The sequence below is a fragment of the Oncorhynchus keta genome, unplaced genomic scaffold (assembly GCF_023373465.1).
Source record: "Oncorhynchus keta strain PuntledgeMale-10-30-2019 unplaced genomic scaffold, Oket_V2 Un_contig_1027_pilon_pilon, whole genome shotgun sequence".
In the NCBI taxonomy this organism is placed as follows: Eukaryota; Metazoa; Chordata; class Actinopteri; order Salmoniformes; family Salmonidae; genus Oncorhynchus; species Oncorhynchus keta.
The window spans coordinates 314934-459112 of record NW_026277059.1 but is presented as its reverse complement, the minus strand read 5'-3'; the positions used below and the strand labels follow the sequence as shown (position 1 = coordinate 459112).

Genomic DNA, 144179 nt, shown 5'->3' with positions numbered 1-144179 from the left:
GTTGGAGTTAAGGTTAGAATTGATTAATGAAATGTGGAGAGTTGGATAAACATTTATAATTGATTTGTTGATTATTTGTCTATTCATATGATAATCTGATAAACCTCTATAAAAAGGTTAGATAAGTTCGTTTATACTTTCATTTTTTATGATTAAATAAAACTAGATGTAGAATTGAATGTATAATATTTGATCAAAGGGAGGATTGATAGAGGAAAATATGTTTGAAATGACTAATTATGTATACATTCCAATCAGAAACTGACTAGTGCGAATGCTATAATGTACTGTCCCTCTTGCTCCCTTTCACAATTGTATATAATGTAGTCAAGAAGTTTAGTAACAATGAAGGTCTGTTCTTTAAGTTCATTCAGTTGTACAAATCTCCAGGTGGTGGGAACGGGCCATCTCCAAAATGGTCGGGAATGTTGATTTATGCTGACTGGCCTTGACTTCGTGCTGATAACGCGGAGGCTTGAGAATTAGAGGGGCCCTCTGTTTGTGAAATGGAAAGTTTGGAAAACGCTGACGTCATTTTCAGTTTATAACCTGTGGTAATGTGTGTGAGCATTGAGTACTCATCAAGAATAAATGCTGAACTTGTTTTTTAAGACTGGTTGAGCAACAGCATTTCAGAGTGGATGCTGAAAGAGTGAGATGGGGAGAAGAGAGAGAGCAAGAGAAAGGGAGACAGAGAGAAAGGGCAAGCGATATAGAGACAGAAAGAGAGAGGCTGTCACATCGATCGGTGAGACAATTTCCCATTGATTGCTGGTCTGTTTGGGGGCTGCTGTAGAGAGGTTTATTACCCACACACTACAGCTGGGGAGGCCCAATAATAGGTGCAGTGTGTCTGCAGAGGGCTAGAGCTACATCATCAAGCCTGTAGAATACACGCCTATTTGAGCACACACACACACACACACACACGTTATGTTCTTCTATCCTCATGGGGACCTACAATTAATTTCCATTTAAATCATATTTCCCTACATCTGAACCTTAACCCAAACTCCCAACCCTGTTTACTCTAATTGTAACCATTCACCTAAGCTTTAAACAGCCTTCTTCCTTATGGACAGACAGTTGATATGTGGCCACACCCCACACTACTATTCTGACCCTATAGTAATACACATACTGTTCTCATTACAGGCCGATGGGAAGGAGCCCAATACGTTTCTGATAAACATTCACATCCAGCCTCAAAACCCAACAGATGGAGCCAAGAGGTCTGTCTGTATACTACTACCCTGTAATGGAGGACCATTGACAACCGCACCAATTAAATACAATGGCCTTGAGATGATCATAAACACTGAAAGGCAACACTTCACTGTCGATTGAGGGATAATGGAATAATTCTAGGCGTAAACAAGGAATAATGGATATCCGATATGCCAATCAATGAATCAGCTAGGGAGCTCTTTGTATTCATACCTTGTATTGGAGAAGGATAATCCCCATTCACTAAGGTGATTTATGATTGCTATGCAAATATAACCAAAGCTTGATACACTCAGACTACAGGCAATTACTCCACACCAACAGAGGATTGTGATGAGGACAAAGAGAATAAAAGCATACAAATGCATTGTTATATTTATTAACCTTTATTTAACTAGGCAAGTCAGTTAAGAACAAATTCTTATTTACAATGATGGCCTATTAAAGAATCGTATATATATTAAAATGTTGCTTGGCAATACAACCGGGCATGAGAATACCCAGGGGATAAATCTATGTGTTGATTGGGCCTAAAGCCAGGGCATGGGGATGACACTATGGCATCCATCTTGTTTCTGGTTTTTCCAATAGAGCTCGTACTCAGTGAGCCTCAAGAGGATCCCTACATGCCAGACCGAGACTACATCTCCTGGCTCTACACTGACTACTGCAGCCAAGTGGATGTGTACACATCATTCAACAGGAGGGAGGGGTAAAAGAAAGAAACCTGCCTGGATTCTCATCCCGGTGTTAGTCACACCTAATTTATATTCTCTTCCTCAGCCCTGGCTGCTAGATTTACAAGTGGAGGTTGTACTGCTGTGTGAGTCGACTTGCAGGCAGGCAGCTTCCCCTTGGAGGATCTCTCTCCCTCTTCCCCTCTCTCTCTCTCTCTCCCCATTCTCCCCCTCAAGCTGTTTTCACAGACACCAAGGGGCTGAAATGGCTGAGTGATTTCTACTGCTGCTGTTGCTGCAGCGCTGCTTTAGTCAGGCACACAACAGGCTAGGCAAACCGGGCCAGCAGCCTGAGTCTGGCAGGTTAGCTACCCACGCTCTGTCATTTGCCCTTCCCTTCCTAACCTGCCACTCAGGCTGCCGGCCCGGACAGGGCGTGGGTAGCTAGCGACTCCGAGGCAGGGTGACAGCGTGTTTACACCGCTGTCCCAAATAGGGGCTGACGCTCCGTCGATCGCACCTGCTACCACGCACCTTGCCTGGGGAGTGGGTGGTGGGTTCAGGTGGGTTGGAAGGAGGGGAAGTGAGACAATAATGAGATAGAGAGGAAGAGAAAAGTGCTTTGTGGAATCATGTTTAACAATTCTCCTGGAGGTTTACCCTGATACATGGGGGAGCTAAAGCAAGTGAATGAGCCGAAATGGAGGGAATCAGTCTGGCGTCCATGTTTCTTCTATGACTTAATCATCGTATTAATCCTGCTTCGCAGCATCTCTTTCCAGGAGATTGTCCAGAAAAATGTCTGAACAACTCTTATGAAGACACCATGTTCAAATTAGTTGGTTTAAATAATCAAGAAGCGTTTCAGAAATCTACTCCTGGATATTTGGCCACTTCCAGAATGGACATGTTTAAGAGGGATAGTGGGAGGAAGAGAAGGAGGGAGCACATTCTGGTCTAATAACTCTATAAGCTACTCACATAACATTGACTGGGGTTTTCCAGTGAAAAATCTCCCAGTGACAAGGGTCACCCATACTAATGTGCCCCAACTGAGGGAACCAGATTCCTCCTGTGTACATGAGTAATTCCAGTAAGGAGCCAGCTCCCCAGTGGTTATCAATCACCCTGGGCTCTTACAGTGAGAGCCAGAGCGACTGGTGCAGCAGCGACGCAGTGTGTTAGATACAGGATCGGGATCGCGCGTGCGCTAATGCTGAATCACCAGCGACCTCGTGTGAAGTGAACCCCCCAAGGCAATGCTGCTGCAGCGAGGGCACGCGTCCAGAAGACATTTAATTCCTTTCGCATTAGCTTCGATCGTGGCACTCTCGTTAACGCAAAGTGCCGTCGCTAAAATCCCCATGTCTCCTCAGGTAGTCAAATGCCTCAGAAACATTGGCCCGGGTATAAAATCATCAAATCAGATAAACTGATTTATATTTTCTATTATTTCAATCATAATAAGACATTGACATAACTTGAGTGGCATATCACAATGCCTGTATTAAAGTTGTAATGACATACTGGCCCATCATGGTGGATCAGGATGCTGTGTTTATATTCAACCCTCTTCTAATGGTAAGTGACATAATCATTTTGTAATGAATTAAAAAGTCAAATATTCAATCAAGATTGTTCTATTTTTCTCTGTGTGTTCACACACCGGTCATAAGAATAGGGTCAGTGGTGAAGTCCTGCAGGGACAGCTTTCTTTTGATGTATATTTCACATCTCTGTACACCACTGCAAATACAGAGAGCCCAAAGAAACAGCAGGACGGGCTTTAGCGATAGGCGTGTGTTTACGCTGAGACAGAGACTTCGTTCCCCTGCAGCCCCAATGTCAAAGAGACAAAATATCAACAGAAACCTCTTTCTAACAGCCACTGAGGGACTCTGAAAAAGTCAATACTGCTGGTTCTTAAAAACAGGTTCCTATAAAGAAGCCTGTTGACTGCCCACATCTAATTAGAATGGAAATGTAGCGTGGGCTTTGAATGGATCACTGGGGATAGACATTGGCATTTAGATGATGTTATGTCGGGACTAGATTACTGATGACACAGTATTTTGGGAGATAGTCTTATCAGCAAAGCCTCTGAAATAAGCTAATTGTATCTCGGCATTGACGGTAAGGGGCTGTCATTGTTCTATCATTGGGGATTTGGAGAGGGGTTATACACACATGTACAAACACACACCAACCTTCAGAATGCTAGTGTGTAAACCTATTCTCTTGTCTATACATTAGTTTATTTTGAGAGAAACAATCAAATCCTTTATCAGGGGCATAAGTCAAGAACAGAACAGAACAGAACGAGAGAGAGAGAGAGATGAGAGAGAGAGAGGGAGAGAGGAGAGAGAGAGAGAGAGAGAGAGAGAGAGAGAGAGAGAGAGAGAGAGAGAGAGAGAGAGAGAGAGAGAGAGAGAGAGAGAGAGAGAGACTCAGAGGGAGAGGAGATGTATGGGTAAACCACTTCTCCAATCTTTTTGGCTCTATAAAGAATAAAGAGCAAAAACATATACATGATCAAATACAAATCTTAGAATCAACTATTAAAGACTACCAGAACACACTGGATTCTCCAATTACCCTGAATGAGTTACAGGACAAAATAAAAACCCTCCAACCCAAAAAGGCCTGTGGTGTTGATGGTATCCTTAATGAAATGATCAAATATACAGACAACAAATTCCAATTGGCTATACTAAAACTCTTTAACATCATCCTTAGCTCTGGCATCTTGCCCAATATTTGGAACCAAGGACTGATCACCCCTGATCACCCCAATCCACAAAAGTGGAGACAAATTTGACCCCAATAACTACCGTGGAATATGCGTCAACAGTAACCTTGGGAAAATCCTCAACAGCAGACTCGTACATTTCCTCAATGAAAACAATGTACTGAGCAATTGGCTTTTTACCAAATTACCGTACAACAGACCATGTATTCACCCTGCACACCCTAATTGACAACCAAACAAACCAAAACAAAGCCAAAGACTTCTCATGCTTCACACACATTTCTTCACACAGGGTCGTGGGGTGAGACAGGGATGCAGCTTAAGCCCCACCCTCTTCAACATACATCAACGAATTGGTGCGGGCACGAGAAAAGTCTGCAGCACCCGGCCTCACCCTACTAGAATCCGAAGTCAAATGTCTACTGTTTGCTGATGATCTGGTGCTTCTGTCACCAACCAAGGAGGGCCCACAGCAGCATCTAGATCTTCTGCACAGATTCTGTCAGACCTGGGCCCTGACAGTAAATCTCAGTAAGACCAAAATAATGGTGTTCCAAAAAAGGTCCAGTTGCCAGGATCACAAATACAAATTCTATCTAGACACTGTTGCCCTAGAGCACACAAAAAACTATACATACCATGGCCTAAACATCAGCGCCACAGGTAACTTCCACAAAGCTGTGAACGATCTGGGGACAAGGCACGAAGGGTCTTCTATGCCATCAAAAGGAACATAAAATTCAACATACCAATTAGGATCTGGCTAAAAATACTTGAATCAGTCATAGAGCCCATTGCCCTTTATGGTTGTGAGGTCTGGGGTCCGCTCACCAACCAAGACTTCACAAAATGGGACACCAAATTGAGACTCTGCATGCAGAATTCTACAAAAAATATCCTCTGTGTACAACGTAGAACACCAAATAATGCATGCAGAGCAGAATTAGGCCGATACCCACTAATTATCCAAATCCAGTAAAGAGCCGTTAAATTCTACAACCACCTGAAAGGAAGCGATTCCCAAACCTTCCATAACAAAGCCATCACCTACAGAGAGATGAACCTGGAAAAGAGTCCCCTAAGCAAGCTGGTCATGGGGCTCTGTTCACAAACACAAACACACCACACAGAGCCCCAGGACAGCAGCACAATTAGACCCAACCAAATCATGAGAAAACAAAAAGATAATTACTTGACACATTGGAAAGCAAACTGGAATGCTATTTGGCACTAAACAGAGAGTACACAGCGGCAGAATACCTGACCACTGTGACTGACCCAAACTTAAGAAAAGCTTTGACTATGTACAGACTCAGTGAGCATAGCCTTGCTATTGAGAAAGGCCGCCGTAGGCAGACATGGCTCTCAAGAGAAGACAGGCTATGTGCTCACTGCCCACAAAATGAGGTGGAAACTGAGCGGCACTTCCTAACCTCCTGTCCAATGTATGACCATATTAGAGAGACATATTTCCCTCAGATTACACAGATCCACAAAGAATTCGAAAACAAATCCAATTTTGTTAAACTCCCATATCTACTGGGTGAAATTCCACAGTGTGCCATCACAGCAGCAAGATTTGTGACCTGTTGCCACAAGAAAAGGGCAACCAGTGAAGAACACACCATTGTAAATACAACCCATATTTATGCTTATTTATTTTCCCTTTTGTACTTTAACCATTTGTACATTGTTACAACACTGTATATATATATATAATATGACATTTGTAATGTCTTTATTGTTTTGAAACTTCTGTATTTGTAATGTTTACTGTTAATTTTTGTTGTTTATTTCACTTTTGTATATTATCTACCTCACTTGCTCTGGCAATGTTAACACATGTTTCCCATGACAATAAAGCCCCTTGAATTGAATTGAATTGAGAGAGAGAGACACTCAGAGACCCAGAGAGAGACACTGTGACTCAGAGACTCAGAGAGAGAGTCTCAGAGAGAGAGACTCAGAGAGCAAAAGAGAAGAAAGGGGAGAGAGTCTCCGAGAGAAAGAGAAGAGAGATATGGAGAGGGGTAGAGAGAGCAGAGGGGGGAATACGTTTATGCTGATCTAGTGCTCTGCATTCTGAGGAGGCTGCATTTGCATATCAGTGCAGCGGAGCAGAGGGAGAAATGTGTCAACGTTGACAGCAAGCTGAATATCTTAAACCTTCACTGACACCCCTGCAGGCGCTCTCTCAGGCTCCCTCTGACACACACACACACACACACACACACACACACACACACACACACACACACACACACACACACACACACACACACACACACACACACACACACCAGGTGGGAGGATTGCTGTGTTCCCACGTGACTGTGTACAGTAGCGTTTGTTTAACGGTCAGCTCAAGTGCAAGGCTCATCTCTGGGGAAAAGCCCTGGTGAAGTGTCTCCATGCACACGGAGACATCTGTGGGTGTGAAACCGAGAGAGTAAGCTAGAGACATAACAAGAGAAACATTATGTTGTCATGACCTAAATCCCTACAGTAGCTTATTTCCCTCTATAGCTTGGTTTATAAATATAACATTACTTTTTACCTACACGGGGATGAATATTTGGATTGCTCCACTACCACAACAAAACTATTAATACAATGTTGTCATGACATGCACACATGGCTTTAAAAGGACCAATGGCGAGGAGAAAGAGGAGCGATGCTTTGTATCCAACACCAGCCCCAGTTCATGTTAACTCAGCAACCATCCTCCATACAGTGCCTCTGTGTTCCCCCTCTGGTGAGAGTACTGTAGGAGCACTACACTGCTAGCTAAACAATGTCCAATGTCCGTGTCTAAGCATCTTATCTATTCAATCCCATTATATTCATCTGACTGCCATTTCTCAAATGACTCTCTTACAGCTCTCACATTGTTTGTTACCCATTTGAGCTATGAAAACTTTGGTAATTGAAATGTCCATCAAAAGATGATGGTCTCGCTTGCTGACGATTTACGCGCATGCGACTGACAATGATAAGAGGCCCATTGTGTTGGCGAGATGTTGTTGGTGCCAAATAATGACAACTTAAAGTAGACTAGAGAACATGTAATTCTAGTTTTTGAATTTTGACAGTTATAAGCAGACACAGGGGAATGTGTTTTTCTGACAGTCACACCCCAGGATATTCTATCTCCTCTGAGCAGTCTAATATGACGTCCGAGACTTGTGACGGACGAGCTGTGTTTTAGAGCAGAATTCAACACTTTCTCTGAGCCTCGTCAACGGCTTAAAAACCCCCACTTCTGACATAATTTAATACCCATATTTCTGACTAGAAATGTCAAGATGTTCTTCTGACAAGTCTTTTACAGTACAGTAGCTTGCCATTTTTAAAGGAGTCAATGGTATTTGTGAATGTGACATTGCTGCTAACAGGAAGATCAAGGGGTCTGGTTAAGTTGTCCACTTAGCACAAGATTACGATGCAGTCTCCAGGGGCTGTGAATGTCCATGTCTGTGTTCAGAGTGGGGAGTGCAGTGTTGATGGGCCTGCCAATCTCCATTCAGGCTACTGATTGGTGGGAGAGGGCAGTGTGTGTAAAGAGGGGGGGAGGAAGTGGTTAACACTGTGGCCAGGCTCCTTGGCATGCTAGAGGCACGATGACATTGATCTGCCGGGCCTCTTCCATCCCTCTCCATGAAGAGGTAACTGGATTGTTAATAAAAATGGAAATTGAGCCATGCTGCTATCTCACACACACACACACACACACACACACACACACACACACACACACACACACACACACACACACACACACACACACACACACACACACACACGCTACCAGCAGCTAGCGTCTCACCTTCCCCACCCGACCTTCCTCGCCCCTACCTCCCACAGAGCTGTCTTAGTGACATTTAAACAACTGGACCAATTCAAAGCCTACCAACTCCCCATGTCCTCTCCTAGATACTACTACATTCCTCTGTTCCTCAGGCAGCAGACTAACACATCAAATGGCTGCATGGCTATGAAATGGATAGGGAGAGGTGGGGGAGGGGAAGAGGAAACCGACAGGGGGTAATAAAGCCCCTTCTGATTAACGGTTTGCTGTTTCCTATTGAAACACTTAAGAGGGTTAACAATTAAATGCAGGCTTTGGTGGGGGGTTGCTAATGATGGAAAACGTGTCACAACACACAACTAGCGCCTCATATTCCTGTTTGGAAAAGCATTACTTCCCGTCACACAAATCAGTAGAAACTGAAGCCGTAGGAATTCTTTCTTGGCAACCAAAATGACCTTTTCAGATTGTGCTATTTCAAAACGTTTCCCCCCCTACTTAACGTGATACTGGTAACCTCGTCACGACATCACACTGGCATCACCTCAAGAAATGGGAGAAGCAGAGGCGAGCGGTCGGACTGAGGACCCTTAATTTTAAAAAGCGAGCGGCGTAATACTAAATCAATCTGACCCACCCCACCGGCCAGCTCCCCGTCGCTATTCCTTAGCAACAACGCAGGCTTACCCACCGGCCAGCTCCCCGTCGCTATTCCTTAGCAACAACGCAGGCTTACCCACCGGCCAGCTCCCCGTCGTTATTCCTTAGCAACAACGCAGGCTTACCCACCGGCCAGCTCCCCGTCGCTATTCCTTAGCAACAATGCAGGGTTACCCACCGGCCAGCTCCCCGTCGTTATTCCTTAGCAACAACGCAGGGTTACCCACCGGCCAGCTCCCCGTCGCTATTCCTTAGCAACAATGCAGGGTTACCCACCGGCCAGCTCCCCGTCGTTATTCCTTAGCAACAACGCAGGCTTACCCACCGGCCAGCTCCCCGTCGCTATTCCTTAGCAACAACGCAGGGTTACCCACCGGCCAGCTCCCCGTCGCTATTCCTTAGCAACAACGCAGGCTTACCCACCGGCCAGCTCCCCGTCGCTATTCCTTAGCAACAACGCAGGGTTACCCACCGGCCAGCTCCCCGTCGTTATTCCTTAGCAACAACGCAGGGTTACCCACCGGCCAGCTCCCCGTCGCTATTCCTTAGCAACAACGCAGGGTTACCCACCGGCCAGCTCCCCGTCGCTATTCCTTAGCAACAACGCAGGGTTACCCACCGGCCAGCTCCCCGTCGCTATTCCTTAGCAACAACGCAGGGTTACCCACCGGCCAGCTCCCCGTCGCTATTCCTTAGCAACAACGCAGGGTTACCCACCGGCCAGCTCCCCGTCGCTATTCCTTAGCAACAACGCAGGGTTACCCACCGGCCAGCTCCCCGTCGCTATTCCTTAGCAACAACGCAGGGTTACCCACCGGCCAGCTCCCCGTCGCTATTCCTTAGCAACAACGCAGGGTTACCCACCGACCAGCTCCCCGTCGTTATTCCTTAGCAACAACGCAGGGTTACCCACCGGCCAGCTCCCCGTCGCTATTCCTTAGCAACAACGCAGGCTTACCCACCGGCCAGCTCCCCGTCGCTATTCCTTAGCAACAACGCAGGGTTACCCACCGACCAGCTCCCCGTCGTTATTCCTTAGCAACAACGCAGGGTTACCCACCGGCCAGCTCCCCGTCGCTATTCCTTAGCAACAACGCAGGGTTACCCACCGGCCAGCTCCCCGTCGCTATTCCTTAGCAACAACGCAGGGTTACCCACCGGCCAGCTCCCCGTCGCTATTCCTTAGCAACAACGCAGGGTTACCCACCGGCCAGCTCCCCGTCGCTATTCCTTAGCAACAACGCAGGGTTACCCACCGGCCAGCTCCCCGTCGCTATTCCTTAGCAACAACGCAGGGTTACCCACCGGCCAGCTCCCCGTCGATATTCCTTAGCAACAACGCAGGGTTACCCACCGGCCAGCTCCCCGTCGCTATTCCTTAGCAACAACGCAGGCTTACCCACTGACCAGCTCCCCGTCGTTATTCCTTAGCAACAACGCATGATTACCCACTGACCAGCTCCCCGTCGTTATTCCTTAGCAACAACGCAGGGTTACCCACTGACCAGCTCCCCGTCGCTATTCCTTAGCAACAACGCATGATTACCCACTGACCAGCTCCCCGTCGTTATTCCTTAGCAACAACGCATGATTACCCACTGACCAGCTCCCCGTCGTTATTCCTTAGCAACAACGCATGATTACCCACTGACCAGCTCCCCGTCGTTATTCCTTAGCAACAACGCAGGCTTACCCACCGGCCAGCTGCCCGTCGTTATTCCTTAGCAACAACGCAGGGTTACCCACCGGCCAGCTCCCCGTCGCTATTCCTTAGCAACAACGCAGGGTTACCCACCGGCCAGCTCCCCGTCGCTATTCCTTAGCAACAACGCAGGGTTACCCACCGGCCAGCTCCCCGTCGCTATTCCTTAGCAACAACGCAGGGTTACCCACTGACCAGCTCCCCGTCGCTATTCCTTAGCAACAACGCATGATTACCCACTGACCAGCTCCCCGTCGTTATTCCTTAGCAACAACGCATGATTACCCACTGACCAGCTCCCCGTCGTTATTCCTTAGCAACAACGCATGATTACCCACTGACCAGCTCCCCGTCGTTATTCCTTAGCAACAACGCAGGCTTACCCACCGGCCAGCTGCCCGTCGTTATTCCTTAGCAACAACGCAGGCTTACCCACCGGCCAGCTGCCCGTCGCTATTCCTTAGCAACAATGCAGGCTTACCCACCGGCCAGCTCCCCGTCGTTATTCCTTAGCAACAACGCAGGGTTACCCACCGGCCAGCTCCCCGTCGTTATTCCTTAGCAACAGAGCAGACTTACCCACCCGCGATCAGCAGCTATTGATTTCTTTTAGGAGAAGGTGGGGTATCTAAATTGGTCCAAATGTTCAAAATGTTATTTTATGGAGCTCTTTGGGGCTAACAGCAGGTCTGAGCCAGAGATTGATTAGTTCTACTGGACACAGTGTGACCTCCAAAAGATAAGAAGCAATTATGGCTCTGAGAGGCTTTTCCAGCAGTGGTGCTTCAGCAATGCCATCGGGCCATGGTTTTAAATGGATAATTAACGTTGTGTATTGTATCGCTGGCTTCTCTGTGTGAGAGCTCTGCTTGACACTCGTGTGTGTGTGTGTGTACTGCCTACATGATGGAAGCCCCATTCTTCATCACCGATACATTGCTAATAAGATCAGAGGAGTCAATGTCTGAATATCTACATGGTAGAATTTCAGAGCTCGTTACACTTTCATTACTTTGTACACGTAAGAGGGGTGTATAAACATTACAGCATGGAGCTCCCTCAAATACAATAATGGAATATGGTTTATTATAAACTGGTTCTAGCCCTGAATGCTGATTGGCTGACAGCCATGGTATATCTGACCGTATACCACGGGTCTGAAAAAACATGTATTTTTATTGCTCTAATTATGTTGGTAACCAGTTTATAATAGCTTTTAAATAACTATAATGTAAGATTAAATTAAGCAATAAGGCACCTCGGTGGTTTGTGGTATATGGCCAATATACTACGGCTAAAGACTGTGTCCAGGCACTCCGCGATGCATCGGGCGGCAGGATAGCCTAGTGGTTAGAGCGTTTTGACTAGTAACCGGAAGGTTGCAAGTTCAAATCCCCAAGCTGACAAGGTACAAATCTGTCGTTCTGCCCTTGAACATGCAGTTAACCCACTGTTCCCAGGCCGTCATTGAAAATAAGAATTTGTTCTTAACTGACTTGCCTAGTTAAATAAAGGTAAAACAATATATATATATATTGACCATATACCACAAACCCCCGAGGTGCCTTGTTGCTTAATTAAATATTACATTCGATCAATTGTCAGAGATCAATCTGCAAAGCCAGGCACAGAGAGTTATTTAGAAAACCTATGTTATTCAGTGAGTGGACCACAGTACGGGCAGAACTTCTCTACCAGAACCACCTGTGTATAATGCATAGTGAATTAATTTATAATTATTTAAAAGCCTCTCTTGTTCAGTGAGTAGACCACAATACAGGCAGAACATCTATCAGAACCACCTGTGTATAACACATAGTGAATTAATTTATAGTACATGCATGAGAAGACTGGCTAACAGCCCACAGCTCCTTTGAACAGCCCTTCTGCTACAGATGCATTCAGAATGAATCACATACGGGCATTAGGCATTAAAAACATACTATCATAAAAGGGCCTTATGAAAGCCTGAATAAATGCATCAATGGTTATAATGAATAAGACTTTAATAAAAATATTAGCATGTGGCTCTAAAAACCTGATTGGTCCTCTGTAGCTCAGTTAGTAGAGCACGGTCCTCTGTAGCTCAGTGAGTAGAGCACGGTCCTCTGTAGCTCAGTTAGTAGAGCACGGTGCTCTGTAGCTCAGTTAATAGAGCACGGTCCTCTGTAGCTCAGTTAATAGAGCATGGTCGTCTAGCTCAGTTAGTAGAGCACGGTCCTCTGTAGCTCAGTTAGTAGAGCACGGTCCTCTGTAGCTCAGTTAATAGAGCACGGCCCCCCTGTAGCTCAGTTAGTAGAGCATGGTCCTCCAGCTCAGTTAGTAGAGCACGGTCCCCCCCTGAAGCTCAGTTAGTAGAGCACGGTCCTCTGTAGCTCAGTTAGTAGAGCACGGTCCTCTGTAGCTCAGTTAGTAGAGCACGGTCCTCTGTAGCTCAGTTAGTAGAGCACGGTCCTCTGTAGCTCAGTTAGTAGAGCACGGTCCTCTGTAGCTCAGTTAGTAGAGCACGGTCCTCTGTAGCTCAGTTAGTAGAGCACGGTCCTCTGTAGCTCAGTTAGTAGAGCACGGTCCTCTGTAGCTCAGTTAATAGAGCACGGTCCCCCACTGTAGCTCAGTTAATAGAGCATGGTCCTCTAGCTCAGTTAGTAGAGCACGGTCCCCCCCTGTAGCTCAGTTAGTAGAGCACGGTCCTCTGTAGCTCAGTAAGTAGAGCACGGTCCTCTGTAGCTCAGTTAGTAGAGCACGGTCCTCTGTAGCTCAGTTTGTAGAGCACGGTCCTCTGTAGCTCAGTTAGTAGAGCACGGTCCTCTGTAGCTCAGTTAGTAGAGCACAGTCCTCTGTAGCTCAGTTAGTAGAACATGGTCCTCTGTAGCTCAGTTAGTAGAACATGGTCCTCTGTAGCTCAGTTAGTAGAGCACGGTCCTCTGTAGCTCAGTTAGTAGAACATGGTCCTCTGTAGCTCAGTTAATAGAGCACGGTCCCCCTCTGTAGCTCAGTGAATAGAGCATGGTCCTCTAGCTCAGTTAGTAGAGCACTGTCCCCCCCTGTAGCTCAGTTAGTAGAGCACGGCCCTCTGTAGCTCAGTTAGTAGAGCACGGTCCTCTGTAGCTCAGTTAGTAGAGCACGGTCCTCTGTAGCTCAGTTTGTAGAGCACGGTCCTCTGTAGCTCAGTTAGTAGAGCACGGTCCTCTGTAGCTCAGTTAGTAGAACATGGTCCTCTGTAGCTCAGTTAGTAGAACATGGTCCTCTGTAGCTCAGTTAGTAGAGCTCAGTTAGTAGAGCACGGTCCTCTGTAGCTCAGTTAGTAGAACATGGTCCTCTGTAGCTCAGTTAGTAGAGCACGGTGCTCTGTAGCCCAGTTAGTAGAGCATGGTCCTCTGTAGCTCAGTTAGTTGAACCTGGTCCTCTGTAGCTCAGTTAGTAGAACCTGGTCCTCTGTAGCTCAGTTAGTAGAACCTGGTCCTCTGTAGCTCAGTTAGTAGAACATGGTCCTCTGTAGCTCAGTGAGTAGAACATGGTCCTCTGTAGCTCAGTGAGTAGAACATGGTCCTCTGTAGCTCAGTTAGTAGAGCACGGTCCTCTGTAGCGCAGTTAGTAGAACCTGGTCCTCTGTAGCTCAGTTAGTAGAACCTGGTCCTCTGTAGCTCAGTTAGTAGAGCATGGTCCTCTAGCTCAGTTAGTAGAGCACGGTCCTCTGTAGCCCAGTTAGTAGAGCACGGTGCTCTGTAGCCCAGTTAGTAGAGCATGGTCCTCTGTAGCTCAGTTAGTTGAACCTGGTCCTCTGTAGCTCGGTTAGTAGAGCATGGTCCTCTAGCTCAGTTAGTAGAGCACGGTCCTCTGTAGCTCAGTTAATAGAGCACGGTCCTCTGTAGCTCAGTTAGTAGAGCATGGTCCTCTGTCGCTCAGTTAGTAGAGCACGGTCCCCCCCTGTAGCTCAGTTAGTAGAGCACGGTCCTCTGTAGCTCAGTTAGTAGAGCACGGCCCTCTGTTGCTCAGTTAATAGAGCACGGTCCTCTGTAGCTCAGTTAATAGAGCACAGTCCTCTGTAGCTCAGTTAGTAGAGCATGGTCCTCTGTAGCTCAGTTTGTAGAACACGGTCCTCTGTAGCTCAGTTAGTAGAACATGGTCCTCTGTAGCTCAGTTAGTAGAACATGGTCCTCTGTAGCTCAGTTAGTAGAACATGGTCCTCTGTAGCTCAGTTAGTAGAACATGGTCCTCTGTAGCTCAGTTAGTAGAACACGGTTCTCTGTAGCTCAGTTAGTAGAACATGGCGATTGCAACACCAGGATAGTGGGTTTGATTCCCGGGAACACCTGGATGTAACATATGCACATGACTCAGTGGCATTGGATAAAAGTGTCTGCTAAACATCAGATAATATTATATTCTGGTTGGAGAGTCGGGGGAGAGAGCTTCCTGATGCAGGAGAGTTGCTTGTCTCTGGGGTTCTATAGGCTCCCATGTAAAATGGGTCAACCCTGCTCCTCAGGAGCTTAATGAGCAGCCCGAGGAATTAAGACGACGTGCTCCATAATTATGAAGAGTGAGGTTGGTGTAGGCTGGGGAACATTTTAAATGTAGAGCCTAGCTGAAGACCAAATTCCAAAACAATATAAAGGACTGTCAGCATCCGTAGCATTTTGTCGCAACATCATTACACAGACATTGGTAATCAGGTTATTTGCAAGCCTGGGGGCGTTAAGTAGCTCATTTAGCCCACTGTGAGAGAGGCTCAGCTGGGACTGACACTTGCATACATAGTGTTCCGGAAGCTCAGTTGTTCTTAGGTGGTTTGTGAAGAAAAATAAACCGGTGACGCAAGGCAGAGGGCAACCAACACAGTTCGCTTGCAAAGTAAAACTTCAGAGGGCAAAACCCCAAGGGACCTGCCTGTCACATGTCAGAAACATTTAGAGTGTGGCACGTGGTACTGTATATGGTCTATAAAAAGAAGCTGACATCCGTCTACAAACACAGACTTTGCAGGCCAACATTATGTGGTGAAAAAGCATGTAAGGAAGTATCATGCAGGAGGAGGAAACAGATGGGAGGTACTGTATCGCCGTGACAATTTCAGTTGGTTGGTTAATTGTCTTTGCTTGAAGCAGCAAAAACAGGCTGAGGCAGAACATATGCTTGAGAGCTAACTGGTTCGCTCCATAAGCCTGCTTAATCAACGTTGACCCCAAGGTCAATCTGCTGTTACTTGTCTACTCAGCTGGTTCTGGACTGGTTTTGGTTTGAAGCAAACAGTCTGATTGTGTACGTTATCTTCCGTAAGCCAATTACTGTCTTTAAACAAATCATACTGGGGACACACAAACGTCAGCTTCCCATAGTACTGCAGTAGGGCTGGGACCATACCAGTATCGTGATACTCCTTAGTATCGTGGCGAGCAAACAAACCCCAAAGCGGATTTACCTTCTTTAGAAAAAACAGCCCTAATGTTGAAAACAAACATCATTATGTTGCCAGAGTCACATTTATTTATTTATTTTCCAAGCTATAGAACACAATATTTTACATAGAGCATGTTTTTAAAAGGACCAAAGAGGTTGATATTCTTTTGTTTTCATTTTTGCCATGGAAACAATATAGCGTTACTAGTATCATCCCAGCCCTACATAATATGTCAATGCATTAACTACTTGACAAGATGCACCCAACATACAGCCAATGACCAAATGACTCAATATGAACATTAGCCTAAACATTCCATGCCCAAGCACTAAATAAGTACCGGTGGGATCATGTGGCTGGTGTCTGACATGAGATGGAAGATTCTCAACTATCGGTTTGAAGTGATGATCCACCAATTTGCATTTTTAAAACTTGAAATACATCTCACCCTGCACTTACCTTCTCCCATTAGCGCTGACTTTGCTGATAACTACGTTATTGAAGGAAAATGTACCTGATATGATATGTGATGTGTGGTTGTCTCACCTAGCCATCTTCAGATCAATGCAGCAACTGTTAGTTGCTCTGGACAAGAACATCTGCTAAATGACTAAAATGTAAATATCAAACATAAAATGTCATAACCCTAAAGATAATTGATTACTAAAAACAAATTATGGATTTATAAAGAAGAGACCATTTATAATGTGAAAGAACATTTTTCTTAATATTGTTTAATTTAATATATTAGGGATGCGACGACTCCAGTGTCAACTAAAACAAATCCATGGGAAAAATGAAAACACGAAGCAGATCAAACTCTTTAGTCCTTTAAAAACCTGTTGTATGTCAAATATTGTGAGCTACAGATGTATTTATTTTCCATGTGACTCTGGATGACATAATGATGTTTGTTTCCAACATTAGGGCTGTTTTCCTAAAGACGTTTCCTTGCCATGATACTAACGAGCATGGTGATACCGGTATAGTCCGGCCGTAATAAATACGTCTGCTGAACAGTCGAGGAGGAGGAATCCAGTAAAGAAATGCATTCCATTAATAATACAACACAGGCTGCAGGATTATTACAATCCCCCAGACACCTTTCCAAATAAAACATTTATTGAAACATTAAGAGTTGTCTTCAGTCTTCTCAGCCGACTTCAAATACAAAGGTGTAGGTATTAACTCTTTGTGAGAAGCAGATTCACATCTTATTTAACCAGTTCCACCTGTTTTACATCCACGTTTCCCGAGAACAAATATCCCTTTTTGACAATTGAAATTCAACAGATACATTCATTATTAGCTTGTTGCAGCTTCCTCTATTACTTTAAATTCCTTGACTCTCAACAAGGTTTATACAACGGAAAGACTCATCTCTTTATTATTGCCATTTGTCTTTAAAACTCACCTTGCCTTCTCTAAAATCCCTGTGTTCAGGTCTCTAATCTATTGCCATGTACTGTACACCAGTGTTGATAGCACTCTAACGTTGGAAGAACACACTGCACAGAAAGACAACAACTGTTTGTTGTTGTTGTACATTGGACTAGGAAATTGTTGCACACGGTATGATTTGTAGGTTATCTACACCCGTAGGAAAAAGGGTTTGAAATGGGTTCCCGAGGCTGTCCTCATAGGAGAACCCTTTTTGATTGCAGGTAGAATCCTCTTTGGTTCCAGGCAGAAACCTTTTGGGTTCTATGTACAACACTCTGTGGAGAGGGTTCTACATGGAACCCTGAAGTGTTCTACCTCAAAGGGTTATATCTGGAGAGAAAAAAATGGGTTCTTAAAAGGGTTCTCCTATGGGGACAGCCGAATAACCCTTTGGTTCTAGATAGCACCTTTTTTTCTTAGAGTGTAGCAACTAGCCTTCTTCAGAAAACTAGCTGTTGTCTACAAGTCACATCAATGGAGGTTTATGTGTTAGTTATTGTAGGGTAAGCAAACACATGTACAGAGTCTGTAGCTTTTTAAAGACCCTCCAAAATAATATTTCTTCATGTATTCACAGATCTTACCCGATAGTATGGGTGAGAGCAAGTAATGTGGCTTTCACCATTCCAATAATGTTGGATCTGTGACTGCTTCAAGGAAGGCAGGAAGAAAGGAAGCACGTACCAGATCACTTGCGGTAAGTAACAGTTACAATTGTTAGACGCTCGCTGCATAGCTAATTGCTAGCTTAAAGCTAGAATCCTTCATTGAAACAATAACAAAGCGTACTCTGTTCCCCTTGTTGTTTCTAAAAAGCTATGGGATGGGGGCTGGAGAAATGTAACCACTCAAATGAATAGACAGATCTATGGATGCAAGGACTGACCATCCGTGATACCAAATGTATAGTTTCAACCATGTTTTAAGGCTGTACATGGTTCGTTTGCATTTACGTTGTTTACAAACATTGGCGTGAAACAAGTTTATATATTGGATTATGATGGAGGTAAGACAGTTGAACTAAGCTCATGAGGCATTTACTGTACTGTTATAGTCTTCAGGAATCAATGGGTATATATCATTCATTTATAAGTCCAAAAGTGGATGTAGCAACTAAGGATTCTAGCTTTAAAAGAGGTTAGCATAGCCATAAAGTGAGGAAAGGGGTGTTGTTTCTAAGACATTTATATTAAGTAGCACCCCCACCACACCTCAGCCCAACTCAGGATGCATGGTACAAAGACAGCTTGCTGGCCCAACGTGGAGGGGGTGTGGGTGGGTGGAGCCAGACGAGGGATTATCCTGCTCAGGTCCCTGATCCTGGGCTAAGTTGGTTAGAACAGACATTAGCAGAGATAACATGTTGGTTAGAACAACGCAACGACTAGCCTAACACCACAAGTGTAAAGTAGAACTAAAGAGTCTTTAGGGCTAAATTTGATATATTGGTTGATATAACAACTAGCCTAACCCCACAAGTGTAAAGTAGAACTAAAGAGTCTTTAGGGCTACATTTTATATATTGGTTGATATAACAACTAGCCTAACCCCAGAAGTGTAAAGTAGAACTAAAGAGTCTTTAGGGCTAAAGTTTATATATTGGTTTATATGATGAAACTTTGGTGACAAGTTGTGCTACTTAATAGTATAATAATAATAATAATAATAATAATAATAATAATGGAATCATCTGGGAAAGGAAACTAGATGCTATAGTAGTATAATAACAATAATAATAATAATAATAATAATAATAATGGAATCATCTGGGAAAGGAAACTAGATGCTATAGTAGTATAATAATAATAATAATAATAATAATAATAATAATAATAATAATGGAATCATCTGGGAAAGGAAACTAGATGCTATAGTAGTATAATAACAATAATAATAACAATAATAATAATGGAATCATCTGGGAAAGGAAACTAGATGCTATAGTAGTATAATGTGTTATTTAGCAGACTCTACATATAGACTCTAGCATACTGTACATATGGGTGTCCCCATCGGGAATCCAACTCAACACCATTGGCATGGGAAGTGTCGTGCTCTAGCGACTGACACAGCATATGTATGCATTTCCATATCACTCAAAAAGTGGGTGACAACAGACTACAAGCAAAAAGACTTGAATAAATTCTTCCCATTAGGAAAACAGGGAAGCAAATAACATAATGTTGAAGCTCAACACCTGCAGTGAGGCTAGCTGACATCATGCCATTTTAAGTCTCTCTCCATAGATCTATGAAGTCATTTGTAACAGATGTAGCTTACTACCTGCGGCCAACTTTGCTCACAGTTACGCATTAATCAGTTTACTTAGTCGTTGCTTTAGCTCTTGTCACGGCATTCTTTTCATTGGCCTTAGCTGTGGAGAGCTAAACAACAGGAACTACTTAGCTGCCTGCAGGTGGAACTGGTTTGAAATAGAGCCACAGCGTCTTTGACATCTCCCTCCCTCATCGCTGACTCAGTGGAGAACCCCTCTGGGTTCTCACATTTTGTTCTGACAAGTCAAGACGGAGGAGATTATTTTCAGATGCACAGGCTGGTGAGCTGTACATCTCTGCAATGTGAACTGTCAAAATGGAGGGAAAAGATGTGATATTTCCCAGTGATTACGGTCTCGATCTGCGGCTATATCTCTGGTGTGAAAAACTGTGTGGGATACTAAACTGGGACATGAGATCTTTTGGAAGAGACACAACCCAGTCGAGATTCAGAGGAAAGCTTTGCTGGTTCCAGTTAATTAGCGATAGGGAATGCCAAAAACATTGGCCTGATTGCTGGGGGCTTATAATAATAATTAGATGCTTAAATTTGTCCTATTTCACACATGTACATATACTAGCCTCACTGCAGGTGCTTAGCTTCAACGTTATGTTATTAGCTTCACTGTTTTCCTAATGGGAAGAATTTATTCAAGTCTCCCAGGTGTGAAATGGAAATGTGTTTTTGTGCATATGCCAACTCCCCCCGAGACACTCTTGGAGAATGGGGTCACGGCCAGGGTCTGCCATTATCAACGCGACCCTGGCTCTCTGGGATTTGAACTAGCAACCTTTTGATTATTGGCCCAACGCTCTAACTGCTAGGCTACCTGCCGCCCTTACAAATGGAATTCCAAACCTATCCAAGAGCTTGGACAGATCAGCACATCTCCTAGACTACCAGAGAGAGTTATGGCTACTTTCTGGGCATGTGCTCCCAGTGAGAGTGGGCAAAGTGCAGCTAGCAAGCATGATGCATAGAGACAACATAAGCCATTGAGGTAAACACAGATGGACAGGCAAGACCTATGCCTTCAACAACAACCCAGAACAAGTTGTTTACCTCTTCAAGGTAGTTTGAACCCTTGAACTGTTTTTAAGTGCTAGTCTTGAGAAAGTATGCGCTTTCTTCAATTACTGGTCCTCCTTTTGCAGGTCTCATGGGTTGTAGGACAAAATGAAGAACGGTGCTGAAGTGAACACACTGACCTCAAGCATAACAGCATGTAGCGCTTTAGCTTTACTGAGGAGAATCGCTCGTGTTTGAACTGGTTTATTAGCATATCACCATCTTTTCAGCTTCCCTCGCCACAAACCACTGCTCACTGCTGTGCCTCATTAGCATTGAAAATAACGCCTTGAGCAGAAACAGCAACGAGGAAATAGGACAGAATTTTTAAAAATGAGGTAAGAATTAAGGCGGGTGTTGTGACAGAGTGCAGCAACAGGAAGGTGAGCGATAGCGAGGAAGGGACACATGCCTCTTCTGCATTAACCAGTAAATTGGCATTCTCAGAGGATGTCCCCTGTTCAAATGAGAGAAGGTGTGCAAAGTGCACTGGGGGAGTCACATGTCAGCCGCATGGAGATTAGGCGGCTAAGTGCACATTACAGCAGGGTAATGGAGTCGGTGAAACACTAATGAAACACTATGGAGGAGGAGGATGAGATGGGGAAGGAGGGAGCTTGCGAGACGAAAGCTCCAGTTTAACAGGGGCTGACCTCACGGTCAGGACTGCCCTTGGCCTCCAGGTGTTTGTGTTTAAGGGCCAGGGAATTAGGCTAATAGCTAATAACAGCCAGCTAGGCTCGCCTCTCAAAATGCCTCTTCACTTGTACCATCATTGACCTTGTTCAAAGGAGGTGCCAATTTTCAATTGCTGTGGAGATTATATGAACAAAAAAAATAGTATTTTGACATAATTGTGGCCTCGGTGCTGCTATTTACCAAAGCTTTGTTTCTTTAGCTAATCAGTGGGAGACGGGTCAACACAGAGCCAATATGTGGTTTATTTCAAAAGGGACTCTAAGACGACTCAGCTGGAGCAAAAAACACCAGCCAGAAAACTGTTACTCGTCCTGTAAATGCCAGCAAATGTCAGACATTTTTCTCGGGTGCGCACATTAATATAATTGAGGTTGACACATTATGAGACAGGAGTCCTCTGAGTCAGTCTGGGAGATTATGCTGATGGAAAGCTGGTCTGGAGTTTGGAGCGTCTGCCTGTGCAAGCTAAATGTGGATGGGCCTGGCGGTGTGGGGGAGAGTGGGCTTGACTCCTCGTACGCTCCAGTACCATGGCTGCTCTACTCTCCTCTCTTGGGGGGCAAACACAAGGGGCCCTGTAGTGGGCTAATGCAATATTCATGGTGGGCATGGGGAGAGCAGAACACTGCCGAGTACTGAGGAGACCTTCCAACCGCTATCAGGGAGCAGCTGCTTCTCTCCGAATGTGGCCTCTGTTCTCCACCATAGCATTCTCTCTCTCTCTCTCTCTCTCTCGTAAATGTTTTATCACAGCTTAAAAAGGCTGTCTTGGCAGAGGCTGGTGGCAGTGAGTCAAGGGCCCTTGCCTCTGGTAACAAAGTAGGAAACAGTCTACATTTTAAGAGAGACCAAGCTAAACATACTGATGGGAGATGGGGAAAACACACAGCAGAGTAAGTCCAATATCACTATCGACTCGCCATGGTCATTACCTCTTCATTGGAATTTCAACTCTTTCATCTCACACTTTTCATTGCGACTGTCGGAGTAAATTAGGATCAAATTAAGATAAAGAATTTGATTTTTTTGCTGCGGGTTATTTTTCAGAGCCAAAGCTGCGGGTCTGTGCCCACATCCATAGGAAACCCCATATAGGGCCCCGTGGAGAGGAGGTAGAAAATACATCAGTCACAGGAATAGAGTGTCATAACGGTGTGGTATGGTGTCGTAAGGGATGTCTTTACCATGCCCTCCAGGGCTAGGGGTTCAACCATGTGGTCGAGGGGGAAGGGTTTGTCAGCAGAACTCTGGTTCTCTCTGCATTATTTATGTTCGGTCCTCAGGTGGTCCGTCCCACTGTTATAATGAGGACTGGAGTCATGGTCTGTTTGGAGTCCCGGGGAACTGTCGACTGAGCGCGTTCCTGGATCACTGCTCAACCACACAGGGCAAACACAGCTCACTGTTTGCATAGTCTTCTCTTGGACTGTAAAAAAAACAGCCCGTTAAACATGGACTGTGCGGTCTCCATGACAACAAAAGCTATTGCGTCGGTCTTCTCAAAATGAGAATCACAAGTAGCCACATGTTTTTTTGTATTCAGGAGAGGCAGGTTGGAGACAGTAAGCTGATGAAGGACTTGAGTAATGTTGATCTTTCTGGCAGATGTGGTGAATGAGCATGTTGGGTAAACAGTTTACTGAAGTCTGGATTTTGATGCTTTGGCTACACAGTTTGTACATGAACATTGACACACTACGCATGAATCAAAACAACTATAAATAATACATACATGAATTGAATTGCTTTAAAAAAGGTGGGTGCATGAAATAATAGGGATAAGTATTGTAAGCTCACAATACATACCACGGCAGAAAATATATTACGATACGGCAATCACGATTCCAAGTGGATCATGTCACACAACCCTTTTCACAGTCCTTTTACTAGTAACAACACAATTCTTCACAATCAGACACAGAATCTGTAAACAAATGACGCCAATTGCTGCCCACTCAATGTCAACTACTGTGACCAGTCAGATTGAAAGTGCCCATAATAACATCCTCACCCCCCCATTGCTACTTGAACTAGGCAAATAAACCAGCGATTGATCCTTGATTTCTGACCTGACAAATTAACAAAAACAAGGCAGCAGCCTAAGTGCGATGAATTCTAGCAGGGCCAGCACTAACTCCCCACAGCAGGGTAATCTCTTCCTAATCAAGGAAATTAATCACACCGCCTACACAGCACAGCGTTGAGCCCGATCAATACCACAGAAAGGTTTAGCAGAAGGGGAGAGAGGTGGATGTACTGTAAAGCAGCCTTGGACACTGGTTCTGTTCTGTAGTACTATCGTTGGTTCTGTTAGTGGTTCTACAATTGGTTCTGTTAGACTAGTACTATCATGAGTTCTGTTAGTAGTACCGTCATTGGTTCTGTTAGTAGTACCGTCAAGGGTTACGTAAGTAGTACGTACCATCATTGGTTCTGTTAGTAGTAGTATGGTCATTGGTTCTGTTAGCAGTAGTATCATTGGTTCTGTTAGTAGTACCATCATTGGTTCTGTTAGTAGTACCATCATTGGTTCTGTTAGTAGTAGTATGGTCATTGGTTATGTTAGTAGTACCATCATTGGTTCTGTTAGTAGTACAGCCATTGGTTCTGTTAGTACTACCATCATTGGTTCTGTTAGTAGTACTATCATTGGTTCTGTTAGTAGTACCATCATTGGTTCTGTTAGTAGTACCATCATTGGTTCTGTTAGTAGTACCATCATTGGTTCTGTTAGTAGTACCATCATTGGTTCTGTTAGTAGTACCATCATTGGTTCTGTTAGTAGTACTATCATTGGTTCTGTTAGTAGTACCATCATTGGTTCTGTTAGTAGTACCATCATTGGTTCTGTTAGTAGTACCATCATTGGTTCTGTTAGTAGTACCATCATTGGTTCTGTTATTGGTTCTGTTAGTAGTACCATCATTGGTTCTGTTAGTAGTACCATCATTGGTTCTGTTAGTAGTACCATCATTGGTTCTGTTAGTAGTTCTGTTAGTACCATCATTGGTTCTGTTAGTAGTACCATCATTGGTTCTGTTAGTAGTACCATCATTGGTTCTGTTAGTAGTACCATCATTGGTTCTGTTAGTAGTACCATCATTGGTTCTGTTAGTAGTACCATCATTGGTTCTGTTAGTAGTACCATCATTGGTTCTGTTAGTAGTACCATCATTGGTTCTGTTAGTAGTACCATCATTGGTTCTGTTAGTAGTACCATCATTGGTTCTGTTAGTAGTACCATCATTGGTTCTGTTAGTAGTACCATCATTGGTTCTGTTAGTAGTACCATCATTGGTTCTGTTAGTAGTACCATCATTGGTTCTGTTAGTAGTACCATCATTGGTTCTGTTAGTAGTACCATCATTGGTTCTGTTAGTAGTACCATCATTGGTTCTGTTAGTAGTACCATCATTGGTTCTGTTAGTACCATCATTGGTTCTGTTAGTAGTACCATCATTGGTTCTGTTAGTAGTACCATCATTGGTTCTGTTAGTACCATCATTGGTTCTGTTAGTACCATCATTGGTTCTGTTAGTACCATCATTGGTTCTGTTAGTGGTACCATCATTGGTTCTGTTAGTGGTACCATCATTGGTTCTGTTAGTAGTACTAGCATTGAGTCCCATTGTTAAGATCTCTCTCTGCCTGTTATACGAGGGAGAGGGGGAAACTGAAAATAATGTCTGGGGGAGAATGTCGGTTGAGAATGTAGAGAAAGCGATGGGGTTATGTTATTCTTTGGGGACTGTGGAAGCAACCTTGAAGACTGGGTCTGCCAGAGTGGTACTATGAATCCAGACCACTGTTGAGAGCTCACTCTCTGCCTGCCATGCAGTTCCAGCCTGGCCTCTATATGAGCTGCTCTGCTCCACTCTCCTCTACCCATTAACCGGCTGACAGATCAGTAATAAACACAGCCTGTCACCTTACAGGCCTACCTCCCATTTACTGGAGAGCACATAAACCTTCCTCTCCCTCCCTCTCTCTCTTTTTTCCCTTCCCTTCATCCACAAAGCTCAATGGAGCTAAAACGTGATTTCGTTCCCAGTCCGTCGCCTCCAGAGCAGTAAATTCCCCTCTGCAGCCAGATAGTCCTGGAAAAATCATGAATATTAAATAAATCCATGAATAAATAAATAACCAAAAGAAGAGGACTTTCTTCTCTCGCTAACCTCTTCAGTCTCCCGGCGGAGGAGTAAAAAGAGGTAGAAAATGCAAGGACCCCCCTCCGGAGAAAAAGCTGGACGCTGGTTAAGCTAATTGGCTTTCTGTTTCAATCCCATGGCACTGTGTTTTCAACGTGGTAAAACAAAGAGCTAACCGTGAGGTAGGATGGTTACTGGAGCAAACCCCCCCTCCACTTCACTTCAGTGGGATTATCAAACCACTTCCATATCTGTGTAACCTGGGGCACGGCAGCCATACATATTGCAGTGCTTGCCAATGTATTCACCAACATGGATGCAAATGGCATTGTGACAAGACAGCTGGAAGGGGCTCTTTGTGTACACGGCAGTAAACGCAGGGCAAACAAGGAAGCGTACTCTCAGAGACAGTTGTCTGTGGTACTCACTCACACCTCGCTGACACAATGTACAAATAAACAGGTTCCTTTTTCTTCCCCGGGCATGTAAAGTATCCAAACGCATTTCATGGCAAGTGTTGTGAGAAATCTGATGTACCTACTTATATGATGTGTGTGTGTGTGTGTGTTTGAAAGAAAGAGAGAGAGCGAGCGAAGAGAGAGAATAGACCAGATGTTCACCTCACATGTCATCCGAAGCACATAAAGATAAGTGAATAGTGTCCTAATGAAACGGAGAGGTGTTCAGGATGACTGGGTCACACTCTTTAAGGAGATCAGTTACACACTAAAGGCTGGTAACTGGAGAGACTGGAACATTTGCAGTAGCCAGCAAGCAGATGAAGGGTCTGGATCAGCACTCTGCAGAATCTCACGAGAGAGAGTGAGACAGAGAGAGAGAAAGAGGGGAGGAGAAATAGAGAGAGAGAAATAGAGAGAGAAGAGGGGAGGGAGAAAAGAAAGAGAGAGAGAGAAAAAATGACACAGAGACAGAGAGAGAGGGGGGGGGGCAATTGTCAGGTTGTTTGATAGCTCTGAACAGCCGGGGTGACCTTCCGCTCTGACAGAAGTGGTTGGCTGGGGTCGTTACAGTGTGTGGATGAATGGGTACAATCAGAGGAAAGTCCCCAGTTTGTAAACATACACACAGACACACACAAACACATTGATCTATGCACACACACGCATGCACAGTCACCCACACCACAATGGGCTCTATCCAGTGTACATTACATTGAAAATCCACCCACACCTCAATGAAGAATTCCCATCATTCTCCCCTTCTGAATGTCACTACTCTGCAGGACCCATAATGACCAGTCTCTCCATAATGACCAGTCTAATGACCAGTCTCTCCATAATGACCAGTCTAATGACCAGTCTAATGACCAGTCTCTCCATAATGACCAGTCTAATGACCAGGGTAATTTTGAGTCTCTCCCTAATAACCAGTCTAATGACCAGTCTAATTACCCAGAGTCTCTCCCTAACAACAAGTGTAATTTCCAGTCTCTCCCTAATGACCACTCTAATAGCCAGTCTCTCCCTAATGTCCACTCTAATAACCAGTCTCTCCCTAATGACCACTCTAATAACCAGTCTCTCCCCAATGACCACTCTAATAACCAGTCTCTCCCTAATGACCACTCTAATAACCAGTCTCTCCCTAATGACCAGTTTAACAACCAGTCTCTCCCTAATGACCACTCTAATAACCAGTCTCTCCCTAATGACCACTCTAATAACCAGTCTCTCCCTAATGACCACTCTAATAACCAGTCTCTCCCTAATGACCACTCTAATAACCAGTCTCTCCCTAATGACCACTCTAATAACCAGTCTCTCCCTAATGACCAGTTTAATAACCAGTCTCTCCCTAATGACCACTCTAATAACCAGTCTCTCCCTAATGACCACTCTAATAACCAGTCTCTCCCTAATGACCACTCTAATAACCAGTCTCTCCAGTAATGACCACTCTAATAACCAGTCTCTCCCTAATGACCACTCTAATAACCAGTCTCTCCCTAATGACCACTCTAATAACCAGTCTCCCTAATGACCACTCCCAGTCTCTCCCTAATGACCACTCTAATAACCAGTCTCTCCCTAATAACCAGTTTAACAACCAGTCTCTCCCTAATGACCACTCTAATAACCAGTCTCTCCCTAATGACCACTCTAATAACCAGTCTCTCCCTAATGACCAGTCTAATAACCAGTCTCTCCCTAATGACCACTCTAATAACCAGTCTCTCCCCAATGACCACTCTAATAACCAGTCTCTCCCTAATGACCACTCTAATAACCAGTCTCTCCCTAATGACCACTCTAATAACCAGTCTCTCCCTAATAACCAGTTTAACAACCAGTCTCTCCCTAATAACCAGTGTAATTTCCAGTCTCTCCCTAATGACCACTCTAATAACCAGTCTCTCCCTAATGACCACTCTAATAACCAGTCTCTCCCTAATGACCACTCTAATAACCAGTCTCTCCCTAATGACCAGTTTAACAACCAGTCTCTCCCTAATGACCAGTCTAATAACCAGTCTCTCCCTAATGACCACTCTAATAACCAGTCTCTCCCTAATGACCACTCTAATAACCAGTCTCTCCCTAATGACCACTCTAATAACCAGTCTCTCCCCAATGACCACTCTAATAACCAGTCTCTCCCTAATGACCAGTTTAACAACCAGTCTCTCCCAAATGACCACTCTAATAACCAGTCTCTCCCTAATGACCACTCTAATAACCAGTCTCTCCCTAATAACCAGTGTGATTTCCAGTCTCTCCCTAATGACCACTCTAATAACCAGTCTCTCCCTAATGAACCAGTTTCCCTAATACCAAATAGTTTAATGACCAGTTTAATAACCAGTCTTCCCTAATGACCACTCTAATAACCAGTCTTCCCTAATGACCACTAAATAACCAGTTCTAATAACCAGTTTAACAACCAGTTTAATAGTGAATAGTTTAATGACCAGTCTAATAACCAGTTTAATAGTGAATAGTTTAATGACCAGTAAAACCAGTTTAATAATGACCAATAATAACCAGTCTTAATGACCAGTCTAATAGTTTCCCTAATGACCAGTCTAATAACCAGTTTAATAGTTTAAATAGTTTCCCTAATAGTAAATAGTTTAATGACCACTCTAATAACCAGTTTAATAGTAAATAGTTTAATAGTTTAAATAGTTTAATAGTGTAATAGTTTAATAGTGAATAGTTTAATAGTCTAATAGTTTAATAGTGAATAGTTTAATAGTTTAATAACCAGTTTAATAGACCAAATAGTTTAATAGTAAATAGTTTAATAGTGAATAGTTTAATAATGACCAGTTTAATAACCAGTTTAAATGAATAGTTTAATAACCAGTTTAATAAATAGTTTAATAGTGAATAGTTTAATAGTAAATAGTTTAATAGTGAATAGTTTAATAGTAAATAGTTTAATAGTAAATAGTTTAATAGTGAATAGTTTAATAGTAAATAGTTTAATAGTGAATAGTTTAATAGTAAATAGTTTAATAGTGAATAGTTTAATAGTAAATAGTTTAATAGTAAATAGTTTAATAGTAAATAGTTTAATAGTAAATAGTTTAATAGTGAATAGTTTAATAGTGAATAGTTTAATAGTAAATAGTTTAATAGTAAATAGTTTAATAGTGAATAGTTTAATAGTGAATAGTTTAATAGTGAATAGTTTAATAGTGAATAGTTTAATAGTGAATAGTTTAATAGTAAATAGTTTAATAGTAAATAGTTTAATAGTGAATAGTTTAACAGTAAATATGTTTCTATAGTTTAATAGTGAATAGTTTAATAGTGAACAGTTTAATAGTAAATAGTTTAATAGTAAATAGTTTAATAGTAAATAGTTTAATAGTAAATAGTTTAATAGTGAATAGTTTAATAGTGAATAGTTTAATAGTGAATAGTTTAATAGTGAATAGTTTAATAGTGAATAGTTTAATAGTAAATAGTTTAATAGTAAATAGTTTAATAGTAAATAGTTTAATAGTAAATAGTTTAATAGTAAATAGTTTAATAGTGAATAGTTTAATAGTGAATAGTTTAATAGTGAATAGTTTAATAGTGAATAGTTTAATAGTAAATAGTTTAATAGTAAATAGTTTAATAGTAAATAGTTTAATAGTAAATAGTTTAATAGTGAATAGTTTAATAGTGAATAGTTTAATAGTGAATAGTTTAATAGTGAATAGTTTAATAGTGAATAGTTTAATAGTGAATAGTTTAATAGTGAATAGTTTAATAGTAAATAGTTTAATAGTGAATAGTTTAATAGTAAATAGTTTAATAGTGAATAGTTTAATAGTAAATAGTTTAATAGTGAATAGTTTAATAGTAAATAGTTTAATAGTAAATAGTTTAATAGTAAAGTTTAATAGTAAATAGTTTAATAGTGAATAGTTTAATAGTAAATAGTTTAATAGTGAATAGTTTAATAGTAAATAGTTTAATAGTGAATAGTTTAATAGTTAGTTTAATAGTAAATAGTTTAATAGTAAATAGTTTAATAGTGAATAGTTTAATAGTAAATAGTTTAATAGTAATAGTTTAATAGTAAATAGTTTAATAGTGAATAGTTTAATAGTAAATAGTTTAATAGTGAATAGTTTAATAGTAAATAGTTTAATAGTGAATAGTTTAATAGTAAATAGTTTAATAGTAAATAGTTTAATAGTGAATAGTTTAATAGTGAATAGTTTAATAGTGTTTAAAGTAAATAGTTTAATAGTAAATAGTTTAATAGTGAATAGTTTAATAGTGAAATAGTTTAATAGTAAATAGTTTAATAGTGAATAGTTTAATAGTGAATAGTTTAATAGTAAATAGTTTAATAGTGAATAGTTTAATAGTAAATAGTTTAATAGTAAATAGTTTAATAGTGAATAGTTTAATAGTGAAATAGTTTAATAGTAAATAGTTTAATAGTAAATAGTTTAATAGTAAATAGTTTAATAGTAAATAGTTTAATAGTGAATAGTTTAATAGTAAATAGTGAATAGTTTAATAGTAAATAGTTTAATAGTGAATAGTTTAATAGTGAATAGTTTAATAGTGAATAGTTTAATAGTAAATAGTTTAATAGTGAATAGTTTAATAGTAAATAGTTTAATAGTAAATAGTTTAATAGTAAATAGTTTAATAGTGAATAGTTTAATAGTGAATAGTTTAATAGTGAATAGTTTAATAGTGAATAGTTTAATAGTAAATAGTTTAATAGTGAATAGTTTAATAGTGAATAGTTTAATAGTGAATAGTTTAATAGTGAATAGTTTAATAGTAAATAGTTTAATAGTAAATAGTTTAATAGTAAATAGTTTAATAGTAAATAGTTTAATAGTGAATAGTTTAATAGTGAATAGTTTAATAGTGAATAGTTTAATAGTGAATAGTTTAATAGTGAATAGTTTAATAGTGAATAGTTTAATAGTGAATAGTTTAATAGTGAATAGTTTAATAGTAAATAGTTTAATAGTGAATAGTTTAATAGTAAATAGTTTAATAGTGAATAGTTTAATAGTGAATAGTTTAATAGTAAATAGTTTAATAGTAAATAGTTTAATAGTAAATAGTTTAATAGTAAATAGTTTAATAGTAAATAGTTTAATAGTGAATAGTTTAATAGTAAATAGTTTAATAGTAAATAGTTTAATAGTGAATAGTTTAATAGTGAATAGTTTAATAGTGAATAGTTTAATAGTGAATAGTTTAATAGTAAATAGTTTAATAGTAAATAGTTTAATAGTGAATAGTTTAATAGTAAATAGTTTAATAGTGAATAGTTTAATAGTAAATAGTTTAATAGTAAATAGTTTAATAGTAAATAGTTTAATAGTAAATAGTTTAATAGTGAATAGTTTTTAATAGTAAATAGTTTACAGCTGGCAAGAGAAGAGGCTAATAATAGTAGTTTAATAGTAAATAGTTTAATAGTAAATAGTTTAATAGTGAATAGTTTAATAGTGAATAGTTTAATAGTGAATAGTTTAATAGTGAATAGTTTAATAGTGAATAGTTTAATAGTAAATAGTTTAATAGGAAATAGTTTATTAGTAAATAGTTTCTAAATAAGTCAACATTCATAAGCAGTTTACTAGCAGACCTTTAAGTAAAGTGTCAACACTGGCTAATCCTTCCACCGCTCTGCTGCCCTGTCAGGTCTGAGGCAGCTAGCTGGACAAGAGAAGAGGTCCTTTCCTGGCTAATCCTTCCACCGCTCTGCTGCCCTGTCAGGTCTGAGGCAGCTAGCTGGACAAGAGAAGAGGTCCTTTCCTGTCTAACACAGTGGAGGGCTGAAGAACAGTCCCACTGGGCCTCCCTGAACGAGAGTGGCGGCAGTAGCCCCCTGACCCTGTGAGTTAGGGAGGAAACCCAGGCGGAAGACACGAGAGAGAGAGAAGAGAAGAGAAGAGAAGAGAAGAGAAGAGAAGAGAAGAGAAGAGAGAGAGAGAGAGAGAATTGAAATGGAATTAAATTGAGAGAGGGAGAGAGACAGATAATTGAAATGTAATTAAATTGAATTGAGAGAGCAAGGGAGAGAGACACAGAAACAGAGAGTGACAGAGAGAGACACTGTGAATAGATACAGAATGTCTGCTTGGCTCCAGCAGCTAACCCTCTAAATACTCGGCCAGCTTCTAACAGCAGGTTCCCCCGTTTGACTCACAGAAACACACAGAACCCCCCTCCCACCCACCAGCACTTGTGTGGGGTTCACAGGTGGTCTCCCTGGAGATGGTTCTGAGCCTTCAGAGGCTGCAGAGTAATAGAGGGTGAAATACTAGCTGGATATAAAGAGGAGATGACAGGTCCAATAGTGTGCTAGAAATGAACTGTCTGGGGACTAGTTGGATATCTTATAGGTTACACTCAATATAAAGGTAATAAGGCATTATTCAATGTATTAAAGAGATAGTGCATTCAAAATATACATGTTACTGTTTAGAATGGATGCCTAGACTTAGTGGTCTATGGACTCAACATCAGGGATCTAAGATTTGGGTTAGCGCAGTTAGATCACAGCTTAGCATTACCATAACTCCGTGCAAATCAATGGGAGTGGAACCAGTTAGCAAATACAGAATTATGACTAAATGGTTTCCTCAGATGATATATCTATTGTTGTTGTTTATGAGCACAAGCACCTTAACCCTCTGGGCTGTTGCTTGAATTCACCCCTTCACAATACAACTGAAATCCTCCCCTACTGATCAAGGGCAGTGCTAGTCTTTCACCTTGAATCTCCCAAAGACCCGCCGTCCATCTTAAAGGACCGGAGACGGGAGAGGGGCACATAAACAACCCTTCATGTCTCAGGAGTTTGTCAAATATGAACAAAAGAGCTTGCAGGTACATCCCTGACCTATTAGAAATCACACCATACATTAACAACACTGACACTACAGTAGCTACAGTCTCCCACATCCCCTGGGCAACCGGACATCAACATCTTGTCTTTAAAGATTGCTCTTTGAGAGACTTTCTGAGCGCATGAATATTTGTAAACATCTTTTGCAAAACATGTTCATTTTTGCACAAGACCTATGTTTGTTTGTGTGTATACAGTGTGTGTGTGTGTGTGTGTGTGTGTGTGTGTGTGTGTGTGTGTGTGTGTGTGTGTGTGTGTGTGTGTGTGTGTGTGTGTGTGTGTGTGTGTGTACATGCAGCGCTTGTGTGAGAATTTTGTTCCCCCACAGAAAGCTCTACCAGACTCGCTGGGATCTACTCTGCGACACAGAAAACTCAACCAAGATCGTTGGGATCTACTCTGCGACACAGAAAGCTCAACCAAGATCGTTGGGATCTACTCTGCGACACAGAAAGCTCAACCAAACTTGTTGGGATCTACTCTGCGACACAGAAAGCTCAACCAAACTCGTTGGGATCTACTCTGCGACACAGAAAGCTCAACCAAACTCGTTGGGATCTACTCTGCGACACAGAAAGCTCAACCAAGATCGTTGGGATCTACTACTCTGCGACACAGAAAGCTCAACCAAACTCGTTGGGATCTACTACTCTGCGACACAGAAAGCTCAACCAGACTCGTTGGGATCTACTACTCTGCGACACAGAAAGCTCAACCAGACTCGTTGGGATCTACTCTGCGACACAGAAAGCTCAACCAGACTCGTTGGGATCTACTACTCTGCGACACAGAAAGCTCAACCAGACTTGTTGGGATCTACTCTGCGACACAGAAAGCTCAACCAGACTCGTTGGGATCTACTCTGCGACACAGAAAGCTCAACCAGACTTGTTGGGATCTACTCTGCGACACAGAAAGCTCAACCAAACTCGTTGGGATCTACTACTCTGCGACACAGAAAGCTCAACCAGACTTGTTGGGATCTACTCTGCGACACAGAAAGACGCAGCACTTACAGATCTTATGTTTCCCTTTCATGGGGAATTTCACCAGCAGCTCCTGAGGGTTGGTGCAGACGAAGACGAACGGAGATCCAGACTCCTCGCAGGTCTGAGGAAACTGCAGGAAACACAGAAACAGTCAGAGCACTGCTTTTCCTAAGGACAGACAGGAGTGGTGACACTGGGAACCTTCATTGCTGTTAGACTGATACATCCTGGTCAGGAAGGACAGAGAACCTACAGGTAGATAGAACCTGTTATTATCAGAGTAATACCATAGACATGAAAGCAATATAACCTGGAATAAAAGGTTCTCATTTTTTAATTGAAGCATGTTTACATGGAATCTCCACATCCCTGTGGAAAGGGTGGCGTAACACCTTATAACTTGTGGTCCTTCTGTGGCTCAGTTGGTAGAGCATGGCGCTTGTAACGCCAGGGTAGTGGGTTCGATTCCCGGGACCACCCATACGTAGAATGTATGCACACATGACTGTAAGTCGCTTTGGATAAAAGCGTCAGCTAAATGGCATATATTATTATTTATTAACTTGTCATGACATTATGAAACAAACACGACACTGAGACACCACAATCAGAGGGGTTACGGAACATAACATCATTCTACATACATCTTCATCTGTTCTACATACATCATCATCTGTTCTACATACACCTGTTCTACATACATCATCATCTGTTCTACATACATCATCATCTGTTCTACATACATCATCATCTGTTCTACATACACCATCATCTGTTCTACATACATCATCATCTGTTCTACATACACCATCATCTGTTCTACATACATCATCATCTGTTCTACATACATCTTCATCTGTTCTACATACATCATCATCTGTTCTACATACATCTTCATCTGTTCTACATACATCATCATCTGTTCTACATACATCATCATCTGTTCTACATCTCATCATCTGTTCTACATACATCATCATCTGTTCTACATACATCATCATCTGTTCTACATACATCATCATCTGTTCTACATACATCATCATCTGTTCTACATACATCTGTTCTATCATCTGTTCTACATACATCATCATCTGTTCTACATCATCATCATCATCTCTGTTCTATCATATCTGTTCTACATACATCATCTGTTCTACATACATCATCATCTGTTCTACATACATCATCATCTGTTCTACATACATCTTCATCTGTTCTACATACATCATCATCTGTTCTACATACATCATCATCTGTTCTACATACATCATCATCTGTTCTACATACATCATCATCTGTTCTACATACATCATCATCTGTTCTACATACATCATCATCTGTTCTACATACATCATCATCTGTTCTACATACATCATCATCATTCTACATACATCATCATCTGTTCTACATCATCATCACATACATCATCTGTTCTACATACATCATCATCTGTTCTACATACATCATCATCTGTTCTACATACATCATCATCTGTTCTACATACATCATCATCTGTTCTACATACATCATCATCTGTTCTACATACATCATCATCTGTTCTACATACATCATCATCTGTTCTACATACATCATCATCTGTTCTACATACATCATCATCTGTTCTACATACATCATCATCTGTTCTACATACATCATCATCTTTATACATACATCATCATCTGTTCTACATACATCATCATCATCTGTTCTACATACATCTTCATCTGTTCTACATACATCATCATCATTATACATACATCTTCATCTGTTCTACATACATGATCATTCTACATACATCATCATCATTCTACATACATCTTCCTCTGTTCTACATACATCTTCATCTGTTCTACAAAACATGATTTTATAAAGACACAGTGGTAGAAAAAAAGAGGGAGGGGCTGGATGTGGGGGAAATTAAATCATTGGTAACACTTCATTATAAGGTTCCATAATAAACCATTTAGAAGGCATTTATAAATTGTGTGTTCACCATGTATTAATCATTACACCCACATTATTAAGCCATTTACTAATCATTAGTCAATTATTTTTGCAGTCCCTAATCTAAATTGAGTCCTATTAATATTTTAAAAATACTTCATAAATGTTTTGAGTGACCAGTGTAATTTCTCACAAAACGAAGGCCATGTTATTGGTAGCCATTCCAGCAGTACCTGGTCAAAATCAAAAACAAGCACACAACACAGGACATTAAAGGAAATATATATTCATGTCTGAATAACTAGCTTACTAACATTTACACATGTGGGAGTAATGATTTATAAATGGTGAGCAAACTGTAAATGCCTTACAAATGGTTTACTATGGACCCTTAAAATGAAGTGTTACCAAATTGGTATCATCATGTTGTAGCTTGTTATTACAGCTGTAATCATCTCTCTACCGTGACAGCTTTATTATTTACACAATATGACATCTCTTTCAGGCCCGAACTCCAGACAGTACAGTTCTGTTGATACATAGATAGGGTGGCAGGTAGCCTAACAGTTAGAGCTTTGGGCCACAAACCAAAAGGTTGCTGATTCGAATACCCGAGCAGACAGGGTAAAACATCTGCCGGTGTGCCCTTGAGCAAGGTACTTAAACCTAATTTGCTCCAGGTGCGCCATACTACTATAAAAGACCCTGTAAAACAACACATTTCACTGCACTTGTCCGGTGTATTTGACAATAAAACATATTTGTTGCTGTTAATTAACACTCCCACTGCAAAGCATGGAGCCCTGGAAAGAAGAAACATCTCTCCCTCCCTCTGATTGGTTGTTCAGGTGACAGTAGGGGGAATTGACTGACACTTTCATGACAAAGGAGTCATCTTTCCAATCTGTCCAGGTGGAGCAGCTCTCAGCTCATCCAATTTCCTCCAGCACGTCTATCAGATAGTGCCGTGATTGCATCTCTGCGAAATCAGGAAGCGCCGGCTTTTCATGACGGCTCGCTTCTTTCCTCTACACCCCCTCTGTCTCTCTTAAGAGCAGCACTGAAGGTTGTGACTAATCCAGGGCTTTTAGGAGAATCGACAAGACAGACAGTTTGTGTGGTTCCTGACAAACTGGGAGAGGTGATGGGGCTGCTTATTACACTTCCCAGTCAACGCTGAACTGACCGTAATAACCACATGTGATGAAACATCATTGAACACCCTCTGAAGCTCAACAGGGATTCCACAGTGGCGGCTTGTTGTAGAACCCGATAGAAACACACTAGTAGTGATGGTGTTTTGCAGACCGGCTCTAAATGACACTCCGGTAGCGAAGTGTGAGGTTCAACCTTTGAGTGCTTCTCTGCTAAAGTAGGAGAGTAGCGCCATAAATCTCTCACCAATTTTGCAACATTCCGAGTGGTTACGGGGGTTAGCGAACACAGGGGTTGTCCACAGAAAAGATGGAAGTCCTATATCATACTATATAGCTATCCCTCCTCTATCATCTCAGTCAGGGGAAATAGCCCATATCCTAAAGCAAGCATCCCACTACGGTAATTATGAACGTCAGTCTGGAGGAAGAGAGGCCTCCTTGTTCCACTTGGCTATGGAGGAGGTGTATTTATAAGACCGGTGCAGCCAGTCCATTACAGAAGACGTCAAACGCTTCCCTTACATGTGTTTTCGCCTGCTGTGATGCGTGCTTGAATATTCTCACTTAAAGCTAACTTGGGAGTGTGTAAGCACATTCAGCTTTGAGATGGCAGTAGTAGTATTTTTCCAGGTTTTGAAAGGAAAACAAAATGGTGGTTGTGGTGGTCCGTCTAAATCCAGATGAATTGAGAGTAGCTGAATCCAGCGTCTGAGTGAGCTCATGTCAAAAACGCAGCCGGTCGCCCGCTCTTTCATCCTCCATTAGCCAATTAGCATTTAAAGCTGTCGAATGGAGCCGGCTTTGCCTCCCTCCCCGAGTCTAATTGTTTCCATACCATGCTAATCAAAAAGGCATGAAACATTGGGCCGTAGCAGTGGCTCACTCAAACACTCCAAATGCATCAGACATGATCTAATGAGGTCAAAATACACACGCTAACAAAGGGATACAACTCTGACTCCATAAAAACCTTCATTGTTCCATATTCCAAAACCTCTCTGATTAATGTAGGCCTTGTACACACTGAAGGTTTGACATCATTAAAAGCTTAACATTTTTAATTAAGAGCCACATTTGTACAGTTTGCCCTAATGTTTTAAATTAAACTGCATACCAACAAAGAAAGTATATTAAAAATATATATTGAGTTTTGAGTCTAGGTTCTCGAAATCTTCTGTCTTGAATCATGCAAATGTCTTAGACTTGATGAAAATATGAGGACAGATTGGACCTCAAACTGGCTCAAGTGTTCAATTGCTAGTTTCGTGCTAATTCTCTCACAGTCACAAACACTGGGAAGATGTGTCCAAAATGTGCAACTCTTCCAAAAGTTTGGAGAATTTCCAAATCGTTAGCACGCGGGCACCGGCATGTTTGATTGCTGCCAATGTTGCTATGGTTTCACTGACAACGGCAACTCTCTCAGCAATGTTACAGGCACCTTCTTTTAGTTTTGCAAGGATACCCTCATTAAAAAAGTGTTTTTGGGTGTTCAAGGAGAGGACACAGTGAACTAGCTAGCTCTTCTTTGAGAGTCTTCAGTCTGCTAAGGATTCCGCGGCTCAACATACTGCAGCTCTTTAATAATAGTTTCTCAGGTGGTGAGTGGTGGGTTAGCCACCTTCCCTACAGTAGACATTTCAGAAAAGAGAGGCTCTTGAATGAAAACAACCCCCTATAAACACAGTGGGGGAAAAGGAAAGGAAAAAAATGGCTTGCAGCCTCGCCATCCGCCTCAGCCAAGTTAATAAACGGCCCATTCTTTTCAATTTGCTGGGATATTGCCAGCGGGCTGCAACAATAAGCGCCTGTAATAATATGAAATTCACAGAGTCCATTGGAGACCAGAGACATACTCTGCAGGACGGGGATGTTGGCTCGGTGAGGAGGATATTACAGGATCATTCAAGGGGCAGAGAAAGTGCACCAAGGCCCCCAAAGGCTGCGCCCACCTCTGTCCCCTCACAAAGACACGGGATAGAAGTTGGCCCTCGGCACAGATCTAGGAGCAGTTCACCCTCGTCAAAGACAAACCTCAATCACAAGTAGGTAAACTGCTAACGTGACATCAGATCAACAAGTAGGGTGAACTCCACCCTGTACAGCCCAAAACTACAGAAAAACACAGCTCTGGGCTTCCAACAGAACAGCAAGAGCCCTATAAGCTGTATGAGTCCATGCTGCTGGTCTATGACTGGTGAACAAGCCAATACTGTTTGCTCTGCCTCCCCCCTCTCACTCTCCCCGGTCCTTTTCAGCTGCTGTCGGCAATTAGGGGAGGCAGAGACAAGCAATCTCCTCTCTCTCTCTCTCTCTCTCTGAGGCCAGGCGCTGTGCGGCAGCAGTGGTGGTAATGGGCCTGTGTGGCTGTGGCTTTGGCCCTGCCTGGTCGGGCCCCGCTTGGCTGCACTCAATCTCAGCCCAATAAAAAGGCCTTCATTGGCAGGGAGCTACTGAGCCACAGGGCAGGGAGCTACTGAGCCACAGGAGCAGGGAGCTACTGAGCCACAGGAGCAGGGAGCTGTGGAGGAGGCTTTTAACAAAGGGAGGGAAGAGAGGGAGGGTGGGAAGAGAGGGAGGGTGGGAAGAGAGGGAGAGACAGAGATGGATAGAGACAGAGAGAAGAGGCAGAGAAATCAGAAGAGAAAGATAGAAAGAGAGAAACAGAGAGAGACAAAGACAGAAAAAAAGAGAGAGTGGGTGAAAAACCCAAAATACTAAGGCTTTGTCAAGGCTGGTTTCACACTGAGAGTAAAGAAACAGATGTACTGGTCTGAGTCCCGTTGATGGGTCATGTGACCTGTGTCTTCACTGTAAACCCGCTTCAAGCTAAAATAAATGATAGTGGTGGAGGGTGGCTTTTCAGATCACTGAGCTTCAACACAGTCATTCTTGTTCCAGCCATTCATTCTCATCCAGCTGATTGTAGCTTTGTCGCCGTTTATTCGGACTGCTCCTAGGAAATCTGTTAAAATGTGTTACATTTAATGTTTCTGAACAAATGACAAAGATAAGGAGCGGTGGAAAATCTATTAAAGAGAAGTATTTGTAGAAGGCAGACATCCTGAAGAACAAAGTGACTGACCACCTTAAGGATTCCACCTTTATAAACCATTTGCTTTAGTAACAGGAAGCACCCAAACAAGTCTGAAATTGTCAAGAAGCTGACAACACTCCTTCAGTAGCATAACAACACATTTATGTTGAATGGCTGAACATCTTCATTGCCACAACTTTCACCACAAGAACATGATGAGAAAGTAATCCAAATCAATATGAAACTGCTGTATTACAGACTGTCCTTCAGCCACAGAATCAACCGGTGACAAGTAGGAGAGTGCACATTAATTATCTAAGACTGTCCAACACTGACTCATTTTTATTAACATTATTAATATCGTCAAGCCGAGGAAAAACATGTGTTTATTAGGAGCTCTGAGCCGGCAAGGAGGGTCGTTCAATTATTCCATTGTGTCAGTCCGCTCGACTGCTAAAACACAGCTACATACCCAGGCTAAACATGAGGACTTTTCTTTCCAATATAGCCATACTGGGACCTCTGGTGTTGATTTAAGTGTATCTGAAGAACAAAGACTGTTTTATGTGGATAATTATAAAAGTTCTTATTACATAGTCTCTCCTGGCAGACTGACTGTTAGCGCTAACATAAATGGAGTAGCTAGCTAGCGCACGCAAGACTTGGTTTCGAGTTGTAACTATGACAATTGATAATGAAAGCTAATATTGTCCTCTTTAACTGCTGAACTGAAACAGATCCCGTTCAGCCCAATCAAAGGTCTTCTCTGTCCTGGCACCCCATTTGTGGAACCAGTTTCCCCCTGATGCTCGGACAGCAGCCTCCTAGCCAATCTTCTGAAAACATTTGAAACCCTCCCTCTTCAGTATCTTAAATAACACATCTCAGTCCCCCCCACAAAAAAAACCCAACAACATTACACTTACTTATCCTACTAGCTCTGACTTTGCTGATAATCTCTTTATTTTCTCTTTAATGTACTTACTACGACTGTGATGTGGTTGTCTCACCTAGCTATCTTAATATGAATGCCCTAAATGTCAGTCGCTGTGGATAAGAGTGTTTGATAAATTACTAAAATGTATATGTAAATTCATTAGTTACTACATACATTTTTTGGACTTATACATTAATGCTATATACACATTTTATACAATTGTTAAGAACATAACTTATGTCTCATGAGCTTAGTTCAACTGTCACACCCCATCAGAACCCAACATATGACCTCCAATGTTTGTTTCTCCAATGTTACATTGGTCCAGGCCCATCCCTCAGCTTTTTAACAAAACCACTTTGTTATTGTTTTAATGAAAGATTAAAGCTTTTAAAAGGTCCAATGGAGTCCTTTTTATCTCAATATCAAATCAATTCTGGGTAACAATTAAGTACCTTACTGTGATTGTTTTCAATTAAAATGGTCAATAATAATAATAATAACTTCTTAGAAAAGATTGCTCAAGCAATAATTTATCTAGAACTGTCTATCAGTGTTTTGAGAGGGGAGGGGAAAAGTGAAAACTAGCTGTTATTGGCAGAGAGGTCTGGAACTCTCGTATTGGTCTATTAACTAATTTACTGCCTGGTGATGTCACCAGTCAGGCCAAAACGCCAGCCCACATAAACAGGCTGACATTTTAGGCGGTCTTTTCAAACCGCTTACACTAAAAGCACATTATCATCATTTTCAAAATGTTACAGTAATATCCCAACTCCGTGTGGACAACTATATAAAACACAAGAACATTTCATTTATTTTTTGACTGCACTGGGACTTTAAAGCTCCTGCAGTTTGACAAGTGGGTCGGAGCATCATGGTTTATTTATTTTACCTCAGGGCTCCACAAACATGACGATTCAAATCGCAGAGAGCCTCAGTGAAGAGCTAGCAAGAGACACATTAGCAATTTAGCTTTAGTGATGACAGGTGTAATGAAGTCATGTGTTTGCACAGGGAGATTTACACCAGTTGCCTCGCATAGCGAAGTCCCATTTTCCCAGCCCTGTTTATGACTTCACCTCCTGTGGTGGGCCTCGAGCGGCAAGAAAACAGGACGGCCTCACAACACCCACAGTGTTTTTAGACTCAACAACTTTTCCCAGTGTTGGAACGTTCCTGGCATCGGGTCTGATCTACAGTATAAGCCTACAGTTACCGCTCTGTCTGAAGTCTACTAGGTTCTGACAGAGAAGGAAAATACCATGTTTAACCTACTATGTGTCGAATATTTGTAAATTCGACATCTCTTCTTTTGACTATTTAGGGAATAACGATGCACTTGAGAAACGTGTCTCTGTAAACCTATACTAAACATCGAAATAGCACTTGGACAAAAAGTTACCAAATAGCACTTGACAAAAAGTTACCAAATAGCACTTGGACAAAAAGTTACCAAATAGCACTTGGACAAAAAGTTACCAAATAGCACTTGACAAAAAGTTACCAAATAGCACTTGACAAAAAGTTACCAAATAGCACTTGACAAAAAGTTACCAAATAGCACTTGGACAAAAAGTTACCAAATAGCACTTGACAAAAAGTTACCAAATAGCACTTGTCAAAAAGTTACCAAATAGCACTTGACAAAAAGTTACCAAATAGCACTTGGACAAAAAGTTACCAAATAGCACTTGACAAAAAGTTACCAAATAGCACTTGACAAAAAGTTACCAAATAGCACTTGACAAAAAGTTACAAATAGCACTTGACAAAAAGTTACCAAATAGCACTTGACAAAAAGTTACAAATAGCACTTGACAAAAAGTTACCAAATAGCACTTGTACAAAAAGTTACCAAATAGCACTTGACAAAAAGTTACCAAATAGCACTTGTACAAAAAGTTGAAATAGCACTTTGTGTTAGTTACCAAATAGCACTTGGACAAAAAGTACATTTGTGTTGGACAAAAAGTTACCAAATAGCACTTGACAAAAAGTTACCAAATAGCACTTGACAAAAAGTTATCAAATAGCACTTGACAAAAAGTTACCAAATAGCACTTGACAAAAAGTTACCAAATAGCACTTGTCAAAAAGTTACCAAATAGCACTTAGACAAAAATGTTAGAGGAAATATAGAACTACAGTGTAATAATAATACACCATAAAATCATGGAATGACTGCACCTACATGTGTTGAATGTACATTTGTGTTAGTGGGCAGAGTATTGTACATGTGTTGAATGTACATTTGTGTTAGTGGGCAGAGTATTGTACATGTGTTGAATGTACATTTGTGTTAGTGGGCAGAGTATTGTACATGTGTTGAATGTACATTTGTGTTAGTGGGCAGAGTATTGTACATGTGTTGAATGTACATTTGTGTTAGTGGGCAGAGTATTGTACATGTGTTGAATGTACATGTGTGTTAGTGGGCAGAGTATTGTACATGTGTTGAATGTACATTTGTGTTAGTGGGCAGAGTATTGTACATGTGTTGAATGTACATTTGATGTGTTAGTGGGCAGAGTATTGTACATGTGTTGAATGTACATTTGTGTTAGTGGGCAGAGTATTGTACATGTGCACTGCATTACACAACCTCTTTACCTAGCACACGGCTTTACCCAACTTCACACACACAGGTGAATTCCCCCAGGGATAATTACCATGTCTGCTTTCAAAACCAGACTTCAAAGAACTCCAGGGAATCTTAAGCATTAAAACTTGTTATTTTCCTCCACAATCTCCCTTTATCCCTATCACAAATCCACCTCCTTTAGTGGCAATACTGTCAGCGAAATGGATTGGATTTCAGTCAGCTAACAAACCGTTTCATGGCTACATTTTGATTTGATAATAGGGAAATGGAGATAGAGAGGGAGTTTATGAACACGTCTCTCTCCTGAGGTGAGTGTTAGCTTTGATAGTGGGCCAAAGGAAAAGAGTCCCCCCATCTGTGTTCACTCAGCCCCTGTGGGAAGTGGTTGGCTCTCGGTCTCTCTGTCCTGGCTGCTTGCTCACAGATGAAAGAAAACATGTGAATCTATACATGTGAAAATACAAGAACACCTATCCCATAGTTAAAATAATATTGTACTGTGGCACTAGTAATAATGTTAAGTTACAATATATTTTCTATGAATTTTATTGTTATGGAAAAAGAGAAAAAAAATATACGTGTCCAGGTTACATAGAACCTCCTGGTTTGACAGAGCTCTTCCCACAGGCTGTTATTGGAGTGGAGGTGGTACAGGAGAAGCTGTGTTGGAGTGGAGGTGGTACAGGAGAAGCTGTGTTGGAGTGGAGGTGGTACAGGAGAAGCTGTGTTGGAGTGGAGGTGCTACAGGAGAGCTGTGTTGGAGTGGAGGTGCTACAGGAGAAGCTGTGTTGGAGTGGAGGTGGTACAGGAGAAGCTGTGTTGGGGTGGAGGTGCTACAGGAGAAGCTGTGTTGGAGTGGAGGTGGTACAGGAGAAGCTGTGTTGGAGTGGAGGTGGTACAGGAGAAGCTGTGTTGGAGTGGAGGTGGTACAGGAGAAGCTGTGTTGGAGTGGAGGTGCTACAGGAGAAGCTGTGTTGGAGTGGAGGTGCTACAGGAGAAGCTGTGTTGGAGTGGAGGTGGTACAGGAGAAGCTGTGTTGGGGTGGAGGTGCTACAGGAGAAGCTGTGTTGGAGTGGAGGTGCTACAGGAGAAGCTGTGTTGGAGTGGAGGTGCTACAGGAGAAGCTGTGTTGGGGTGGAGGTGCTACAGGAGAAGCTGTGTTGGAGTGGAGGTGCTACAGGAGAGGCTGTGTTGGAGTGGAGGTGGTACAGGAGAAGCTGTGTTGGAGTGGAGGTGGTACAGGAGAAGCTGTGTTGGAGTGGAGGTGCTACAGGAGAAGCTGTGTTGGAGTGGAGGTGCTACAGGAGAAGCTGTGTTGGAGTGGAGGTGGTACAGGAGAAGCTGTGTTGGAATGTAGGTGGTACAGGAGAAGCTGTGTTGGAGTGGAGGTGGTACAGGAGAAGCTGTGTTGGAGTGGAGGTGGTACAGAAGAAGCTGTAATGGAGTGGAGATGGTACAGGAGAAGCTATTTTAGAGTGGAGGTGGTACAGGAGAAGCTGTGTTGGAGTGGAGGTGGTACAGGAGAAGCTGTAATGGAGTGGAGGTGGTACAGGAGAAGCTGTAATGGAGTGGAGGTGGTACAGGAGAAGCTGTAATGGAGTGGAGGTGGTACAGGAGAAGCTGTAATGGAGTGGAGGTGGTACAGGAGAAGCTGTAATGGAGTGGAGGTGGTACAGGAGAAGCTGTAATGGAGTGGAGGTGGTACAGGAGAAGCTGTAATGGAGTGGAGGTGGTACAGGAGAAGCTATTTTGGAGTGGAGGTGGTACAGGAGAAGCTGTCTGGTCATCAAGCCTCAGATTGTGACAAACACAGGGCGAGAGAGGAGGATGACTGGAGGAGGACGAGGCAGCGGGGCATCCTCTCCTCCTTTTCCCTCCCTCGCTCTCATCTGTCACCGGGAGGAAGTTGCTGAGCAGACAAACCTTCGCCTGAGGAGCACAATTGAGTTTGTAATCTCTTGACCCTGCAGCAGCGGTACAGCCAGCTCCCTCCCTCGCTCCCTCCCTCATGAAGACAGATGCCTGTAGTGGTGATGCTGCTTAGCTGGAGGTCTGACAAGGTGATGCCTCCTGCTCCATTACACACACACACGGACATTATATATACAGAGACACGTGTGCACCGCCATGTGCCAAAACACACACACACCTCACGTGTACGTACACACACACACACACACACACACACACACACACACACACACACACACACACACACACACACACACACACACACACACACACACACACACACACACACACACACACACACAGCCTGTCTAGCCCTGTCCTCTGAGCTGAAATGATGTCGTGACGCACCCATGGAACGCTGACACAAACAAAGGAGCTAAATGTCAGACAGATGTAAGACTGGGGGCCTGATCCTGTGACACGGAAACAAGCAGCAGCCTAGGTGACAGGACCAGCCTGGGTGACAGGACCAGCCTGGGTGACAGGACCAGCCTGGGTGACAGGACCAGCCTACCAGCCTGGGTGACAGGACCAGCCTACCAGTCTGGGCGACAGGACCAGCCTACCAGCCTGGGTGATAGGACCAGCCTGGGTGACAGGACCAGCCTACCAGCCTGGGCGACAGGACCAGCCTGGGCGACAGGACCAGCCTGCGTGACAGGACCAGCCTGGGTGACAGGACCAGCCTGGGTGACAGGACCAGCCTGGGTGACAGGACCAGCCTGGGCGACAGGACCAGCCTGGGTGACAGGACCAGCCTGGGTGACAGGACCAGCCTACCAGCCTGGGTGACAGGACCAGCCTGTGCGACAGGACCAGCCTACCAGCCTGGGTGACAGGACCAGCCTGTGCGACAGGACCAGCCTACCAGCCTGGGCGACAGGACCAGCCTGGGCGACAGGACCAGCCTGGGTGACAGGACCAGCCTGGGTGACAGGACCAGCCTGGGTGACAGGACCAGCCTACCAGCCTGGGTGACAGGACCAGCCTGGGCGACAGGACCAGCCTGGGTGACAGGACCAGCCTGGGTGACAGGACCAGCCTGGGTGACAGGACCAGCCTACCAGCCTGGGCGACAGGACCAGCCTGGGCGACAGGACCAGCCTGGGTGACAGGACCAGCCTGGGTGACAGGACCAGCCTGGGTGACAGGACCAGCCTACCAGCCTGGGTGACAGGACCAGCCTGGGTGACAGGACCAGCCTACCAGCCTGGGTGACAGGACCAGCCTGGGTGACAGGACCAGCCTACCAGCCTGTGCGACAGGACCAGCCTACCAGCCTGGGTGACAGGACCAGCCTGGGTGACAGAACCAGCCTGGGTGACAGGACCAGCCTACCAGCCTGGGTGACAGGACCAGCCTACCAGCCTGGGTGACAGGACCAGCCTACCAGCCTGGGTGACAGGACCAGCCTACCAGCCTGGGTGACAGGACCAGCCTACCAGCCTGGGCGACAGGACCAGCCTGGGTGACAGGACCAGCCGACCAGCCTGGGTGACAGGACCAGCCTGAGTGACAGGACCAGCCTACCAGCCTGGGCGACAGGACCAGCCTGGGTCACAGGACCAGCCTGGGTCACAGGACCAGCCTGGGTGACAGGACCAGCCTGAGTGACAGGACCAGCCTACCAGCCTGGGCGACAGGACCAGCCTGGGTCACAGGACCAGCCTGAGTGACAGGACCAGCCTACCAGCCTGGGCGACAGGACCAGCCTGGGTCACAGGACCAGCCTGAGTGACAGGACCAGCCTACCAGCCTGGGTGACAGGACCAGCCTGGGCTACAGGAGCAGCCACACAGTGAATACAATAAACCAGCTCAAAAAGCTCCAGGCATGACGGCTATTTTTTATCATTCCAACATTCTGCAATGGCAGCACCTCCACATAAGCATACCTACCTTAATCCTCCACTGTCCCAGCAAGAAAGATGGACGTCCTCCAGACCATGCCAAACACTTGCCGACTACACCACAATTTGGCCAAGTCTCGAAACAGCCCCTAACAGAGGCATTAGGCTAAGTCTAGAAACAGCCCCTAACAGAGGCATTAGGCCAAGTCTAGAAACAGCCCCTAACAGAGGCATTAGGCCAAGTCTAGAAACAGCCCCTAACAGAGGCATTAGGCCAAGTCTAGAAACAGCCCCTAACAGAGGCATTAGGCCAAGTCTAGAAACAGCCCCTAACAGAGGCATTAGGCCAAGTCTAGAAACAGCCCTTAACAGAGGCATTAGGCCAAGTCTAGAAACAGCCCTTAACAGAGGCATTAGGCCAAGTCTAGAAACAGCCCCTAACAGAGGCATTAGGCCAAGTCTAGAAACAGCCCCTAGCAGAGGCATTAGGCCAAGTCTAGAAACATCCCCTAAAAGAAGCATTAGGCATTTGTGTATGATCTGAGAAGATTGGAGCCCTTACACTTAGTTTATCAGAGGGCATTAGGCCAAGTCTAGAATATCTAGCCCTTATTTTCAAATGTACAGTAAGTGTCTATTAGGCCAAGTCTAGAAACAGCCCCTAACAGAGGCATTAGGCCAAGTCTAGAAACAGCCCTTAACAGAGGCATTAGGCCAAGTCTAGAAACAGCCCTTAACAGAGGCATTAGGCCAAGTCTAGAAACAGCCCCTAACAGAGGCATTAGGCCAAGTCTAGAAACAGCCCCTAACAGAGGCATTAGGCCAAGTCTAGAAACAGCCCTGTAACAGAGGCATTAGGCCAATGATATCTAAAACAGCCCTTAACAGAGGCATTAGGCCAAGTCTGAGAAACAGCCCCTAACAGAGGCATTAGGCCAAGTCTAAGAAACAGCCCTTAACAGAGGCATTAGGCCAAGTCTAGAAACAGCCCCGAACAGAGGCATTAGGCCAAGTCTAGAAACAGCCCCTAGCAGAGGCATTAGGCCAAGTCTAGAAACATCCCCTAAAAGAAGCATTAGGCATTTGTGTATGATCTGAGAAGATTGGATGGGTGTTAGATATATAGCGGAAGTTACACTTAGTTTATCAGAGGGCAAGGTGGACCCAACTACCATATTGCTTATATCTATCCAATTATTTTCAAATGTACAGTAAGTGTCTAGTTGGTGGAGGCTAGGGGTTGTTTCTGGACTGGGTCAGGGACCATTCCTTTCCCAACTCCAAGCAGAAAACTGGCAAAGACGTAGGCCTCACAGGGAGCCATTTTTGGGGCATCCATTGTGAACACCAGACGTGGAGACTGAAAACAATGGCAACTGTCTCTTTGCTTCTTTGAAGCTTATTAGAGAGAAAGGGAACATTGATTTCTGGGAAGGCACGGAGATTGTGGTGTTAAATGAAATGGAGGTGTTAGATTTTTGTAACAATGATATCCTAAAAACTCAGAAAGCTATTAGTCCAGGCATTTCTTCAACAACTGAGTAAACAGTGGACTAAAATCCTTACAGGGATGAGTATACAGAATAAAATAACTGAAGTTATGATACTTTGGTAAGATGAATCAAAAGGTTCTAATTGCTTTTATCAGTGTAATATGTTACCAGTCAAGTAGAATGACAAAGTGATAGTTCAGCTTCCATCACAATTGGACTATACTCAGAATCAAAGGCGACGAATGTACTGACTGTCAGTGGACCTAATTAGTTTCTTTGAACCTGTTGAACATCCAAATCCATAATCTATCTGGGAATTCAATGACTTCTCTTTTATTGTGTATAATAGTCTTCAGCATTCTAAGACTGAGCTTTTAAAACATCAAAGACAACTCATTTGATGTGACGGTTTTGGATATCTGAGGTAGGAAGGACACAGTGAGCAAAATTCATCAATGACTATTAGTCTGGTTCAGCGCACTAACAAACAAAAACCCAACAGAACTGGGCATATGACCAAACACTAACTGACTTTCCTCCCTGAAACTGAAAGGCGTGTAATTTAGTGGTTCTGAAAACACTAGTGAAACTATAAGTAGTGTAACCATTTAGTCCAGCAGATGGACATTTGTATTGTTCCTGGTGTTGTAGACCTGTGGCTGGCTGGCTGGCTGGGCTGGCTGGGAGGGGCTGGGCTGGCTGGGCTGGCTGGGCTGCCTGGGCTGCCTTGCTGGGCTGCCTGGCTGGCTGGGCTGCCTGGCTGGCTGGGCTGCCTGGCCGGGCTGCCTGGGCTGGGCTGCCTGGGCTGGCTGGTTGTCATTCAGAGCCTGGGGACTGGGGACTGGGAAAGACAATATGTTCCTGATAAACCACTGACAGGAAAAACATGTTGTCTGGGGCTGATAAAGGAGAAGACATGGAAAGACAATATGTTCCTGATAAAGCATGGAAAGACAGAGTGGAGGGATAAAGGAGAAGACAGGGAAAGTGTTTGTATGTTCGGGGGCTGATAAAGTGTGACAGGGAAAGACAAATGTTCCGGGTTGATAAAGGAGAAGACAGGGAAAGACTATCCCTGATAAAGGCCCAGACAGGGAAAGACACATGTACAAAAGATAAGACAGGGAAAGACTGTTCCTAGTGATAAAGGAAAGACTTAAAGACACATCCTGATAAAGCCGAAGACAGGAAAAACTATATTTTACGGGGGCTGATAAAGGAGAAGACAGGGAAAGACAATATGTTCCGGGAGCTGATAAAGGAGAAGACAGGGAAAGACTATACGTTCCGGGGGCTGATAAAGGAGAAGACAGGGAAAAACAATATTTTACGGTGGCTGATAAAGCAGAAGACAGGGAAAGACAATATGTTCCGGGAGCTGATAAAGGAGAAGACAGGGAAAGACTATATGTTCTGGGGGCTGATAAAGGAGAAGACAGGGAAAGACAATATGTTCCGGGGGCTGATAAAGGAGAAGACAGGGAAAGACATATGTTCCGGGGGCTGATAAAGGAGAAGACAGGGAAAGACAATATGTTCCGGGGGCTGATAAAGGAGAAGACAGGGAAAGACAATATGTTCCGGGGGCTGATAAAGGAGAAGACAGGGAAAGACAATATGTTCCGGGGGCTGATAAAGGAGAAGACAGGGAAAGACAATATGTTCCGGGCTGGAAAGCTGATAGAAGGAAAAGAAGACAGGGAAAGACACATAGAAAGACACTCTGTTCATCAGGGGCTGATAAAGGAGAAGACAGGGAAAGACAATATGTTCCGGGGGCTGATAAAGGAGAAGACAGGGAAAGACAGTATGTTCACAGGGGGTCAACCCTGATAAAGGAGAAGACAGGGAAAGACAATATGGAAAGACAATATGTTCACAGGGGGTCTGATAAAGACACTCTGAGAAGACAGGGAAAGACAGTATGTTCCGGGGGTCAGCCCTGGAAACACTGATAAATTGGAGAGACAGGAAAAGAGTGTGTGTGTGTGTGTGTGTGTGTGTGTGTGTGTGTGAACATCAGTTGGAGCTTGTTCTGAAACACTATAGAACACAGACACTCTGAAGCCCTGGAAACACTATAGATGTCAGCCCTGGAAACACTATAGGACACAGACACTAGGTCAACCCTGGAAACACTAAGACAGAGAAGACAGGGAAAGACAATATGTTCTGGGGTCAGCCCTGAAACAGGGAAAGACTGTTCCGGGGCTGATAGGAGACAGGACAGCCCTGGAAAGACACAGTATGTTCCAGAGGGCCCTGATAAAGGAGAAGACAGGGAAAGACAATATGTTCAGCCCTGGGGCTGATAAAGGAGAAGACAGGGAAAGACAATATGTTCCGGGGCTCTGAGGTAAAACACTGTAGGAGAAGACACTCTGGGGTCAAAGACAATATGTTCCAGGGTGCTGGAAACTATAGAGGACACAGACAGGAAAGCCCTGGAGACACAGACACAGACACTCTGGAGGTCAGCCCTATATAGGACCAGACAGACACTGTGGTCAGCCCTGGAAACACTGTAGTGACACTCTGGATGTCAGCCCTGTGTGTGACAGAGACACTCCAGAGGTGCCCTGTGGACACAGACACTCTGGAGGTCAGCCCTGGAAACACTGGCTAGGACACAGACACTGTGGAGGTCAGCCCTGGAAACACTATAGGACACAGACACTGTCAGCCCTGGAAACACTGTAGGACACAGACACTTGGAGGTCAGCCCTGAAACACTGTAGGACACAAACTCTGAAAGCCCTGGAAACACTATGGCATCTGGAGTCAGCCCTGGAAACACTTAGGACACAGACAGACACTCTGGAGGTCACCCTGGAACAAGGACACAGACACTCTGGAGAGCAAACTCTGGAGTTGGAGGTCCCCTGGAAACACTATAGAACACAGACACTCTGGATGTCAGCCCTGGAAACACTATAGGACACAGACACTCTGGATGTCAGCCCTGGAAACACTATAGGACACAGACACTCTGGAGGTCAACCCTGGAAACACTATAGGACACAGACACTCTGGAGATCAGCCCTGGAAACACTATAGGACACAGACACTCTGGAGGTCAACCCTGGAAACACTGTAGGACACAGACACTCTGGAGATCAGCCCTGGAAACGCAATAGGACACAGACAGGAAAATCCCAAATGGAGACCAATTGTTGTTCTAACTGCTTAATAAGTCATAACAACAACTATAACATAATGAACAGCCCTGATGAAAGCTACATGACTTGTGGTTATACCGACTAACCTAATGACACGCTAGGTAGCTATTCACATTGTAACATATTAATGTCTGAATACTTAGATCTTCTTATGATACATTAGCAACATAAAGATAAACGCACACTTTTTCTTCCTCATACACTCATTACACATCGTACACACACACTGTGGAACCTCTGCTGAAACACAAATTGCAAGTCCACATGACCCGGCCCGTGGTCAGTCAATAGAGATCAATAGAGCACTCAGCTCCACTAAAAGGAGAAATAGGAGCTAGCTTTGTCTCTACATATATCTCCTTTAACAATGCCAGATTAGAATACCTGCCCTGCGGTCGCTAACCCAGCGCTAAGGCAGGCTAAGCTAGGGAACGATGTGAAAAATCTGGCTCTTATTAAGAGCTTGGATCGATCCAATCTATTTGGCGGGGTAGATTGTGGGTGTGCGGTTTGGGGCTTGGGGTGTCCTAGGCTATGAATTAGCAGTGAATCTGAAAACACACACATGACATAGATAATTTACACATAGTGAATATAGATGTGGGACATTATGTTAAACTACTTTGTCTAAATAACTTGATGTGATTCTAAAAATACTGTAATTGTCAGCAACTGTGGGGTGAATATATTTTTGAAGTGGAATGAAATTGTGTAGCCAACACAACAGTCATTTCTCCATCTCTCGTTCTTTCTATATACTGGGGATACATACAGTATTATAAACTGGGAGGTTCGAGCCCTGAATGGCTGACAGCCGTGGTATATCAGACCGTATACCACAGGTACGACAAAACATTTATTTTTACTGCTCTAATTACATTGGTAACCAGTTTACAATAGCAATAAGGCACCTTGGGGGTGTGGTATATGGCCAATATACCACACCTAAGGGCCGTATCCAGGCACTCCGAATTGCACGTAAGAACATCCCTTAGCCGTGGTATATTGGCCATATACCACACCCCCTCTGGCCTTATTGTTTAAGTATACAACATCTAGCTACGGCCTACGTGTGGTATGCAGTTGAGGCCAGATGGACGTACTTCCAAATACTCTAAAACAACTTGAGGCGGCTTATGGTAGAGAAATTAACATTCAATTATCTGGCAACAGCTCTGGAGGACATTCCTGCATTTGGCATGCCAATTACATGCTCCCTCACATCTGTGGCATTGTGTGATAAAACTACACATTTCAGAGTGGCATTTTATTGTCCCCAGAACAAGTTGCACCTGTGTAATGGTCATGCTGTTTAATCAGCTTCTTGATATGCCACACCGGTCTGGTGGATGAATTATCTTGGCAAAGGAGAAATGCTCACTAACAGGGATATAAACAAATTTGTGCACCAAATGAGAGAAATAAGCTTTTTATGCATATGAAAGTCAGTCTCTCCCTCGCTCTCAAATTGAGTTGAATCAACAAATCACAGCACATACTTTACTTCCTGGTTTGCTCCTAACGGGTACACTCACAATGGCTGCCAGTCCTGCCATTATGCCGTCTTTGACTTGAATGGGGATGACCGTTCTATTCATTCTATTTCTATGGCAGCACATGCAGTCAGGAGCGGAGGAGATGAGAAAGTGGGCTTGTTTATTTATTTTTTTACTGTGGCCAATTACCATCATCCAAAATACCATGACCATCACAGCCCTACATGAATGCTTGCTGCACAGTGGTAATAACTGGCAATTATATGTTAGAAACCTACTCCTTTCTTCAATCACTCAAAAACACTCACCTGTTCTCTTTCTCTCAATCAAATCCCCTTTTATCCTCTCTCTGTCTCCCTCTCTGTCCTTAATAATAAACACACCCCTACTTCATTCCTTACCTTGTCATTACCTCACTCACAACCCTGTCCATACGGACTTATAACGCCTTTATACATATTTAATGCAAATACATATCCCATATATATTTCACTCTTCTCACCTCCCCACCTCCCCCTGTCCATCCACTCCTCCTCTCTCTATTCTCCCTCCCTCCCTCCCTCCATCCACCCACCCACCTATCCTCCACTCTCTATTCTCCATCCACCCACCTATCCTCCACTCTCTATTCTCCATCCACCCCTCCACTCTCTATTCTCCCTCCATCCACCCACCTATCCTCCACTCTCTATTCTCCCTCCCTCCTATCCACTCCTCTCTCTATTCTATTCTCTCTCCCTCCATCCACCCACCTATCCTCCACTCTATTCTCCCTCCCTCCATCCACCCCTCCTCCTCTCTCTATTCTCCCTCCATCAACCCCTCCTCTATCTATTCTCCCTCCATCAACCCCTCCTCTATCTATTCTCCCTCCATCAACCCCTCCTCTCTATTCTCCCTCCATCAACCCCTCCTCTCTATTCTCCCTCCATCAACCCCTCCTCTCCTTCTCCCTCCATTCTCCCTCCCTCCATCAACCCCTCCTCTCTATTCTCCCTCCATCCCCCCCCTCTCTATTCTCCCTCCATCCACCCCCTCCTCTCTCTATTCTCCCTCCATCAACCCCTCCTCTATCTATTCTCCCTCCATCAACCCCTCCTATCTATTCTCCCTCCATCAACCCCTCCTCTCTATTCTCCCTCCATCAACCCCTCCTCTATCTATTCTCCCTCCATCAACCCCTCCTCTCTATTCTCCCTCCATCAACCCCTCCTCTATCTATTCTCCCTCCATCAACCCCTCTCTCTATTCTCCCTCCATCCACCCCCTCTATCTATTCTCCCTCCATCAACCCCTCCTCTATCTATTCTCCCTCCATCAACCCCTCCTATCTATTCTCCCTCCATCAACCCCTCCTCTCTATTCTCCCTCCATCAACCCCTCCTCTATCTATTCTCCCTCCATCAACCCCTCCTCTCTATTCTCCCTCCATCAACCCCTCCTCTATCTATTCTCCCTCCATCAACCCCTCTATTCTCCCTCCATCAACCCCTCCTCTATCTATTCTCCCTCCATCAACCCCTCCTCTCTATTCTCCCTCCATCCACCCCCCTCTATCTATTCTCCCTCCATCAACCCCTCTATCTATTCTCCCTCCATCAACCCCTCCTCTCTATTCTCCCTCCATCCACCCCCTCTCTCTATTCTCCCTCCATCCTTCATTTCCCTCACCCTTGTCACTTCAACCACCTTAGTCAACCACTCCCTAATTCCTTCCTCCCTACATCCTCCCCCTCACGAGGCAACCCCCCCACCCACCTCTCTCCCAACCCAATCCTCCCTCCCTCTCCTCTTCCCTCCACAGGCTGTTGATACCCGGGAGCAGGTTACAGCGAGGTGGGCGGTAAGCCTTGTGTGGACTGAGGAAGCATCATTTCTCCTCCTGCCATGGCAGTAGTGATGGGGGTAAACATTGACACAGTTACATATCGGGATATTACGTTTGATGATATAGCGATATTGTCAACACGATACAATATATTACTTTTTAGCTAGTTTGCTGTACCTGCACCAATATTCCAGTATTTTACTTAGCTTGTTCTCGATCATCTTTTTAAATACGGAGGCAATTTGTTTTCAGCACTTTTATTTCCAGGACTGATCAGAACTGGTTTTCTCATAGCTCCTTGTCCCTTTGCAGCAGCAATATGTTTGGAACATCGAATTGCAATACATATACAATCGTGAGCATCTCAATACATATTGAATCTGCACCAGAGTATGGTGACAATATCGTATCGCGAGGTCCCTGGCAACTCCCAGCCCTACAACACAGTAAATCCCCTGCCTGCCGCACACACGGCGGCTCTAGGGAGCGGGCTAGCTACAGCGCTAGCGACATTATGCTAACTCCCATTATCTAACATGGAAAAACAGGCGGCTACGGCTAAATGGCTAGTGTGAAGGTAATTTAGAGTGATCCACACACTCCTACGTATTTATTTACACTACTCGACAGATGATACAGTATTTAGGCTATACTCTAGTCCTGTGTAGTTTCTCGCTGGTCTCCCAGAAAGGCTACAATGAAATGGGCTTTTATTTATGGCTGCCTTGTGTACCTCTCTGCAAGCACACACACACACAGAGATGAAAGGGCGGTCACACAGCCCCCCGACATGATTTTATGGCCCTGAAAAGGTTGGGAAGGTGAGAGAAAGACGACTGAACAAAGGGAAAGATTCCTATTCAAATAGTCTCAAGGTTTGTACATTTCCCAGATGTAGGTTATCCTATTTCCATGTACGATGCCTATTAGGTCACTCCAGCTAAACTGAACCATTTAAACAGGAAAAATACATGAACAATATATCATTTGAGAGTGATTTGTTGCCATTGTCTAGTCACCTCCCACACACACGGACTTCAGAATCACCCGTACAGCAAAGTAATCAGAGCCAATTACATTTCACCAGCACAGTTTATATATCTCATTAAAAAACTAAGTGTGCCAATATCTCATTAGAGCTAATGTGTGTGTGTATGAGGGGGTGAGTGTGTGTGTGTGTGTGTAGGGGAGGGGTGGCAGAGATGCAGTCACAGATGTTTTCACTGTCCCGATCGCATCCGGGGAAATAAAACAAACAGCCAGGTCAATTAAAGACAGGGTGCATCTTCACCAAACTAGATTTAAAAAATTAACAGGATTTTGGGGGATTTTCACAAAATGTAATCCATAGTCCTATGGAGGAAGGACTGTTGACATATATTTGACATTTGTATCTTAGAGCATAATTGAGAAAAATATACAAATTAATATTGAAAATAAATCATTCTTGATTTGCCACATTTTTCTATATATGGTTGAAGATAATATACTCTAAAGTTATGAGCATAGTAGTCAATATAACCAATCACAGCCCTCCTTTTAATTGTATCATTACACATCCTGCAAATCCCCAGTAGGGGGCGACCATTTTGAATCCATTTTCACATTCCCTCTGTTAATGCTAAAAGTAGCAGAAATCCCACTCTGGAACTTTGGCATGCCCGTAGTAGAATATATGATGTTCAACAATATATACTGAACAAAAACAAAAAATGCAACATGCAACAATTTCAAAGATTTTACTGAGTTACTTTATAGAAGGAAATCAATCAATTGGAATAAATGAATTAGGCCTTAAATCTTTGGATTTCACATGGACTGGGAATACAGTTCCTTGCAAAAGTATTCATCCCCCTTGGCGTTTTTCCTATTTTGTTGCATTACAACCTGTGATTTAAATAGATTTTTATTTAGATTTCATGTAATGGACATACACAAAATAGTCCAAATTGCTGAAGTCAATTTTTTTTTTTATAAAAAATGGAAAAGTGCATATGTATTCACCCCCTTTGCTATGAAGCCCCTAAACAAGATCTGGTGCAACCAATTACCTTCATAAGTCACATAATTAGTTAAATAAAGTCCACCTGTGTGCAATCTAAGTGTCACATGAGCTCAGTATATATACACCTGTTCTGAAATGCCCCAGTGTCTGCAACACCACTAAGCAAGGGGCACAACGAAGACCAAGGAGCTCTCCAAACAGGTCAGGGACAAAGTTGTGGATAAGTACAGATCAGGGTTGGGTTATCAATTTTTCACTCTAAACTTTGAACATCCCAAGGAGCACCATTAAATCCATTGTAAAACTAAATGGAACGAATATGGCACCACAACAAACCTGCCAAGAGAGGGCCGCCCACCAAAACTCACAGACAAGGTAAGGAGGGCAATAATCAGAGAAGAAACAAAGATAACCAAAGTTATATCACGCCTGTTTGGCCCTGTCCCGGGGATATCGTCGGACGGGGCCACAGTGTCTCCCGACCCCTCCTGTCCCAGCCTCCAGTATATATGCTGCAATAGTTTGTGTCGGGGGGCTAGGGTCAGTCTGTTTTTCTGGAGTATTTCTCCTGTCTTCTCCGGTGTTCTGTGTGAATTTAAGTATGCTTTCTCCAATTCTCTCTCTGAAGACCTGAGCCCTAGGACCATGCCTCAGGACTACCTGGCCTGATGACTCATTGCTGTCCCCAGTCCACCTGGTCGTGCTGCTGCTCCAGTTTCAACTGTTCTGCCTGCGGCTATGGAACCCTGACCTGTTCACTGGATGTGCTACCTGTCCCAGACCTGTTGTTTTCAACTCTAGAGAAAGCAGGAGCGGTAGAGATACTCTGAAAGCCAACTGACATTTACTCCTGAGGTGCTGACCTGTTGCACCCTCTACAACCATTGTGATTATTATTATTATTTGACCCTGCTGGTCATCTATGAACATCTTGGCCATGTTCTGTTATAATCTCCACCAGGCCCTGCCAGAGGAGGATTAGCCACCCCTCATAGCCTGGTTCCTCTCTGTTTCTTCCTAGGTTCTGGCCTTTATAGGGAATTTTTCCTAGCCACCGTGCTTCCACACCAGCATTGCTGGCTGTTTGGGGTTTTAGGCTGAGTTTCTGTACTGCACTTTGTGACATCAGCTGATGTAAGAAGGGCTTTAAAAATACATTTGACTGATAACCCTGAAGGAGCTGCAAAGCTCCACAGCGGAGATTGGAGTATCTGTCCATAGGACCACTTTAAGCCGTACACTCCAGAGCTGGCCTTTACAGAAGAATGGCCAGAAAAAAAGCCACTACCTCAAAGGCAAAATAAGCAAACACGTTTGGTGTTTGCCAAAAGTAATGTGGGAGACTCCCCTAACATAAGGAAGAAGGTAGTCTGGTCAGATGAGACTAAAATAGATTTTTTTGGCCATCAAGGCAAACACTATGTCTGGCGCAAACCCAACACCTCATAACCCTGAGAACAATATCCCCACAGTGAAGCATGGTGGTGGCAGCATCATGCTGTGGGATGTTTTTAAATCGGCAGGGACTGGGAAACTGGTCAGAATTTAAGGAATGGTGGATGGCGCTAAATACAAGGAAATTATTGAGGGAAACCTGTTTCAGTCTTCCAGAGATTTGAGACTGGGACAGAGGTTCACCTTCCAGCAGGACAATGACCCTAAGCATACTGCTAAAGGAACACTCGACTGGTTTAAGGGGAAACTTTTAAATGCCTTGGAATGGCCAAGTCAAAGCCCAGACCTCAATCCAAATGAGAATCTGTGGTATGACTTAAAGATTGCTGTACACCAGCAGAACCCACCCAACTTGAAGGAGCTGGAGCAGTTTTGCTTTGAATAATATTTTGCATCTTCAAAGTGGTAGGCATGTTGTGTAAATCAAATGATACAACCCCCCCTATGATACAAATAGGAAAAATGCCAAGGGAGTGAATACTTTTGCAAGCCACTGTACATACAGTATGCATCTGTTGGTCACAGATACCATAAAAAAAAGGTAGGGGCGTGGATCAGAAAACCAGTCAGTACCACTGGCTCCAGGTCATCTACAAGACCCTGCTAGGTAAAGTCCCCCCTTATCTCAGCTCTCTGGTCACCATAGCAGCACCCACCCGTAGCATGCGCTCCAGCAGGTATATCTCTCTAGTCACCCCCAAAGCCAATTCCTCCTTTCGCCACCTCTCCTTCCAGTTCTCTGCTGGAACAACCTACAAAAATCTCTGAAACTGGAAACACTTATCTCCCCTGCTTAAGCCAGTACATGTCCAGGCCCATCTGAAGTTTGCTAGAGAGCATTTGAATGATCCAGAAGAAGATTGGGAGAATGTCATATGGTCAGATGAAAACAAAATATCACTTTTTTTGGTAAAAACTCAACTCGTCGTGTTTGGAGGACAAAGAATGCTGAGTTGCATCCAAAGAACACCATACCTACTGTGAAGCATGGGGGTGGAAACATCATGCTTTGGGGCTGTTTTTCTGCAAAGGGCCCAGGACGACTGATCCGTGTAAAGGAAAGAATGAATGGGGCCATGTATCGTGAGATTTTGAGTGAAAACCTCCTTCCATCAGCAAGGGCATTGAAGATGAAACGTGGCTGGGTCTTTCAGCAGGGCAATGATCCCAAACACACCGCCCGGGCAACGAAGGAGTGGCTTCGTAAGAAGCATTTCAAGGTCCTGGAGTGGCCTAGCCAGTCTCCAGATCTAAACCCCATAGAAAATCTTTGGAGGGAGTTGAAAGTCTGTGTTGCCCAGCAAAAGCCCCAAAACATCACTGCTCTAGAGGAGATCTGTATGGAGGAATGGGCCAAAATACCAGCAAGTCTGTGAAAACCTTGTGAAGACTTACAGAAAACGTTTGACCTCTATCATTGCCAACAAAAGGTTATATAACAAAGTATTGAGATAAACTTTTGTTATTGACCAAATACTTATTTTACACCATAATTTGCAAATAAATTCATTAAAAATTCTACAATGTGATTTTCTGGATTTTTTTGCCTTCTCATTTTGTATGTATGAAGTGTACCTATGATGAAAATTACAGGCCTCTCATCTATTTAAGTGGGAGAACTTGCACAATTGGTGGCTGTGTGTGTATACACACACACACATATATATATATATACACATATACAGAAACACACACAAATGACCTAATCTAAAAAATATTAATGTTTATATATTTTTATAATTCATGTTTATATTTTTAAATGGTCACACTCATTTGACAGATATTCATATTCCTCAAAAGGACCCTTCCATGGATTACATTGAGTGAAAATCCCTAAACTGAGGGTCTTTTACTGTTCAAGGAATCACCCAGACACCCAAGGAACACAAAACAGCATGCATCCTGTTTTTTAAGAAAGTGATTTCTCTGGTCAACATAATGGCTGACATAATAGAAAAGAACCAGCTCAAAACCTCTGTGGTAAACCTCCATAGGAACAGGGAGCCGATGGAAACCCCCCCAACACCAAACCATTCTAAATAAACCCAACCAAAACAACAAAGATCCCCATTCCTCATGGTTAAAACAAAACAGACATAGCTTTCAATCAATCCATGTTAGAAAGAGTACAATGTTCAAAGAGCTGCTGGCAGCCTCAGTCATAGTGGTTTGGGGTGGAGTGGTACGGCCTTACTGGGCCATCCAGGCATTGAGGCATCTCCACATTTAAACAGCATGAAAGGCAAAAGATTAAAGACCACCGAGAGCACCAGCGCACCCGATTGATTCATTATACATCAAAGGGTGATGCGAGTCAATCTGCCTCCCTGAAATACAGCGTTTCTCTCCATCTCATCTAACTGCTCTAGACGTAATGGGAACGTGGGTTAACTTAATACCATGTGGGTTTGGTTGATCACGTTTGTGTTTTAGACGATAGAGAAGGGGAGTAATGTGGGTTGAATTGTGTTGTGGTTCAGCAGTGCTTTATGGTGATTGTGCTGTAGCCTCCAGTCAGTGTAAAATGGCTGGCTGTGGGTTGATGCTGAAGTGGTGCAGTACACCCTCTGCTGGTTAGAAGTTGTATAGCAGTAGGGAGGAAAAGAGGAAAGCCAATGATGTCATTGTAGTAGAATCAATTACACCCTAGCCTAAATCACCAACCGGTTCCTCTCTGGGAAATAAAACTAAAATTACAACAATTATTTTTACAAGTACTCTGAAAAGCTACTAAATTACAGTACCAAGAGTAGTTAGTTACTTTGTACCTCTGGAAAAGGCAAACAAAGCTATAAAAAAAGATATGCTTTGTACCAGATACATTTACATTTTAAATCCTCTAGCTGATGCTCTTATCCAGAGCAACATACAGGAGCAATTAGGGTTAAGTGCCTTGCTCATGGGCACAACAACAGATTTTTCACATAGTCGGCTTGGGGAGTCGAACCGCCGACCCTTCGGTTACTGGCCCAATGCTTTAACTGCGAGGCTACGTACCTATTAGCACCAATCTAAAGTTACATGTTAATACAGTAACTAACTGAATTAGATTATATTAACTATCCTTGTTCAATCACATTTTATTTGTGACATGCACCGAATACAAGAGGTGTAGACCTTACAGTGAAAGGCTTACTTACAAGCCCTTAACCAACAATGCAGGTAAGGAAATAAAGAGATAAGAAAAACAAATGATTAAAGAGCAGCAGTAAATAAGAATAGCAAGGCCATATACAGGGGGTACCGGTACAGAGTCAATGTGGAGGCTATATACAGGGGGTACCGGTACAGAGTCAATGTGGAGGCTATATACAGGGGGTACCGGTACAGAGTCAATGTGGAGGCTATATACAGGGGGTACCGGTACAGAGTCAATGTGGAGGCTATATACAGGGGGTACCGGTACAGAGTCAATGTGGAGGCTATATACAGGGGGTACCGGTACAGAGTCAATGTGGAGGCTATATACAGGGGGTACCGGTACAGAGTCAATGTGGAGGCTATATACAGGGGGTACCGGTACAGAGTCAATGTGGAGGCTATATACAGGGGGTACCGGTACAGAGTCAATGTAGAGGCTATATACAGGGGGTACCGGTACAGAGTCAATGTGGAGGCTATATACAGGGGGTACCGGTACAGAGTCAATGTGGAGGCTATATACAGGGGGTACCGGTACAGAGTCAATGTGGAGGCTATATACAAGGGGTACCGGTACAGAGTCAATGTGGAGGCTATATACAGGGGGTACCGGTACAGAGTCAATGTGGAGGCTATATACAGGGGGTACCGGTACAGAGTCAATGTGGAGGCTATATACAGGGGGTACCGGTACAGAGTCAATGTGGAGGCTATATACAGGGGGTACCGGTACAGAGTCAATGTGGAGGCTATATACAGGGGGTACCGGTACAGAGTCAATGTGGAGGCTATATACAGGGGGTACCGGTACAGAGTCAATGTGGAGGCTATATACAGGGGGTACCGGTACAGAGTCAATGTGGAGGCTATATACAGGGGGTACCGGTACAGAGTCAATGGGCTATATACAGGGGGTACAGAGTCAATGTGGAGGCTATATACAGGGGTACCGGTACAGAGTCAATGTGGAGGCTATATACAGGGGGAGGCTATATACAGGGGGTACCGGTACAGAGTCAATGTGGAGGGGAGGCTATATACAGGGGGTACCGGTACAGAGTCAATGTGGAGGCTATATACAGGGGGTACCGGTACAGAGTCAATGTGGAGGCTATATACAGGGGGTACCGGTACAGAGTCAATGTGGAGGCTATATACAGGGGGTACCGGTACAGAGTCAATATGGAGGCCATATACAGGGGGTACCGGTACAGAGTCAATGTGGAGGCCATATACAGGGGGTACCGGTACAGAGTCAATGTGGAGGCTATATACAGGGGGTACCGGTACAGAGTCAATGTGGAGGCTATATACAGGGGGTACCGGTACAGAGTCAATGTGGAGGCTATATACAGGGGGTGCCGGTACAGAGTCAATGTGGAGGCTATATACAGGGGGTACCGGTACAGAGTCAATGTGGAGGCTATATACAGGGGGTACCGGTACAGAGTCAATGTGGAGGCTATATACAGGGGGTACCGGTACAGAGTCAATGTGGAGGCCATATACAGGGGGTACCGGTACAGAGTCAATGTGGAGGCCATATACAGGGGGTACCGGTACAGAGTCAATGTGGAGGCTATATACAGGGGTACCGGTACAGAGTCAATGTGGAGGCTATATACAGGGGGTGCCGGTACAGAGTCAATGTGGAGGCTATATACAGGGGGTACCGGTACAGAGTCAATGTGGAGGCTATATACAGGGGGTACCGGTACAGAGTCAATATGGAGGCCATATACAGGGGGTACCGGTACAGAGTCAATGTGGAGGCCATATACAGGGGGTACCGGTACAGAGTCAATGTGGAGGCTATATACAGGGGGTACCGGTACAGAGTCAATGTGGAGGCTATATACAGGGGGTACCGGTACAGAGTCAATGTGGAGGCTATATACAGGGGGTGCCGGTACAGAGTCAATGTGGAGGCTATATACAGGGGGTACCGGTACAGCGTCAATGTGGAGGCTATATACAGGGGGTACCAGTACAGAGTCAATGTGGAGGCTATATACAGGGGGTACCGGTACAGAGTCAATGTGGAGGCCATATACAGGGGGTACCGGTACAGAGTCAATGTGGAGGCCATATACAGGGGGTACCGGTACAGAGTCAATGTGGAGGCTATATACAAGGGGTACCGGTACAGAGTCAATGTGGAGGCTATATACAGGGGGTGCCGGTACAGAGTCAATGTGGAGGCTATATACAGGGGGTACCGGTACAGAGTCAATGTGGAGGCTATATACAGGGGGTACCGGTACAGAGTCAATGTGGAGGCCATATACAGGGGGTACCGGTACAGTGTCAATGAGGAGGCTATATACAGGGGGTACCGGTACAGCGTCAATGTGGAGGCTATATACAGGGGGTACCGGTACAGAGTCAATGTGGAGGCTATATACAGGGGGTACCGGTACAGAGTCAATGTGGAGGCTATATACAGGGGGTACCGGTACAGAGTCAATGTGGAGGCTATATACAGGGGGTACCGGTACAGAGTCAATGTGGAGGCTATATACAGGGGGTACCGGTACAGAGTCAATGTGGAGGCTATATACAGGGGGTACCGGTACAGAGTCAATGTGGAGGCTATATACAGGGGGTATCGGTACAGAGTCAATGTGGAGGCTATATAAAGGGTGTACTGGTACAGAGTCAATGTGGAGGCTATATACAGGGGGTATCGGTACAGAGTCAATGTGGAGGCTATATAAAGGGGGTACCGGTACAGAGTCAATGTGTCAATATGCGGGGGCACAGGTGTCGAGGCAATTGAGTTAATTATGTACATGCAGGTAGGGTTATTAAAGTGGCTATGCATAGATAATAACAGAGTAGCAGCAGCGTGGGGGGGGGGTAGTCTGGGTAGCCATTTGATTAGCTGTTTAGGAGTCTTATGGCTTGGGCTTGGTGTAGGTGTAGAGGCTGTTTAGAAGCCGCTTGCAGTGCGGTAGCAGAGAGGACAGTCTATGACTAGGGTGGCTGGAGTCGTTGACAATTTTTAGGGCCTTCCTCTGACACTGCTTAGTATGGAGTTCCTGGATAGCAGGAAGCTTGACCCCGGTGATGTACTGGGCCCTACGCACTACTCTCTGTAGTGCCTTGCGGTCGGACGCCGAGCAGTTGCCATACCAGGCAGTGATGCAACCCATCAGGATGCTCTCGATGGTGCAACTGTAAAACATTTTGAGGATTTGAAGACCCATGCCATATCTTTTCAGTCTCCTGAGGGGGAAATGGGCTTTGTCGTGCCCTCTTCACATCTGTCTTGGTGTGTTTGGACCATTCTAGTTTGTTGGTGATGTGGATGCCAAGGAACTTGAAGCTCTCAACCTGCTCGACTACAGCCCGTTGATGAGAATGGGGGCGTGCACGGTCCTCCTTTTCCTGTAGTCCACAATCATCTTCTTTGTCTTGATCATGTTGAGGGAGAGGTTGTTGTCCTTGCACCACATGGTCAGGTCTCTGACCTCCTCCCTATAGGCTGTCTCATCGCTGTTGGTGATCAGGCCTACCACTGTTGTGTCATCAGAAAACGTAATAATGGTGTTGGAGTCGTGCCTGGCCATGCAGTCATGAGTGAACAGGGAGTATAGGAGGGGGCTGAGCACGCACCACTGAGGGATCCCTATGTTGAGGATCAGAGTGACGGATGTGTTGTTACCTACCCTTTCCACCTGGGCGCGGCCCATCAGGAAGTCTAGGATTCAGTTGCAGAGGGAGGTGTTTAGTCCCAGGGTCCTTAGCTTAGTGATGAGATTAGAGGGCACTATGGTGTTGAATGCTTCGCTGTAGTCAATGAATAGCATTCTCACATAGGTGTTCCTTTTGTCCAGGTGGGAAAGGGCCGTGTGGAGTGCAATAGAGATTGTGTAACTGAGCTACGGTGGATCTGTTGGTGCGGTATGCAAATTGGGGTGGATCTAGGGTTTCTGGGATAATGGTGTTGATGTGACCAGCCTTTCAAAGCACTTCATGGCTTCATTCAGGCAGGTTACCTTGGTATTCTGGGGCACGGGAACCTGACACCTATTACCTTGTAATTATGGTGACTTTGAAAATCCATTTCTGCATTGCTTTAAACAATAATGACAGGGTTATTTTGGAACAAAGCATTTCATCCCAGTTTAATCGAAGAGGATGACTACCGCTTGGAACAAGAGCAACTCGTCAGTCAAAAACAATATTCCGGGAACAGACAGTTTAAAATTCCATACATTTTTCCAGACTTGGTTTGTTTTCTTGGCTGAGAGGGAGGGGAAAAGACAGGAGACGTGTTGGGTGTGTCACGCCAGCCAGGTTGAAACTATGTCCTGTCTGTCTGTTAGAAGTGTCTGTGGTTCCTACACTAACCAGGAGAATATCACATAGCCTTCACAGAGAGCTAAGTGCTCGGAGTGTCCGGGCATGTTCATACGCGTACCAGTGTACAGAAGCGTGTGTTTAGGAAGGTACGTGGTCACACTAACCTGCTCCTTGTATTGCTCCTGAGACAGACAGTCGGTTATGTTGACACAGCCCAGCAGGCAGCCGGTGGGGTAGTCTTTAGGAAACTTAAGATCTGGGGAGAGGAAGGTGGTCGGTGAGAGTCAACAGTATGTTTACATACATCCTAATAAATATTTTAATTGATTGGTGTGTGCGTGTGTATGGGGGGGGGGTAGAGAAAGTGGTAGACTGCCTGTGTGTAACAGTGTGTGTGTAACCGCGTGTGTGTGTGGGGGGGTCCAGAGAAAGTGGTAGATTGTGTGTGTGTGTGTGTGTGTGTGTGTGTGTGTGTGTGTGTGTGTACCTCTCTTGTAGATCTGAAGGAACATATTCTCCACCTGAGTGACCTCCTCAGGGGTGGGCCTCTTGGCTGCAGCTGCTATCCACAGGAGCCCGCGGTGGGATGTGTACCAGCTCCTCCCCTCCACCCTGGACACACATCATATTCCTTTTAGCAGACGCTTTAATCCAGACTGATTTACAGTCATGCATTTTAACATACAGGTGTTCCCGGGAATCAAACCCACTGTCCTGGTATTGCAATCGCCATGTTCAACTAACCGAGCTACAGAGGACCGTGCTCTACTAACCGAGCTACAGAGGACCGACCGTGCTCTACTAACCGAGCTACAGAGGACCGACCGTGCTCTACTAACCGAGCTACAGAGGACCGACCGTGCTCTACTAACCGAGCTACAGAGGACCGACCGTGCTCTACTAACCGAGCTACAGAGGACCGTGCTCTACTAACCGAGCTACAGAGGACCGTGCTCTACTAACCGAGCTACAGAGGACCGTGCTCTACTAACTGAGCTACAGAGGACCGTGCTCTACTAACTGAGCTACAGAGGACCGTGCTCTACTAACCGAGCTACAGAGGACCGTGCTCTACTAACCGAGCTACAGAGGACCGTGCTCTACTAACCGAGCTACAGAGGACCGTGTTCTACTAACCGAGCTACAGAGGACCGTGCTCTACTAACCGAGCTACAGAGGACCATGTTCTACTAACTGAGCTACAGAGGACCGTGCTCTACTAACCGAGCTACAGAGGACCGTGCTCTACTAACCGAGCTACAGAGGACCGTGCTCTACTAACCGAGCTACAGAGGACCGTGCTCTACTAACCGAGCTACAGAGGACCGTGCTCTACTAACCGAGCTACAGAGGACCGTGCTCTACTAACCGAGCTACAGAGGACCGTGCTCTACTAACCGAGCTACAGAGGACCGTGCTCTACTAACCGAGCTACAGAGGACCGTGCTCTTAACCGAGCTACAGAGGACCGTGTCTAAACAGAGCTACAGAGGGCCGTGCTCTACTAACCGAGCTACAGAGGACCGTGCTCTACTAACCGAGCTACAGAGGACCGTGCTCTACTAACCGTTACAGAGGACCGTGCTCTACTAACCGAGCTACAGAGGACCGTGCTCTACTAACTGAGCTACAGAGGACCGTGCTCTACTAACTGAGCTACAGAGGACCGTGCTCTACTAACCGAGCTACAGAGGACCGTGCTCTACTAACTGAGCTACAGAGGACCGTGCTCTACTAACCGAGCTACAGAGGACCGTGCTCTACTAACCGAGCTACAGAGGACCGTGCTCTACTAACCGAGCTACAGAGGACCGTGTTCTACTAACCGAGCTACAGAGGACCGTGCTCTACTAACCGAGCTACAGAGGACCATGTTCTACTAACTGAGCTACAGAGGACCAGGTCCTACTAACCGAGCTACAGAGGACCGTGCTCTACTAACTGAGCTACAGAGGACCATGTTCTACTAACTGAGCTACAGAGGACCAGGTCCTACTAACTGAGCTACAAGAGGACTACATACATGAGTTTGTAACACTTCTTTGTAATGGCTAGTCAAAAAGGCTGCCTTTTGACCAATAACATAGTCCATTGTTTGTTGTGTTTTGTTCCTACTCAATGTCTTAGCAGGGCCTATTGTTAGTGTGTTATGTGCTTCCTGATATAGCATGGCCAGTAGGGATGCGTTTGACCAATAGCATGGCCAGTAGGGATGCGTTTGACCAATAGCATGGCCAGTAGGGATGCGTTTGACCAATAGCATGGCCAGTAGGGATGCGTTTGACCAATAGCATGGCCAGTAGGGATGCGTTTGACCAATAGCATGGCCAGTAGGGATGCGTTTGACCAATAGCATGGCCAGTAGGGATGCGTTTGACCAATAGCATGGCCAGTAGGGATGCGTTTGACCAACAGCATGGCCAGTAGGGATGCGTTTGACCAACAGCATGGCCAGTAGGGATGCGTTTGACCAATAGCATGGCCAGTAGGGATGCGTTTGACCAATAGCATGGCCAGTAGGGATGCGTTTGACCAACAGCATGGCCAGTAGGGATGCGTTTGACCAATAGCATGGCCAGTAGGGATGCGTTTGACCAACAGCATGGCCAGTAGGGATGCGTTTGACCAACAGCATGGCCAGTAGGGATGCGTTTGACCAACAGCATGGCCAGTAGGGATGTTGTTGACCAATAGCATGGCCAGTAGGGATGCGTTTGACCAATAGCATGGCCAGTAGGGATGCGTTTGACCAACAGCATGGCCAGTAGGGATGCGTTTGACCAATAGCATGGCCAGTAGGGATGCGTTTGACCAATAGCATGGCCAGTAGGGATGTTGTTGACCAATAGCATGGCCAGTAGGGATGCGTTTGACCAATAGCATGGCCAGTAGGGATGTTGTTGACCAATAGCATGGCCAGTAGGGATGCGTTTGACCAACAGCATGGCCAGTAGGGATGCGTTTGACCAACAGCATGGCCAGTAGGGATGCGTTTGACCAATAGCATGGCCAGTAGGGATGTGTTTGACCAATAGCATGGCCAGTAAGGATGTGTTTGACCAATAGCATGGCCAGTAGGGATGTTGTTGACCAATAGCATGGCCAGTAGGGATGTTGTTGACCAATAGCATGGCCAGTAGGGATGCGCTTGACCAATAGCATGGCCAGTAGGGAATGCGTTTGACCAATAGCATGGCCAGTAGGGATGTTGTTGACCAACAGCATGGCTAGTAGGGATGCGCTTGACCAATAGCATGGCCAGTAGGGATGCGTTTGACCAATAGCATGGCCAGTAGGGATGCGTTTGACCAATAGCATGGCCAGTAGGGATGCGTTTGACCAACAGCGTGGCCAGTAGGGATGTTGTTGACCAATAGCATGGCCAGTAGGGATGCGTTTGACCAATAGCATGGCCAGTAGGGATGTTGTTGACCAATAGCGAGGCCCATTATTAGAGTGTTCTGTACCTCTTTATTCCTTTGACCAGTAGCGAGGCCCATGGTTGGTGCATGCTGAGGCACCAGCCCCCGTCTGCCATCTCCTGCAGCTCTCTGTCCTGCAGCCGGAGTCTGGAGCGTTCTGGGCCAACAGCGCCGTCTCCCTCTGTTCCAACAACACCTTTATCCTGAGATCTCCGAGGGCCACTGCCCACGTCCACCCACTGGAGATGCATGGTAAAGAAAGAAATGAGTAGAGATTCACAGAATTATGTTGACAAAATGTTAGCAGCTGTAGAGGGATTTACCAGGGTAAACAGACACGCCACAACGTCATGAGAAAATACTGTGTGTGTGCGTCCTACCTTGGGTGCAGCCTGTACGATGTTGGGGTTGACCAGCTCTCTCAGGTGCTGCCGCCCCGCTGGTCCCTCAGGGCGTTGGGGAGCTTTCCCCTTGGTGCCTGTGTTGAGGGCCTTGACCGTCTCGTCAAACCTAAAAACACCAAGGAGTGTGGTCAGTAGGATGCTTTTTAGATGCCTCGTTTCAAACTACACACACGTGAACCCCTCTAGCTGTAACAGTGTGGATACATTACCAGGGGAAATGGAGGTTATCACTGTGTTGTGAATGTCTGAAGGGTGTATTAAAAACCTACTCTTGTCTATGTAACCCAAGCACTCACATAACTAAGCCTGGGACTAAGTCGGTTTCTGCTCTACCTGACATGTTGTCCTATCAGCAAGTCCATGGTGCTCTGGTCTGCAGTGGTAAACTATATGAGAAGTAGGGTGTGAATTAGTGGAGGCTGCTGAGGGGAGGACGGCTCCCAATAAAGGCTGGAACGAAGCGAATGGCATTGAAACACATAGAAACCATGTGTTTGATACCATTCCACCTATTGTTCTCCAGTCATTACCACGAGCCTGTCCTCCCCAATTAAGGTGCCAACAACCTCCTGTGGTGTGAATTGAGATGTTTTCAAGTCATTCACTCACTTGTTGTAGTAATGACTGTTATTCTCTCCCTCGTCAAGCACCTGTCGGCCTGTGAAGTCCAGCGTGATCTTCCTGTCCTTCCTGGAGGCGTGGCGAAGCTCCCGTAGCTCCTCCTCCTTCTTCCTCAGGTGCTCGCGCTCGCTAGGCGACAGCCACTGGTTGGAGTCGGTGGCAAAGTAGTCTGACTCGTCATCCAGGACCTGCGTTCGTCGCGTACTGTCGATGTAAACAGGGGGAGGGGATATGAAGGTAATCTCACTCCTGTTATCAGCATATAAAGGACCCAGCCTCCAAATATAAAGGACCCAGCCTCCACATATAAAGGACACAGCCTCCACATATAAAGGACCCAGCCTCCACATATAAAGGACACAGCCTCCACATATAAAGGACACAGCCTCCACATATAAAGGACACAGCCTCCACATATAAAGGACACAGCCTCCACATATAAAGGACACAGCCTCCACATATAAAGGACACAGCCTCCACATATAAAGGACACAGCCTCCACCCAGCCTCCACATATAAAGGACACAGCCTCCACATATAAAGGACACAGCCTCCACATATAAAGGACACAGCCTCCACATATAAAGGACACAGCCTCCACATATAAAGGACACAGCCTCCACATATAAAGGACACAGCCTCCACATATAAAGGACACAGCCTCCACATATAAAGGACACAGCCTCCACATATAAAGGACCAGCCTCCAGGACCAGCCTCCACATATAAAGGACACAGCCTCCACATATAAAGGACCCTCCACATATAAAGGACCAGCCTCCACATATAAAGGACCCAGCCTCCACATATAAAGGACACAGCCTCCACATATAAAGGACACAGCCTCCACATATAAAGGACACAGCCTCCACATATAAAGGACCAGCAGCCTCCACATATAAAGGACACAGCCTCCACATATAAAGGACACAGCCTCCACATATAAAGGACACAGCCTCCACATATAAAGGACCCAGCCTCCACATATAAAGGACCCAGCAGGACCTCCACATATAAAGGACACAGCCTCCACATATAAAGGACACAGCCTCCACATATAAAGGACACAGCCTCCACATATAAAGGACACAGCCTCCACATATAAAGGACCCAGCCTCCACATATAAAGGACCCAGCCTCCACATATAAAGGACCCAGCCTCCACATATAAAGGACACAGCCTCCACATATAAAGGACACAGCCTCCACATATAAAGGACACAGCCTCCACATATAAAGGACACAGCCTCCACATATAAAGGACCCAGCCTCCACATATAAAGGACCCAGCCTCCACATATAAAGGACACAGCCTCCACATATAAAGGACACAGCCTCCACATATAAAGGACACAGCCTCCACATATAAAGGACCCAGCCTCCACATATAAAGGACACAGCCTCCACATATAAAGGACACAGCCTCCACATATAAAGGACACAGCCTCCACATATAAAGGACACAGCCTCCACATATAAAGGACACAGCCTCCACATATAAAGGACACAGCCTCCACATATAAAGACACAGCCTCCACATATAAAGGACACAGCCTCCACATATAAAGGACACAGCCTCCACATATAAAGGACACAGCCTCCACATATAAAGGACACAGCCTCCACATATAAAGGACACAGCCTCCACATATAAAGGACACAGCCTCCACATATAAAGGACACAGCCTCCACATATAAAGGACACAGCCTCCACATATAAAGGACCCAGCCTCCACATATAAAGGACACAGCCTCCACATATAAAGGACCAGCCTCCACATATAAAGGACCCAGCCTCCACATATAAAGGACACAGCCTCCACATATAAAGGACCAGCCTCCAGCCTCCACATATAAAGGACCCAGCCTCCATATAAAGGACCCAGCCTATAAAAGGACACAGCCTATAAAGGACCAGCCTCCATATAAAGGACACAGCCTCCACATATAAAGGACCAGCCTCCACATATAAAGGACCCAGCCTCCACATATAAAGGACCCAGCCTCCACATATAAAGGACCCAGCCTCCACATATAAAGCCTCCACATATAAAGGACCCAGCCTCCACATATAAAGGACCAGCCTCCACATATAAAGGACCCAGCCTCCACATATAAAGGACACAGCCTCCACATATAAAGGACCCAGCCTCCACATATAAAGGACAGCAGGACTCCACATATAAAGGACCCAGCCTCCACATATAAAGGACACAGCCTCCACATATAAAGGACCCAGCCTCCACATATAAAGGACCCAGCCTCCACATATAAAGGACATCCACATATAAAGGACACAGCCTCCACAGCCTCCACATATAAAGGACACAGCCTCCACATATAAAGGACCCAGCCTCCACATATAAAGGACCCAGCCTCCACATATAAAGGACACAGCCTCCAATATAAAGGACACAGCCTCATATAAAGGACAGCCTCCACATATAAAGGACACAGCCTCCACATATAAACACAGCCTCCACATATAAAGGACCCAGCCTCCACATATAAAGGACACAGCCTCCACATATAAAGGACCCAGCCTCCACATATAAAGGACCCAGCCTCCACATATAAAGGACACAGCCTCCACATATAAAGGACACAGACTCCACATATAAAGGACACAGCCTCCACAATAAAGGACATCCACATATAAAGGACACTACATATAAAGGACACAGCCTCCACATATAAAGGACCCAACCTGTTCATATAAAGGACACAGCCTCCACATATAAAGTCCTTATGTATAAAGGACCTCCACATATAAAGGACCCAGTCTTCATATAAAGGACACAGCCTCCACATATAAAGGTGCCTCCACATGGAAGATAAAGGACCCTCCTCCACATATAAAGGACACAGCCTCCACATATAAAGGACCCCCTCTATAAAGGACCCAGCCTCCACAATAAAGGACACAGCCACATATAAAGGACCCAGCCTCCACATTAAAGGACACAGCCTCCACATATAAAGGACACAGCCTCCACATAAAAGGACACAGCCTCCACATATAAAGGACACAGCCTCCACTTATAAAGGACACAGCCTTATAAAGGACCCAGCCTCCACATATAAAGGACACAGCCTCCACATGAAAGGACCCAGCCTCCACATATAAAGGACCCAGCCTCCACATGTAAAGGACCCAGCCTCCACATATAAAGGATGAAGCCTCCAAGGACACCTCCACATATAAAGGACCAGCAGCCTCCACATATAAAGGACACAGCCTCCACATATAAAGGACAATATAAAGCAGCCTCCACATATAAAGGACCCAGCCTCCACATATAAAGGACATTCACAGCCTCTCAGCCTCCATAAAAGGACAGCCTCACATTAAAGGACTTAAAGCCTCCACATATAAAGTGACCAGCCTCCATCCTCCACTATAAAGGACCTATAAAGGACCAGCCTCCAGATAAAGGACTTTTACTAGCCTCCACATAAATATAAGGACCCAGCCTCCACATATAAAACCAGCCTCCAGTATAAAATGCCTCCACATTAAAGGACTAAGGTCCACATATAAAGGACTTCAGACATATAAAGGACAAGCCTCCAATATAAAGCTAGCCTCCACATATAAAGGACCCAGCCTCCACATATAAAGGACACAGCCTCCACAGCCTCCATAAAAGGACTCCACATATAAAGGACACAGCCTCCACATTTAAAGGACACAGCCTCCACATATAAAGGACCCAGCCTCCACATATAAAGGTTAGCCTCCACATATAAAGGACCCAGCCTCCCACATATAAAGGACACAGCCTCCACATATAAAGGACCAGCCTCCACATATAAAGGACCCAGCCTCCACCACATGGACACAGCCTCCACATATAAAGGACCCAGCCTCCACATATAAAGGACCCAGCCTCCACATATAAAGGACCCAGCCTCCACATATAAAGGACACAGCCTCCACATATAAAGGACACAGCCTCCACATATAAAGGACCCAGCCTCCACATATAAAGGACACAGCCTACATATAAAGGACCCAGCCTCCACATAAAAGGACAAGCCTCCACATATAAAGGACACAGCCTCCATCATATAAAAGGACCCAGCCTCCACATATAAAGGACACAGCCTCCACATATAAAGGACCAGCCTCCACATATAAAGGACACAGCCTCCACATATAAAGGACCCCACATATAAAGGACCCAGCCTCCACATATAAAGGACACAGCCTCCACATATAAAGGACGGACCCAGCCTCCACATCATGCAGTATAAAGGACACAGCCTCCACTATAAAGGACACAGCCTCCACATATAAGGACACAGCCTCCACATATAAAGGACACAGCCTCCACATATAAAGGACAGCCTCCACATATAAAAGGACCCAGCCTCCACATATAAAGGACCCAGCCTCCCATATAAAGGACACAGCCTCCACATATAAAGGACACAGCCTCCACATATAAAGGACCCAGCCTCCACATATAAAGGACACAGCCTCCACATATAAAGGACCAGCCTCCACATATAAAGGACACAGCCTCCACATATAAAGGACACAGCCTCCACATATAAAGGACCCAGCCTCCACATATAAAGCCAGCCTCCACATATAAAGGACACAGCCTTCCTGCCATATAAAGGACGCATATAAAGGACACAGCCTCCATTTCTTCTGGACACAGCCTCCAGTCCACATATAAAGGACATGCCTCCACATATAAAGGACACAGCCTCCACATATAAAGGACAGCTTTCCAGCCTCACTTAAAGCATGTCCACATATAAAGGACACAGCCTCCACATATAAAGGACACAGCCTCCACATATAAAGATGGCCTCCACATAAAGGACACAGCCTACATAACCCAGCCTCCACATATAAAGGACTCAGCCTCCACATATAAAGGACACAGCCTCCACATATAAAGGACCCAGCCTCCACATATAAAGGACACAGCCTCCACATATAAAGGACACAGCCTCCACATATAAAGGACACAGCCTCCACATATAAAGGACACAGCCTCCACATATAAAGGACACAGCCTCCACATATAAAGGACACCCTCCACATATAAAGCCTCCACATATAAAGGACACAGCCTCCACATATAAAGGACACAGCCTCCACATATAAAAACACAGCCTCCACATATAAAGGACACAGCCTCCACATATAAAGGACACAGCCTCCACACACATATAAAGGACACAGCCTCCAATACAACAGGACCAGAGGACCCTCCACATATAAAGGACACAGCCTCCACATATAAAGGACACAGCCTCCACCTGTTCCTATAAAGGACACAGCCTCCACATATAAAGGACACAGCCTCCACATATAAAGGCACAGGACACAGCCTCCAGGCATCCACATATAAAGCCAGACAGAGCCTCCACATATAAAGGACACAGCCCCACATATAAAGGACACAGCCTCCAATCCACATATAAAGGACACAGCCTCCACATATAAAGGACAGCCTCCACATATAAAGGACACAGCCTCCTGGACACAGCCTCCACATATAAAGGACACAGCCTCCACATATAAAGGACACAGCCTCCACATATAAAGGACACAGCCTCCACATATAAAGGACACAGCCTCCACATATAAAGGACCAGCCTCCACATATAAAGGACACAGCCTCCACATATAAAGGACACAGCCTCCACATATAAAGGACAGCCTCCTACCTGCCTCCTATAAAGGACACAGCCTTATAAAGGAACAGCCTCCACATATAAAGGACACAGCCTCCACATATAAAGGACACAGCCTCCACATATAAAGGACACAGCCTCCACATATAAAGGACACAGCCTCCACATATAAAGGACCCAGCCTCCACATATAAAGGACACAGCCTCCAAATGCATCAGGAAGAAAGTATAAAGAATTTGACTTTAAACAGAGAGAGTGAAATCACATCAATACTACATGCACACTACATCCCAACCTGTTCTTATCGTATTCCAGCAGTTTGTCTTTATGTTGAAGGGCCTTTTCTAACCCTGTCTTCATCTTTGCCTCTTGGTGTGGAAGATAGCCCCTCTCCGATGCCCCCTCTGAGAGACAAAGACGGGCACACAGACATTAAATAGAATTCAAAATTCACCCAACTTATTGTGGGAAGCTTGTGGAAGGCTACCTGAAACGTTTGACCCAAGTTTAACAATGTAAAGGCAATGCTACCAAATACTAATTGAGTGTATGTAAACTTCTGACCCACTGGGAATGTGATGAAAGAAATCAAACCTGAAATAAAGCATTCTCTCTTATTATTCTGACATTTCACATTCTTAAAATAAAGTGGTGATCCTAACTGACCTAAGACAAGGACTTTTTACTAGGATTAAATGTCAGGAATTGTGAAAAACTGAGTTGAAATGTAATTGGCTAAGGTGTATGTAAACTTCAGACTTCAACAACTCTCTAATATGCTATGTAGATAGATACTACTGGTGGCTTGTCTCACCCATAAGTCTCTTGCGCAGTTTCTGACTTTTGTTGGAGTCTCGTTGCAGAATCTCTTGCTCCTCTTTGGTGCATACCTGGTTAATTCATAGAAGAACATGCAAAACCAGGGGAAAATACTTCTCTAAGAGGCCAAATAGAATTTGTATGAGTAACATGCATTCTAATAACTTACTGGGGAAACATAAAACAAACATAGTTGGAGGTGATCTATAACGGGTTGTTTTCTCACCAGGCTGCCACAGAAGATGCAGGGCCCTGATCCCTCCTGCTCACACACAATGCGTCCGCAGCTCATGCAGTTGTTGATGAGGTTGTGCTTCTGGGCCAGACATTCGCAGGAATGGCGCCCGGGCAGCAGGATAGCCAGCTTGTCCTGGCCCTCTTTATTGTAGAGGCTCACAAATGTGTTCTTCTTCTTCTTCTGTGACGAGGAGCTGCCGCTCTCCTGGGCCTTCATTAGGTCAATGGGAGTTTTCACCACCTCAGGCTCAGGCTCTGCTTGGAAGAAGGCATCACCTCTACCTGTTCCTGCCAGAGAGTTTCTTGAGAGTCCTTGGACATGTCTTGAGCATCTAGGAAGCAATACTGGCATCCTACCTGTTCCTGACAGATGCATGTACTTTATTGTGTTTGGAACAGTCACAGAGGACAGGATGTGGCAACGGAACTGTTCTCATTGTACTGTTGGCATTGTGCATTAGGAACCATATAGTTCCTGACAGAGAGTTTATGGGGAACAGGTCAGAGCCAATGTGGCAACGGAAGAAGGCATCCTACCTGTTCCTGACAGAGAGTTTATGGGGAACAGGTCAGAGCCAATGTGGCAACGGAAGAAGGCATCCTACCTGTTCCTGACAGAGAGTTTATGGGGAACAGGCCAGAGCCAATGTGGCAACGGAAGAAGGCATCCTACCTGTTCCTGACAGAGAGTTTATGGGGAACAGGCCAGAGCCAATGTGGCAACGGAAGAAGGCATCCTACCTGTTCCTGACAGAGAGTTTATGGGGAACAGGCCAGAGCCAATGTGGCAACGGAATAAGTCATCCTACCTGTTCCTGACAGAGAGTTTATGGGGAACAGGCCAGGGCTGTCAGGAGTCAGTGTCTGAGACCGCTGCCATCTGTCCAGGAGTTCATCTATAAACTGCTTCTTCCTTCCATCAGTGCCCTGAAGGAGGTCCCCAACATACTCCGCTATCTCGTCCGCATTGTCGATGGACAGAATATACCTGTTGATAGTGAGAATAATGTCAATGAAACGCTTTTATAGCTAGCCTAGATAGTGGAGCTCGTTGTTTAAAGGTTGCCCTATGACAGCTAGGCCTACTTTGGTAAACCTTGATTTACGTCCATCTCAGTCAGTCAGTCCATGCTTTGGCTTAGTAACTTATACCATGATTTTGACGAAGTGACATTAAGATATGGCCACCTGGAAAAGCTAGCAGGCAAGTGCAAATGGCGACATATCTTGCTAGCTGAATCAACTGGAAAGATTGACAAGTTTACAGACCTAATAGTAATAATGATGTCGTTGACAATTTTATTAACTTTAACATGAGAGGGGCAACTGTCAAAAGACAGACAGCTAGCTTGCTAGCAATGGCTACCTCACTATCTTAAATCAACATTTAGCTAACGTTAGCTACTTACTGGACTATGTCTTCACTGGCCTCCAAGCCAAAGTTGTGGTGCAACTGGTCCACACACCATTGAAGCAAGGCATCCGACATTATGTAAGTTAAAACAACTTTAATATGGCAATTTCAATATAACGATGTTAGCAACTCCTGTTGTAAGCCGGTTGAATAACAAATGCGCACGCAGGGTGCAACAAAGAATCTCTTCCCACCAGAAACCGTGTACTAAAGGATACTGAAGGTTCCTCCCAACTTTGACAGAAAATTATGTCAATGACTTCATACAATACGAATAATTAGAAAATGTCAGCATATAATCAAATCACACAGAAGGTGAACATTTCAATCATACAGAACAACAACAATATAGGTTTTAGCCACCCCACCTTTATTACAGCAAGTCACGTGCCTCGTTTGCCTATAAACTTGATTCAGCATTACAGTCACTAGGTGGCAGTTTAGGAATTGACAAAACCTCTGTGAGAATGAACCATAGAGATGTATTGAGATTGCAACATTGTATCTGCCCCATTATGGCATCTGTGAGAGCATGGGCAAATAAACGTTTGGTAAATAAACTGAAAGGGTGCATACTTCCACCTGGAGTGTGTTGTCTCAACAGGTATACAGTCAAGGTTGGCAATTTTGTGCCACCTGCAGTTATGAAATGTTTGCTCAGGAGTATAATTATTTGTCTGATCCCTCCTGATGACCTGGATGGAATTATGTGATCCTTCCTGAACCCATAGGAAGTCCCATCCAGTTGACTACTTAATGTTGAAAGTCCTCAATGGTGCTGCCCACTTTTAACCAGGCTTTTGGGCACTCGAGTCCTCTATACATCTCTATGGAATGAACATCTCAGTGAACTGGTATCAAATGCATGCAATAGGTATTCTTAATCCAAGACCTAAAGCATGTGGGAGCCTGGGAAGCAACCCGTCTGCCTAGGGAAACTATGCAATAAGCAGAGCCTACTTTCCCTGAAAGTTGAGTTAGGTGTAGTTAGATACACATTTCTAGCGTATGTAGAAGTTTAGCTCACCTAAAGTTATCCGGAGAACATCAAATAGCCACAATTAATATAATTTTAAAAATCAGCCTTTACAAATGTTTATACAGTAAGTAACTAGGCCTATATAAAGTTTGTCAGTCGTAGACCCACCTCGGCCTCAATCTGAAATCAATAGACAAAATTTCAACTTCATCATTGTACTTGCAGGGAGAATAAAACTTTATAGGCACGTCATTGTTATATAGTAGATACCAAATACTCTTTACAATGCCTTTTATGGGCCATAGTTCCAGTACCTCAAGTCTGATTTGTTCAACATTATACTGCCAGTATGATTATGGAAAGGGTTGCCAAAATACTAAGTGGAATATGCCTATCCATTACTGCAGCATTAAATTATCCAGTGCTCAAATGCTCTTTTGATAACAAAGATTTATTTAAGAAATGGGTGTTGGTGGTTTGTCACACTCAGCAAATATTTAGCACAATCCACTTAGTTTCCTTCTTAGCATAATGGCTCTGTTGAATGAGCTCCAAGTGAAATCTTGACTATCTGCTGTGCTTGACTTGGACTGAAATAGGTGTCAGTACTAATGTTGGGTGCCGGTACTGTTAAATATCTAGGTGCAAGAGCTCCACAATACTTTTAGGCTAATATTCTATAAGAGGAACAGGAGCTCCACAGTACTTTTATCATTGTAATATTCTACAAGAGGAACAGGAGCTCCACAGTACTTTTAGGCTAATATTCTATAAGAGGAACAGGAGCTCCACAGTACTTTTAGGCTAATATTCTAGAAGAGGAACAGGAGCTCCACAGTACTTTTAGGCTAATATTCTAGAAGAGGAACAGGAGCTCCACAGTACTTTTATCATTGTAATATTCTATAAGAGGAACAGGAGCTCCACAATACTTTTAGGCTAATATTCTATAAGAGGAACAGGAGCTCCACAGTACTTTTAGGCTAATATTCTACAAGAGGAACAGGAGCTCCACAGTACTTTTAGGCTAATATTCTATAAGAGGAACGAACAGGAGCTCCACAATACTTTTATCATTGTAATATTCTATAAGAGGAACAGGAGCTCCACAGTACTTTTAGGCTAATATTCTACAAGAGGAACAGGAGCTCCACAGTACTTTTAGGCTAATATTCTATAAGAGGAACAGGAGCTCCACAATACTTTTATCATTGTAATATTCTATAAGAGGAACAGGAGCTCCACAGTACTTTTAGGCTAATATTCTATAAGAGGAACAGGAGCTCCACAGTACTTTTAGGCTAATATTCTACAAGAGGAACAGGAGCTCCACAGTACTTTTAGGCTAATATTCTACAAGAGGAACAGGAGCTCCACAGTACTTTTAGGCTAATATTCTAGAAGAGGAACAGGAGCTCCAGCAGTACTTTTAGGCTAATATTCTACAAGAGGAACAGGAGCTCCACAGTACTTTTATCATTGTAATATTCTATAAGAGGAACAGGAGCTCCACAGTACTTTTAGGCTAATATTCTATAAGAGGACCAGGAGCTCCACAGTACTTTTAGGCTAATATTCTATAAGAGGAACAGGAGCTCCACAATACTTTTATCATTGTAATATTCTATAAGAGGCACAGGAGCTCCACAATACTTTTAGGCTAATATTCTCTAAGAGGAACAGGAGCTCCACAAAACTTTCAGGCTAATATTCTATAAGAGGAACAGGAGCTCCACAGTACTTTTGAGATAATATTCTACAAGAGGAACAGGAGCTCCACAGTACTTTTGAGATAATATTCTATAAGAGGAACAGGGGCTCCACAGTACTTTTGATATAATATTCTATAAGAGGAACAGGAGCTCCACAGTACTTTTGAGATAATATTCTATAAGAGGAACAGGAGCTCCACAGTACTTTTGAGATAATATTCTACAAGAGGAACAGGAGCTCCACAGTACTTTTGAGATAATATTCTACAAGAGGAACAGGAGCTCCACAGTACTTTTGAGATAATATTCTACAAGAGGAACAGGAGCTCCACAGTACTTTTGAGATAATATTCTATAAGAGAAACAGGAGCTCCACAGTACTTTTGAGATAATATTCTATAAGAGGAACAGGAGCTTCACAGTACTTTTAAGATAATATTCTATAAGAGGAACATGAGCTCCAGCAGTAGAAAGATGTAGGTGCCGGTCCTCAGTCCAGTGAGCTCCTGCCCAGGTCAAGCACTGACTATCTGACAAAGGTGGTTTATATGTAATAAATAACATGCTGCTGGCTACAAATGACATCCCAATCTTGTAAACAATGACATTTAAGAGCTGTATTTCAGAATCATTATACTTAGTCTGATTCTTAAAATGGATTACAATAGAAAATAACACAACAGCCTGATAGCAATATGTTTTCATCCTATATACTGCAAAAAGTAGATTGCCAACAGCTTTATCTGTTCATAATCATAACATTGTAATATTAGCCTAAAATGGGAGATCAAGTCATTATAAAGTAAATGTATATCTTAATGATCATTATTTCTGCTCTTGAATACCCATATAAGCAATGACTACATTTCTGAGGGATCACCATATCAGGTTTGCACTTGCTGTTTGAAGACAATATGGACATTATATGTTATGTAGGTGATACTGTAATAAAGTTTATGCTCTTATTGATGAACTGAAGTGCTGAAAGTATAGCAATATACTGCGTAAATATCCCACTTTACACATACTTAGTAAATGATAAAGAAACTGTAATTAAATCAAGATACATTGTAGTTCACATCTAGAAAAATACATTTATTTGTGAGAGTACACAAAACATATACTGTATGTGGCACAGATACTTGATAATAGAATAAAAGAAGATGAAGCTTCAATCAAAACAGGTTCAATTCCATTCATGTGTTTTAGAGAGGGAGAATGTACTGACATAATCAGTCCTCAAACTCCATGTACAGCATCTACAGTAAAACTGTTTAATAAACAACAACAAAAACAAGTGGTAACAAACACTTTAGTGAGAATGTCATGACTGGAGGCCATCTGGTCTTAGAGCATTTCATATGATTATTTACGTAAATCCAAGACACTGTCTTATGTCACCATACCAAACATAACATATATTAATTTGAGAGTCCCGGATTTATATTGACTATGCTACGTCTAGTCTATGAGACCAGGCTGATGGAGGACATGCTGCACCTGTCACATCTTCTAGAGATGCTTTACTGTTCCCAGGCCGTCATTGAAAATAAGAATATGTTCTTAACTGACTTGCCTGGTTAAATAAAGGTAAAATAAAATAAAAAAGCCCAAGCACTACGACGTATTGAAATGATCAGTAAATAAACAAAAAGGAAATTCAATCAGTTTGAGTTTTTTTTAATGTACAGGTGCAAACATAATGCTGATGGAGTATTGTGTTTTGTTCTTGTAGACATAATGATGATGATGATGATGATGCAATACATTTGCCAAAACTCAAAAAGGTGTTTTTGTGATGGATATTTTCAAATCACAGAAAACAACACACTACATATCACCACACGATCTACAAACACAAAACCAACAATAACTTTGACAGGAACCTTGAACCCAAAGGTATCCATCATTTTTTCTTTACACCACACAAGAGAAAACGTTTTGAACGTTTTGAACTGAGAGAGTTATAAAGGGTAGCCAATAAGCAACTACTCAAGTGGACAAAAACACATTGGATTCAATTGAAGTAACCTTGGTATTTATAAAGCTATACAAGGCATGGCTATTAACTCTTCTGTGTTGGTTGGCTGTAACATCTAAGGCCTAGATTCCTTTAAGCCAGTTAAATACAACACGATGTTCCTCCCGATGACATCCTGCAGGGAAATAGTTGAATGTGAAAAAACTGTACATCTTGTAAATTGAATATTTATGCAGACATAATGTATTCTCTCTCTATATCACAGACAAATATTCAATCATTTGATATAAGTATGTGTCTTGTAATGTGAGATTTCAAAAACAATGTAGTGTATTTATTGGCTAAAGCATGTGAACGTTTCAAGCTCTCAGGTAAAGAAGTCTTTGGAAATGGCTTCTACAAAGTTAGGTGCCGACATGAGGATACCGATGGTGCAGAGGATGGTGAAGAGAGAGAAAGCCATGAGACAGAGCCGGTCGATCACTGACGCCGCAAACTTCCACTCGTTGCACACCAACTCATCCTCATCTTGGTCGCGGAAACGCTTGGCGATGTAGCGCACCTCATCCAGGAGCTTGGCCAGATCGGGCTCCAGGCTCCCCGCCGAAGAGATGGGCCGTGTGGGCAAGAGCACCTCGTCCTCCCCCCGACCACACACCAGACGGCCGCACAGCACTCCGGAGTCGGGGGAGGTGGCAGCTGTAGTGTAGTGCATGCTCTCCAGGCCGATGTAGAGCATGTTGCCGTTGGTGGAGTGGGGGGCTGAGGTGCTGGTGTTCAGGTCCATGCTGGTGAGGCTCCCACGGGGATGCTTGTTGTGGCAGGCCGGGCGTACACGGTCCTCACCGGGCCGCTTCATACGCAGGAACCAGGCGCACCAGTTGAGCAGAATCACCCGAGTCTTCACACAATCAGAGAGTAAAACCAGAATGAATGTACTGTGCCGGCAGTGTACTGACTGGAGATACTAAGAGAGAGAATATTAAACTTTCACTCAAATCCTCCCAGCATGATTCCTTTGAATGAGGTGCTCTGACACTCAGTGGTCAGTGGTGACGATCGCACGACAACAGTGTTCTCTGGCCCTTCACGCTATCATGGCTGCCTAATCCTCCTCTGCTTATAATTGTCCAAAAGTCTTCCTCAGCCCTCCACTATGATAGCCAATGTTCTAGCACAAAATGGCTACTGGGCATCACTCAGATTGGTGCTACACATTGTCAGTGAATGACTTTCCCCTTACCAGGCAAAGGGTTTTGAGAACTATTCTAAAGCACTCTATCACTGAAAGGCTTTCTTTGGCAGAATCACAACAATGGGAGCCCGGATGTAGAACTAGTGAGTAACTAATAAGATTTCATATTCATTTCAGATAATGAGTTTGTGTAAAAATACACTCACCCACTTAGGCATCTTGCTTCCATCAGGATCGTGATGGTGATATTGTAAGACCAGAACCGTAGCGATCACAGAGAGACCCACAATGACCATGGTGGTGGCAAAGTACTGAGCTACAATACAGAGAAAGAGAGAGAGAGAGAGAGAGAGAGAGAGAGAGAGAGAGAGAGAGAGAGAGAGAGAGAGAGAGAGAGAGAGAGACAGAGAGAGAGAGAGAGAGAGAGAGAGAGAGAGAGAGAGAGACAGAGACAGAGAGGGCGGAGAGGAAGAGAGATGAATGTGGACAGAGGACTATTGGCTAAATGACAGAACTCCCCATTCCACAAGTTACTGAAATGGGCATAATTTTATCTCAATGAGAGGTTCTCATTTGTCACTCTTACCAAATCAATATCTTTCAGGTTAAGAAATAGCCCCCCACACAATTGAGTGGTTTGATAAATACTGAGATTAGGAATTTACACTAAGTCACTTCCAAGCCTCCAATAGCTCTCCCTCTCCTGAAGATGATTCAATTATACTGTTGGCCTTTTCAAAATGGCAGCCATTACAATTGTAATTTCCAATTTGAAAATAGACAATCTTACCGATTAGAGGTACTGAGTCAGACGTTGCAGGCATGATCTCTGCCACCAGCAACATGAAGACGGTCAGTGAGAGCAGCACTGTTATCCCTGGAACAAAACGTAAATTACTTAGCACTCAGGAAGGGGTTCATGTAGTCTGTGTGATTAACAGTATGGTTATTTTGGAATGTGAAATAATCCTTAAAATGATATTAAACAGACTACACATTTTAACAAACACCATTTTACACATAGGCCTAACATTATTTTGTACATTTCTGAGTTGTGTTTTTTTGAACAAAATGGCTTGCTATGAATACCAATCTATAATTTATTCAGGTGGAATCATCTGCTGTATTGTGTCACATTGCAGCATATTATCCCTGTGTACCCAATGGGTTCAACTGGATTTCACCAAGGCATATTGAGTGGCATTGTATTCTGTTCTATTCTAGTCTGCATTTCACTGTGCTCTGTTCTATTGTTTATCCCATCCATGTAATCAAACAGTATTCTGTTTTATTATTATGCTAATTTACACAGTCTTCAGTTTCCTGCTTTTGTCAGAATCCAGTGCTGCTTCACTGGGTTTTAGCCTACAAGGACAGAGGGATCTGAAATAGCAACATCTACTATTGTGGTTCATCATCATACTGCCTTGAGGCGAACAGGGTTCGAGTGGAAATGTGGGAACGACATCAAACCCCTGTGGGTGGAGATTTAAGACAATCCCCCCTGAAGCTTGCTAACGAGCTTGCTGGGTCACTGAATTCCAGGGATAGAACTGGGACTGAATATCTCTAAGTGATTAGGTGTCAATTCCTCTGTAATCTCAAAGCACACCGGCTCACCTTTCACTCGCTAGGAACTTCTCTTCTGTGTGTTCCTGACAATAACCATAGCAACAGCTACTTTTCCCAAATGTCAAACTCGTCAGCCAGGTAACAAACTGCCAGCCAGGTAACAAACTGTCAGCCAGGTAACAAACTGCCAGCCAGGTAACAAACTGTCAGCCAGGTAACAAACTGTCAGCCAGGTAACAAACTGTCAGCCAGGTAACAAACTACCAGCCAGGTAACAAACTGCCAGCCAGGTAACAAACTGCCAGCCAGGTAACAAACTGCCAGCCAGGTAACAAACTACCAGCCAGGTAACAAACTGTCAGCCAGGTAACAAACTACCAGCAAACTGCCAGCCAGGTAACAAACTGTCAGCCAGGTAACAAAACAACTGCTAGCCAGGTAACAAACTGCCAGCCAGGTAACAAACTGCCAGCCAGGTAACAAACTGCAGCCAGGTAACAAACTGCCAGCCAGGTAACAAACTGCCAGCCAGGTAACAAACTACCAGCCAGGTAACAAACTGCCAGCCAGGTAACAAACTGCCAGCCAGGTAACAAACTGCCAGCCAGGTAACAAACTGCCAGCCAGGTAACAAACTGCCAGCCAGGTAACAAACTGCCAGCCAGGTAACAAACTGTCAGCCAGGTAACAAACTGCCAGCCAGGTAACAAACTGCCAGCCAGGTAACAAACTACCAGCCAGGTAACAAACTGTCAGCCAGGTAACAAACTACCAGCCAGGTAACAAACTGCCAGCCAGGTAACAAACTGCAGCCAGCAAACTGTCAGCCAGGTAACAAACTGCCAGCCAGGTAACAAACTACCAGCCAGCCAGCCAGGTAACAAACTGTCAGCCAGGTAACAAACTGCCAGCCAGGTAACAAACTACCAGCCAGGTAACAAACTGTCAGCCAGGTAACAAACTACCAGCCAGGTAACAAACTGTCAGCCAGGTAACAAACTGTCAGCCAGGTAACAAACTGTCAGCCAGGTAACAAACTACCAGCCAGGTAACAAACTACCAGCCAGGTAACAAACTGTCAGCCAGGTAACAAACTGCCAGCCAGGTAACAAACTACCAGCCAGGTAACAAACTGTCAGCCAGGTAACAAACTGCCAGCCAGGTAACAAACTGCCAGCCAGGTAACAAACTGCCAGCCAGGTAACAAACTGCCAGCCAGGTAACAAACTGCCAGCCAGGTAACAAACTGCCAGCCAGGTAACAAACTGCCAGCCAGGTAACAAACTGCCAGCCAGGTAACAAACTGTCAGCCAGGTAACAAACTGCCAGCCAGGTAACAAACTGCCAGCAAACTGCCAGGTAACAGGTAACAAACTGCCAGCCAGGTAACAAACTGCCAGCCAGGTAACAAACTGCCAGCCAGGTAACAAACTGCCAGCCAGGTAACAAACTGCCAGCCAGGTAACAAACTGTCAGCCAGGTAACAAACTGTCAGCCAGGTAACAAACTGCTAGCCAGGTAACAACTCAGTAAATAAGGTGTTGGTAGCTAAATTATTTAAATCTTAGACAAATAGTAGCAATATATCCTAAGTAGGTTCTCTGCAGCTCAGTTGGTAGAGCATGGCGCTTGCAAAGCAAGGATATTGGGTTTGATTCTCGGCACCAACCATATGTAAACAATCTATGTACGCATGACTGTAAATCGCTTTGGATGAAAGCATCTGCTGAATGGCATATAGGTTATCAATTGGCACATTACAAAAGGGAAATGTTGAAAATATCTCTATCTAATCCGCCCAGAGTCTGAACATGGCTGAACTAAGAAAATAAACCAAATAAGACTTAAACTAAAGACAGTAGAAATATAATTAGTAACGGCCGTGACTCACTCGATGCGTTCTCAGATTGAAGCACAATTCTCCTCGCTAAATAAAAAAACATCAGCCAGGCATGTCTAAAATAAGACTTCAACTGAGAAGACAGCTCGCTGATTTAATTTCAGACAGCTATTGATCGTAGAGGCTTGACCTGTGACTCACTGTCAGGGATGTCTGGTCAAAAGTAGTGCACCATTAAGGGAATAGGGTTCAATAGTAGTGCACTATAAAGGAAATAGGGTTCAAAAGTAGTGCACTATAAAGGAAATAGTGTTCAAAAGTAGTGCACTATAAAGGAAATAGGGTTCAATAGTAGTGCACTATAAAGGAAATAGGGTTCAATAGTAGTGCACTATAAAGGGAATAGGGTTCAATAGTAGTGCACTATAAAGGAAATAGGGTTCAATAGTAGTGCACTATAAAGGGAATAGGGTTCAATAGTAGTGCACTATAAAGGAAATAGGGTTCAATAGTAGTGCACTATAAAGGGAATAGGGTTCAATAGTAGTGCACTATAAAGGGAATAGGGTTCAATAGTAGTGCACTATAAAGGAAATAGGGTTCAATAGTAGTGCACTATAAAGGGAATAGGGTTCCATTTGAGACACAAGTTAATGTTGGCAGGTGTGTTCACTGCACCCCCAAGGACCATAAAGACAACAGCAGTGTTGACCCTGCCTGGATATTCATGTCTCTCTTTCCCCTGATCAACAGTCCCTGTAAAGTCAGCCATGACAGTTTCCTCAGAAGGAACTGAAGCTGAATACATCTTCCGTTGTGCATTGATCACTTCTAAAAAGGCTGACAGATAATGGTGTTGGTTGGTTGATACAGTAAGTCTTGATCATAAAGGCAGATGGTGTTTTGTGATGGTCACACTTTCAACTAAGTTTGATTCATAAATCTATCATGTTGCATAGTGTGTAAATACTGTACTAAAAACAACATGGCAGCATTAAATCATATACATTACAGCAAGGTGTTTTTTTATTCGTTTGAAGTTTGACTGACTACATCAAACACATTTCCTGCTTTCCCCATCACCCCTCTAGACACCCAAGCAGCTGCCACACACACACACACACAGCTCTTTTGGAGAAACACTGGGTTAATGAAGGAAACCATCTCCATTGCAGGCTCCTAATCTTTCCAACGAGACGTGTAGACATACATAAATCGTCCAGCATGCCTTGATGCCTTATACAGCTGGAAGCCAACAGTCAGCACTCAGCCAGGTTCTGAGAGATGGAAATAGGATGATCAATATGATTCTCTTAAAGCACTGAATGATAAATCAGAGTAATCTGGAGACTGAAGCCTGACTTCTGAAAGGTGAATAAGAATTTGCTTGATGACCAACTGCTGGAGCTTTTCATGAATATTTTTCCAGTGGCTGGTTTCCCTCAGTGAGGATTGAGTGAATACTGAGTTATAAACTCAAAATAATAATAAGTGTATTACCTTGTGAGAAGTATAGGGTGTCTTGCCTGGCATGTAGGTTTTCATTTTCTTTTAATTGAACAAGTCAGTTAAGAACAAATTCTTAACTTAACTTAAATTCTTATTTTATTAATATTTATTTTATTAATATTATTTTCAATGACGGCCTAGGAACAGTGGGTTAACTGCCTTGTTCAGGGGCAGAACAACATATTTGTACCTTTTCAGCTCGGGGATTTAAACTTGCAAACTTTCAGTTACTAGTCCAACGCTCTAACCACTAGGCTACCCTGCCGCCCCAAGCTAGATTGCCCCAAGCTGGGTTGATCCTAGCTTGAAATATATGCTTAATTGCCACACAAATCGACATCAATTAATATCATGATGTTTGTACTTTCATTTTAGAATTTGTCATAATGAGAACTCCTTAGATGACAACCCCACACCCCTAGTTACAGTTGTTGATTTAATAACCTAATTATGTTTCATGTCCAATAGTAGTAATCCACCCAACCACCCACCCACCCACCCAAACCCACCCACCCACCCACCCACCAACCCACGTAGCTGACCCAGTGATATCTTCTCCCCAGAGTCTGCAGGCAGTAGGAAGACAAGCAGGGCCAAGGTGGAGATGAGAACACATGGGATGAGGAGGTTGAGGCCATAGTAGAGGGTACGTCTACGCATCACCACAGTAAAGGTTACGTCAGGGTAAGGCTCCTTACAACAGTCGTAGAAGCGCTCGTTTCTGCGCCCCGGCACCTCTGTATCATACACCAGGAAGACAACAATATAGGAAGTCAATTACAGTTTGAGGACTCAATTTGGGTTGTGATGATTTGCAGTAATGGATGTCTTTTCCCCAGGCAAATGAATGGTGTTTCACAATAAGGAAACTTTTGTAAGTTAAAGGTGTTGGGAGTTTGACCCTGAATCAAATGGTCCTGTTAGTTTTCATCAGTTCCCCATTACAGTAACAGGGTCTGCCATTTTTTTAATAAGCAGTCCAACATGCAAGAAAAACTATATTCAGCACTGGGATGGCATTTCATTAGAACCCCTCTCTTGTAAACAGATTAGTCAATTTGCCAGGGATTCCGTATTAGCCAATTTCACTAAAGATCTGTACTGCTGAGGAAAAGCCTTTCAAATGAATTATCCTATTTATTTAAATGTGATCAATCATACATACAGGATCTAGCTTTTATAGTTTGACCATCGAGTTTGAAAGTTAAACTCAAAATTTAAAAAAATATATAGTCTGGGTATATTTGTGAGTTATCCCAAACTTCCATGCTTGTTCAAAACAGTTATTGTAATAATTAGATGTAATATTGTAATTTAGAGACTTTTATCCAAAACAGATACTGTAAGAAGAATACCGGTATATGGCCCATACAGGACTGGCAGCACAGTCTTCCAAACAACCTTGCCATCAGAACCCAGGTTTTGTGGTGACAATATCTTGTCCAATACTGGCCAGCCACTAACTCTTACCAACTAGGTCCCACTCTCCGTTGGGGATGTAACCTGTGATATCTGCCTCGATCATCTGTAGGTCCAGAGACCAGCCCCCATAGGTCCAAGAGCCAAATTTCAGGTCACACCTCTGGAGATCAAAGGGAAACCAACGCACATCGATGTAGCAGGTGCTCTTGAAGATGCCTGTGTTGGAACATGAAGAAGAGAGAGAGAGAGAGAGAGAGAGAGAGAGAGAGAGAGAGAGAGAGAGAGAGAGAGAGAGACAGAGAGACAGAGACAGAGAGGAAGAGAGAGGAAGAGAGAGGAAGAGAGAGTGAGAGAGAGAATATGAGAGACAGATGAGTGTGAAAGAGAGATGGGGAGAGAGAATGAGAGAGAGAGAGAGAGAGAGAGAGAGATCATTTTCAGAGGGTATAAAGATATGAAAGACAACCCTATACACCACAACAGTCCGATACACCACAACAACAGTAAAGACAGTCCTATACACCACAACAACAGTCCTATACACCACAAAAACAGTAAATACAGTCCTATACACCACAACAACAGTAAAGACAGTCCTATACACCACAACAACAGTCCTATACAGCACAACAACAGTAAAGACAGTCCTATACACCACAACAACAGTCCTATAAACCACAACAACAGTCCTATAAACCACAACAACAGTCCTATACACCACAACAACAGTAAAGACAGTCCTATACACCACAACGACAGTAAAGACAGTCCCATACACCACAACAACAGTAAAGACAGTCCTATACACCACAACAACAGTAAAGACAGTCCTATACACCACAACAACAGTAAAGACAGTCCTATACACCACAACAACAGTAAATACAGTCCTATACACCACAACAACAGTAAAGACAGTCCCATACACCACAACAACAGTAAAGACAGTCCTATACACCACAACAGAGAACTCAAATCAGAGAAATAGGAATGAGTGCCCAGTAATCTATCATGAGAAAGACAGGCATAAAACATCTTCATCTTTATTAAAGAAAACTATTAGAGGATGAGAAAACAACTCTCTGGCGGGAGACAAAGGCCATAAAAGAGAAGGCAGTGCAAAATGGTTTTCCATTTACATGCAATGGAGACCGGCCCACGAAGACAAACGCCCCAAAATGTCATTTGGTTCTGAACACTGATCTTCTCTACACCGCTTCTGCCTGCCTCTTCACTCATACTGCTCAACCATTGTGGTCTTACCCGATGACCTTCTTGTGCAGTAAAGCATTGATAAAGCTTTGTGCCATAATGGTTTGTCTGATTGAACAAGAGTTCATTTTGAAAAGTTAGGAAGCAATTTGTCCACAACGCCACTATCAATTCAGAGGAAATCTAGTAATGAGCTATTTCCAGCCATATATTTGGATGCTGAGGTACATAGACCCAGTGTTGTCTTACAGTAAGGGAAAAGTAAGAGGGAACAGAACAGTAATCACCCACACTGACAGGTTGAGGACGTACTCACATGGTAAACACACGTGTCTGTCTCTCTCTCTGTGTGTGTGTGTGTGTGTGTGTGTGTGTGTGTGTGTGTGTGTGTATCCGAGGAGCGGAATTGATAAGACAGCGTCTTTTGGATGGCTCTTTTGAAGCTGTGTGTCTTGATAGTTCTGGTTCAGTAAGGGCTTGGTCAGACAGCACCTACTCCCTACTCTACAGTATATTAAGGTGCTGGGTCAGACAGCACCTACTCTACAGTATATTAAGGTGCTGGGTCAGACAGCACCTACTCTACAGTATATTAAGGGCTTGGTCAGACAGCACCTACTCTACAGTATATTAAGGGCTTGGTCAGACAGCACCTACTCCCTACACTACAGTATATTAAGGGGCTTGGTCAGACAGCACCTACTCTACAGTATATTAAGGGCTTGGTCAGACAGCACCTACTCTACAGTATATTAAGGGCTTGGTCAGACAGCACCTACTCCCTACACTACAGTATATTAAGGGGCTTGGTCAGACAGCACCTACTCTACAGTATATTAAGGGGCTTGGTCAGACAGCACCTACTCTTCAGTATATTAAGGGGCTTGGTCAGACAGCACCTACTCTACAGTATATTAAGGGGCTTGGTCAGACAGCACCTACACTACAGTATATTAAGGGGCTTGGTCAGACAGCACCTACACTACAGTATATTAAGGGCTTTGTCAGACAGCACCTACACTACAGTATATTAAGGGCTTGGTCTGACAGCACCTACACTACAGTACATTAAGGGCTTTGTCAGACAGCACCTACACTACAGTATATTAAGGGCTTGGTCAGACAGCACCTACACTACAGTATATTAAGGGCTTGGTCAAACAGCACCTACACTACAGTATATTAAGGGTCTTGGGCAGACAGAACCTACACTCAGAGCAGGGCGGCCCTATATGTAACGAATGTCGTCGGGATAAGGAGAAGAGGACCAAGGTGCAGCGTGGTAAGTATTCATAATACGTTTAATAAATACGAACACTAGAACAAAAACAACAAACAAACAGTTCTGCAAGGTGCAATACACAAAACAGAAAACAACTACCCACAAACACAGGTGGTAACAGGCTACCTAAGTATGGTTCTCAATCAGAGACAAAGATAGACAGCTGCCTCTGATTGGGAACCATACCAGGCCAAACACAGAAATACAAAACATAGAACAAAACATAGAATACAAAACATAGAATGCCCACCCCAACTCACCCCCTGACCAATGACCAAACCAAAATGGAGACATAAAAAGGAACTAAGGTCAGGACGTGACAGTACCCACTTGGCCCACTTAGGTGGCGCCTCTGGAGTGGCGACCTTCGCCGCTGACCCCGAACTGGGGGCTCTTACTGCGGGCCCCGAACAGAAGGGAGACTCTGGCGGCTCCGGACAGGCGGGAGACTCTGGCGGCGCCAGACAGGTGGGAGGATCTGGCAGCGCCGGACAGGTGGGAGGCTCTGGCGGCGCCGGACAGGCGGGCGGCTCTGGCGGCTCTGGAGTGACGGGCGGCTCTGGCGCCTCCGGACTGGTGTGGGGCTCTGGCGGCTCTGAACTGACGGGCGGCTCTGGCAGCTCCGGACAGGCGGGCGGCTCTGGCAGCTCCGGACTGGAGGGAGACTTGGTTCTGGGAGCAGGCACAGGACTCACCAGGCTGGGGAGACATACATGCGGACTCTTCCTTGGCCAAGGCACCGGATGCACTGGGCCGTGCAGGCGCACTGGAGGTCTCGAGCAACGAGCCTGCACAACCTGTCCTGGCTGGATCCCCCCTGTAGCCCGGCAAGTGCGGAGAGTTGGAACAGACCGCACTGGGCTGTGCTGGCAATCCGGGGACACCATGCGTAGGGCTGGTGCCGTATAACCCGGGCCGAGGAGACGCACTGGAGACCAGATGTGCTGAGCTGGCATCATCCCTCCTGGCTCGATGCCCACTCTAGCCCGGCCGATTCGAGGAGCTGCGATGTAGCGCACCGGGCTATGCGTGCGCACTGGGGACACCGTGCGCTTCACTGCATAACACGGTGCCTGCCCGGTCACTCTCTCGCCACGGCAAGCACGGGGCGTTGGCTCAGGTCTCCTAACTGACTTCGCCAATCTCCCCGTGTGCTCCCCCCCAAGACATTTTTGGGGCTGGCTCTCGGGCTTCCTTGCCTGCCGTGTTCCCTCAAATCGCTGGCTCCCTCTACCTGCTGCCTCCGCTCTCCTGGTTGCCTCCACCTGTTCCCATGGGAGGCGATCCCTTCCAGCTAGGATCTCCTCCCATGTGTAGGAACCCTTCCCGTCCAGAATGTCCTCCCATGTCCATGAGCCCATTCCACGCTGCTCCTGGTTACCACGCTGCTTGGTCCTTTTTTGGTGGGTAGTTCTGTAACGATTTTCGTTGGTGGAAGGAGAGGAGGACCAAAATGCAGCGTGGTACATATCCATAATACCATTTAATCAAGAATGAATACAAAATACAAAAGAACGAGAATAAATGAAAACCGAAACAGTCCCGTATGGTGCAAACACTGAAACGGAAAATAACTACCCACAAACCATAGTGGGAAAACAGGCTGCCTTAGTATGGTTCTCAATCAGAGACAACGATTGACAGCTGCCTCTGATTGGGAACCATACAAGGCCAAACACATAGAACTACAAAACATAGAATGCCCACCCCAACTCACGCCCTGTTTAACCTAAAACAGAGACATAAAAAAGGAACTAAGGTCAGGACGTGACAATGTAAGTGAATTGCGGGAACAGCAATCAGGTAAACCTGTGTTCTCTCCTCTCCAAGTTTATCAGCAAATAACAGTAACGTTAAGTTGATGTGCTAGCTTGCATCGCATCTATCTCTTGTTCTGTCTGTGTCTTGCTTGCTTGCCAGCCACTTCCAGGGCTGTGTTCTGTGACTTTGTGCCTAACAAAAGTGAGAGTGAAATGCAACTATTTATTATGTTTGATAAATGCCAACACTGTTTATAAACTGCAGCTCAGAAAAGATAAAATACAGTGTCGCGCGTGAACATGAGTTCATATGCGAGTGCACAAAATTAAACTTGTGCTTTCCAGCAGCAACCTCTGTGCTAACACAGACCCAGTACAGCCAGCTTCAGTAAATACTAACACAGACCCAGTACAGCCAGCTTCAGCAAATACTAACACAGACCCAGTACAGCAAGCTTCAGCAAATACTAACACAGACCCAGTACAGCCAGCTTCAGCAAATACTAACACAGACCCAGTACAGCCAGCTTCAGAAAATACTAACACAGACCCAGTACAGCTGGCTTCAGCAAATACTAACACATAAACAGTACAGCTGGCTTCAGCAAATACTAACACAGAAACAGTACAGCTGGCTTCAGCAAATACTAACACAGACCCAGTACTGGCAGCTTCAGCAAGTACTAACACAGACCCAGTTCAGCCAGCTTCAGCAAGTACTAACACAGACCCAGTACAGCCAGCTTCAGCAAATACTAACACAGACCCAGTACAGCCAGCTTCAGCAAATACTAACACAGACCCAGTACAGCCAGCTTCAGCAAATACTAACACAGACCCAGTACAGCCAGCTTCAGCAAGTACTAACACAGACCCAGTACAGCCAGCTTCAGCAAATACTAACACAGACCCAGTTCAGCCAGCTTCAGCAAATACTAACACAGACCCAGTACAGCCAGCTTCAGCAAGTACTAACACAGACCCAGTACAGCCAGCTTCAGCAAATACTAACACAGACCCAGTACAGCCAGCTTCAGCAAATACTAACACAGATCCAGTACAGCCAGCTTCAGCAAGTACTAACACAGACCCAGTACAGCCAGCTTCAGCAAATACTAACACAGACCCAGTACAGCCAGCTTCAGCAAGTACTAACACAGACCCAGTACAGCCAGCTTCAGCAAGTACTAACACAGACCCAGTACAGCCAGCTTCAGCAAATACTAACACAGACCCAGTACAGCCAGCTTCAGCAAGTACTAACACAGACCCAGTACAGCCAGCTTCAGCAAATACTATGACAGACCCAGTGGAAAGAACTTGATCTGCGCCTAAGTCGGGGACAGACTCTTGACAAGATACAAATGACAGTTTTGGAGGCTGAAAGAAAGAGATTATGGGATGTCCTTACATGTTTAATAAGTATCACCCAATCTCTGGCTGAAATAAACCTAGCATTCTCAGGGGTTCATCAGACAAACTCTTCTAACCAGATAATGGAAACTTCCTAAAATAGGTTGAATTACTGGCGAAATTTGACCCCGTTATGGAAAATCATCTCAACAAAATTAAAGATGGAGAGACACATGCTCATTACCTTTGGAAGAGCACACAGAATGAGATGATACAGACTGCGAGTGACACGATTCTGGAAGCAATAGTGACTCAAGTAAGAGACTCAAAGTACATCTCCATTATCTTGGACTGTACACCTGACATTCGTCACCAGGAGCAAATGTCCATTATTCTGAGAAGTGTGGCTTTAAAGGGAAAGCCAAGATCAAGGATCACTTCCTCGGCTTTGTGAATGTTGAGGTTACAGCAGGCTTGAATCTGTCCACTGTCATCTTAGATAAGCTGAACGAGCTCAAGATTCCATTTGAAGATTGCAGAGGGCGAGCTTATGATAATGAGACCAACAAGAAAGGCAAGCACCAAGGAGTAAAGCCAGACTGCAACAAAAAAATCCCAGAGCCGTGTTCATCCCATGTGGAGCACATACTCTAAACCTTGTCATTGCAGATGCTGCCAAATCTTCAATAGATGCAGTTGGGTTTGTAGGGGCATTAGTGAAATATCTTCACCTTCTTTTCAGCGGGCACACAAAGATGGAGTGTTTTGAAGAAACACGTGAACATAACCGTGAAGTCATGGAGTGACACTGGGAGAGTCGGCTCCAAAGTGTTCATGCAATCAGGTATCGGGCTTCTGAGGTTCTGGAGGCATTACCGGAAGCCAGACAGACGATCAACAATCCTGTGGAGGCACGAGCACTTCCAGAGGAAGTTGGGTCCTACCGCTTTTTGATTTGCTGTGTCGTATGATGTGAGATACTGACAATGACAAACAAGGTGAACAAGCTCCTCCAATCCGCCTCAATGCAGTTGGAGATCACAGTAAATTTAATCTCAAAGGCCTCCCTCACTACATACTGTGAAACTGGATTCTCTGAGGCCCAGACAACAGCCAAAAGCATTTGTGAAGAAATTAATGTGGAGGCTGTTCTGAAAGAGCAAGAGGCATTTCAGCTATGAGGCTCCTGATGAACCAGGGACTGATGCACTGAATAACCTTGATGTCAACTACTTCAACATTGTGGTCGACTCTGCTGTGACATCCATGGATGAGAGATTTAAAACACTCAACCAGGTGAAAACCAAATATGGAGTGCTGCTGAACTTCAGCACTGCCTCTCAGATGTCCAGTGAATCTTTAAAGGCTCACTGCATGGAAGTTAAAAACACTCTAACCTTCAGAGATGTCTGTGACATCAGTGGAATGGATCTGGCACATGAGATTCAGAATGTACCTGATCTGCCATCAGACAAGATGACTGCCTTTGAGCTGCTTTCCTTTCGCTGTGAAAACAACCTGGAGGAACTCTATCCTAACCTTTTCAAAATGAAAGCTCATCAAAAGCTACCTGAGGTCTTTCATGTCACAGGAACGTCTGGCCATCATGAGTATAAATCATGACGTGGGGAATCACATGTCCTATGATGACATTGTTGATGATTTTGCCTCAAGAAAGTGCAGAAGAGGAATATTTTGATGGTAATATTTTAATTAAAACATTAAAATGTTTACACACTTACTAACATTTAAGATTTTATAGCAGATGTGCATTTATGTAAATAACTGCGTAACTATGTGAGATACTTTCTCAATTTCTTCCAGACAGTCCAGACAGACTGGTGCCCAGGCAGACTGGTGCCCAGACAGACTGGTGTCCAGACAGACTGGTGCCCAGACAGACTGGTGCCCATGCTAATGCTGAAAATGCCCAGGCTGTAGAGGGAACCAAAGTTAATCACATAGCTGTATACAGTTGAAGTCGGAGGTTTACATACACCATAGCCAAATACATAACATTTTTCACAATTCCTGACATTTAATCCTAGTAAAAATTCCCTATCTTAGGTTAGTTAGGATCACCCTTTTGTTTTAAGAATGTGAAATATAAGAATCATAGTAGAGAGAATGGTTTATTTCAGCTTTTTTTTTATTTCATCACATTCTCAGTGGGTCAGAAGTTTACATACAAATTGGTATTTGGTAGCATTGTTTAAACTTGGGTCAAACGTTTCAGGTAGCCTTCCACAAGCTTCCCACAATTAGTTGGGTGAATTTTGGCCAATTCCTTTGGATGGGCCAACTTTGGATGGGCCAACTCATTGTCCATTTGGAAGATCCATTTGCGACCCAGCTTTAACTTCCAGAGAGATGTCTTCAGATGTTGCCTTAATATATCCACATAATTTTCCCGCCTCATGATGCCATCTATTTTGTGAAGTGCACCAGTCCCTCCTGCAGCAAAGCACCCCCACAACATGATGCTGCCACCCCCGTGCTTCACAGTTGGGATGGTGTTCTTTTGGCTTGCAAGCCTCCCTCTTTTTCCTCCAAACATAACGATGGTCTTTATGGCCATTTTTTTTGTTTCATCAGACCAGAGGACATTTATCTAAAAAGTACGATCTTTGTTCCCATGTGCAGTTGCAAACCGTAGTCTGGCTTTTTTATGGCGGTTTTGGAGTGGTGGCTTCTTCCTTACTGAGCGGCCTTTCAGGTTATAGTCGAAATAGGACTTGTTTTACTGTGGATAGAGATACTTTTAACCCTGTTTCCTCCAGCATCTTCACAAGGTCTTTTGCTGCTGTTCTGGGATTGATTTGCACTTTTCACACCAAAGTACGTTCATCTCTAGGAGACAGAATGCAGCTCCTTCCTGAGCGGTATGACGGCTGCATGGTCCCGTGGTGTTTATACTTGCGTACTATTGTTTGTACAGATGAACGTGGTACCTTCAGGCGTTTGGAAATTGCTCCCAAGGATGAACCAGACTTGTGGAGGTCTACAATTTTTTCTGAGGTCTTGGCTGATTTCTTTTGATTTTCCCATGATGTCAAGCAAGTAGGCCTTGAAATACATCCACAGGTACACCTCCAATTGACTCAGATGATGTCAATTAGCCTATCAGAAGCTTCTAAAGCCATGACATCATTTTCTGGAATTTTCCAAGCTGTTTAAAGACACAGTCAACTTAGTGTATGTAAACTTCTGACCCACTGGAATTGTGATACATTGAATTAATCTGTCTGTAAACAATTGTTGGAAAAATGACTTGTGTCATGCACAAAGTAGATGTCCTAACCGACTTGCCAAAACTATATTTTGTTACCAAAAAATGTGGAGTTATTAAAAAACGAGTTTTAATGACTCCAACCTAAGTGTATGTAAACCTCTGACTTCAACTGTAGGTTTTATTTTACTATTTTGAGACATATAGCTGCAGCCAGAGCCTATAGGCTTATGGTTACATTGTATAGACAAAGCTAATTGTATAATATTGTGAGGACTGGACTCATTACCAGGGAGCAGAGCCAAAGCTCAGTGTTATATTTTGTTATTTTCTATATTTTCTATCATTTCTTATTAATGCTAATGTTAATATACACTTATCTTAAGATTCTATAGAAAATATTATGTTCAATAAATATGGCTTGTTTATACCTCAGTCTGTTCTGTATAGGTCTACTTATTCTTAGACCGACAGATGGAGCAAACTGTTTTAAAGGAGGGAGGATTGTACTGGGAGCACTGAGGTGTCAGGTGTGACTGTGTGGCAATGGTAAATGGTTTACATGTTCTCACTGGTCAGGTAGGAGGGCCCCTTAGCAGAATGTTGCTTAGGGCCCCAGGGAGGACAGGACCGGCTCTGCCTACACTACAGTATATTAAGGGATTGGTCAGACTTCACTGACACTACAGTATCTTCTCACTTCCCAGACCTCTGACAAAAGCAGAGTGAACCAGCAGAGTGAACTCAATCCTACGCATGTTATTATACAGAATGAACAGAGCCAATCTTATGAACCAAGCAGCACTGATGTGGAATTAAAATGTAGAATGCATTTTAAACACATCACAAATGAACATCAACGCAATGGAGGAAACACTCGATGGATACGAAGGAATTAAATTAATAAAACTAGTTTGTTAGGGAATCAGACTGTCAGCCAAAGTAAAACAGAAACTGAAAAATACTTGTAGTTATTGTCTGAAGACAAAATAAGAATGACAGTGTTGAAGATTGTAGCAACTGAAAAAAATCTACTTCTCAGGCAACCACAGTTAAAAAGGTAGTTTAAAGGCCCAGTACAGTCAAAAACGTGAATTTATACATTTTAAAATATATATTTCCACACTGAGGTTGGAATAATACTGTGAAATTGTGAAAATTATGAGAATGCCCAGAGTTTTTTTTTCAGAAGAGCTGTTTAAAAATACATTTCAGCCTGTTTGGTGTTATGGAGTTTTGGCCTGCCTGGTGACATCACCAGGCAGTGAATTAGTTAATAGAACAATAAAAAGAGAGTTCCAAACCTCTCTTGCCAATAACAGCTAGTTTTCAGTTGTCCCCTCCCCACTCAGACCACTACCAGACAGTCCTAACTGAATTCTTACTTGAGAAATCTTTGCCAAGAAGCCATTTTTGTTTCTTTTTGACCAGTTTAATTGAAAACTATCACAGTAAGTTACTTAATTGTTACCCAGAAATGATTTGATAGAGATAAAAACCTCTGAATCGGACCTTTAACATTGTGTTTTTACACCCACAGCTCCTTGGTAGAATGTTGCAATTCTATGAGATTTTACCACCTACTGTTCTCTTTGATATCTTCAGGGACTATGGTTGGATCTCGAATGGCACCCTATTCCCTACATGTGATGTAGGCTTAGTCAAAAGTACTGCAAGTAGTGAACTACATAGGGAATAGGGTGCTGTTTGGGACGCAGTCATGATGACATACATCATGAATGACTGAAGGGAAGTTACAGGAGGATTGTCGGGTCTCTTGGGCGGGAGGAAAAGAAACGAGGACACGCTAGAAAAGTAACAAATACATTGATTTAATCTGCAGTGAAGTGGGACTAAAACTGGGGTGGTCTTGTATTGGTTGGAATGAAAGACAGCATTCTAATGATCTTCTTCGTCTTCTTCTTTGTAATTATTCTTACTATTATTATTCTGCACCCATTTCAGTCCCCCAGAAGTGTAGAAATAGACAGATAATAATAGGGCAACATTTAAGTTGTGTATTTTGTGATAATACGAAGACTTGTATTTCAAAGCAATATTTCTCAACTGACAGAATGGTGCTAAATCTGCTTAGTATGACTATCAAATATCTGAAAATATTACATTGGGTTAACGGGGTTCATTTCACTTACAGTATAAGTACTGTATAAAAATCCCACTCAACCAAAATCAACTGCATTTCTTTCTCACGCGGGGTTAAATGTTGAGAATGGTTTATTGTCATATCTGGACATATCTTTAAAAGCGGCAATCAGCAGTTGAAACGATAACAAAGCAAACCCCCTGCCACTGTTTCGCTAAAAAGCTGAGGGATGTGGGGCTAGAGAAATGCAACCCCTCAAATTCATTTACAGAGCTATAGATGCAAGGACTGACCAGCCATGATATCACAATTATAGTTTAAACCATGTTTCGAGGCTATAGAGTGTTTGTTTACAAACATTGGAATAAAACAAACGTATATTTTGGGTTACAATGGGGTACGACAGTTGAACTAAGCTCATGGGGCATTTATAAGTTATATTCTTAAATAATCAATGGGTACATATATATTTATTTAATCAGTCCAAAAATGGATGTAGCTATTGCAGATTGCCCCTTTAAAGAACAGATGGTCAATTGAACATAGTGGTAGAGCTTTCAGAAGCATCTCATATCAAAGATGAAATTGGATTATGGTTTCCGGGATGTTGGACGAAACAATAAATAAAGTGCTTTGAAAGCCAAAACATCCTTCCTACCACGATATTGATCTAATGACTGACTGTGCATTTGGCTTGTGCAGTGGAGGTCAGATAGTCTTAGCAAGACTAGCCTCACGCTGTGGCGTCATCTTCCCTGAAACCTGACATTAACTCAAGGTAACTGAAACGAGTAGAGTGAATCCAAAAATCATTCCTTACCCCAGGATACTTCAACGGGTCAATACATTTCTTCAAGCTGGGCTAAAGCGCGCTTGGGTACACTTTCTTTCCAGGAGTAGAGTGAAGTTAATGGTTAAGGTTATGATTGGGGGAGTGGAAGCTGATCCTGGACATGTACAGTGGCTTGCAAAAGTATTCACTCCCCTTGGCATTTTTCCTATTTTGTTGCAAACACATGTTATTTACATTGTTTTTTTACATTTGGATTTCATGTAATGGACATACACAAAATAGTCCAAATTGCTGAAGTGAAATGAAAAAAAATTACTTTAAAAATAATGAAATAAATTCCACAAGTGGTGCGTGCGTATGTATTCACCCCCTTTGCTATGAAGCTCCTAAATAAGATCTGGTGCAACCAATTACCTTCAGAAGTTACATAATTAGTTAAATAAAGTCCACCTGTGTGCAATCTAAGTGTCACATGATCTCAGTATATATACATACACCTGTTCTGAAAGGCCCCAGAGTCTGCAACACCACCAAGCAAGGGACACCACCTAGAAAGTGGCACCGTTAAGACCATGAAGACCAAGGAGCTCCAAACAGGTCAGGGACAAAGTCGTGGAGAAGTACAGCTCAGGGTTGGGTTATAAAAAATATCAGAAATGTTGAAAATCCCATGGAGCACCATTAAATCCATTATTAAAAAATGGAAAGAATATGGCACCACAACAAACCTGCCAAGAGAGGGCCGCCCACCAAAACTCACAGACCAGGCAAGGAGAGCATTAATCAGAGATGCAACAAAGAGACCAAAGATAACCCTGAATGATCTGCAAAGTTCCACAGCGGAGATTGGACTTTCTGTCTGTAGGACTACTTTAAGCCGTACACTCCACAGAGCTGGGCTTTACGGAAGAGTGGCCAGAAAAAAAGCCAACGCTTAAATAAAAAAATAAGCAAACACGTTTGGTGTTCACCAAAAGGCATGTGGGAGACTCCCCAAACATATGGAAGAAAGTACTCCCGTCAGATGAGACTAAAATGTAGCATTTTGGCCATCAAGGAAAACCCTATGTCTGGCACTAACCCAACACCTCATCACCCCGAGAACACAATCCCCACAGTGAAGCATGGTGGTGGCAGCATCACGCTGTGGGGATGTTTTTCATTGGCAGGGACTGGGAAACTGGTCAGAATAGAAGGAATGACAGATGGCGCAAAATACAGGGAAATTCATGAGGGAAACCTGTTTCAGTCTTCCAGAGATTTGAGACTAGGATAGAGGTTCACATTCCAGCAGGACAATGACCCCAAGCATACTGCTAAAGCAACACTTGAGTGGTTTATGGGGAAACATTTAAATGTCTTGGAATGGCCTAGTCAAATCCCAGACCTCAATCTAATTGAGAATCTGTGGTATGACTTAAAGATTGCTGTACACCAGCGGAACCCATCCAACTTGAAGGAGCTGGAGCAGTTTTGCCTTAAAGAATAATTACTGCAAAAGGTGGCTCTACAAAGTATTGACTTTGGGGGGGTGAATCGTTATGCACGCTCAAGTTTTCAAATGTTTTTGTCTTATTTCTTGTTTGTTTCACAATAACAAATCTTCAAAGTGGTAGGCATGTTGTGTAAATCAAATGATACAACCCCCCCCAAAATCAATTTTAATTCCAGGTTGTCTGACAACAAACTAGGAAAATTGCCAAGGGGGGTGAGTACTTTCGCAACCACTGTACCTCGGGGAAATGTTTTTTATTGTATTTTTGTTTCCCCTTTATTTAACCAGGTCGGCCAGTTGAGAACAAGTTCTCATTTACAACTGCGACCTGGCCAAGATAAAGCATAGCAGTGCAACACAAACAACAACACAGAGTTACACATGGAATAAAGAAACGTTCAGTCAATAACACAATAGAAAATCTATATTCAGTGAGTGCAAATGAAGTAAGATTAGGGAGGTAAGGCAACAAATAGGCCATAGTGGCGAAATAATTACAATTTAGCAATTAAACACTGGAGTGATAGATGTGCAGAAGATGAATGTGCAAGTAGAGGTACTGGAAGGAGAGTTTACAGTCTAACCAGACACCTAAATATTTGTAATTGTCCACATATTCAGAACCATCCAGAGTAGTGATGCTAGATGGGTGGGCGGGTGTGGGCAGCAATCGGTTGAAGAGCATGCATTTAGTTTTACTTGCATTTAAGAGCAGTTGGAGGCCACGGAAGGAAAGTTGTATGGCATTGAAGCTCGTCTGGAGGTTAATTAACACAGTGTCCAAAAAAGGGCCAGAAGTATACAGAATGGTGTCGTCTGCGTAGAGGTGGATCAGAGAATCAGCAGTAATAAGAGCGACATCATTGATGTATACAGAAAAGAGAGTCGGCCCGAGAATTGAACCCTGTGGCACCCCCATAGAGACTGCAAGAGGTCTGGACAACAGGCCCTCCAATTTGACACACTGAACTCTGTCTGAGAAGTAGTTGTTGAACCAGGAAAGGCAGTCATTTGAGAAACCAAGACTGTTGAGTCTGCTGATAAGAATGTGGTGACCAACAGAGTCGAAAGCCTTGGCCAGGTCAATGAATACGGCTGCACAGTATTGTCTTTTATCGATGGCAGTTATGATATCGTTTAGGACCTTGAGCGTGGCTGAGGTGCAACCATGACCAACTCAGAAACCAGATTGCATAGCGGAGAAGGTACGGTGGGATTCGAAATGGCTGGTGATCTGTTTGTTAACTTGGCATTTGAAGACCTTAGAATGGCAGGGTAGGATAGATATAGGTCTGTAACAGTTTAGGTCTAGAATGTCTCCCCCTTTGAAGAGGGGATGACCGCAACAGCTTTCCAATCTTTGGGGATCTCAGACGATACAAAAGAGAGGTCGAACAGGCTAGTAATGGGGGTTGCAACAATTGCGGCGGATCATTTTAGAAAGAGAGGGTCCAGATTGTCTAGCCCAGCTGATTTGTAGGGGTCCAGATCTTGCAGCTCTTTCAGAACATCAGCTATCTGGATTTTGGTGAAGGAGAAATAGGGGAGGCTTGGGCAAGTTGTTGTGGGGGGTGCAGAGCTGTTGACCAGGGTAGGGGTAGCCAGGTGGAAAGCATGGCCAGCCATAGAAAAATGCTTATTGAATTTCTCATTTATCGTGGATTTATCGGTGACAGTGTTTCCTAGCCTCAGTGCAGTGGGCAGCTGGAGGGCTCTTATTCTCCAGAACTTTTGGGGATTGTGCTACAGGATGCACATTTCTGTTTGAAAAAGTTAGCCATTTAAGATGGTGAGGAAAGCACATTTAAAGAATAACCAGGCATCTACTCTACTGACGGGATGAGGTCAAAATCCTTCCAGGATACCCGGGCCAGGTCGGTTAGAAAGGCCTGCTCGCGGAAGTGTTTTAGGGAGCGTTTGACAGTGATGAGGGGTGTTCGATTGACCGCGGACCCATTACGGACGCAGGCAATGAGACAGTGATCACTGAGACCCTGGTTGAGGGCAGGTTGGTCAGGATGATATCTATGAGGGTGCCCGTGTTTACGGATTTGGGGTTGTACCTGGTAGATTCCATGATAATTTGGGTGAGATTGAGGGCATCTAGCTTAGGCCCCAGAGCCAACTGAACAGGTCAAATCCATAGAAGGTGAGCTTTTATGGTTGAGTGGAACTGACTTGGGAAAACAGAGTTAATGTGGAAGGTATTGAATATGGATATCCAGGGTTGGTACTTGAGCTATACTTACCTGGAGGCAAGTAGGAGCAGGACCCAGAGGAGTTGACCAACACATTGGTATGGAAGGTAGCATCAAACCTCTCGTCGGCACTATGGGAGAACATGGATGTGTTCAGTTAGTGGGCATTAGTGTAGTCGTTCCCAAACCCGCTCCTTGGGGATGCCCAGCCATCCCAAATACGAGTTACATTCCAACACTACAGTAGCACAGCTGATTTAACAAATTATTGCCTTGCTGATTGGTTGACTAGTGGAATTAGGTGTGCTGATTGGTTGACTAGTGGAATTAGGTGTTCTGATTGGTTGACTAGTGGAATTAGGTGTGCTTGCACTGGTGCGGTTGGCAGACCCTTACAAGAGGGTTGGGAACGACTACATTAATGTGTAGGCAGACCCTTACAAGAGGGTTGGGAACGACTACATTAATGTGTAGGCAGACCCTTACAAGAGGGTTGGGAACGACTACATTAATGTGCAGACAGGCCCTTAGAAGAGGGTTGGGACCCACTACATTAATGTGCAGGCAGGCCCTTAGAAGAGGGTTGGGACCAACTACATTAATGTGCAGACAGGCCCTTAGAAGAGGGTTGGGACCCACTACAAAAATGTGCAGGCAGGCCCTTAGAAGAGGGTTGGGACCCACTACATTAATGTGCAGACAGGCCCTTAGAAGAGGGTTGGGACCCACTACATTAATGTGCAGGCAGGCCCTTACAAGAGGGTTGGGACCCACTACATTAATGTGCAGACAGGCCCTTACAAGAGGGTTGGAACCCACTATATTAATGTGCAGACTGCAACACAATAGTCTTTTATTGGTGTGGTAGTATGACCTTGAGCTGTGAAAACCACGATCATGAATCATACAGCTATAAATCACTAGAGCAACACAGACTGTTAATCAGGATGTAGCTCCACCTCCATTCATACTACTCACAAAGGATGACATGGCAAAGAAAATGTACTGTATCAATTCCATTACTGTAGCTGTAGTGTTAAAAAGTTAAAAAGATATGCCTGCCTTCAAAATGAGTAGTCCTGCCTCATTATTTTCTAGGTTACCGTGTGATAGAAGACCTGAAGTATGGTTCCTTTGTTGCAGCATAGCAACAGCTACATTCCCCTAGAGATGGCCTAGTCAGTGTAGAGCTCTGTCTCTCGCAATACATAATGCACTCCTCCAACTGAACTCCCAAAGGTTTCAATAGGAATGGAGAAAGGTGAGCTCAAGTTAAAAGAGTTGACGTTCCACGGGCGAATTAAAAAGCCACCATAGTGGAATGTAATTGACTGGGGTGAAACTAAGGCTTTGTTCAGAAGAACAGTGACAGATAGGGACGAGAATGTTGTTTTCTGCATTAGGGGGAAACAGGCAGGGGGTTCTGCTGTTACCATTTTATTTACATTTATTTACATTTTCTTCACTGTGATTGTCCTTGAAGAAGGTTTATGAGGGTTAATGGTATACAATAGCATATGGAATTCTGCATTTTTGGTGAAATACTCTTTTGCTTTATCTGACTTTATTTGCATGAAGAATAGCCTTGCTGGCCAGCCTTACTTAAAACGCACATCATTCTGTAAGCTCACGAGATCAGGCTGGCTCCTAAATAAGCAGTTCCTGCTATTAAAATCTGTGTATTGTACATTTCCAATGTTAGGAAAATAGTTTATTTCCTCAAATTAACACGGTCATATGGCAATATGTTCAAAAGCATTTAATGTACAAGAGGTATGAGCTCAACACCTGTCTTACAAACTATATAAGTCCTGCTTCCACCTCATGCTAATACATTAGAGGCCATAGTAATGGAGTTGGCCAGCTGTATAGAGCAAGAATTGGTTATGGGGTCCAAGATTACTGGTATAGTACTAACCTGTTATACAGCAGGATGTCTGGCTTCCAGATTTGGCTATCAGGGAATCTCACATTGGCCACCCCAGGGTACTCAGACTGATTCCACTGCAGGTAATAATCATTCCAGTACTGGAGAGAGAAACATAACTCACTCCTCATATTCTCACCACTCCTCCACACACGTTTCCAGATAAGCTAAGTCCATTAGTGGGAGGTTCTGTGGCCTCGCATCGCTTGTTGAACCTGATCACGGTTTGATAAACAAAGTATCCATCTATGCAGATGAATCTGAAAATGGAAATGGTCAAAGTTTTGTGGTAACTGGGGATACGAGGCATTGCATAGCAACAATTGAGAAGCTGTTAATAAGGAACATCTTTAAAGGGTATAAGAAGTGTAGGAGTGTTAATTATAGCTGTTTGTCATGACTAACCGTTTGTGTTATTGCTTGTTACATATAAGGCACAGGCGGCTGCCGGAACCTTAATTAGGGAGGACTGGCTCATAGTAATGGCTGGAATGGAACAAATGGAATATTATCAAACACATCAGACACCTGGTTTCCATGTGTTTGATACCATTCCATTAACTCAATTCAATACATTATTATGAGCCATCCTCCCCTCAGCAGCCTCCTGTGGGACTCTAAGGGTATTGCTGACAGAACCCTGTCTTTATTAAACACACAGAGCAGATCAGATTAGAATCTGTCCCAGTCTTCATTAAATACACAGAGCAGATCAGATTAGAATCTGTCCCAGTCTTTATTAAACACACAGAGCAGATCAGATTAGAATCTGTCCCAGTCTTTATTAAATACACAGAGCAGATTAGAATCTGTCCCAGTCTTCATTAAACACACAGATCAGATTAGAATCTGTCCCAGTCTTTATTAAATACACAGAGCAGATTAGAATCTGTCCCAGTCTTCATTAAACACACAGATCAGATTAGAATCTGTCCCAGTCTTTATTAAACACACAGAGCAGATCAGATTAGAATCTGTCCCAGTCTTTATTAAACACACAGAGCAGATCAGATTAGAATCTGTCCCAGTCTTTATTAAATACACAGAGCAGATCAGATTATAATCTGTCCCAGTCTTCATTAAACACACAGAGCAGATCAGATTAGAATCTGTCCCAGTCTTTATTAAACACACAGAGCAGATCAGATTAGAATCTGTCCCAGTCTTCATTAAACACACAGAGCAGATCAGAATCTGTCCCAGTCTTTATTAAATACACAGAGCAGATCAGATTATAATCTGTCCCAGTCTTTATTAAACACACAGAGCAGATCAGAATAATCTGTCCCAGTCTTTATTAAATACACAGAGCAGATCAGATTATAATCTGTCCCAGTCTTTATTAAACACACAGAGCAGATCAGATTAGAATCTGTCCCAGTCTTTATTAAACACACAGAGCAGATCAGATTAGAATCTGTCCCAGTCTTTATTAAACACACAGAGAAGATCAGATTAGAATCTGTCCCAGTCTTTATTAAACACACAGAGCAGATCAGATTATAATCTGTCTCAGTCTATAAGAAACAACTGTATCAAGGAATAAACATTTTATGGGATTAAGGCTATGTTCCAATCTTTCTAGGAGCTACATTTAACTGCCAAAATAAAGGAAACACTTGAGTAAATGAGGGATACAAAGTATATTGTAAGCAGGTGCTTCCACACAGATGTGGTTCCTGAGTTAAGCAATTAACATCCCATCATGCTTAGGGTCATGTATAAAATGCCCCAGTGACTTTGAAAGAGGGGTCTCAAAGTAGCATAGGGGTTTAAAGTGTGTGTGTGTGTGTGTGTGTGTGTGTGTGTGTGTGTGTGTGTGTGTGTGTGTGTGTGTGTGTGTGTGTGTGTGTGTGTGTGTGTGTGTGTGTGTGTGTGTGTGTGTGTGTGTCAGTCACCAGATCTCAACCCAATTGAACACTAATGGGAGATTCTGGATGCCTGAAACAGCGTTTTCCACCACCATATTATGTCATTTCTTGTGGAAGAATGGTGTCACATCCCTCCAATAGAGTTCCAGACACTTCTAGAATCTATGCCAAGGTGCATTGCAGCTGTTCTGGCAGGCCAACGCCCTATAAAGACACATTATGTTGGTGTTTCCTTTATTCTGGCAGTTACCTGTATATTCCAATTCTAATTCAAATGTGGATGACTAAACAAGTCATGGACATAGTGACCATTATCAATCAGTTTGAGGGTTGTAAATGATTGGTTTGAAAAGGTAATGAGTCGTACAATGGCCTACACATCCTGTATCATACTTTGAGATTTGAGATGGGTAGCGTGGACTGTTCATCATTTCAACAACACCAGACTGGTGTAGCAAGGTGAGGTTTCCATACGTTATGTTAGATATGCCTTGACACATCACAACCAACGAAGCCCTAGTATGGAGCATGACTAAACATACCCTGTCAAATAATTACATGTTCATGCTTTTTAGCCAGTGTATGGTCAGTTTTCATTCTTTATATGGGAGGTTGGCAGTCATGTTGTTATCAGTAAGTGCAGACATAACAAATGGAGGTTCCACCATCTCATGAGTGTACTGTAAGTGTAGCAATATCAACACGGTCTCAATGACTTTCTTTAACAAGCTGTCCTGGGTGCTCAAACAGATTACCTCCAAGTCTAAAGATGGATGTCGGTTTGAATAGATTTCATTGTCTTAATGTAACTTTGTCTTCCCCATTAGGGGGTTGAGCCACAGACCGTGGATAGTTATCAGAGGGATACTATAATAGCCTGTTCCTGGAGTAAGGTCAAATCTATCTATAAGGTCTATGGAGTGGCTCTATGAAGGACTGACTGTCTGGAGGTTGTCCATTTGTTAAGGTGATTTAAAACAGCCAACACAACATTTATACAGTTTGCTGATGAGGCGAGAGCGGGAGAGGACTTACTGTCAGAAAACATAAACGCCATCTTCATTCAGTTGTGTGTGACTGAGTTGCTTAGTTATTGTTCCCGAGTTGACCAATTTGCAAGATAGATGGAGGTGTAGTGTACTGCAGTATGGTATAATATTGTATAGTGTAGTATAGTGTAGTGTAGTCTAGTGTATTGTACAGTACAGTACAATACAGTATAGTATAGTGCAGTATAGTAGAGTACAGTATATAGTCTAAATTAAACGTGTTGAAACAGGCAAATGGAAAAAAGTCTCACCAGCTGCAGCCATATGTTGGTTGTTAAAACCTGGTTCTTCTCATCCTGTTGCATTGAGAGATAGATGAACATGTCAGTTTGTATCATCAGAGAGAGATAGATGAACATGTCAGTTTGTATCATCAAAGAGAGATAGATGAACATGTCAGTTTGTATCATCAGAGAGAGATAGATGAACATGTCAGTTTGTATCATCAGAGAGAGATAGATGAACATGTCAGTTTGTATCATCAGAGAGAGATAGATGAACATGTCAGTTTGTATCATCAGAGAGAGATAGATGAACATGTCAGTTTGTATCATCAGAGAGAGATAGATGAACATGTCAGTTTGTATCATCAGAGAGAGATAGATGAACATGTCAGTTTGTATCATCAGAGAGAGATAGATGAACATGTCAGTTTGTATCATCAGAGAGAGATAGATGAACATGTCAGTTTGTATCATCAGAGAGAGATAGATGAACATGTCAGTTTGTATCATCAGAGAGAGATAGATGAACATGTCAGTTTGTAACATCAGAGAGAGATAGATGAACATGTCAGTTTGTAGCATGATAGAGAGATAGATGAACATGTCAGTTTGTAACATCAGAGAGAGATAGATGAACATGTCAGTTTGTAACATGATAGAGAGATAGATGAACATGTCAGTTTGTAACATCAGAGAGAGATAGATGAACATGTCAGTTTGTAACATCAGAGAGAGATAGATGAACATGTCAGTTTGTATCATCAGAGAGATAGATGAACATGTCAGTTTGTAACATCAGAGAGATAGATGAACATGTCAGTTTGTAACATCAGAGAGATAATGAACATGTCAGAAGAGATAGATGAACATGTCAGTTTGTAACATCAGAGAGAGATAGATGAACATGTCAGTTTGTAACATCAGAGAGAGATAGATGAACATGTCAGTTTGTAACATCAGAGAGAGATAGATGAACATGTCAGTTTGTAACATCAGAGAGAGATAGATGAACATGTCAGTTTGTAACATCAGAGAGAGATAGATGAACATGTCAGTTTGTAACATCAGAGAGAGATAGATGAACATGTCAGTTTGTATCATCAGAGAGAGATAGATGAACATGTCAGTTTGTAACATCAGAGAGAGATAGATGAACATGTCAGTTTGTAACATCAGAGAGAGATAGATGAACATGTCAGTTTGTAACATCAGAGAGAGATAGATGAACATGTCAGTTTGTAACATCAGAGATAGATGAACATGTCAGTTTGTAGATGAACATGTCAGTTTGTAACATCAGAGAGAGATAGATGAACATGTCAGTTTGTAACATCAGAGAGAGATAGATGAACATGTCAGTTTGTATCATCAGAGAGAGATAGATGAACATGTCAGTTTGTAACATCAGAGAGAGATAGATGAACATGTCAGTTTGTAACATCAGAGAGAGATAGATGAACATGTCAGTTTGTAACATCAGAGAGAGATAGATGAACATGTCAGTTTGTAACATCAAAGAGAGATAGATGAACATGTCAGTTTGTAACATGTCAGTTTGTAACATCAGAGAGAGATAGATGAACATGTCAGTTTGTAACATCAAGAGAGATAGATGAACATGTCAGTTTGTAATCATCATGTCAGTTTGAGAGATAGATGAACATGTCAGTTTGTAACATCAAAGAGAGATAGATGAACATGTCAGTTTGTAACATCATAGAGAGATAGATGAACATGTCAGTTTGTAACATGATAGAGAGATAGATGAACATGTCAGTTTGTAACATCAGAGAGAGATAGATGAACATGTCAGTTTGTATCATCAGAGAGAGATAGATGAACATGTCAGTTTGTATCATCAGAGAGAGATAGATGAACATGTCAGTTTGTAACATCAGAGAGAGATAGATGAACATGTCAGTTTGTAACATCAGAGAGAGATAGATGAACATGTCAGTTTGTATCATCAGAGAGAGATAGATGAACATGTCAGTTTGTAACATCAGAGAGAGATAGATGAACATGTCAGTTTGTATCATCAGAGAGAGATAGATGAACATGTCAGTTTGTATCATCAGAGAGAGATAGATGAACATGTCAGTTTGTAACATCAGAGAATAAAGTAATACAACAACCCAGTGTTTCTCAATCCATTCCTAAAGGACCCCAGAGGTGCACATGTTTGTTACAAAACAACTAATCACCCTTGATTTGAGTTGAATCAGGTTTGTTAGTGTTGGACTAGCACAACAATGTGAGCTCTGTTAACTTGCGTACCACAGTAACTCACCACGTCCATGATCTGCATCAAACTAAAGCTGAAGTTGACGGTGAGGGAGTGGGTGTCATTGAACACTGGCCTCTCTAGTGGGTTGTAGTTGGCCATAAGATCCTTGTACAGCCTCCGCTGGGGTTCCCCTTGGAGGGACACTGCCAGGGGGAAAACCACAAGAGGTAGACATTTGAGCTTCTGTTTTAAAATGTGCTTGGTCTTCTGTGAAGATCGATAGACTTTACGTAGATGTGTATGTAGTCCCTGTTGTACAGTCGAAAATAACATGTCTTGTTAACCACAGTGTTGTAAAAAAATGGTCAAGTCCTTTCACTCTCTCTGTCACATACATGACCCAAATCAAAATTAGATAATGCTGTGAACTAGAGAAACAAAATTAGATAATGCTATAAACTAGAGCAGCAAAATGAGATAATGCTGTAAACTAGAGCAGAAACATTAGATAATGCTGTAATCGAGAGCAACACAATTAGATAATACTAGAAACTAGAGCAGCAACATGAGATAAAGCTGTAAACTAGATCAGCAGATGAGATAAAGCTGTAAACTAGAGCAGCAAAATGAGAATGCTGTAAACTAGATCAGCAGATGGACCATACACTTTTTCGCTTAATCTCCAATATAGTGAGAGAATGAGAGAGAGAATGAGAGAGAGAGAATGAGAGAGAGAGAGAATGAGAGCACATTTGTAATATGGGACATTTTAATATGGCAATGAATACACTTAAAGAAAAAGCATTGTATGCAATAAAAATGTTATTATAAAAAAATCAACATCCCAATTAGAATTTGGACCAAAATATTTGACAGCCTAATCCTACCAATAGCTCTTTACGGAAGTGAGGTTTGGGGGCCACTGGACTTTAAAATGTGGGACAAACATCCAATTGAAGCCCTACATGCAGAATTCTATTTGATAAAAATATCTGAAGATCAAACACATTTTGGCAACACCTAAATTAAAGTCCAAATTCAAGTCTCCAATTTAAAGCACTTCAAACCCAAGAACTGAGCCCAGAAACGAGCCGTCTCAGTCAATTGGTGTTGGACCAAACCAACCAAACGGACACCAGCACTGCTTCTAAAGATTTAATTCAAATAAACAAATATGTATTTGCTTGAGGGACACTGAATAATAACATCTGCATAGTAAACAGTAACTTACTTATTATTGAGGAGTATTATTATTGTTATTATTAGTGGTATTATTGTTATAATTATTGTTGTGATTATTATTCCAAATAGTAGTGGTATGAGTAGAAGGGGTGATGGTAATGATAGCAGTTTAATGATGGTGGTGGTAGTAGTAGTAGTAGTAGTAATGATGATGGTAGTTGCAGTACTGATGTAATGGTGAGGATGACTGTCAAGACTTCGCCGAAGTCGGTCCCTCTCCTTGTTCGGGCAGCGTTCGGCGGTCGACGTCACCGGCCTTCTAGCCATCGCCGATCCACTTTTCATTTTCCATTTGTTTTGTCTTTGTTTTACACACCTGGTTTCAATTACCCAATTACATGTTCATTATTTAACCCTCTGTTTTCCCCATGTTTTTTGTGCGTGCTTGTTTATTGTAAGTTCGGTCCGTTGTTTGTGGGCCTGGTGTTACTTCATGTACTTTGATATTTTGAGTAAAGTTCCTTGTGTTACTCATCTCTGCTGTCCTGTGCCTGACTCCTCTGCACCAGCTACACCCAGATCCTTACAATGACAGTTAGTTCTAAGTTAGTTATAGTTTAATTTTCCATGTTTAGCCTGTTCTGTGTATTATAGTTCTACTATTGACTGTTAGTAATTTATTGTTGTTATTTTTAGAATTGTTTTGTATTATTATTTACTACCATTTTATATTATTATTCTTTATTCTTTACTATTTTATAACAATGTATATTGTATACAATATTGCTTTGGAAATATTGACAATGTTTTTCATGCCAATAAAGCAGCTTGAATTTGAGAGAGAGAGAGAGAAAGAGAGAGAGAGACAGAGAGAGAGAGAGAGAGAGACAGAGAGACAGAGAGAGACAGAGAGAGACAGAGAGAGAGAGAGAGAGAGAGAGAGAGAGAGAGAGAGAGAGAGAGAGAGAGAGAGAGAGAGAGAGAGAGAGAGAGAGAGAGAGAGAGAGAGAGAGAGAGAGAGAGAGAGAGACTATAAACTACCTGGTGGACAGCCGGTCCAGCTCATTTGGATGCTTGCTTATTGATCCAAGAGGCTCATCAAACGTTCTCCAGCTAGATTCAGCTAGAAGCATACTGACACCCTATAACTCTCAGTACCTCATTAATCTCTGACATGTCTTAGTAAGCCCTTCTACAGTACCAGGCATTGGAATGCATGTCCATGGTTGTGTTCAGTACAGAAAAAAACGTTTTGAAACTACCTAACATTGTCCAATGAGATCACAGATTTTTGTTTACTATTGCAAAACATTGTCACGGTGCACTGCACTGAACAGAACCTAGGTGTTTTCTCCCAGCTATGCATGGACCATTACAACACAGTGTATTCAGAGTCCTCCCTCATATATTCTCTGAAAAGGTCTTACTCTATTTTAATGCACTTCAGACACCGGATGGCTACTTACTTTTCTAATAGCCAAAACCCAATTACCCAGAAACACCTCTGGGAGAGCACTTTACTCCATTGATTTGGTTGCTCGGAGAGCTCAAGGGTTCACTGTCTATTTTGAAATTGTTTCTAAGTTCTGTAAGAAAACATCTATGTCCGTCATCAGTTACCCAGGTCGCATACAGAGGCTCTCAGAACTGGAAGATCAGATAAAAGCTTGTTCTTTGTCTCCGGTCTGATTCCCCTCTGTATCGCAGGCACTCTTCATAATCACATTTCAGTGTTACCATCAGTGGGATAACATCACTGTGTTATTGTGTAAAGATGTATCAGTCATTCATCAGGGTACATTAGTAATATTACTGACGGTAATACAAAGTATCTTTCTGATGTTTCCCAATACGAAAGGAGGCTGGGGAGCAGAGGATGGAGACAAAGCATCTCCTGTACTTCTTGATTAAATCTAGGAGACCCACCAATGTCAGTTAGATAAAGCAGAGCTGGCCAAGACTATCTCTCTCTCCCCCTCTCTCCATCTCTACATCTCACTCTTAATCTCTCGATCTCTCTCCCTCCGAGAATTCAATTAGGTATTGCAAATAGACTGGAGACTCCAGAGCGGAGGTCTTACTAAATGGAGTGCAGACAATTACATTTTTGTATTACTCTTTCCTTTCTTCTATTTCTGCTGCTGAACCTGTTGAGAGGTGAACCTGTTGAGAGGTGAACCTGACGAGAGGTGAACCTGATGAGAGGTGAACCTGTTGAGAGGTGAACCTGTTGAGAGGTGAACCTGTTGAGAGGTGAACCTGATGAGAGGTGAACCTGACGAGAGGTGAACCTGACGAGAGGTGAACCTGACGAGAGGTGAACCTGACGAGATGTGAACCTGACGAGAGGTGAACCTGACGAGAGGTGAACCTGTTGAGAGGTGAACCTGATGAGAGGTGAACCTGACGAGAGGTGAACCTGACGAGAGGTGAACCTGACGAGAGGTGAACCTGACGAGATGTGAACCTGTTGAGAGGTGAACCTGTTGAGAGGTGAACCTGATGAGAGGTGAACCTGACGAGAGGTGAACCTGACGAGAGGTGAACCTGACGAGAGGTGAACCTGACGAGAGGTGAACCTGACGAGAGGTGAACCTGACGAGAGGTGAACCTGACGAGAGGTGAACCTGACGAGAGGTGAACCTGACGAGAGGTGAACCTGACGAGAGGTGAACCTGACGAGATGTGAACCTGACGAGAGGTGAACCTGACGAGAGGTGAACCTGACGAGAGGTGAACCTGACGAGACGTGAACCTGACGAGACGTGAACCTGACGAGAGGTGAACCTGACGAGAGGTGAACCTGACGAGAGGTGAACCTGACGAGAGGTGAACCTGACGAGATGTGAACCTGACGAGAGGTGAACCTGACGAGAGGTGAACCTGACGAGAGGTGAACCTGACGAGAGGTGAACCTGACGAGAGGTGAACCTGACGAGAGGTGAACCTGACGAGAGGTGAACCTGACGAGAGGTGAACCTGACGAGAGGTGAACCTGACGAGAGGTGAACCTGACGAGAGGTGAACCTGACGAGAGGTGAACCTGACGAGAGGTGAACCTGACGAGAGGTGAACCTGACGAGAGGTGAACCTGACGAGAGGTGAACCTGACGAGAGGTGAACCTGACGAGAGGTGAACCTGATGAGATGTGGACCTGCAAGTAAGCATTTCATTGCACTGTGTACTCCATGTATACAATGCATTCGGAGTGTATTCAGACCCCTCCCCTTTTCCACATTTAGTTACATTACAGCCGTATTCAGAAATGTATTAAATCATGTTTTTCCCTCATCAATCTGCACACAATACTCCATAATGACAAATCAGGTTTTCAGACATTTTTGCAAAATTATTAAAAATAAAGAACATAAATACCTTATTTACATAAGTATTCCGATCCTTTGCTATGAAACTCTAAATTAAGCTCAGGTGCATGCTGTTTCCATTGATCAACTTGATTGGAGTCCACCTATGGTAAATTCAATTGAATGGACATGATTTGGAAAGGCACACACCCGTCTATATAAGGTCCCACAGTCGACAGTGCATATCAGAGCAAAAACCAAGCCATGAGGTCGAAGAAATTGTCTGTCGAGCTCAGAGACAGAAATGTGTCGAGGCACAGATCTGCTCCATTGAAGGTCCCCAAGAACACAGTGGCCACCATCATTCTTAAATGGAAGAAGTTTGGAACCACCAAGACTCTTCCTAGAGCTGGCCACCCGGGCCAAACTGAGCAATCGGGGGATAAGGGCCTTGATCAGAGAGGTGACCAAGTAGCAGATGGTTTGACAGAGCTCCAGAGTTCCTCTGTGGAGATGGGAGAACCTTCCAGAAGGACAACCATCTCTGCAGCACTCCACCAATCAGGCCTTTATGGTAGAGAAGCCAGAAGGAAGCCACTCCTCAGTAAAAGGCACATTACAACCCCCTTAGAGGTTTCCAAAAGCCACCTAGACTCTCATGAGAAAGAAGATTCTCTGGTCTGATGAAACCAAAATGGAATTCTTTGGCCTGAATGCCAAGCGTTATGTCTGGAGGAAACCTGTCACTGTCCCTACGGTGAAGCATGGTGGTGGCAGCATCATGCTGTGGGGTTGTTTTTCAGCGCCTCTGCAAAAGTATTTGAATGTTTTTGAGTGGCCCAGCTAGAGTCCGGACTTGAACCCGATCAAACATCTCTGGAGAGACCTAAACATAGCTGTGCAGCAATGCTCCCCATCCAACCTGACAGAGCTTGAGGGGATCTGCAGAGAAGAATGGGAGAAAATCCCCAAATACAGGTGTGCCAAGCTTACCCAAGAAGACTTGTGGTAGACTTGTAGCTGTAATCACTGCCGAAGGTGCTTGAACAAAGTACTAAGTAAAGGGTCTTAATACTTATGTAAATGTGATATTTAATTCTAAAAACCTGTTTTTGCTTTGTCATTATGGGGGATTGTGTGTAGATTCATGAGAAAAAAACAAACTATTTAATCAATTTTAGAATAAGGCTGTAACATAACAAAATGTAGAAAAAGTCAAGGGGTCTGAATACTTTCCGACTGCTCTGTATATGTGACTGATAAACAAACATGAACAAGGAAAGACAGAGTATATATGCTTTCAGAGTAAGCACAGGCAGGAAGGGGAGTGGGTAATACTCAGGATGTAATGTCATGACATCTTGTGACAGCTTTGTGTTAAACAAGAGCTTCAAGCCACATGGGAGTGTGACCATCCATGACAATGCAGCACTCAATGGGAAACTTCACCTTGAAAAACAAATTAATATGATGCTTTGCCAATACTGATGTAATATTTATCACAATGACCATTTCATTGACCTATGTCTTAAGATTATCATTGGTCTTAATCTCCTTATTATTATGTGTGATTATAAATTGAGGTGTATATTATATCTAAGTTGAGGTGTATACCATATCTAAGTTGAGGTATATACCATATCTAAGTTGAGGTATATACCATATCTAAGTTGAGGTGTATACCATATCTAAGTTGAAGTGTATACCATATCTAAGTTGAGGTGTATACCATATCTAAGTTGAGGTGTATACCATATCTAAGTTGAGGTGTATACCATATCTAAGTTGAGGTATATACCATATCTAAGTTGAGGTATATACCATATCTAAGTTGAGGTATATACCATATCTAAGTTGAGGTGTATACCATATCTAAGTTGAGGTATATACCATATCTAAGTTGAGGTATATACCATATCTAAGTTGAGGTGTATATCATATCTAAGTTGAGGTGTATACCATATCTAAGTTGAGGTGTATACCATATCTAAGTTGAGGTGTATACCATATCTAAGTTGAGGTGTATACCATATCTAAGTTGAGGTATATACCATATCTAAGTTGAGGTATATACCATATCCAAGTTGAGGTATATACCATATCTAAGTTGAGGTGTATACCATATCTAAGTTGAGGTATATACCATATCTAAGTTGAGGTATATACCATATCTAAGTTGAGGTGTATATCATATCGAAGTTGAGGTGTATACCATATCTAAGTTGAGGTGTATATCATATCTAAGTTGAGGTGTATACCATATCTAAGTTGAGGTGTATACCATATCTAAGTTGAGGTGTATATCATATCGAAGTTGAGGTGTATACCATATCTAAGTTGAGGTGTATATCATATCTAAGTTGAGGTGTATACCATATCTAAGTTGAGGTGTATACCATATCTAAGTTGAGATGTATATCATATCTAAGTTGAGATGTATATCATATCTAAGTTGAGGTGTATATCATATCGAAGTTGAGGTGTATACCATATCGAAGTTGAGGTGTATACCATATCTAAGTTGAGGTGTATATCATATCTAAGTTGAGGTGTATACCATATCTAAGTTGAGGTGTATACCATATCTAAGTTGAGGTGTATACCATATCTAAGTTAAGATGTATATCATATCTAAGTTGAGATGTATATCATATCGAAGTTGAGGTGTATACCATATATAAGTTGAGGTGTATACCATATCTAAGTTAAGATGTATATAATATCTAAGTTGAGATGTATATCATATCGAAGTTGAGGTGTATATCATATCTAAGTTGAGGTATATACCATATCTAAGTTGAGGTGTATACCATATCTAAGTTGAGGTGTATACCATATCTAAGTTGAGGTGTATACCATATCTAAGTTGAGGTGTATACCATATCTAAGTTGAGGTGTATACCATATCTAAGTTAAGATGTATATCATATCTAAGTTGAGATGTATATCATATCGAAGTTGAGGTGTATACCATATATAAGTTGAGGTGTATACCATATATAAGTTGAGGTGTATACCATATCTAAGTTGAGGTGTATACCATATCTAAGTTAAGATGTATATCATATCTAAGTTGAGATGTATATCATATATAAGTTGAGGTGTATACCATATCTAAGTTGAGGTGTATACCATATCTAAGTTGAGGTGTATACCATATCTAAGTTGAGGTGTATACCATATATAAGTTGAGGTGTATACCATATCTAAGTTGAGGTGTATACCATATCGAAGTTAAGATGTATATCATATCTAAGTTGAGATGTATATCATATATAAGTTGAGGTGTATACCATATCTAAGTTGAGGTGTATACCATATCTAAGTTGAGGTGTATACCATATATAAGTTGAGGTGTATACCATATATAAGTTGAGGTGTATACCATATCTAAGTTGAGGTGTATACCATATCTAAGTTGAGGTGTATACCATATCTAAGTTGAGGTGTATACCATATATAAGTTGAGGTGTATACCATATATAAGTTGAGGTGTATACCATATCTAAGTTGAGGTGTATACCATATCTAAGTTGAGGTATATACCATATCGAAGTTAAGATGTATATCATATCTAAGTTGAGATGTATACCATATCTAAGTTGAGATGTATACCATATCTAAGTTGAAGTGTATACCATATCTAAGTTGAGGTGTATACCATATCTAAGTTGAGGTGTATACCATATCTAAGTTGAGGTGTATACCATATCTAAGTTGAGGTGTATACCATATATAAGTTGAGGTGTATACCATATCTAAGTTGAGGTGTATACCATATCTAAGTTGAGGTGTATACCATATCTAAGTTGAGGTGTATACCATATCTAAGTTGAGGTGTATACCATATATAAGTTGAGGTGTATACCATATATAAGTTGAGGTGTATACCATATATAAGTTGAGGTGTATACCATATCTAAGTTAAGATGTATATCATATCTAAGTTGAGATGTATATCATATCGAAGTTGAGGTGTATACCATATATAAGTTGAGGTGTATACCATATCTAAGTTGAGGTGTATACCATATCTAAGTTAAGATGTATATCATATATAAGTTGAGATGTATATCATATCTAAGTTGAGGTGTATACCATATATAAGTTGAGGTGTATATCATATCTAAGTTGAGGTGTATACCATATATAAGTTGAGATGTATATCATATCTAAGTTGAGGTGTATACCATATCTAAGTTGAGGTGTATACCATATCTAAGTTGAGATGTATACCATATCTAAGTTGAGATGTATATCATATCTAAGTTGAGGTGTATACCATATCTAAGTTGAGGTGTATACCATATATAAGTTGAGGTGTATATCATATCTGTCCAAACAAAGGTTGTTCCTCATAATGTTCTCACAATAGATTGTTGCTTCATTTCTTTATTGAATATGCATATCATGTTCACACCTTGCTATATGGAGTGCATGCTTTCATCGCAGTTATAATGGGGAATAACTAACTAGGCTTATTGGTCATAACTACATGTAAATGCATGGCACGTAAGTCATTGTTCATTCTCTTTGTGCCTGCCAAAGCCATCTGCATAGTGATGTTGCTGATGTAAATACAGCATATATTCTATATGTATATTCATATATATTTCAACATTCAACATGTATATTCTATTTACAAGCTGTCATATGATTTATTAATTTAAAACTTTTTCTGTCAGATTTTGAGTAGCAGCCTGAATGAAGCCTGTTGAACAAGTTCTGAGATTCAACATGTGAATAGAGAGTAGTAATACATGGATAGATTAGGATCAGACAGTGGTTGCTAGGATACATGCATTGGAAACAAGGAGTGATACAGTATGTTCAGCACAGTAACTGTCTAAATGTATCCACTGCATGTATGTACATGTGCACAACTGACGTTGACCAACAACTTGATTTGAAAGCAGCACTGAACACCAATAACCCATCTAACGAACATGTAGGACGCACGTAACAACACGTAACAATACAATTAAAATACATGCATTACTTCTTACCCTTCAATAAGCAGACAGTGACTGCAATGTAGAGGAGAGCGTTCCATGGACCCATCATTGCGTTCAATAGAAGTGTCTGGCATAGACCCGCTGAACTCCGGATGTAGTTTAATTCATACAAATATCAAACATCAATGATCATCCTCCATAGTCTTCCTCACTGAAGTGTGAAGGCGGGAAGAGATGTGAGCAGAGGAGGCGGTAGCAGTGGGACTGGGACCTAGATAAAGCCGCAGCCGCCGCCCCTCCTACTAAATATGTTTGACAACAGAGGGGTCTGTCTGGTCTCTCGATATGATTGCGCTGCAGTGACAGACTTGCTGTTGGCTTTTCGCAAAAGTGCAATAAAGTGCACCATTGTCACTATACCGGAGACATTATTCCACCTGACTAGTTATACAATTTACGCGCGCAGCAATGTTGACGATAGCTACGGTGGCCAAACTTTACGCACAGCACTTTTGCTCGTCAAATGATGCCTACATGTTACTTCAAATGGGGAAATGTAAAAGTAAATGTCCAGGCTATTAAAACATGACATCTGAAGTCCTTCTGAATGTTTTCTGATTTATTTCAGTAACGCAGTTGATTGGATTTGTCTCTGACACCAAATGCTGATGTGGAGGATAAATCAGTGCCACTTTGAAAATGAAATGCTAAATTCGAATGTGAAAATGATAAACAGATTTATATTTTCATATTAGTGGCCATTATTTTTGCCACAATAAACTTAATTAAAAATGTAAACTGAAAATGGTTAATTGAAAAATGGAAAATGTAAAGTGAAATGTTAAATGAAAATGGTAAATGATAAACAGAAAATGGTAAGCAGGTAATGGTACACAGAAAATGACAAATGCAATGTGAAAAGTGAAATGGATTTTTAAAATGTGTTTAATGTATGCACATTTCTTCGTGGAGGCATGAACCAGGACAGCAACACAACACCACCATGCACCACCGTACATCCTAGACATGTTGGGCTCTCTGCGCATTGATTTTAGACTAGTGTCATGACAGGGTTGGAACCTGCTGTTCTGTACACCAGAACAACACCAAAAATATAAATGCAACATGCAACAATTTCAACGATGTTACTGAGTTACAGTTCATATAAGGAAACTAAAATGAATTCATTAGGCCCTAATCTATGGATTTCCATTGACTGGGCAGGGGCACAGCTATGGGTAGGCCTGGAAGGGCATAGGCCCACCCACTTGAGAGCCAAGCCCACCCACTGGGGAGCCAGGCCCAGTTTTTCCCCACAAAAGGGCTTTATTTCAAACAGAAATACTCCTCAGTTTCATCAGCTGTCTGCGTGTATGGTCTCAGATGATCCCATAGGTGAAGAAGCTGGATGTGGAGGTCCTGGGCATACATGGTCTGTGGTTGTGAGGTCGGTTGGACGTACTGCCAAATTCTCTAAATCAACAATGGAGGCGCCTTATGATAGAGAATTGAACATTCAATTCACTGTCAAAAGCTCTGGTGGACATTCCTGCAGTCAGCATGCCAATTGCATGCTTCCTCAAAACTTGAGACATCTGTGGCATTGAATTGTGTGACAAAACTACACATTTTAGAGTGGCCTTTTATTGTGCCCAGCACAAGGTGCACCTGTGTAATGATCATCCTGTTTAGTCAGCTTCTTGATATGCCACACCTGTAGGGTGGATGGATTATCTTGGCAAAGAAGAAATGCTTGCTAACAGGGATGTAAACAAATTTGACATTTTACATTGTGCGTATGGATAATGTCTGGGATTTTTTAATTCTGCTCATTGTCGTGTCTTTGGCGATGCCGGATTAAGTTATATGACATGCTATTCTATAAAATCAATTCTCTGTAATTAATATTACCTGATTAAGCTATGATGAGTAACCTTGCCTGATACCTGAAGAGTTGCGTTCGCTACAAGCTTTGGCTTAGCGGATAATCTGCCGAAAATGTTGCAACACCTATTACTAACCTGCGGTCATCCCCCTCTTCAAAGGGGGAGACACTCTAGACCCAAATTGCTACAGACCTATATCTATCCCACCCTGCCTTTCTAAGGTCTTTGAAAGCCAAGTCAACAAACAGATCACCGACCATTTCGAATCCCACCGTACCTTCTCCGCTATGCAATCTGGTTTCTGAGCTGGTCATGGGTGCACCTCAGCCACGCTCAAGGTCCTAAACGATATCATAACCGCCAGCGAAAAGAGATTACTGTGCAGCCGTATTCATCGACCTGGCCAAGGTTTTCGACTCTGTCAATCACCACATTCTTATTGACAGACTCAATAGCCTTGGTTTCTCAAATGACTGCCTCTCCTGGTTCCCCAACTACTTCTCAGACAGAGTTCAGTGTGTCAAATCGGAGGGACTGTTGTCCGGACCTCTTGCAGTCTCTATGGGGGTGCCACAGGGTTCAATTTTCAGGCCGACTCTCTTCTCTGTATGCATCAATGATGTCGTGATTCTCTGATCCACCTCTACGCAGACGACACCATTCTGTATACTTCTGGCCCTTCTTTGGACACTGTGTTAACTCACCTGACGAGCTTCAATGCCATACAACTCCCCTTCTGTGGCCTCCAACTGCTCTTAAATGGAAGCAAAACTAAATGCATGCTCTTCAACCGATCACTGCCCGCACCTGCCCGCCTGTCCAACATCACTACTCTGGACGGTTCTGATTTAGAATATGTGGACAACTACAAATATCTAGGTGACTGGCTAGACTGTAAACTGTCCTTCCAGACTCACATTAAACATCTCCAATCCAAAATTAAATCTAGAATAGGCTTCCTATTTTGCAACAATGCATCCTTCACTCATGCTGCCAAACATACCCTCGTACATACCACCATCCTACCGATCCTCGACTTCGGCGATGTCATCTATAAAATAGCCTCCAACACTCTACTCAACAAATTGGATGCAGTCTATCACAGTGCCATCCGTTTTGTCACCAAAGCCCCATATATCACCCACCTCTGCGACCTGTACGCTCTCGTTGGCTGGCCATCGCTTCATACTCGTCGCCAGCTCACTGATCACCATAGCAGCACCCACCCGTAGCCAGCTCACTGATCACCATAGCAGCACCCACCCGTAGCACGCGCTCCAGCAGGTATATCTCACGGGTCACCCCCAAAGCCAATTCCTCCTTTGGCCGCCTTTCCTTCCAATTCTCTGCTGCCAATGACTGGATTGACCTGCAAAAATAACTAAAGCTGGAGACCCATACCTCCCTCACTAGCTTTAAGCACCAGCTGTCAGAGCAGCTCACAGATCACTGCACCTGTACATAGCCCATCTGTAAACAGCCCATCCAACTACCTCATCCCCATACTGTATTTATTTATTTATCTTGCTCCTTTGCACCCCATTGTCTCTACTTGCACATTCATCTTCTGCACATCTACCATTCCAGTGTCTAATTGCTATATTGTAATTACTTCGCCACCATGGCTTATTTATTGCCTTACCTCCCTTATTTTACCTCATTTGCACTCACTGTATATAGACTTTTATTTTTCTGCTGTATTATTGACTGTATGTTTGTTTATTCCATGTGTAACTCTGTGTTGTTGTATGTGTCAAACTGCTGTGCTTTATCTTGGCCAGGTCACAGTTGTAAATGAGAACTTGTTCTCAACTAGCCTACCTGGTTAAATAATAGTGAAATAATGTTCTGATGTTCAGAACACCCTTGTTCAAACCCTGGCAGTCATTTGTGCTGTGGCTCAGATGGATCTCTGTAAGGAGGTCAAAGGATTGTGAATTGTAACTGAGGTGGTTCAGCGATCACACATGCATGATGAATAGGTCTAACCTTGCCTAAGATCTGAAGATCTGGCCCCCTGAGTCAATGCCTAGGCTTCAGCTTAGCAGGCCAACTATTTTCTGGTGTGCAGGATGTCTGGGTTTCTAACCTGTTGGTTTCTCCAGTCTAACATTACGTGACAGAGAGGCTGACATGGCTAGGATGTACTACTACTACATGTGGGTGTGGTGTTGCTCTCCTGGTTCACGCCTCCAGGAATCAATTTACATATGTTTTATGAAAATTTAAATGGAAAATGAAAAACAGGAAATACTACATTGGGTAGTTAGGAAATAAAAACAGACACTTTCAATTTCACTTTGCATGTATTTTCTGTTTACCATTTTGCGTTTTCCATTTCTGATTTACCATTTTCATTTAGAAGTTCTGTTAACTCTTTCCAGTTAACCATTTTCAATATAATTTTAACCTTGTTATTTAATTATGGCATCATGCAAAATAATATTAAAATATAAATACCTTTATCATATTCACATTCCTACTTAGCATTTAAGTATTTCATTGTCGAACTGGCACTTATCATCCTCCATATGCTGACACCGTCATGAAAGTTCTGCCGCTAGTGGCCTTATGACATATCTGCTCTTATGATAAATCTGCTCTGATGACACAGTATCTGCTCTGATGACATACAGTATCTGCTCTGATGACATACAGTATCTGCTCTGATGACATACAGTATCTGCTCTGATGACATACAGTATCTGCTCTGATGACATACAGTATCTGCTCTGATGACATACTGTATCTGCTCTGATGACATACAGTATCTGCTCTGATGACACAGTATCTGCTCTGATGACATACTGTATCTGCTCTGATGACACAGTATCTGCTCTGATGACATACAGTATCTGCTCTGATGACATACAGTATCTGCTCTGATGACATACAGTATCTGCTCTGATGACACAGTATCTGCTCTGATGACATACAGTATCTGCTCTGATGACATACAGTATCTGCTCTGATGACATACAGTATCTGCTCTGATGACATACAGTATCTGCTCTGATGACATACAGTATCTGCTCTGATGACATACAGTATCTGCTCTGATGACATATCTGCTCTGAGACATATATCTGCTCTGATGACATACAGTATCTGCTCTGATGACATACAGTATCTGCTCTGATGACATACAGTATCTGCTCTGATGACATACTGTATCTGCTCTGATGACATACAGTATCTGCTCTGATGACATACTGTATCTGCTCTGATGACATACAGTATCTGCTCTGATGACATACAGTATCTGCTCTGATGACATACAGTATCTGCTCTGATGACATACAGTATCTGCTCTGATGACATACAGTATCTGCTCTGATGACATACAGTATCTGCTCTGATGACATACAGTATCTGCTCTGATGACATACAGTATCTGCTCTGATGACATACAGTATCTGCTCTGATGACATACTGTATCTGCTCTGATGACATACTGTATCTGCTCTGATGACATACAGTATCTGCTCTGATGACATACAGTATCTGCTCTGATGACATACAGTATCTGCTCTGATGACATACAGTATCTGCTCTGATGACATACAGTATCTGCTCTGATGACATTTAAAAATATATATATTTCACCTTTATTTAACTAGGCAAGTCAGTTCAGAACAATTTCCTATTTTCAAAGACAGCCTATGAACAGTGGGTTAACTGCCTTGTTAAGGGACAGAACAACAGATTTTTAACTTTTCCAGCTTGGGGATTTGATCTTTTTACTTTTCCAGCTTGGGGATTTGATCTTTTTACTTTTCCAGCTTGGGGATTTGATCTTTTTACTTTTCCAGCTTGGGGATTTGATCTTGCAACCTTTCGGTTACTAGTCCAACACTCTAACTACTAGACTACCAGCTCTGATGACATATCAGCTGGACAGAACTGCATTAGTTTCTTCTATTTCCATTCACAAACAACACCCCAACATAACATGTATAAATGTCTGCTAAAAAGGGAACACAGATACGGATATTCTATTTTAAAGATGAGGTGACATCTAGTGATCGTCCAAGAGAATTACAGTTAGTTCTGTTTCCAGAATATATTGAGCGGGCAACACCAGGAATGTGTTTCGGTGTATCACTGATGTCCTTACTACAACACCAGGAATGTGTTTCGGTGTATCACTGATGTCCTTACTACAACACCAGGAATGTGTTTCGGTGTATCACTGATGTCCTTACTACAACACCAGGAATGTGTTTCGGTGTATCACTGATGTCCTTACTACAACACCAGGAATGTGTTTCAGTGTATCACTGATGTCCTTACTACAACACCAGGAATGTGTTTCGGTGTATCACTGAGTCCTTACTACAACACCAGGAATGTGTTTCGGTGTATCACTGATGTCCTTACTACAACACCAGGAATGTGTTTCGGTGTATCACTGATGTCCTTACTACAACACCAGGAATGTGTTTCGGTGTATCACTGATGTCCTTACTACAACACCAGGAATGTGTTTCGGTGTATCACTGATGTCCTTACTACAACACCAGGAATGTGTATCACTGATGTCCTTACTACAACACCAGGAATGTGTTTCGGTGTATCACTGAGGTCCTTACTACAACACCAGGAATGTGTTTCGGTGTATCACTGAGGTCCTTACTACAACACCAGGAATGTGTTTCGGTGTATCACTGATGTCCTTACTACAACACCAGGAATGTGTTTCGGTGTATCACTGATGTCCTTACTACAACACCAGGAATGTGTTTCGGTGTATCACTGATGTCCTTACTACAACACCAGGAATGTGTTTCGGTGTATCACTGATGTCCTTACTACAACACCAGGAATGTGTTTCGGTCACTGATGTCCTTACTACAACACCAGGAATGTGTTTCGGTGTATCAGGAATGTGTTTCGGTGTATCACTGATGTCCTTACTACAACACCAGGAATGTGTTTTGGTGTATCACTGATGTCCTTACTACAACACCAGGAATGTGTTTCGGTGTATCACTGATGTCCTTACTACAACACCAGGAATGTGTTTCGGTGTATCACTGATGTCCTTACTACAACACCAGGAATGTGTTTCGGTGTATCACTGATGTCCTTACTACAACACCAGGAATGTGTTTCGGTGTATCACTGATGTCCTTACTACAACACCAGGAATGTGTTTCGGTGTATCACTGAGGTCCTTACTACAACACCAGGAATGTGTTTCGGTGTATCACTGATGTCCTTACTACAACACGAGGAATGTGTTTCGGTGTATCACTGATGTCCTTACTACAACACCAGGAATGTGTATCACTGATGTCCTTACTACAACACCAGGAATGTGTTTCGGTGTATCACTGATGTCCTTACTACAACACCAGGAATGGGTTTTGGTGTATCACTGGTCCTTACTACAACACCAGGAATGTGTTTCGGTGTATCACTGATGTCCTTACTACAACACCAGGAATGTGTTTCGGTGTATCACTGATGTCCTTACTACAACACCAGGAATGTGTTTCAGTGTATCACTGAGGTCCTTACTACAACACCAGGAATGTGTTTCGGTGTATCACTGATGTCCTTACTACAACACCAGGAATGTGTTTCGGTGTATCACTGATGTCCTTACTACAACACCAGGAATGTGTTTCGGTGTATCACTGAGGTCCTTACTACAACACCAGGAATGTGTTTTGGTGTATCACTGAGGTCCTTACTACAACACCAGGAATGTGTTTCGGTGTATCACTGAGGTCCTTACTACAACACCAGGAATGTGTTTCCGTGTATCACTGAGGTCCTTACTACAACACCAGGAATGTGTTTCGGTGTATCACTGATGTCCTTACTACAACACCAGGAATGTGTTTCGGTGTATCACTGATGTCCTTACTACAACACCAGGAATGTGTTTCGGTGTATCACTGATGTCCTTACTACAACACCAGGAATGTGTTTCGGTGTATCACTGATGTCCTTACTACAACACCAGGAATGTGTTTCGGTGTATCACTGATGTCCTTACTACAACACCAGGAATGTGTTTCGGTGTATCACTGATGTCCTTACTACAACACCAGGAATGTGTTTTGGTGTATCACTGATGTCCTTACTACAACACCAGGAATGTGTATCACTGATGTCCTTACTACAACACCAGGAATGTGTTTCGGTGTATCACTGAGGTCCTTACTACAACACCAGGAATGTGTTTCGGTGTATCACTGACCGATCCTTCTGTCCCTCCCTGACACCTCTGGCTCACATTAGATGAATACCTTTGTATTATGTATTGTTTTTATTGAGGATGTAGGTTGTTGTTTTGTTTCGTTGTGATGTAATTGCTTTAAGCCTGTTTGGACTTCAGGAAGAGTAGCGGCTGCCTTGGCTCTAAATCCCAAAACCATGTCACTACACATCATCAGTGGCACAAGACAATTTTCTGGCCCCCAGTAGTTTCTACAATGCATACAAATAGATGTGTTGCAGTATGAAGGCTGTACACATTTTTTGTTATTAAACAACAGTTAAATAAAACTGAACATTTAGTATTTGTCATGTTTTTGACATTTGTAATTGTTTTTACATGGTGCCAAAGTCAAAGGACAGCATTTACACCACAATTCAAGAATGACACACCACAATAACTCAATTGTTAAGCATTTGAACTATGGAGAAATGGAACAGTAATACCATTTACTAGATCAGACCTGTAGAGAACTTCTCCTAAACAATAATGTATGTTGCTTCCCTTGTGTTTTTCATACTGCAGATTTCACAGCCAAGACAGAAATGATACTCCATCATATTGAGGTTGTTATACCGTATCTAAGTACTGTATGTACATTCATCTTGACACCGTTGAACTATTGAAACCTGCTGACACAGTGCATCTATTCTACAGTGCATCTATTCTACAGTGCATCTATTCTACAGTGCATCTATTCTACAGTGCATCTATTCTACAGTGCATCTATTCTACAGTGCATCTATTCTACAGTGCATCTATTCTACAGTGCTTCTATTCTACAGTGCATCTATTCTACAGTGCATCTATTCTACAGTGCATCTATTCTACAGTGCATCTATTCTACAGTGCATCTATTCTACAGTGCATCTATTCTACAGTGCTTCTATTCTACAGTGTATCTATTCTACAGTGCATCTATTCTACAGTGCATCTATTCTACAGTGCATCTATTCTACAGTGCATCTATTCTACAGTGCATCTATTCTACAGTGCTTCTATTCTACAGTGCATCTATTCTACAGTGCTTCTATTCTACAGTGCATCTATTCTACAGTGCTTCTATTCTACAGTGCATCTATTCTACAGTGCATCTATTCTACAGTGCATCTATTCTACAGTGCATCTATTCTACAGTGCATCTATTCTACAGTGCATCTATTCTACAGTGCATCTATTCTACAGTGCATCTATTCTACAGTGTATCTATTCTACAGTGCATCTATTCTACAGTGCTTCTATTCTACAGTGCATCTATTCTACAGTGTATCTATTCTACAGTGCTTCTATTCTACAGTGTATCTATTCTACAGTGCATCTATTCTACAGTGTATCTATTCTACAGTGCATCTATTCTACAGTGTATCTATTCTACAGTGCATCTATTCTACAGTGTATCTATTCTACAGTGCATCTATTCTACAGTGTATCTATTCTACAGTGCTTCTATTCTACAGTGTATCTATTCTACAGTGCATCTATTCTACAGTGTATCTATTCTACAGTGCATCTATTCTACAGTGTATCTATTCTACAGTGCTTCTATTCTACAGTGTATCTATTCTACAGTGCATCTATTCTACAGTGCATCTATTCTACAGTGCATCTATTCTACAGTGCATCTATTCTACAGTGCATCTATTCTACAGTGCATCTATTCTACAGTGCATCTATTATACAGTGCATCTATTCTACAGTGTATTTATTCTACAGTGCATCTATTCTACAGTGCATCTATTCTACAGTGTATCTATTCTACAGTGCATCTATTCTACAGTGTATCTATTCTACAGTGCATCTATTCTACAGTGCATCTATTCTACAGTGCATCTATTCTACAGTGCATCTATTCTACAGTGCATCTATTCTACAGTGTATCTATTCTACAGTGCATCTATTCTACAGTGCATCTATTCTACAGTGCATCTATTCTACAGTGTATCTATTCTACAGTGCATCTATTCTACAGTGCATCTATTCTACAGTGCATCTATTCTACAGTGCATCTATTCTACAGTGCATCTATTCTACAGTGCATCTATTCCACAGTGCATCTATTCTACAGTGCATCTATTCTACAGTGCACAGATCAGCTGGAGAAGTAGAGCTGCTGGCCGTGAGGCTAAATCATCAGCTGACATTTAATTAATCTAACGAGAGTTAGGCTGTCGGCAAAACATCACAATATGTACAACAGAACCGTGATATTCAGTGTGATCCCAAAACATCTCCTTCACCAAGTCTAGTGCCTAGGGCTCTGTTCCGGTTGGTTGGAAAATGATGCTCCCCTCACGTCCAATATTAAACTGCTGCATGCTTGAAGCAGACGGATGTAAAACTCATCATACCGGCTGTATTTCTGCCTGCTTGAACGGTGAAAAGCTCCGATACACTTCAAAACATGAAATTACTCCGGGAATCGACAGAACGTCTCTCAAAGGATGCACACATACGACATAACACTCGAAATGGGTGAAAAGCACAGTAAATGTCAAATGCACATCAAATCAACAGTGTAGTGTTTGGATTCAGTCTTGTGTTAGGTGAACTGTTGTGTCCTCACCTTTAGACTATTAATGTTCCCATAATCTTCAAACTGTTCCCTTTTCATTGTTACCATGGTTATGCTTTCCATATTTATTCTGTAAGAAACATTTCAATGTAGACCTATCCATATAGGCCGATTCCCACGAGTGCAAGGGTTTAGTTGATTATTATACTGTACCTTAGAGAACTCTGATATGAATGCAGCATGAGACTAGATGCTCTACCTGGTGGTAACGAGATGAGGACAAACACATTGAAACAAAACAGAGAAGTGCCAACCATCTTGTTTATGTTCAGGGACCAGGAATCAAGTTGTCTATGCGTTTTAAAACTGCAATATCATACGAGCTAAAACCTAAAGGCAATTTAGTGCAAAACAGTTTAAGATGATTTTTATATATAGCCTTACATGACAACCCACCATCACTTAGTTCCCAAAGTCAGACAAGATATTACCCCACAGACCAGACCCAGACAAGATATTACCCCACAGACCAGACCCAGACAAGATATTACCCCACAGACCAGACCCAGACAAGATATTACCCCACAGACCAGACCCAGACAAGATATTACCCCACAGACCAGACCCAGACAAGATATTACCCCACAGACCAGACCCAGACAAGATATTACCCCACAGACCAGACCCAGACAAGATATTACCCCACAGACCAGACCGACAAGATATTACCCCACAGACCAGACCCAGACAAGATATTACCCCACAGACCAGACCCAGACAAGATATTACCCCACAGACCAGACCCAGACAAGATATTACCCCACAGACCAGACCCAGACAAGATATTACCCCACAGACCAGACCCAGACAAGATATTACCCCACAGACCAGACCCAGACAAGATATTACCCCACAGACCAGACCCAGACAAGATATTACCCCACAGACCAGACCCAGACAAGATATTACCCCACAGACCAGACCCAGACAAGATATTACCCCACAGACCAGACCCAGACAAGATATTACCCCACAGACCAGACCCAGACAAGATATTACCCCACAGACCAGACCCAGACAAGATATTACCCCACAGACCAGACCCAGACAAGATATTACCCCACAGACCAGACCCAGACAAGATATTACCCCACAGACCAGACCCAGACAAGATATTACCCCACAGACCAGACCCAGACAAGATATTACCCCACAGACCAGACCCAGACAAGATATTACCCCACAGACCAGACCCAGACAAGATATTACCCCACAGACCAGACCCAGACAAGATATTACCCCACAGACCAGACCCAGACAAGATATTACCCCACAGACCAGACCCAGACAAGATATTACCCCACAGACCAGACCCAGACAAGATATTACCCCACAGACCAGACCCAGACAAGATATTACCCCACAGACCAGACCCAGACAAGATATTACCCCACAGACCAGACCCAGACAAGATATTACCCCACAGACCAGACCCAGACAAGATATTACCCCACAGACCAGACCCAGACAAGATATTACCCCACAGACCAGACCCAGACAAGATATTACCCCACAGACCAGACCCAGACAAGATATTACCCCACAGACCAGACCCAGACAAGATATTACCCCACAGACCAGACCCAGACAAGATATTACCCCACAGACCAGACCCAGACAAGATATTACCCCACAGACCAGACCCAGACAAGATATTACCCCACAGACCAGACCCAGACAAGATATTACCCCACAGACCAGACCCAGACAAGATATTACCCCACAGACCAGACCCAGACAAGATATTACCCCACAGACCAGACCCAGACAAGATATTACCCCAGACCAGACCCAGACAAGATATTACCCCACAGACCAGACCCAGACAAGATATTACCCCACAGACCAGACCCAGACAAGATATTACCCCACAGACCAGACCCAGACAAGATATTACCCCACAGACCAGACCCAGACAAGATATTACCCCACAGACCAGACCCAGACAAGATATTACCCCACAGACCAGACCCAGACAAGATATTACCCCACAGACCAGACCCAGACAAGATATTACCCCACAGACCAGACCCAGACAAGATATTACCCCAGACCAGACCCAGACAAGATATTACCCCACAGACCAGACCCAGACAAGATATTACCCCACAGACCAGACCCAGACAAGATATTACCCCACAGACCAGACCCAGACAAGATATTACCCCACAGACCAGACCCAGACAAGATATTACCCCACAGACCAGACCCAGACAAGATATTACCCCAGACCAGACCCAGACAAGATATTACCCCACAGACCAGACCCAGACAAGATATTACCCCACAGACCAGACCCAGACAAGATATTACCCCCCCACAGACCAGACCCAGACAAGATATTACCCCACAGACCAGACCCAGACAAGATATTACCCCACAGACCAGACCCAGACAAGATATTACCCCACAGACCAGACCCAGACAAGATATTACCCCACAGACCAGACCCAGACAAGATATTACCCCACAGACCAGACCCAGACAAGATATTACCCCAGACCAGACCAGACCCAGACAAGATATTACCCCACAGACCAGACCCAGACAAGATATTACCCCACAGACCAGACCCAGACAAGATATTACCCCACAGACCAGACCCAGACAAGATATTACCCCACAGACCAGACCCAGACAAGATATTACCCCACAGACCAGACCCAGACAAGATATTACCCCACAGACCAGACCCAGACAAGATATTACCCCACAGACCAGACCCAGACAAGATATTACCCCACAGACCAGACCCAGACAAGATATTACCCCACAGACCAGACCCAGACAAGATATTACCCCACAGACCAGACCCAGACAAGATATTACCCCACAGACCAGACCCAGACAAGATATTACCCCACAGACCAGACCCAGACAAGATATTACCCCACAGACCAGACCCAGACAAGATATTACCCCACAGACCAGACCCAGACAAGATATTACCCCACAGACCAGACCCAGACAAGATATTACCCCACAGACCAGACCCAGACAAGATATTACCCCACAGACCAGACCCAGACAAGATATTACCCCACAGACCAGACCCAGACAAGATATTACCCCACAGACCAGACCATTACAGTCTCACTTCAAATCTCCCTGAAAAGACTTAATAGATTTCACAGATTTACTGTGAAAAGCAACGCTCAGGGATGAAAACCAGTGCTTGGGGCGATGCTTTAGGCTACAATATATCAACACATAAAGGCCCCTAGGAAAACTGATGGAAGAAGACAAGAACACAAGAGGGGAGAGAGAGAGATGGAGAGAGAGAGCTATGGAGAGAGATGGTGAGAGAGAGATGGAGAGAGCTAGAGAGAGAGAGTTAGAGAGAGACAGTTATGGTCATTGGGTCCCGTTATGATGTCTTTCCTGTTACCTTGGAGATTATCATTTGCCATGTAATGTACTAGTTTTGTCAGTGAGGGGCGCTGTTTCTCTGCTCTCTTCTCTTCTTCAGAAAGTATTCATACCCCTTTATTCATTTTTTTCACTCATCTACCAATAGGTGCCCTTTGCGAGGCATTGGAAAATCTCCCATTGGAAAACCTCCCGGTCTTTGTGGTTGAATCAGTTTTTGAAATTCACTCTTACAGATAATTGTATGTATAGGGTACAGAGATGAGGTAATCATCTTTTTAAAATGTATTAAACACTATATTACTGCACACAGAGTGAGTCCATGCAACTTGTGACTTGTTAAGCACATTTCTACTTGCCATAACAAAGGGATTGAGTACTTCTTGACTCAAGACGATGCAGCTTTTCATTTTTTATTCATTTGTAACAATTTCTAAAAACATTATTCCACTTTGACATTATGAGGTATTGTGTGTAGGTCAGTGACACAATCTAAATATAATACATTTTTAACACAACAAGATGTGGAAAAAGTCAAGGGGTGTGAATCCTTTCTGAAGGTAGTGTAGGTCTCCTACTACAACTTATTGTAATGGCAGGAACCCACTGGGCACCAACGTCAATTCAACGTCTATTCCACGTAGGGTTCAACGTAACTTCATTTTAATGACGTGGAAACAACGTTGATTCAACCAGTGTGTCCCCAGTGGGGATGGGCTGCTATGTTACCGCAGGCTTGATAAGTTATGATACCAATGGAGAAATCTTCTATGACAGAGGACCTATTCGTTCTAAACTAGTGGAGTGGTTGCTATGGTGTGAATGGTGTTTCTACTTCTGGTTCTTTCATTAACTGAATGTGATAACAATTAAGTTAAGTTGCGGTACAATCATACACATGATCATTTGCAACGTAGAACTCTCAAATTACTTTTGCGTTGTTAAAAGAGGACAACAACCTGCTCGAGTTTTACATAACACACTGAGGACAAGGTAATTCGTAGTATTAAGTTCCATGGATGTATTTTTACATTTAAGTGATAATAGGCTACACGCATATCTGAAAAACAAGTCGCAAACACAATAGACAGGCCTTAGACACAGCTAAATATTACTGATTACTTTCCATCTTCAGAGACACAAAGCCATTCAGTTTGATATTTTTAGTTGTTGTTATGGCTGTATTGTAATTGTGCTCTCCTGGCAGCAGAATCATTTCCAAAGCAACAAAACAACAAACACTTTGTCTGAGCACCAAATTGAACCCAGCTCTTCCAAGCAATCTCATGTGGCTTCATGGCAGTTTAAAATGAAGGAATTGATTGAACTTGGCTTGAAGGGAGACACCCACTTCTAGGGATCTATATTTATTTGAGGCTGTGTACAGTGTACCTACAGACCCTTCCTATTGGTAATCAAATCCATCTCAAGACTGGTGGGATCAGAATGAGACTGGCATTGGTCCGGTTCTGAGTGACTGATCCGTATTCAAGAGAGCTTCAGAGTGGGACACCATGCCCTCAGGCTGAGATAAAGACAACCAGTAACGGCGCCATTGTGGAGCTTCTCTAATGAAATGAGTTTCTGTGAACAGTGTAGTCTGGCAATCACCCGAGGGCAAATACAATCTGAATTAATTTGTCTCCACTCAATAGACAATAAAATCCACTTTTCTTTCCTCTGCATCCCTCTAATTGTTAGCAGATCCTGTCACAAGCTTTACGTAGCATTTTGAAACCAGATGTTGATTGTATCAGCCACATCTTTCAACAGGAAATCACCAACAAACAAACTAATGTCTGGTGCAACAGGAGAGATAAAACACCTACATTTCCTTTGTTGCAACAGGATTATAGTGAGAACTGTATAAACTCCCACAAGACTTGGATGTCTAAAGTCAGACATTGCTTGCTTTGATTGGTTTACAGCCTTGTGTCTGTTACCATGGTAGCAAGGTGGATAAACTGTAAAGGTTAAGCATTGAGGTTGAAGATAAAGCTTGTTTTCAATTATCACGCCACTTTGCGTTGTTTGTGCGATACACGGCTGTTGATAGAGGTAGGCTTGATTAAAAGGTTATGGTTGGTTAAACACACATTTTGACAGCAAGCTTTGCGACATGACCAGATAGCAATGTTTTTGGTGTCTGACATTTTGTTCGCTGTCCTTTTCAAGACATCCTCAGATACCTGCTGCAACCCGAATGGAAGTCGGTGGAAACTGAAGAGTTCAGTGGTGATGAAGTCGTCAGATGGAGCAGCATCAACAAGAGTAGTCACGTGTCATTGTTAACACTGTGTAAAGTCATTGTTAACACAGTGTAAAGTCATTGTTAACACAGTCTAAAGTCATTGTTAACACTGTGTAAAGTCATTGTTAACACTGTGTAAAGTCATTGTTAACACTGTGTAAAGTCATTGTTAACACAGTGTAAAGTCATTGTTAACACAGTGTAAAGTCATTGTTAACACAGTGTAAAGTCATTGTTAACACTGTGTAAAGTCATTGTTAACACTGTGTAAAGTCATTGTTAACACAGTGTAAAGACATTGTTAACACAGTGTAAAGTCATTGTTAACACAGTGTAAAGTCATTGTTAACACTGTGTAAAGTCATTGTTAACACAGTGTAAAGTCATTGTTAACACTGTGTAAAGTCATTGCTAACACTGTGTAAAGTAATTGTTAACACAGTGTAAAGTCATTGTTAACACAGTGTAAAGTCATTGTTAACACAGTGTAAAGTCATTGTTAACACAGTGTAAAGTCATTGTTAACACAGTGTAAAGTCATTGTTAACACAGTGTAAAGTCATTGTTAACACAGTGTAAAGTCATTGTTAACACAGTGTAAAGTCATTGTTAACACTGTGTAAAGTCATTGTTAACACTGTGTAAAGTCATTGTTAACACAGTGTAAAGTCATTGTTAACACAGTGTAAAGTCATTGTTAACACAGTGTAAAGTCATTGTTAACACAGTGTAAAGTCATTGTTAACACAGTGTAAAGTCATTGTTAACACAGTGTAAAGTCATTGTTAACACAGTGTAAAGTCATTGTTAACACTGTGTAAAGTCATTGTTAACACAGTGTAAAGTCATTGTTAACACAGTGTAAAGTCATTGTTAACACTGTGTAAAGTCATTGTTAACACTGTGTAAAGTCATTGTTAACACTGTGTAAAGTCATTGTTAACACAGTGTAAAGTCATTGTTAACACAGTGTAAAGTCATTGTTAACACTGTGTAAAGTCATTGTTAACACTGTGTAAAGTCATTGTTAACACTGTGTAAAGTCATTGTTAACACAGTGTAAAGTCATTGTTAACACAGTGTAAAGTCATTGTTAACACAGTGTAAAGTCATTGTTAACACAGTGTAAAGTCATTGTTAACACAGTGTAAAGTCATTGATAACACAGTGTAAAGTCATTGTTAACACAGTGTAAAGCTGTGAATCTGGTCAATCCAAAGTGTTATTGTCCTGCTGCTCCTACTTCAACCCAACCCAGAACTACAGTATGTATATGTTAACATCACGTGTTTCCTTTGAGATGTAATGGACATAACTGTGGACATACGGACACCACACAGACATGACTATCCCCACCTGATCTTACTGGGTTCTATTCAATCAGCAGGGCAGAAATGCACCTTTACAGCAGAATTTACATTTAAAAGGACATGTTCCCACTTTAGCAGAGACTGCAATGTCGGCTTTTAATTTCTATCGAGGAATCTGTTCAGCCTTCCAGATTGAATAGAACTGTGTTTGTGGGTATCATGACATAGGCAAAGTGATCCTCTGAGAATGAATAGAGACGAGCTCCACTGTGCTTATACAAGGGAGACCTTTAACAAGCTGTTGAGAAACATAACAAAACAAGGCCCAGTGGAAGGCGTTAAAATGTCCCTGTGGCCCCAGGCTGTAAAGTACCCTTAGTGAAGCCTCATTGGAGTCCATAGTGATAGAACTAAAGCATGGTATTGTCTGGGTAGCAATCATACTGATCTGGTAACACTAATTCTGAATGTTATCAGTGGTTATAAATGGTTCTGAATGTTATTAGTGGTTATGAATGGTTATGAATGTTATCAATGTTATGAATGGTTCTGAATGTTATCAGTGGTTCTGAATGGTTCTGAATGTTATCAGTGGTTATGAATGGTTCTGAATGTTATCAGTGGTTATGAATGGTTATGAATGTTATCAATGTTATGAATGGTTATGAATGTTATCAATGGTTATGAATGGTTATGAATTTTATCAGTGGTAATGAATGGTTATGAATTTTATCAATGGTTATGAATGGTTATGAATGTTATCAATGTTATGAATGGTTATGAATTTTATCAGTGGTTATGAATGGTTATGAATTTTATCAATGGTTATGAATGGTTATGAATTTTATCAGTGGTTCTGAATGGTTCTGAATGGTTCTGAATGTTATCCCTCCCGTGTGGTGCAGTGGTTTAAGGCACTGCATCTCAGTGCTAGCTGTGCCACCAGAGATTCTGGGATCGAGTCCAGACTCTGTCGCACCCGGCCGCGACCGAGAGGCCCATGGGGCGGCACACAATTGGCCCAGCGTCATCCGGGTTAGGGAGGGTTTGGCCGGCAGGGATATCCTTATCTCATTGCGCACTAGTCACTCCTGTGGCCGGGCGCAGTGCACGCTGACACGGTCGCCAGGTGTACGGTGTTTCCTCTGGCACATTGGTGCGGCTGACTTCTGGGTTGGATGGGCATTGTGTCAAGAAGCAGTGTGGCTTGGCTGGGTTGTGTTTCGGAGGACGCATGGCTCTCGACCTTCGCCTCTCCCGAGTCCGTACGGGAGTTAGAGCGATGAGAGAAGACTGTAACTACCAATTGGATACCACGAAAATGGGCAGAATTTTTTTGTCTTTGAATGTTATCAATGGTTATGAATGCTTATCAAATAAAACTTTATTTGCCACATGCGCCGAATACAACAAGTGTAGACTTTACGGTGAAATGCTTACTTACTTATGCTATCAACGGTTGACAAACTAAATAACGGTTATTAGCTCATTTTCAAGGCTTTGTTACTGAAGAGAACTCAAAAAACGACACCATGTGATTACAGAATTAAGCTGTTCATAGCAACAGTTAAAAAAACAACTCTGAACTTAAGTATTGTACATCTCAGAGGGGGCTCCTTTCATCAAAACTCCACCACTTCTTTACCTATCTAAATGATTGTTAATTGAAAAAGCGTCACCCTCCAGTCCATGTGTCTGAGATAACGAAGGCTGGGTGGAAAAGAGCGACGTGTTTATTTTTTAATATGGTGGACAAAGTTGGCTGTTGGCTGTAATTACAATGTAAATCTACTTTTAATTTGTCTGTCTGCATATTTCAAGACATATGAAGGTGCAGTGAGATACCCGATGGGTTGGACGATCATTTTCTCATCAATCATCTTGAAAAACGTATACTTACGAAACTGGAAATCAACCAATCCTCCATTGTTAACCCAATGGAAAGGTCAGATGCTTCACTATCTAAATGTTGAAAGTGCATGACCGTGTGTGACAGAGAGAAACAAAATGGTGCCGTTTGGAGATGGAGGGTGTGAGCAGTTGGGACCGGGCAGGGCTGATGTTGTGGGTGTTGGTGAGTGTCTTGTATGTTGTCGTTTGTACTGTTACAAAAAAAAGAAGAAAAGAAACTGGTCCATAAAAACCCTCAGCAGTGCTTTACTTCCTCTGAGGACGTTGGCTTCTGCTCTGAATCGTCTCCAGTGAAAAGCTGCCTGCATAAAGACTTTCAGATCTGTGACTTTCTCTGACTGGAGACATGAAATACTTGACAACCGGCCTCCCTGTAGCTTTGAATGGAAACACTTTACATGGATTATTCTTTTTAATCATGATACACAGCAGAATAATGCATCAAACTGGGGTTTTATTTTCAAATGTTTTATTTGAAGTGGTATAAATACAAAATGTAAAGTACAAACATTTATGTTACAAAATAAACTATTGATGAACACAAAGAAGCATGACTAAATTGCTTTTGGAAGTGGATGGGTTTGAGTGCTGTTGAACATGCCGAGCATTGTTAAGAGGCAAGATGAAACAACAAAAGAGATCTTTCCCTGTGCCCTTTAGAGATGAATATACAAACGTTGTTTCACAAACAGTAGTATGCCACATACCCACTGCAGGAAAGCCTCAGGCAGCTACTCCACCCTGGTTTTCACCATCAACCTCAGGTGGAAGTACAGAGGTCAACCTCACCACAGCGTTTACAGATGGTGCCAATATAGCCCAGAGCACAGAATAACCTCTGTCCCACCACTACAGGAATGGGAAGCTGCTGGAAAAATATGACTGTACATAGAGGATACATCACTTATAAAGCAAAACATTTACAAGACTAATCATTCATCTGTCAGAACCTTGTGGTAAATCCTAATTTACTCAGGTTGCATGACTAAAAGGATCCCTGAATCAGGAGTGATATAAACTGCTTCTGAGTCTTTAGAAACGTAAAGGACTGCTGAAGATTTATCATCATTATCAACTCTAATGTGTATGGTCAAACTA

The 144179-nt window shown here is 43.1% G+C and overlaps 2 protein-coding genes and 2 long non-coding RNA genes across 12 annotated transcripts in view; 1 reads left to right on the top strand and 3 right to left on the bottom strand.

Annotated features, from left to right (window-relative positions):
* Window positions 1–22876: 22876 nt before the first annotated feature.
* On the bottom strand, window positions 22877–79385 carry trip4 (thyroid hormone receptor interactor 4). Its single transcript, XM_052500307.1, is given in 13 exon segments — window positions 22877–23137; window positions 34223–34325; window positions 66765–66856; window positions 67088–67212; window positions 70068–70261; window positions 70403–70532; window positions 71036–71251; window positions 77002–77110; window positions 77521–77596; window positions 77752–78045; window positions 78048–78094; window positions 78572–78750; window positions 79172–79385. Coding segments are annotated over 13 exon segments (1809 nt in total). The 5' UTR covers window positions 79252–79385; the 3' UTR covers window positions 22877–22973.
* Window positions 44813–45812, top strand: LOC127916954 (uncharacterized). 6 transcript variants are annotated; one of them, XR_008096717.1, is made up of 3 exons: window positions 44813–44860; window positions 45109–45263; window positions 45481–45812. It is a non-coding gene; the product is annotated as an uncharacterized LOC127916954 (long non-coding RNA). The 6 variants fall into 6 exon arrangements; XR_008096718.1 differs by lacking the exon at window positions 44813–44860 and adding an exon at window positions 44937–44984 and having other exon boundaries at window positions 45512–45812; XR_008096716.1 differs by lacking the exon at window positions 44813–44860 and adding an exon at window positions 44937–44984.
* A 3562-nt stretch (window positions 79386–82947) lies between the features above and the next one.
* LOC118370793 (neuronal acetylcholine receptor subunit alpha-7-like) lies at window positions 82948–124002 on the bottom strand. 2 transcript variants are annotated; one of them, XM_052500305.1, is made up of 10 exons: window positions 123605–124002; window positions 114174–114313; window positions 111911–111955; window positions 108731–108840; window positions 106864–106943; window positions 91435–91602; window positions 90507–90701; window positions 85834–85920; window positions 85250–85359; window positions 82948–84749 (listed from the first exon to the last, which is right to left on the bottom strand). In XM_052500305.1, exons 1-10 carry the CDS (start codon window positions 123660–123662, stop codon window positions 84216–84218), a joined length of 1527 nt encoding a protein of 508 aa, XP_052356265.1. In that variant the 5' UTR covers window positions 123663–124002; the 3' UTR covers window positions 82948–84215. The 2 variants fall into 2 exon arrangements, with proteins under 2 accessions (XP_052356265.1, XP_052356266.1); XM_052500306.1 differs by lacking the exons at window positions 106864–106943; window positions 108731–108840; window positions 111911–111955; window positions 114174–114313; window positions 123605–124002 and adding an exon at window positions 103147–103450.
* A 19531-nt stretch (window positions 124003–143533) lies between these two features.
* LOC127916953 (uncharacterized) overlaps window positions 143534–144179 on the bottom strand; it is a 3323-nt gene continuing 2677 nt past the window's right edge. For all 3 annotated transcript variants that reach the window (XR_008096713.1, XR_008096712.1, XR_008096714.1), the window contains one exon: window positions 143534–144179. This exon is cut by the window's right edge. This is a non-coding gene — a long non-coding RNA (uncharacterized LOC127916953).

Coding starts and splice junctions, on each gene's coding strand:
- LOC118370793 (XM_052500305.1), bottom strand. CDS start 123,662: ATGATGGGTCCATGGAACGCTCTCCTCTACATTGCAGTCACTGTCTGC. Junction 111,956..114,173: donor TGATGCAGATCATGGACGTG/GTGAGTTACTGT, acceptor TCAATGCAACAG/GATGAGAAGAACCAGGTTTT. Junction 84,750..85,249: donor GAAGCAAGATGCCTAAGTGG/GTGAGTGTATTT, acceptor GATTGTGTGAAG/ACTCGGGTGATTCTGCTCAA.